The following is a 144179-nucleotide window of genomic DNA, read 5'->3' as shown; positions in this document are numbered from 1 at the left end:
TTTATTTGGGTTTGGTTTTCTAGCTATTAAGAACAAGGGAGAGGCAGCAAAACAAAGCACACTGTACAGAGTGCAGAAGTGTCAGTTCCCAAGCGGTGTTGCCAGGAGTGAGAGTCCGTTCCATCCCTAGTTCAAGATGTGAGTTTTGGCCTCTGGAGGGAAACACCATTGCTTCCACAGATGCAATAGAAATATATTGAGAATCACAAGTAAATATTCATACATATATGGATGCAAAGGCTCTAGCAATCAAACACAGCTTGTTCCTAGTTCAGAATCTCATTCCAGTAAGTAAAGTGCTGAAGACTTAAAATCCCACAATGAAAACCACTCATTGGTTTTCATTGTGCTCGAAATAATGCCCTTTACAACAAGAGAAATTTTAAGATTCCAGGCTGCATGGGTCTGTGGGTTAGATCTGTGTTGGAGAGAGGCTTCTGTCTTTTGTTGAGGGTTGAGTTCTGCTTTATGCTTTGGGCTTCCTGAATTCTGGGCTGCTCCAGAGGACATTCCCCCAACATAAGTTACCTGCTGCTAATTTATGTTGTGTTATCTGGGCCGATACTGTTCATGCACTAGAGAAGTTCCCCTGAAGGCTGTTATGGCCCCTTTATATGGTCATGTTAACGAGCAGTGAGCCCTTGAATCTGGCCCTATATATATATTATATATACACACACACACCCTTTTGACCTGAGCGGCTAATCAAAATTCAAGGTCTTGGGGATGTTCCAGTTGGGAGTAGAAATTGATGAGGGGGTCTGGTATTTTCTTTCATGCAACCTTGTTAGCTTACAAGGAAAGTACAAAGTCTCGCTTCTCTGAATGCAGGAGGAACCAAAACCAGGGGATAACTTCTTTGCCTACAGCCCAAGCTTCTTTCCCTCAGAACTTCCGACTCAGGATCTTCCTCTAGGCTTCTCCCAGGGTCACGCTGTGCTTACAGGCTGCTGCTTTCTTACTGCTTTTGAGTCTCTGTTTCTTGTCTGCCCCCTTCCCTATCCCCACTAGACTTTTTATACACACACACACACACACACACACACACACACACACACACACACACACACACACACACACACACACACACACACACAGAGAGAGTCAGAACAATACCCAGTGGAACACACCATCCACATGGTAGTTTCTCATCAGACTCCCTTATGTCTTGCTTTAGGAAGGGCCCTCTCTCTTGCTGAAATCTTAAGTGAAGGGTACAATCAAACATCAGTTGCAATGAGGTTTTAACTCAACTTGTAACAAGGTTTAACCCAGTGGGTGTTGGACTGGGATCATTCTGCCACCAGCAGCAAACAGTAGCCAGCAGATGGGGATGCACATTGCTTCTTGTTCAGGGGAGCAGCACATTGTCCTGGGCTGGGCTGTGAAATCCTGACCTGGTGCCTAATCCAGCAAACTGGATTAGTTAACATGTGCAAAACTGTTTACAGGATCGGACCCCAGGTCAGCTGGATTCCTGTAACCAAGAGTGCACCAGGGAATGACTGCTCCCCCACCATGACTTGTTGGCCACATCAGGATTTCATTCACAAAGAATAACATTTAACATTTCAACACTTACTATTGTCAGGCAAACACCTCCAATTCCTCGTCAAGTTCACAGCGGTAATGCTCCCTTTGCAGCTTGGCTCTGGGTCATGAGTGTGACTCTCACTAACAATGGACAGGCAGAGACCAGGTTTCCTGTCACTGGACCTTCATAAAACGTCATCTCGGTTTATGGATGTCTGGGAGGAAGACAGTGCAATGGACAATAAAGGCAATTGTTACTGCGTATACGCTGCAGAAGTATCAGTACAATAAGTCCTACAAATTTCCGCCATCCACCATATTTTCACTGTGATAACTTAAAACAAGTTGCTGGGGATATGCTGAGATGTCAAAACAAGTTAACACAAAAAACAACAACTTTACTGAAGCCATCATAAAAACTCATAAGGCACTCTCACTCTAATTTTAAAAGTGTGCAAATCTTTTACACTAATGATTAAAATCAAAACAAGAATTCAGTGTTTGCCATTCAAATATGGATATTTACCATTTGAAACTAATTACCACTGCATTTTATCTTAGATGTATGTTGAAATGGCTAGGTACTATTTTACACATCAACAGCACCTTTCATATTAGGTTTTCAAAAATCTTAATTATACATCAGCCTTGTGAGATAAGTAAGTATTACCCCCATTTCACAGATGGAGAAAGTGAGGCAGAGAGGTTAAATGACTTCCCAGGGTCACACAGTAAGTCAGTGACAGAGCTACAACTAGAATTCCAGGAGTCCATAAGAGTCAGTCCAGTAACAACTAGGCCACATTACTTCACAGATGAAGTAACTTTCCATAACACATTTTATGTATAACATGGCACTTTTATGCCCTTTAATATGGTGCATATAGACTGCAACTAATGGCACAGGAAACAGGGTAACTTGACTAATATGCCAAAAATCCTGAAGTGAGAAATGTCTGCTCTGTGGAAACCCACATTAATTTAATACAGTGGAAACCCACCCAACATCTAAACTAACCCCTCTTAGACCATCCGAAAGGTTGCATTGAAAATAACAGCAAACCATTATGACTAACTCAGTAACTATCACAGCTGGCCCTCAGTATCATTCCTGAATAGACTGACATAACTATTCATAGTCTCTTCCAGTTAGTGAGATTAAATATTAGATTCTCCATCAACATCAGCACCTCATCACAGATAGCTTCTTAATCACACTGAAGTCTGAAGCATCTAGTGTTGTTAGTGGTAACCCATAGTTATTAACAGGATGTAGAAAGTGGTAGTGGGTATGTAATTTAACACTAGGTGCCATAATAAGAAATTTGAATTACTGCTTTGTACATTTCTTGCAGCTGTAGCATGGAGCCATTTATGTATAAATAAACCCGGCATCACACTAGCCATGTGTCTCTTTGTCTGGGCCTTGTGGATTTAGGCGTCAGACCAAATCCACAGCCCCCTGTTCAGCAACAAACAGTTGGGTTAGGACACAAAGGTCCCCATTCAGTCAAGTAGCTTGTTAGACTTCTCTAGGCTGGAGAGGGTAGATTTTCAGACTCCTGTAAATGCTCAATTGGCAAGTGTCTTAACAGGCAAAGAGCCTTGCAGATTCCATACATTTTCAAGGGTACGTATTCTGTTTCCAGAAAGCAGTTGGCAAGAATGATTGATTAATTACAGAGAGTGTCAATAGAAACAGGAGATTTCAAAAACAACAAATGAGCAAGAACAATTTGGCCTCCTGCAACATAAGAACTGGAGATGTTCAAAAAAAGGGAAGGGGGGGAGGGGAGAATCATAAAAATTGAAGTTTCTCTTTTTGGTTGAAAATCCATTTACATCAACTCTTCCAAACCACTCTAAAAAGCCACAATGGGCCATGATATACGCTCTTTTAATAATTAATAATAATAATATAGTCTTTTGCATTTATGCAACATTTTTCATCCTAAAAGATTCCAAAGCTCTTTGTGGACTACAGGCTCAATTCTCAGACATAGGCATCTACGCTGGAGCTCTCATTTCCACAGCCGAATGCTCACATCAGCGGTTAGGCAGCAAAGGTGCTGAGCTCCCGCAGCTCCTGTGGACGTCAGCTGGAGCTGATGGATGGAAAGTCACATCCAGAGCATGATTTTAGCACCCAAAATGCAAAGCTGGTGCCCCAGAGCCAGGCAGCCAGCTTTGAAAACTGGGCTCTTCGCAGTGATCGCTTCACCAGTCTCTGAAATACAGTCACTGCACAGTAGAACATAGTGAACAGTTAGAGCCAGCAACAACTACCCCACTGCTTGGGAACAGGAAGTGAGGACTAACTCCTCCATTTGGAACCACAGGAGGAATTCAGGTGGGCGAAAGGTAATCAGACAAGAGTCGCACACACACAATAGGTCTCCCCGGTAGCACCTGCAGGACTTGGTTTTAAAGAGACAAGTTACAATCCAATAGTTTTTGGAGATGTGCTACAGAATGGATACTTTGCATACTGCTTTTCTTCTCGATTAGAGTGTTCCTTCTCATTGCCTTAGTTGCACAGCAACCTGCTAGCACAGCTTATAGATATTCTATAATAAAGGGCCAGCAATATTAAAAAGACATACTAATTTCCACCCATTCAGAGCTCCCTTGCTGAGCATACACATTATATGTGACACTGGTGCCCTAGGGTCAGCAGGCCCCATCAGGCATCCCTTCGGCAGCAAAAGCTGTCATGGATGACAAGGGGAATTTTGGATACACAAAGAATGCAAGTTTGATCCATCCCACAGATTGTAAATCAGTTTCCATCCCATTTTAAATCCAGACCTTTACTATTTACAGAAAAAACCCCAATGGGCACAAAAAGGGTGCAATTTCACTTCCCTGCCTGGGGGACCTGTGTCACCCCTGGGAAAGGGTAGCTAAATCTGTTCATTTTCTAGGTGACCTGAACTGGCTCCCTGTTAGCCTGACTCCCTCTCTTTTGAGGCTGGACCCCTGGCTGCAGATTCCCTAGTGTCACGGACACTGTGAGCAGCTCGGAATTTATTGCTGGAGCCCCAAACCTTGAGCCGCAACAGCAGAGTGAATCAGGCGCATTTTGTTTAAACATTAAACATCAACCGGCTTTGGAGAGCAACGTTTTGACTTGTCTAACCATTAAGCTTTTCCTTCTGATTCCTTCTCTAAGCAAGATTAGACCGTTCAGATCAGTTTAATAGTGGGCAGGAGTTTAACAATGTTATCAAGATAGTGGGTTATTTAAGAAAAGACACACCCTTACCCCCCCAAAATCTATTTAATGTCCCATAACTCTTAACCGTTTTATAGCACGTATAGATCGACAAGAGGCCTCTTTTCAGCCCACAGCCAAACTACATGTTTCTATCACAGAGCCAAGTTTCAAACATGTATTCATTCACTTGCAGGCCATAGGACCTTTTGGGTAGACTTTGCGTCTGACGAAGTGGGTATTCACCCACAAAAAGTTTATGCTCCAATATGTCTGTTAGTCTATAAGGTGCCACAGGACTCCTTGTTGCTTTTTTCGGGTAGACTTTGTGTCTCTGCTGGATTTCCATCTACACCTCTTTGTGTGTGTACACTGCACACATTTATAAACTGCATCCCTAAAAGCTAAAATAGAAACTTCTCAAGACTAAACAAAAGCTACAGGGGTGCTTTCTTAGACACTCCCCCCCAAATGAGCTAATAGGTAAGAGTAATAGCATTTTATATGCAAGATACATAGTTTTCCTGGTGCCTTTTCTGTACTCCTTTATTAGTCAAATTCTGGTTATAACTAGGCTACTTTCCTGTTGCTGAGCCGTATCTGTCAACCAGTATTGGTAGGTGCAGAATAAGAAGGCCTTACTGTCATATGATGGATCTATAGTACATATAAGGAAAAAATCCCACATGCTCTTGTTCCTTTCCAGCCTTTCTTTTCAATACTCAGGAAAAAGTTTGAGATTTGATGACACCAAGTTAATAGATGCCCCAATCCAGCAAAGCACCTTCACAAGTGCTTAACTTGTGAGTAGTCCCGTTATTTCAACCGAACCACTCACACGCTTTGCTTCAGTAAGTAGTCCATGCTTAAATGTTTTACGTGCTTCATTTTAGCACATGGTTAAATGCTTTGCTGGATTAGGGACAAAAGGAGTCCCTTCTAATATGCTCAAGGTTTGCTCTGTATCCATCAGGAATGAGAGCTGGGTTAGTGGAATGTCAGCTCTTCTCCCTTTCCTGCTCTTTGTCATGAGCCTTTATTATTTTTGCAGTCGCCAATGGGCTAATAAATCTCTATCAGAGTAATTCTGAAGAGGGGAATGTCACCACCTCTGGGTTTTGCATAGTTAGCGTCATAATATTCACATTCCATCCCCAGAGGTGCTGCTGCTTATATTAGTTCTGCAGTGGGTTCCAAATGGCCAGTTTGCAATGCTTTAGCTAAAAAGAATCCAGAAGTGGCATCCAGGGAGAAGGAATTAGATTATTGCTATTTGTCTCCTAGGTATGCTGTCAGTTATTGTGATGCCAAAAGATTAGAGTAAGAGACTGATGAATGGCAGTTCTGCCCAGTAATCTTTTCAGTGCTTGCGTGAGGTGTAGCTGGCAAGCTTGTTTTGTTTCTCTTTCAGGTTTCACACACACTTGCAAATATTTGTAATCTGAATATCTGATCTAGATGTTGAATTCATTCACTGATGTTTTGTCCCTGGTCTGTTCCCGTGTTCTTTCGACTGTGAGGTGTTTGTTTTTTAAATTCACTGTCAGAAACAGGTGCAGCGCAGACATTAATTGACAATAAAAATATATAACACACAGCTGGCCCAGTCAACCTTTTGGTAGTGAAATTCATAAAATTAATTTTTGATGAACATATTTGCAAATTATTCACCCAGCAGTACAGCTCAGAATATAAATGTGTACGTGTGTGTTTTGGGAAGAATAAGTAACAATTTATTCTAGAAATTAGCTGAATACATTATTCAACAACTATTATTCAGCCGTCTCTTTTGGAAAGGGAGGTGGGTCCACAATGAAACAGCTTGAAAACTATGGATATGACTCTCTTGTGTTTCAGTGGCCGAGTGTTCTCTCAATCAGTAGGCTCCTGGGGGAGTGGAATTGTGTTAGAGGAACGCTGGATGGAGTCAGAACTTTCCTGCCCCAGCTACCTCGTGTAGTTGAGTTTATATCCTAATTAAAGTAATTATTTTTCTAACTCACCTCTAGACTTTTAAATATTGTTACTTCAAACATACCAAGCTACATATACACTAAAAGTTTTCAGTTCTGCAAAAACACACACAACTAGTAGACACTTCTACTGCAATCAACAAACACAGATAATTTTGTTTGAGTGGAAGTAGTGGCCTGGGATGATGCCTGAGAAATCTGGCTTGCAATTCAGTCCTCGTTCCAAAGAGGTAATTTTAGGATAAAGCTTAAATATCCCTTCAGCTGTAGGGACACCATTGTGGAGCAGAATAAATATTTGATTGTGTCAATACTGCCCCAAAATAGCATGTTCCAGCCAGCAGATTTGAAGCAACTTGTAATGGAGGCTAATTTTCTTTAACACAAATGGTTTTTCTAGTATGTTAAGTTTATTTTCCCAGAATGAGCCTTAGGAGATGAGAAAAGCCGCTGCTTGATCATCCCTCCAACCACATGGCTACTGTGCAAAATATACAGTATCATCAGCTCATGGGAACAATGAACTGTCATGTGCCAAGAAAGATACAACTAAAAAATGTCCCACAGTTTATTAAATCGAAGTACGGCTGCATCTAATAGCAGTATAAAATTCAGGTACGCCACCAATCTGACCTGATTGGGCAGTTTCAGGCGTTAAAGCAAAATGGTATCTCAGCTGAAGTTAACATTAGGGGGAAAGTGCAAAAATCTTAGAAATGTGTACGGCTTGATGAGAATAGATCAGGATTGGGATTTTTAATACCCCAAAAGAGAACCTTAAATACCCAGACATAGTGCCTGCAATGTAACTCGATGCATAGGGGTTACATGGCAAAGGCGTGGCGTAGCTTAGCATTCTGACTTTTCACCCATGTTCAAAGCTCATTTCAGTCACCAGAGAAGCTGCGTTTTCATGTGTCCACATCACAGACCTACCACCTGATGCAAGCATAAGGTTTGTGCTCACTGACTAGGGTTCTGCAATCAGAAGGTGTCACATGTCAGGGATGACTTGCATTAGGACCCTAATTCAGCAACAAATATCTCTAGGCTTGCATGCTGCATAAGGCCATGCAAGGACATGGAAGCCACAGACATTTCATCCTAAGTGGCTTTTGCAGCCTTCCACAGTGCAGACCATGGACATGCTTATTTTTATATTGAATCGGGCTCCTTTAGATGATCAAACATTGAGCCTCAATTTTCACTCTGAAGTTCAGTCATGTAGAAAGAACTGCCTTTTTCCCCTTAAAACCTTTTAGAAGGGGCACCATCTTCAAAAGAGGAAGGAGGATACGCTGTGACAGGTAAAACTCTTGCTCAGATTCACACATTAAAAGACATTTATGAAATTTTAGTTAAAGGACTATCAGTTGGAAAAAGAAATCACAGATTCTTAAGATATTGACTGTCACATCACCCTCATCTCTACACTGAGACCTTGAAGGTTAAAGCTGGGCGTTCATACATGCACACATACGCACAAATTCATAGATATTTAGGCCCAAGGGACCATTATGATCATCAAGTTAAGTCTAACCTCAAGCATAACTCATTCCAGAGATTTTTACACAGGGATTCCTGCATCAAGACCATAATTTCTGTTTGAATTAGAACATAGCTTTTTTAAAAAAAATCTTCCAGTCTTGATGTAAAGATTTCAAGGTATGGATAAGCCACCAGATCCTTGATAAGTTGTACCAGTGGTTAACTGAAACCCAGTAGAGGGGGTGGGTCTCAGAACCTGGCTGCAGCCCAAGAGGGAATATGCACGCTGCTATTTTTAGCCCCACACCTGAGCCAGTTCACCCAAGCTCTGAGACTTGGTGCTGAGGGTTTTTCTTTGCAGCACAGACATACCCTGAATCCCCGTTGCCAATTCCCTGAATCATCCAGTCCCTACCCTAGACATTTTCTAGTGTATTGATGCATACATATTATTCCTGGGAAACCTTTTGTGACTTGTGCCTCACTCAAACTAGGAAACAACTCAGTTTCCTGCTATCAGCACTTGTGCTGTTCTCAAATGACACTTTTTCTTTTTGAATGCCTGAGGATATTTTTCACATTCCTGTCCCGAAACATAATATCATGCAGGAAACGGGAAGAACTGGCAATCCTGCCAGGTACACTCCCAGGAGAAAAAGATGGGACTGCGAGCTCTTCCTTGTTTCCTGTCTGCCATTCTGTACTGAGTACGTCAGGAGACAGGAATAGGATGACCAGATGGTAAGGGGGAAATATCGGGACTACCGCAGGGCGGGGCGTTTTTTGTTTTTGTTTTTACACTCACCCGCCCGGGTCTTCGGCGGCAATTCGGCGGAGAGTCCTTCAGTCGCTGACAGTCTTTGGCGGTATTTCGGCAGCGGGTAATAAACTTTGCCACCAAAGATAGAAGTCCCCGCCACCGAAATGCCACCGAAGACCGTCAGCAACTGAAGGACTCTCCGCCGAATTGCCGCCGAAGACCCGGACAGGTGAGTGTAAAAAAAAAACAAGAAGGCCTGAAACAAAATATCGGGACAAATGGCGTCCCGACTGTACTTCGGTCGGGACGCGGGACAGACTCCTCAAAATCGGGACGTCTGGTCACCCTAGACAGGAATGTGAAGAGGTTCCATGGGCAGAACACTAGCTTTCTTCTTGGAGGAATACGCTGCCCCCATCTGCATCAGAATTCTCATTAATACCAAAGGGGTCACTGTGATCCTCTAGTCCCGACACCCAGAACTGTGATCCACTGAGTTACCCCTCTGCCTTAGCAAGAGTGAGAGCTTTGCTGATTAGGGTGACCAGACAGCAAGTATGAAAAATCGGGATAGAGGGTCGGAGGTAATAGGAGCCTATATAAGAAAAAGCCCCAAATATCGGGACTGTCCCTATAAAATCGGGACATCTGGTCATCCTATTGCTGATACTAAACTTTGTGTCTGCTTCCTGACACACCAGCCTGTCTGCCTTGCCAGAAAATTCTTCAAGACTCTGCCAGTCAAAACCTTGCCTTGTAGGTAACGGTCAGTGAACCCCCACTCCTGAGATGTCAGATATCTCTCTGCAGTCCCTCTCACTGGACACTCACAGAAGTTACTAAGTTCACTGTCTCCAAAAAGATGAAGCGCACACCAGCCTGTCAGGTTAGCTGAAAACTCACACTTCACTTTACTACACGGCATGCAGATAAATTTATTCTTGTTTTATTACAAAACTATTAACAAAGAACAGAGATTTAAGTGATACTAAGCAAGAGAAAGAGAGAGGGGTTTGGTTACAAACAAAACAAAACAAAACACGCTTTCTAGTCACTAAAACTTAATCTTAGCAAGTTACAATCTTTGCCTAAGCAGTTTTCTTTCTTACATCAGGTTACCAGCATCCTTAGCCCTCCAGAATAGGGGATCCAACTTTCACAGGCTCAGAGGCTGGTGTACCTCTGTCCCATCTGTGAGGGATGCCAAAATGGCTTTTTTGCTTCTACTTATATTTCCCCAAAGTCATTGTTTTGTCACCAGAGTCAGGCTATTAATCACCAGCATGACACTGGCTTTCATAAAAGACCTTGCTTGGTACACTTTTATAATACAGTAATATTGCATACAATCAGTTGATTCAATTGCTTATTCTTTGGGGTTCAGGCCCCGTGTCTTCCCCCTGGGGTGTCTGGACCCTGATCGTCACAGTCACAACAAGAGGCAGTATGTGAATCTTCGCAACGATTCAGTTCCAGTCTTTCCTTAGCCAGGATGCACACTGCAATGATTCTGTGGGCACCCAGGCTAATCCATACAATGCTCTGGCAAGAGGTGCTAATGTGTTGCCCATTTGGGGCCATTGATTCATAAGCACCCAGGATGACACTCTTCATAGAAAGGATTAAAGACACCAGGCAGACACCTGCCCTCAGCAAGTTGTTAACGGTATTGTGTGAATTAAGGCACTCTCCTACATCTGGGCTGTTGGACCTTTCTAAGCTTTTTTTGTGTCTGCAAAACAGTAGCACAAAAGGGGGGGGGGCGTTTAATAACAGAGCCACTGTATCCAAACCATCTGGTCCAAGTGGAACTTTGGACTAGGCGGCTCCCAAGTGTAGAGTTCAGGAAATGAGGGAGGAAAGGGGGCACGGAGTATTTTTTGTGAATCCCGGAGACAAACAGATGCTCAAGGCAACTCCTTCTTGGGACAGGGCAGTAGTAATGCGGCCTTTCCTGAGGTTACTTGCATGGAGTTTGTTGCCACCCTTCTTTGAGGCAAGAGGACTTGTTGTGCACATTTTGTAAATAAACAACTTACACTAAGAAAATACCTGACGCTGTGTCATCAATTTCTGCTCCCAATGGGAATCTGACTCGCAAGGCCTTGAAATCTACTACTCCAGCTTGGCAAAGGAGCAGCAATGCATTACCTGAACAAGACTTCACAGTACACAACAACAGGAATAGAACTCAAGACCTGCTGTCCCCAAAAGACATAGCCCTGACAATCAAACAAAAAGAGTCTCTCTCTCTCTCTCTCTCTCTCTCTCTCACACACACACACACACACACAGACGCGTAGGCCAGACATTTCATCCAGCAGAGGGCAGTGGCACACATGCACACTTTGTGCAGAGATTGCCACTGACCCTGGGCAGGTGAGCAAGAGTGGAGGGCAGAGGACACAAGAACTATTTTACAATGTGTACTAAAAATGCCTACAAGCTTTTGCAAGTTCTTCAGGACAGAGACAGTCAATGTGTTGCAACACACATTTCCACAGGATTCTGCAGACTCTCTTATCTGACTAAAAAATCTTTACAAATTGATCTGAGGAGCCTCTACCTTTGTAGACAATGGGCATGAAGATTGCTGCTGAAAAAAAACACCATGATCAGTTTATAACCCCTTGAACACTGGGAATAGCCTGGTCGTGGAAACTGCAGTGCCGCTTTAATTACAGTGCTGTGAAGGTGGGATTAGTAAAATTTTGCCAAATTGGAGATGGCCTATATGTTCTGTGCTATTGTGTGAGAAAACTAAGTTTGAGTCTCAGGTTCTACTGCTACAGGTTGCTAGATTTTAGCTCTTCTTTAGGTTTATCTAGATTAGCAAAAGAGGTTGATATTAGTTTGAGGTGAGAAAATACAACTGTTTTCCTAATGTATGTAGATGCAGGTCACCTTGATTTAGTTTAACACCTAATCTCAGTCTACTCTGCTAGCCTAAACAAACCCTTAGAACTTGATGGGATATTTGTGTTATTTTGGTTGAGAAACATTAAACAACAAAGAACAAAAAAAAGTTTTACCATACAGCTTTTTGCCATTCCATAGCACTTGTTTTACTAGTGAAAAGCATTTAGTTCAGGCAGCAGCACAAGACTTTCTAGCTGGACCAGAGCTAGATTCACCCACTTGAAAGTATCCTTGGCACTAGGACATGCTGTTTGTAGGCCCTAAAATGTTAATGAGATCATGAAAACATTCATTGCTATTAACCGTGATGCATGGGGAGATTGAAAATACCATCTGTTCATTAGGACCTAGATGTGTTGGCTCTGGGAAATATTTAACCCACTCATTGCAGTTTAGTCTTTTGAAAACTGCTTTTCAGGGGGGATTCTTCTAGTTAATGATGTAACGATTAACAAACTAATACCTTGCTTTCCTGGGGAATATCTTGGAAGCAACCCAGTAGAAAGCAATAAGAGAAAGTATGTGTGAGAGAGGGGAAGGAGGTAATGCTTTGTTAAAACACCAGTGCGTGTAAACTGTCTGAAATACCAACCAGACCAGGTGTGCTTCATGACAGGAACAGGGTAGAAACCACAAAAATGCCTTAAACACCAATAAATCAGACCATGGAGAGTGACTAACAGTGACACACAGGCAGACTATTAAGAGGGAAGAATTCCCTACTGCAGGCCAATAATGCAGATGTTTCATTATAATTGCATGCTTAGTAAATTGTATCCTAGCACCAGCTAGTGGCAAGAATTAATGGAGACATTATTATTTACAAGAAAAATAGGGAATATGTTTGTCACAGGAAAACTTCCTATCTTCCATCCTTTTAAACATATAGAATATTTTTAATAAAACCAAGGCTATGAAGTGGCCTCAAAGGTCTTGTCTATACTAGTTGTTTTGGAATCATAATTCTGCATATGTGCAGCCCAATATGTGGTAACACTGGAAGAAGTTCATGTGTTTTTTTCCATTCATTGTGCTATTTAATCTGCTCAGATCCAGGCCTGTCGTTGCCCAACCTTTTTTAGCTCATAGCAAGAGTTTAAGGCCTAGAGAGGTTGCTTTAATATTTTTATAATGTTCTCCCTTCCTTTGAGAGGGGAAGCTGGGAATGGGTAAGACAATGAATTGTAGGGCATTGATTCAGACTCAGTCATCTCACTAGTGATAAGCTCACAGTCCTCTAGTGCCTGATCCAACTCCCACAGAGCTTGGTCGGTTTTAAGAGAAGGCAGTCGCAAAGCCCTGGGAGATTGCTCTTATAGGGGTCACCACCTGATACCACTCAGTGGAAAGACTTGGCACTTGCTGTCACACCTTTTGGCTGCTGATGGTTTAGCTCTGCCTTTCACCCTGACTGGTCAACAGAGTGAGTCATCTAAGAGTGCAGGAGGGCAGGGGACTGGACTCGATGACCTCTCGAGGTCCCTTCCAGTCCTAGAGTCTATGAATCTATGAATCCAGTGCAGATCCCAATGCCAAGTTATTTGTATTATGGTAGCACTTGGAGGCCACAACTGAGTTTAGGGCCCCATTGTTTTAACTACTGTACATATAGTAAGAGTCCCTGCCCAAAAGAATTTACAATCTAAATATACTCCTCAGCTGCTACTATCCCTGCCTGGCATGATAAGTTTCTCTGTGTACTTCATATAATATATTACAAATGTGTGTGTGCCTGATGCCTGTTTCTCTTGTCTTTTCTCCACAACTCAAAGCTGCTAGAGATAACAGCTATGGTACAGCCAGTCATCTGAAGTTTTGAAAGCTTGACGGTTCAAGCTGGGAGTGAATTTTGCAAGCCAACCTGCAAAATAATTGGAGGGACTTGAAATCTTAGCAAAACAAATAGGTGAAAATTTCTGCCAAAAAACAATTTACAACGATTTCACCTAGCCTTAATTTTTATCCCCATATCACAGATGGTATAAATGATGCACAGAGAGGTGAAGTGACTTGATTAAAGTCTCTAAATGAGTCAGTGGAAGAGGCAGGAATAGAACCCTGTGTCCAAACTCTCCAACCTCTACTTAACCTACTAGACAAACTCAACCCACCCATAGTAGGCTGTAGCCCTACATCACATTTCCTCCCCCTCATTCATACAATGCAATGATGTGTCTCTATGCAGAGGGTTATTAAAATGGACAAAGAAAAAGACAGGAAATAAATAAAATAAAAAAAGGAAGGGCAATGCTTAAAATAATCACATAGTTATTTGCTTATTCCTATGCATACATTTATATTTATGTAAATTAAATCCTTATTATGATAGTCTAATTTTCCTCCTGTAAAGAAAAGGTATGAACTGCCAGGTAACAAAACACCTAAATCCCATTCTACCTGGATCTTTCTGGCTGAATAGAAAGACTCATTTACTTGATAACAAAATTTGGTTCAGTCAATATCCACTTTGCTGTTAAACTCAGAACCCCACTTCTGCCTTCCGGATATTATACTTAGTAGGGTCTTTGTTGAAACCTTTAGTCAAAGCTTGGCTGGTTACGGTATTTTTCCCCATTGGGGTAAGACCTTGTGGTGATTGTAAGTTTATACAATGTCCTTTGGGTTGATCAGACTTCCTGATTGCTGCTCAGAATTGAGAGTGTTTCCTTTGATGGACCCAATCAAGTTTAATATTTAGGCCCTTTTGAGACAGGCGTCACTCCCAGCCTGGCTGGTGCGTAGGACCTTTGAAGCTGGCTGAATTAAAAAGCAGAACCTTCCCAGGAAGCAGGTAAAGGCAAGATGGGTGCTTCTTCAGCTCTCTCATGATTGATGTAGCTCAGTTTTAATCAGCAGTTTTAACAGAGTCAACTGGGTACACTCTAGAGCATTTGAACTGGACGCTAGCAATCTTAACAGTTCAGAGAATTCTTTCATCTCACCAGCATTCAGAAAAGTTCTATTTGAAAAGCAGACCATATATATAATTCAGGCCTAGTTTGAAAAATAAATCTCCCAATGCTTTTTGCCAAACAAGCAGTTAATTTGTGTCTTTATTGCTATTACCCTGAGAAATTGCTAGCATTAGCCATAATAACAACACCCAGCACATTGTCTCCTGTGTTTACCAAAACAAGCAGGAGTGGCACAGAGAAGTTTGATAATACGCACCTTGTTCCAATTAGCAAAAGAAAAGCTTACACATATCAGCATATCTCAGGTCAAGCTATTTTCAAGGCTACTTCAGACTGTATAGCTCATAGATTCCTTCCTAGTGATCCATATTTCAGGTGCCTCCAGTTTTATTAGTTACTGTTCATATTAAGGTTCTGTAATACTGGGGTGGGGGGGAGAAGGATCCTTAAAGTGTGATCATGGTTAGAAAAGTGATTATGTAAACAAGTCACCTTTTTAGTCATCACATCTTCTCCCTGTATTTATTCAGAGTCAGATCTGCTGATTCTTCTGAGAATTTTTTTTTTTTAATTCCTACTTGCACTGAATATAATATATTATACATGTGCATGCATGGATAAAACAGAGAGGGACAGACATTTTCTTCCTTTAAGAGAGAGTGAGTTGGATTCTGTTCTTGTTTGTGCAACATATACACGATAGTTAACTAAGTTCTGAATGCAGAATTTTTCGTATGGTGCTGACGTATGGAAAGGATCCAGTTTGACTTTCAAATCCCAGGATGAGTGTGCTGGGTGGTCATTTACCAAAACCACCTCTTTATTTGTAAGCCAGCAAACAATGAACCCTGCAATGCTATCTAAGTCACTTCTTTGAATATAACCACGTTAAACAAATTTCGATTGCTACAAGAGGCTCATTCTGACAGGAGGCATTGCTAGTTTTCATTGAGCTGATAAAAAGAGGTGCAGAAATCAGAAACTCAGGGCTAAATATAGGGTTATTTTAACGACAGTCAACAAGAATGTGTGTGCTCTGTGTGGTTCATTCAAGTTACTCTTTGGGAGAGGAGACTAAGGTCTGTTCTATATCTATACCACAAGGGTTTTTGACATAACTCAACTTTTGTTGACAGTTTTGCATGCATCTACAGCTAAATTTGTCTCCCACAGATATAGTCCCCCTCATTACATCATCTCCTCAAAAGACTTGAGTCCAAAGCTGACATACTTCCACCGACAAAACGCCAGGGTGGACACTGCTTTACCTGTGTCACCTCTGACAGTCCTCCAGCAACAACGCCCCTGCCCTCGTGGCAGTGACTGCTCTGATCACAATTTTGAACTCCACTACCCAGAGGTCACAGATACTGGAAGTCTGTCCCCTCCTTTAAAATCCTCAGAGTGTTTTGGAATTGCCTTTTTCTGGTTGCCCGCCTTGACGTGCATACCTATTGGCCCACCTTTGCGAGCAGCCAGCCATGCCGGCTCTGTGTAGAAATAACAGAGCCATATTATGTTTATTTTTCCTTTCTCAAGCTAAATGCACAATGGTTTTCAAGTGGGAAAAAAAAACACTAAGAGTATAATTTAAACAAATGAGCCTATGTGGCTCTTTGGATTAAATGACAGAGTTACTAACTTTCACAATTTTATCACAAGGCTTACAGTATTTGATGTTTTTCTTAAAGCCCAAGGTCTGAGAGACAGGTGATTACATAAGATGCTCAGCTTTAATTTAAAGTAAAAAATAAGTTTCTAGCCTCATGGTTGCGGACTGAGAACAGGAACTCTAAGGGCAAGACCAGAAGGAAAATAAAATGAAACCGACATTTATTATTTTATAAAATGCCATGACTTTTAAGCCAATCCCATAATTTTTGGGGCCTGACTCATGATTTTGGGGTTAGAGTGACCAGATATCCTCATTTTATAGGGACAGTCCTGATATTTGGGGCTTTTTCTTATATAAGCTCCTATTACCCCCCACCCTCTGTCCCGATTTTTCACACTTGCTGTCTGGTCACCCTATTTGGGGTTGACAATCCTGAAATCATGAAACACATAAATATGGCTTGCATGTTTGACATCACTCTAGTCTGTGCCCGTAATCAGATAAAGGTCTGGGGACTTTACTGAGTGAAATAAAAATGGAAATTGAATTGTATGTCTGCAGGATTGCCACCAGATGGTGCAAATTTTCATACACAGTAAAGGCAGGAAAAAAGAAGAAAGCATTTCTTATATGTGAGTAGCCAGATTCATGTAAATGACTCCAAGTAGAAGCAATCATGTGGCTATCCCAAGAAAACCAACCAATGAAGCCAAACAGGTTTGCAGGCAGCAGAGTCTAATGGCATCCAGTCTGACATATTCTATGCCAAAGTTAAGCAGCTGAGTTTGGCTCAAAATGGCTGAATGATCAACCACTGAGAAACAACACTGAGAGCTGAATCACTGATGGACCATGAAATACAAAAGACTGAGTTTTGTATTAAAATACCATAGAGGGACGAGATCCTGAGTTAAGTGTTGCATGAGACAGTGAGGTTGCTACTGGAAACTCTTTTGTTTTGAGCTGTAATATATTGAGATATACCTATCTCATAGAGCTGGAAGGGAACCTCAAAAGGTCATTGAGTCCAGCCCCCTGCCTTCACTAGCAGGACCACATACTGATTTTGCCCCAGGTCCCCCTAAGGGGGCCCCCTTAAGGATTGAACTCACAACCCTGGGTTTAACAGGCCAATGCTTGAACCACTGAGCTATCTAATAAGGTGTCATGTTCACTATCTGGTTTTTGGTTTGTTGTTGTTTTTTCCTTAATGCTGCAGACCTGCTAACTTTCACACATTCCTTATGAGACTCACTCAGTCCGGGTTGAGTCTGAAGTCTTTTTTTTTTTTTTTTTTTTTTAAGTTCCTCACTCTTGTGAGGAAGGATTTTATGATTTGTTTTGACAAGACATTTATTATCTCAGATTGCTCATTTAAATGATCGCAGCTTGAGGGTCCTGATAATGCATGAAGGAATTGTGCTTCACTTATACATATTTTAGCAGCTCACAATAAATGTAGGTTTCAAGTAAGTAGAAGCACCTGGCTGGTGATATTAAATTGTTGTGCATAAAGATGAAAGTATGGTCTCTACTATTTTTTGTCTTCCGTAAGTAAACCTGTAATGTCACTTCTGAATTGCAAATGCCTTGGTTCACAGCAGGAACTCCAATTTACCCAGTGTCAATACCTTCGTTATTGCAGTTATGAAATGAACCTCGGTTATTTCCAGAGACAAATGTGGCTTTTGAATTCTGATGAAGGTTCTCTCTTGTGTTGGAGACTATGACTTTGAAAATGTACTGTCCACACTGCATAGTTCGCAGAAGTCCCCTTTCATATGCTAATAAGACTTTGACAGCAAGAGGAATTGAGTCTCATCAAAGTTTTTTCTCTGGTGATATTTCTTCCCCTTCAAGGTAAACACAGACTCAAGAGCTAGTATTCTACCTTAGAAAAGCACCAGTTATTGCAACCGCATCAGACCTTTGATTTTCAGGAGGACACATGGCAGCCTACCATGTATTTTATGTGGTCATCATAATTGTTTAAATAAAAAATTGTTTTAAATGCGAGCCAGTAACATGCAAATATATCTTTCACTTTCTACATCTACTGTATTTACGCTGTACTGAATTAAAGCAGCAAATGGCAAGAAATACTAGAAAGATTTAGGCAATCTGGAGGGGAGTCAGAAAACAGCAACAAAAAACATGAAGGGGCTGATCTAACTTACAAGGAAAGATTAAATTTACATTAGGAACGTTTTTGAAAATTTGCACCAGTGAGGTATTTATACCTGTGCAAATTTCTCTAATGTCCCAGACCTAAATATTTATAGCCTGATTAAATAAAAACTAATGAGACAATACAAGAACTTTTTATTAGTATTTGAAGGATATGAACACCAAGGAGGAGTAGAATTGTTTTGGGTCTAGTGAGCTGTAAGTAGGAGTAATGGGATAAAACAAGGAAAAGGTAAATACAGGCTGAAAAGTTTTGTAACAGTGAGGTCACTAAAGATTTCCTTTTCCCAGGGAAGGTGGTGGAATCCCTATGATCTGACACATATAATACTGACAAAGTACCGTTTATCTGTCTCGGGTATCTTATGTGCTGAGACTATGCATTAAGGAATAGAACTGTCTGAATAATTCCAAAATTAATAGATGAATATTTACACAGATAAAAGGGGTGGGTTCAGTTCATTGGGGTTGTATTATTGTTTTTGAGTATTTGGATGGCTAATGGATATTTGTGAAAATTCACAAATCCTAAACAGTGTCAAAAATTTTAGCATGAATGATCACTCATTTAAACATTCATACTAGGTGTGTTACTCATTATTCTTTGTTTCCCATCATTTACCATTTGTTTTTCTGTTTAAAAAGTTTCAGTCATCGAAACAGGGAGCAGAAATACTCCTAAATGACCAGTCACAGACCATGAATAACAATAATCAAAGTAAAAGCAACCCCTAAGCAAAATGTGTGTGCATAAGTCATTCAATGAAAAATTATCCATAATAAATGTTAAGTGTTTTGGCTTTTATATGTATATATCACACACTACTATATGTTTATACTGGAAAAATCAAAGTCTAAGAAATGCACCTTGCACTTGGAGAGGAAGGTAGTGAGATTTGTGATGATCCTTAGTTCTTGTGGGAGTTCATTCAGGCTTGGGTTGGTCCTCTACATTGTATTTCTCTTGTGGACTGTGACTTATATTGTAGCTTCACATGTAGTTCCCAAAATCTAAACAAGTTCCTACCCCCTTTTAAAATATGGCCTGCCTAGAAGTGTGGGGGTAAATTCCATTCAGTAGGAGAGTCCCAAATATTTATTAAATTTCAATCATGCAGAGTATTCAACAAGGACACAAGATCTGTGGGGAGGAGGTTATTTTTTATCTCATTTGTTTTTGGTACTGGGATAGACTGTCCCCTTTTCTTACTTGGCTGAGCACAGAGTAGGGGGTCCCACCCTATTCAGTTCACACAGATCTTGGACCTGAAGACCTTTTTCAGAGCACAATTCCTGCTCTCCCAATATTCCCTGATGTGAGCAAATAGACTATGAGAGGACAGAACCTTGGTTCTACCCCTGCCTCACCTTACTCATTGGCTACAGTAGCTGGCCAGGTAGAAGAACTTTCTTCCCCGCTGACCATGGAGCAAGAGGGGAGTTAAGCAAGGAATTGTGACATAATTCAGTCTGGAGGCCAAGCAGTTATACATGCCCCCTGCCTAAAGGCTCAAACTGGCCCACCCATATGACCCAATCAGCAATATGAAGATTCCAGCAATAAAAGATATCTTCCAAGAACTGTAATGAAAACCCTTGGTCACAGATGAACATTCAATTTGTGAGTGAAAGAAATGAATACCTTTTTTTCTAATGCTCACCATTGCTTCTGTTAAGGGCTAATTCTTCGTAAAATGCATTAAATATCTCAATTTAATTTTTTATTTTCAATTTAAATAACACTAAGCCAGGGCAAAACCAAAAGCCTTGATCCAAATCCACTGATCTTTGGATTTGATCAAAATCTGAATTTGGATCAAAGTTTTGCAAATGACTTCTATATATAGAATGGATCAGTCAACAAAAACCTAGATCTGAACATACCAGAACCTTGGACTCTTTAAAATCTGGATCCAAATTCTGCAGCTTAAGCCCACCTCTGGTTTTTAAAAGTAAGTCATGTGGCTACAAACAGAGCTGATCATTTTTAAATTATGTTGTTTTTCTTGCTGTAGTTTAGAAACTGCACTGATTATATTTTACTACATTTCATTGTGATCCCCAAACTCACTTTAAATGAAGATTTTAGTTTAGAAATGATTTGGCTAATGCTCTCTCTCTCTCTCTCTCTCTCACTCACACTTTTTGAAAAGACTATGAAGGCCTTTCAAATGAACAACTGAAAACATTAGGCTTAGATGAGAATATATGCCCACTTGTGAAAGAGAACAGATGGACTGCAGACAACCTACCAGTACATTGGTGCATCTACCATCAAAAAGCAGACCACACAATGATACCAACCTCTTAGTAATGTTTAATTGGAAGAGTAAGACTATATCAGTCATCCCATTGTTAACATGTTGGAGGTGTTAATTATCTAAAGAGCTGATAGAGTGACAGCTTCTGATGAAGAGAGTTTTATACTGAAAGATCCTTTTTTCTCTCTTCCCCTTGAAAATGTGCATGTAACCCCAATTAATGATTATTGAAGATCTGCATATGTATTGAAAGGCTAATGATACCTAGTGCTTTATATCTTCAAAGTACTTTACAAACATGAACTAATAAATCTTCAAAACAAACTTGGGAGGTAGCTTACGTAATATCCTCTTATTTTAGCGAGGGAAACTAGCAGAGAGGTCAAATGATTTTCCCAAGCCAAAGAAAGAATTATAGTTTGGCAGTTCCTGGGTCCCAATCCCATGCTGAAAACACTAACTCATACCTTTGTCTATTTCCCTGACAGCTAATAAAATCCTGTCTATTATCAACTAACCATCTTAAGTTTCAGAGTAGTAGCCGTGTTAGTCTGTATCCACAAAAAGAATAGGAGTACTTGTGGCACCTTAGAGACTAACACATTTATTGTAGCATAAGCTTTCGTGGGCTACAGCTCACTTCATCGGATGCATGAACCATCTTAAGTACTTTGGAGGGAACTATTACTGTATTTGAGTTTTTTCTGTTCATGTGATCTCTGTTGCCTGCTTTAGTGTTCTATTTTTGTTTCTTAAAATAGCATATGAAATATTTCTTTTTGTAAAGACAAACACTTTAATAAAGTTGACTTTGTATTAAAACAAAGCTGTATTTTCTTCTTCAGAAGCAATGCTAAAAGTGATTTGGAATTAAGATATATGTTCGTTCACATGAATGTATCTAAACAGGGTTTCATAGCACTTCTAATACTAAATACCTAAATGGGTAAAAAGAAAAATGACAGAAGGTCATTGCCTTAGATCAAGTATAAAGCCAATTCCAATTTTAAGAAAATAAAAAGCACAAAATACCCCAAACAGTTCCATAATGTAACAAACTACCAAGCAAAACCTGACCTACTTCTCCAATACATAAACTAAGCCTACATTTTATTTTAAAAAGCTAAAGCTTGGGATAGTGGTATAAGGAAACAGGTGAGTGGGAATTCTGGGAAATTGTCTCCCTATAAAAGGGCGCTCTTGCCCTTTTATAGGGAGACAATTTCCCAGAATTCCCACTCACCTGTTTCCTTATACCACTATCCCAAGCTTTAGCTTCCAGTTTAGGACTACATTTCCCATGATGACCTTTAGTCAAGCATCCTCCAATCAGCTATAAGCTGGGTCTTTAAATGAGGCTTCTATAGGGGGGAGGTTCCTCCTTTGAAAAGGAAGGAAGGTAGGTTGAATCAATTCCAATATATGAAAAAAAAGTTCTTTCTCCTTCTCTTCCCACAAATAGGTGAGTAAACACAGATCCATAGGTAATAAACATTGTAAAAAAACCTAATAGGGTTTAAAGTCTTATGGAAAAATATTATTATTTTGCATTTAGTGCTATAGTTGTGCATGGTGCTTTACAAGTGAATAAATAATCAAGGTCCCCTATCCCATGGAATTCATAATCTAAATTAGACCAGATCATAAAATGTCAGCATCTGGGATATAAGGAGTAAGAGAGGAGTAAAAATGGAGTGGGGAATTCTGCTGTTAGGACAGCATATATTTTTAAACATGAATGAAAATCTACTTTCATATGGGTAAGTATAATATGTAAAGGTTATATGTTGTATTTTACCTGAGGATAACTGGTAATTACTTAAAGAAACCTTAATTCTAAATTAACTTTTTTGTGGGTGGGAGGATTTGTGTGCGCTAGCCATGTTCCCTCCCTTCCCCATTTGCCTTCATCCCTTCTAACATAACAAGTCTCCAGTTTCTCAGCAGATCTGAGGCATGATTTCTATTAGAAAACTTGCATCGGTAGAATTAAATTGATTAGTAAAACCAGTGCAACCCCTAATATAGATGCACTTTAAGATTTTTCGTTTATGCTTAAGCCAATTTAATGTACTATAATAAGTCAGAACAGTTTAAGCATGTCTATGTTAGTTGTTTGCTGCTGGTGTAACTAGACTAGTTTTAAATTGGTTTTGTTACACTGGTGCACATTTTCTAATGTAGACAAATCATGAATATTCCAGGTCAGAAAAGTGGCTGATCAACCTTCTAAAAAAAGAGGAGAAAAACAAGTATAGTAATACATTTACATTTATACAGAGCCCCTTTCTCTCCAAAGTGCTGAACACACTATGAACATATAAATCCACTGAAATGCATCCACCTCCGGGTATAAGCGAGGTAGGGATCAGCATAATAATGGAGGAAAAATTTTGGCCAGGACACTGGAGCATGCTCCTACTCTTACAAAAATGAGTCCTAGAGGCTGAGGTTTTCAAAGCAGTACAAAGGAGTTAGCCATATATCTTCCACAATAGAAAAAAATCCTTTGCACTGACTTTAAAATCTCAACAAGGGAGCTTTAATGTCCATGAGGCAGAAAGGGCCTTAGTTATCTGATCGTCCCATGCAGACTACAAGGAAACTCAGTTTATCTGTCTTGAGAGAAGGTCTGAGAAGACCCTGCTGGGAACTGAATTTCTGGTTCTGAAGAATCTTGCCATTACAACCCCAAATTTAGCTTATCTTGTCCCAAGAGCTTTGTGGGGTCTAACTTATAAAAGGATAGCTCATAATCAAGAATGTTTATTTTGAAAATACTTGTCTTTGTATATTCTGTACGGTCTTTGAATTTACCAGACACCCAATAGCCTGAAGTAACTACAAAATGTAAAGGGGGGAAGGGCATCAGTGAGGAGCAAGGAGGTGCTGCCTTGGTGCCACCCAACTTCTGGGAAAGGTCCTGGGATTTCTGACAGGGTGCTGTCCCTGAACATTGCTCAGGACTTCATTTCTGAATCAGTCTCCGGCTAGCAGGAGTTAAATTTGAAACTCTACTCACCTTTCTGTGCTGGAAGGGAGAAGGAGTTTTCTAACTTCTCTCCTACATCCAGGGTTTCCTTGCCTGCTACAAGGATGGAGGATTTGGTTTTGCTACTTTCCGTCCCTCAGAGATTCCTAGTTATTTGGAGGGAGAAATGGTGTGTTCTTGTTATACTCCTCTCCTCCAATTTTGTGTTCTTGGGACTTCCTCCATGAATAACTCCAGGACCTGCTTCAGCTACCTGTAGTTTCGACAAGCAGCTGCAGTGAGAAATGAACATTATTCTTGACTGTTTTCACTGCTGACCACAGGGTTCTGATTTCTGAAGAGCAACTGTGAATCTGGCTTTTGTCCTGGTAATTTCACTCTGCTGTTGCATGGCAAAGCTATGGACAACAACAGAGGCACGGGAGTTGTCTGGCTTCAGACTCTGCACTCTTTAAAGTTGAAAGGTTATCTTTGCAACTATAAGTGTTAGAAATTGAATGGGTTATTTTAAATTCAGCAAAAATTATCAAGTTAGGCAATTTTTCCTTGCTTGCTAGGGAAAGTTTCCAACTCACCATGTGGAACAGTATTCTTCAAACCAGATATTGTATAGTTTGTATTGATACTTTGCCCATATTTATCAGTAATTTTACTCTACCTTTTTATGTACATGCACAATTAATATGAAACCAAATCAACTCAAACTACAAAAATACCCTTCTACATTTTAGATTTCTAAACCATAAACAGTCTGGTAATATCAACCCTCTCTATCCCCAACTGTGTTTAACAGAAGAATCCTTTTCCATTTATGTTAGGAATGGCACATTCTCAGCTTGTCTATGGAAAAGGGAAGAAACTCAGGCCACCTAATTCTCCTTAGAAGGGTTCCTCTCATCCAGGATACTATGTATATAGAATTTCAAGTTCAAATCCTTAGTCAGACTATGCAGAGACCCTATTATACTTGATGTATCAAGAGATGAGTCTACTCTGGTTTTTCATTAAATACTTGCTCAGAAATTACAGTGAGAAGTTGTTGGTTGCTACAGGACAATATGTTTGTTGCTACATATCACAATATGTTTGCTGTTTCAAAAGGACACTAAAATTTCACATTAGGTCCTAACAAGTCAGGAATTTCACCATCACACTCCCTTTCTACACCTGTGAAATCTTACTTTTTGAGAGTAGGGAGGTCTCCCAAACCTGTGCTCCCGATGAAGTGTTTCTCTGACATTTAACATCTCCATTCATTCCAATTAGTTTCTGACAGCCCCTGACTTCAGTCAGCTTGAGGGGTGAGAAGAACTCCCTTGTGGAGCTGAATTACTGAGGGGAGAGAAGCAAGAAAGGGCTAAGAAGGGAGAAGAATCTGCCCTTTGGGAGTAGGGGGTAATTATGGAGGTGAGCACTGGCAACGGATTTGTCTGGAGGGATATTGAGGGAGGGGGCAGAGTCAGAGTTTGGGAGTCTTGGGAAACGGGGCCTTTTGAACTGGTCATAAAATGGGAATTATATTTTTTAAATTGTGAAGAAATTGTCCTTTTTCATCACAAAATTTCAATGTTTCTCCAGCTCTACCTTGAGGGTACTGGGCCATGGAAGAAGGGGGTCAAGGTTGAAGTTTTGCAGGTCTTGAGAGTTTGGGAGTGGGCAGAGGAGGGGTTTGGAGAGGTGATTAGGGAGGGGGCAGAGGCAGGGTGTCGGGAAGGAGTTTGGGACTGAGTAAGAAGGGGGCAGAAGTGGGTTGGGGGAGTAGGGAAGGGTTATGGGGAGTGGCCAGAGGTGGGTTTGGGGGGGAATAGGGAGGGAGCACAGGCAGGTTTGGGGGAGTGGGGAGGAGGCAGAGGTAGTTTAGGGAGTAGGGAGAGGACAGAGGCAGGGTTGGGGGGAGTCAGGAAGGGTTTGGGGCAATAGGGAGGGGGCACAGGCAGGTTTGGGGGAGTGGGGAGGAGACAGGTAGCTGGGGGAGGTAGGGAAAAGACAGAGGCAGGAAGGGTTTGGGGGGGCAGAGGTGGGTTTGGGGCCATAGGGAGGGGGCACAGGCCGGTTTGGGGGAGTGGGGAGGAGACAGGTAGCTGGGGGAGTAGGGAAAAGACAGAGGCAGGAAGGGTTTGGGGGGGCAGAGGTGGGTTTGGGGCCATAGGGAGGGGGCACAGGCAGGTTTGGGGGGATGGGAGGAGTAGGCCAGAGGCAGGTTTGGGGGGGAGTGGGAAGGGGACTGGTAAAGTGGGGAGGGGGCAGAGAGTTTTGGGGAGGGGGCAGAGACCGGTTTGGGGAGGGGACTTAGGAGCAGAGGCGGGTCGGGGTGACCCGCAGGAGAGCTGGGCGATGCCTGGGGGCGGACAGAGGGGGGCACTGGCTCGGGGTTCCCTGCTGGGGAGGGGGGCCCGTTCTTCAGCGCCCCCCTCCTCTCGACGTCACTTCCGAGGCCGGAGACAAAATGGCGTCCGGCTGGTGCCGGAGCCTGGGGCTGCTCCGGGCCACTTAGAACCGGGCCGGCCGCAGGGGGAGGTGGTGTCGGCGGCGGCGCAGGTAAGCGGGACCCGGCAGCGCTGCCCGCAGACGCCGCCGCTGCAGGGGGCTTTGGGTCCCGGGCTGGGAGCCTCGGCACGGGGCCGCTGGGGGCGCCCTACCCGGAGCTAGGGAGGGGCCCTGGGGGGAGCCCGGGGACGGCCCTGCGGTGGGAGGGGCGGTCAGGTGGGTCCCTTGCGGGAGCGCCGTGGAGCCGGCTCCATGGGATGATGCCCCTCGGCCGGGGCTGGTAGATGAGGGCTGCCGGAGGGCTCCGGGGTGTGTCTCAGGCCCTGGGGTGGGGGCTGTGGGGAGTAAAGGCCCCCCTCAGCCGTGAACCCCAACGTTGTGCCTTGGAGGAGGCGAGCAGGGCTCCTGGGGACACCCCCTGCCGGGGTGCTGGAGCCTGGAGGAGAGGGTCGGGGGCAGAGCCCTGACAGGCAGGGGGACAGCGGACGGAGTATTGTGCACAGGGGGGCAACGAGGGGTGGGAATCCATTGGGGAAGTGGCGCTGCGTCCATCGAGGTATGTTTAAAAATTTCTTCGCGAAATAACGTTTTTGCAGTGGTCTGGGGCGTTCGGACAGATGTTGGAAATGCCCCAAACGAAGGATAAACGTCCCAAATGCAATGACATTCCCCCCTGGCCAGTTTGAACTTGCAAAATAATAAACCTCATGCCAATACCCAATAATCTTTAGCCTACCCTCTCATCAGAAGCCATGACAATTGATGAGCCTTGCAGCGCACCTAAAGACCAAGAATCCAAGCTCTGTTTGACCAGGGACAAATGAATTCCAGAATTAAAGGCCTAGTTTGCTCATAAAAATTAGATTGACCTAGCTATGTTGGTCTGGGGTGTGTAAATCTCCATGCACTGTGCGATGGAGTTGGGTTGACCAGACCATCACTGTAGATGCTGCTAAATTGGTTGATGAAGTAATCCATCAATTTAGCTACCACCTTTTGGAGAGTTGTACACAGACTCCTCACTGAAAATACCCTGTAACAGGCTCTCTTGCACAAACCAGAGAGCTCTTGCTTGGAGGTGTAGCAGTATCATTGGGGAGAGAGATGGTTCCTCAGGTAGCCTCAAACATGGAGTGCTGTGTAATGAGTGGATAGACACATTCTGCTCTAAAGTTTCCAAATGATCTTAAAAACTGTAGAGTGTACTGCAGGACTTTGATTTTGAGGGACAAAGAAAATGTCAAACCCTTTCATCAGTTGCAGATGGAAAAAAGCTGCTTTTGTCAGTCACTACCTGAGCATCCAAATGCAGCAAAGGATCTAATAACCTCCATATTCTGAATTTGAGTAATAAACAGAAGACATGCTTCCCTCCTCTAGTGGAGCTGCTAACATCTCTCCAATTTGTTCTCCCAACTTACCAATAGTCTCTGTTGTCTTGATTCAGCTACCAACTCTCATATAACTCCTGTTCTTGGCTAGTCATCCCTCTCACTAGCTGAATCAGAGAAGATGGAGATGGTAGAGTAAGGTGCTGTCAATGTCCAAAAGCCTCAATAACTCATACCAATGTCGTCACACACCCTGCAAAGTCTAATGTTTACACAGTCTTCTCATTAAGATTTTCAAACTGTCACTACCACTGGTGTAGCTCTGCTAGTGCGAGCATTAGTATAGACTGACCTCCAGCAATTTAACTCCTGTGCTCTCTAGACTTGCTCTGTGCAGGTGAGATGACAGTGGTTAAAACACTGGCAGTGGGTCAACATTAGCACTCCCACTGTTGCTACTACAAATGGAATTGCTGACAGCAGTGGTGGGTGATTTTAAGAAACAAAAGACCCCTCAGACATGCTGAATAGTAGGTGTGACAAGATAGAACTCTGTGATGCCCTGCATGAAAGGCTTCAGGCTGATGGGTCAGCACTGTCCCCTGGGATCTCTTAGAATGAAAGGAATAGAGCAACCCTTTTGCTATCCTTGGCAGTTATTGTAGACATGTGGCCAAAACTTCAGGCTCAGCAACGTTGTAGGCAACTTTCATATGTAAAACAGTACACTTATTTTATCTTCCTCACGATTTTCTACGATGGATGTGTTAGTGGGGAGATGAAATTTAAGTCACTGGGAACGGGACTGTAGATGTACAGTTGCGCAGATGTAGGGATTCTGAGAACAAAAAGCCTTTTTCCGGGGAGGCAGGCGTGAAGGGGGTGCTGTTTATATGTGTTTAGCTGAGGGTGACAGGTTTTCAGGAGTTGGACTGGACACCCTCATTCCTTCCCTTTTCAGGAGTAGGAACTGTCCAGATAGAAACACTGGCTTTTGTTTTAAAAACTTGTATATGTGAGTTTTTATTGTTTAAAAAATAGGTAACACGTGACTCTGCATGTGTGCAATGTATGTATGCATCGCTGGAGTAAAAGAAACACACATGGACAAGTCTCCTTTATTTTAGCTTTCTCTATCATCCCTTGCCTAAAAATGGAAGTGAAAGATACAGCAGTAAATGAAAGTGAATCTAAATGTCTCTCAATAACTTCCTGGGCTGTTAAGATTTGAAATGGTTGATGAAGGACTGATGCTCCTAGTCCCCACCCCTCTCCTTTGAAGTCAAGTGTGTAATTCACGGACAGTGAAGATCTCATAGAACTCTGTGTAAGAGCAGTATTGTGTCCTGGGTTCTTTTGCCAACCTTCCTTTCCCCAGCACTGTTGCACAGATTTTGATTGGCCCATTAGTGTCAAATCTCCACTGCAGAAATGGCTGCGTTTCAGTGCTATATGCAGGTACTTTCTGAAGCACTTAGGGATGAGAAGGAATGATATAGATGTAAAATATTAAATATTGTGCCTTTCTAGGTGTCTTTCTACTGCAGACAGAAATGTGCAGGCTGCACACTGTAGCTGACAGGTGTAGTAAGATTGCGCTATACTCTTTCCAGGGGTATATAAACTCAGCTGGGAAAAAATGCATGGTGCTGAAACTTCTACATCAGCTCTTTTCTTCAATTTTAACTTAAATCTTTCTCTGTTTAGTTAGCATTGCTATCGTATTTAATGCTTTCAGATGTGTAATTTTAACACTGTTGTCTATTGTGCCCTTTTGGATCATGTTTTCACACGCTTTATTAAATGGTCTAGGTACCAGTAACATTTTTATTCTTGTGCATCAGTATATTTGAGATACGTTTAAGATATACATTAACATTTTACGTGTCACAGGTCCTATTCAAAACACTGACTTTCTACGCATCATGGAAATATTTGTATATGAACAAACAATTCTACGGTATTATCAATAGGTTTCCTTCTGAAACATTATTTGTATTGTGCCTATTGTTTCAATGCGGTACTCATAATTTTGGGTGCCCTACCTACAGCAGATTTTTTTGAGGCTGCTTTGAAGTGTGCCTTTGATGCACCTTAGGATGCACCTTACAGCGCTGCTGCTTATTTCATGCTGTCTTTGTTTGATTGTTTAAAGGGCAGCCATCAACTCAAAATCTAATAATTAAAAAAAAAAAAAGTTCCCATACCAATTTGTGGCTTTGAAATCATATTTTAGCTTAATTTTTTCTCTGTTGCTGTATGAAAGACTCATAGAAGCTAAAGGGGGAGGAGAACTGATTAACTATATAAAGGAAAGAGTGACACTGATCATGTATAATGTGTTGTAAAATCAATAATGTAAATATCTGAAAAATAGAAAAAATATTTGTTCTTTAATATGTCAGTTACACTTAAATGCTGCTTGCAACAATGGTAGTCACGTTTTTTCAGGCTGAAGTGTAATTTTTAAGTTAACTGTGTTCCTGTAGATTTCTTTTGAATTGTATCTTAAACAAAAATGGGCTTCATGAAGCAAAGAAAGTTTATCTATCTATTTATTTATTTTGGGGGGTTATATTCTTTAGGGTTTTTTGTTTTGTGGTATTTAGAAAACATGGTTTAGAGGTTAGAGTAAGGGATTGGGAGCTGGGACTGCTGAAATCAGTTCTCATTCTGTTGTTGACTTTTCTGTGTGACACAGGGACAAATCACTGAACTTCTCTGTGCCTGAGTTTACCTGTCTAAAGTGGTCATAATACTTATCTCAGGGGTATTGAGTATTAATTAATTGCTGATTATAAAGGTTTTTTTTGAGATCCTCTGATGAAAGACTAGATGAGCACAAAGCGTTAACATTGTATTTGTAACATGTAAGCGTTAGCTTTTTGCTTCAGTTCTTTTCAGTTTTATTTTTCTCTATTGTGGCCGAGTATTGAATGTGTCCTAGTTTGTAGATTGCCACATAGGTAGGTAGTCAGGAAGAATGGGGAGCTTTAACCCACGATTACCTAGTTTGGGTAGTAATCAAACCCTAGTTTTAACACAGCTTTAAATGTGTGCAACTAGTCTGTTGTTTTCAATTTTCAGATCCTTGCTTATGTAACTCCTCTGACCTCTCCCTGACTATCCTATTACTTAGTCTACAATGGGAAGAAATTAGTTGTTCTGGAGAGCTTGATGTGTGGATGTGGTGAACTCAGGTTTTATTTTTGCATTGAAGATTTCTTAGCATGGTTATCTGTTAAAAGTATTTATTTAGGTTAAAGCAGTTCACTTGATTATTTAATATACTGGTGTTGGGGTCCCCCAGGGTTAATGTTGCAACAGTGCTTACTTATGGTTTCTGTAGGATCACTGATTGACTTTTGCATCCCATCTTCACTTTGTTTTTTTGGCAGGCCGGAATGACTGAAAATGTCTTTGTAATTAAGCTCCCACAGACAATGCTCATTGTTTCGATTTTTTTGAAGGTCTAAATTTAAAAAAGCCTTTTAGGGTTAACATCAATTAAGATATTTCTACAAGCCTTATTTCACTGAATTTGTTCAAAATTGTTATATATGTTAAAAATATCTCAATATTAAATAGCAGTAATAAAAATGGAAATGTGACCGTCCTTTTTCTTATTTAAAATTTTTGTGGTATAATTTAAAAAAAACAAAAACAACTTTTCTGGTCACAAGTGATGGAAAATCACACTGTATGACTTGTTCTCTTTCATCTTCTGTCACTGATTTTCAGTATGAGCTGGGGCAAGTCATATAAACAGTCTGCACCTGGTTTTCAGTGTCTAAAATGGGAGTAATCTTTGTCTGTTTTTCCTATCTATAAATTGGGGGTAGACGTCCTTCTTTTTGGATTAAAGAGTTTCCACATGTACAAAGGTGATTAATATTGCTTATATAATCAGAATTTACCCTATTTAGTTTAAACTTAGAACTTTTGCTAAAAATACTATAAAGTCTAGATAAAAATATGGTCTGCAAATACAGTTTTTGTGCTGGATGACTTTTGTTTATTTCTTAATTTTATTCCATCTGTGGTGTGTTTTTCTTTTTTAGTATAAAATACCTTTTAATCATAAACTTTGCAAGTACAATTCAGAACAAGACCAAGGTATTTTGTCTGTAAATTAAGCCTGTGGTCTATTTCAGAGCTACTACAGTGCTTTCTCTACTAAGAATGTCATGCATAGCTTCCTCAAAAATAAACATAACTTGTTGACTAAGACTGAATGTTTCTAAACAGGTTTTTCTGAAACTCCAATCAAGGTTATGAGATGCAGCAATTCTTGTTTTACTTACAACTGTTTATTTTCCAGTCAATTTTGTAACTAGTGAAGGGACCTAGTAATTTTGTAGAATTGAATCTTGTGGCAGGTTTTGGTTTGAAGCAACTATTACTCAGCAATACTTGCTTTAAATTTAAAAAAAAAAAATTCAAAGATTGCTGTATTAGTGAGAGTGCTACCTGGAAAATGCTTGGCAAACCCTTTCATTCAGGACTTCTTTGTATTTCAGGTGGACCTCAGCGGGTATCTTTTTTTTTTATAGACTTACTTAAAACTGTTTATAAAAAGCCTGAAGACTAGTTTTAGGCTTGTGCATCAAGTTCAGAACCTACTGGTTTTTGTTTTGTTTTGTTCTGTTTTGTTTTTGGTAAAGAGCAATGTAGCAGGGATTCTTGTAGCCAATTTCCTCCCACCCACATGGTGAGTGAGAATTGGGAGCCAGGGCCTTTTACCAAATTCCTCTCTACCAGTATGTGAGGTAAGAGTCCCACTCGTTTAGTTCCTGGGGAGTGCCTATAAAAGGGCATCTCTCCCTAGGAGGGCCGAATAGTAGGGGCCATAATTTCTTTACTGCAGGTATCCAACTGACATTACCATCTGTTGGCTTTTGGTGTGTTTTGTTTAAAGGGGACTTGGCAATTTGTAGAGGAGCTGAAGTGACTGAAGCTGAAGGAGGGAATGGACAGAAAAAAAATGGAATAATTGGGGACTGACTTATTGCTATCATATAGGCTTTTTAATTACAATTACACTAGAAATATAAGATCTAAAGACAGGTTTCAGAGTAGCAGCCGTGTTAGTCTGTATCCGCAAAAAGAAGAGGGGTACTTGTGGCACCATAGAGACTAACATATAAGATCTAAAGCAGAACATAAACAGGGACTTCTGGAAATAAAGCAAAACAATTAGTAATACTTATAAAATCATTGAAAATGTTTTGCTCTAGAAGAAGCTTATGATCGGAATGGGGCAGAAGGATGATAGTGAACATATGAAAAGAACAAAAACAAAAAGAAACTAACAAACTTTTGGGCAGAGGCTAAAAAACCCCAAATGGAAAAAGCCATGAACTAAGTACCTGGACAAAATGGGCAATGGCAAATAATTAATATTTATTTTAAAAGTAAAATATAATATCATAACATGCGCTTAGACCTGTGCTAAGCATCCTGACTGCTTTGCCTGCATGTTGCATCGATTTTCTCCTCATCTTCTGTCTTGTCTTTTGAGATTGTAAACTCTTTGGGGCAAATATCATAGTGTCATGTTTGAAAAGTGCCTAGCACTTTGCAGGTGGTACCACAAAACAGATAAACAGTAATAATTTTGGCTCTGATGCATTCTCCACCAGAGAGAGAGAAAATAGCCCTCAAGTATAGTGTTTCTGTAGGAGGGATAAAAATGTGATTCCCTGAGGGAATGAGTCTGAACAATATTATAAAACAACATTTCAGCAGAGGATACAGAATTTACAGTGCAACTGCCTTTTTAGTTTAATTTATCCAGCTCTTCATTCAATACTTATATTTATACCTTCCTTGAAATGGTTAGTGGGAACAGTTCATCTTTATCCAGATAATTTTAAGGATTTCTGGGGTTAATGAGATGGAGATCAGTGCTTTTCTCATACCTCTTGTCAGTTTGCATTGTGTAAAATAAAGCAATTCCCTTCCTCCCCCCTCACATCCCCCCCCCCAAAAAAACCCCCCAAAACCACCCAGAAACTCTATTTGGAACTCTAATTTTTAGACATGTATTTAGTTTTGAGAACTTTGCACTGCAGTGCTTTGCTACAGAAGCACACAATATGAAACATACTGTATAAAAGATTATGCACCCCCTCAGAAGAAAAAGGGCCTGTTTGCTCAAACTGCTTAATTGGAGACTTTCCCTCTGATGTTTAACCACATACAGGGCCCTCAGTCTGCCTTCTCTGTGCAGGGGATGCGGTGCTCCTACTGAGGAAAAAGTGATGATATTCTACAATATTCTCCACTTTTTTTTCCCTTTTTTAAATTTAGCAACAGCGAGTGAGATGTTGGCACAACCGCCCATGCCACTGCACTTCCCATTAGAGCATTGTGGGGGTGGGAAGAAGAGAATATTATACCTAATGTGAAACTATCTGAGAATACTACACATTTTTGGGCAGTCTGTTCATTCTTCATCACTTATAAGGTTTTATTGAAAATACAAACCTAGCCAATATTACTGATTTTTAAGAATAAACAAACAAGAAAAACTACGAAGTTGAAAAATACATTTCTTCATAAAGCAGCTATCTTATGGAGTATTGGAAAAACTCTAAGCCTAGGTAACAATTAAGTAAAAAAATTTTAAAAAACAATTTGGTTGGGTTTTCTCAACTGAGAACGTAAGCTTCTACCTGGAGTTCCTTAACTATTCCTTGGTTCAGAAATCCCCTGAATTGTAAAACAGATACTGCTTGTTGAGGATACTCCTCAACTAAGTCATATTATCATTATTTTATGTTTGCACGTGGATAGCTTTCTCAGTCTGTAAGGCATCCTTCACACAAGAGAACAGTCTCTGCCTTGAAGAGCTTGCAGTTCAGGTTGGTTACTTCAGTGGTATGTGAAATTGTCACTTTGGAGAAGGAGGGCAAAAAGCCTTATACTTGGCATTCGTGATTGGTCCTGGGTCTGGGAAGCAAAACACCTTTGTGCCCTGTATTAAATCATGTTCATTATAGGATTTTACCCTTCTTTGGGGTGAGAGTTGTGAATAGTAGTTTTAGCAGATTTTACATTTTTTTACTTAGTGTTGTAAATGATGTGATATTAAAAGAAAATAAATGTTCACATCCTCTTAAAAACACAAACAACTGGCAAAGAGGTAGCTGTTTCAAGCTTTTGTGAGTGGCCTGGGTGAAAGTTAAAGGGAGCAGTTAGAGATGATACAGAGAAGAAAGTAGGAGGGGAATGTAGGAAGGAATGAAAGAAGAGATGGGAACAGGCACAGAATTAAAGAGGCTTGAAGGTAAGGACAAATGGTTATGTCCAGTGTAGAAGGAGAGGAGATGCTGGTTTTCCTTGCATTTCTAAATGGCAGGTCAAATTCTGATCTCAGTTACACCAGTGCAAAGCTAGAATAACTCAATGGATTAATTTATACTGGTGTAACTGAGAGAAAAATTTGGCCTAACCATACTTCACAATCTTCTTTTGCATTGATGAGCCCAATGTTTTAAAAAGAAAATGATTGCTTGGGCATTGGTGTTTCACCTTCTTCCTCACACATTTTTACAGTTGAGCCTGTGTTTAGTTTTCTAAAAGTTCCTTGTGGTAAGAAAGTCTTCATTTAAAGCTGGAAAAAAACCATCAACCAACAAAACATCCTAGTCTATCTTTCTTATTTCCCCATATTCTATATAGTTGGGAGTGTAAAGTTTAAATGATCCTTCTGAGAATGTTTAAAAAGGTGAACTTCAAAGGGAAACTCAGTACTGAATTTGTGCTGAATTGTTTAATGGGGAGTTTGGGGGCGTTCGACACTTAAATCTAGCCTTAACTCAATTCTAAGTTTCTCTTTGCAGTTCACCTTTCATGTGGCTTTTAAAAATTAAGGGGTGTCACACATTCTTCCCAGATCTAGTGGAGAGAACATGTCACAGTCCTATGGCCATAATGGAAAATAATGGTGGACCATAGTAGTTTTTACTGACAATACAGTGGAAAAAGAAGTAGAGTCAAGCCTTTTTTGCACAGTAATGATGGTTTGACAATACATATGTTTCTGATGCACTGTAATTTTATGGTAATTTAACACTGCTCTGATTATTTAGCAGAATGAATTGGGAAGCAGTCGTGTAATGAATCAGTTCACTTTGATCTCTCAGTATCATTTTATGGCAGTAGTATGCTCCTCTTGGTAGTGCAGTAGATTTAAAATCTCAGGCTGCATTAGATAGGGTTGAATTGCTGTAACCTAGTGTGAGAATAGTTACTGCTGTAGTCTTCAGCAGTTAATTTATTTTATCAATGTTGCTGGGAAAAGTGAAGAGATAATACCTCTTAGTCAGAGGGCAGTTGTAATTGCTGCTACTAAAGAATGTGAAAATTGTTAATGTAAAGATAGGTGGCTGGAGAAGGGGCATATGACCATTATAAATGTGTTCACTGATTGTCTGCTACACTGTTGTTAATATCTTGCCATGTAATGGAGATAGAAGAAATGTTAAATAATCCTTTTGTGTGTGTGTTACTAGTAGAGAGAATTTTTTTGCTATCTGGTGAACAAAGGCAAATATATAATATACCAAAGGTCTGTATATTTCACAGTTAATGTCTAGGCAGGCTGTTCTGCAGTATTGAATTATTTCTTTTACTTGTGTTTTTAGTTGGAGGAGGGCATTCTTATTTAATTCTTAAGCCATGCTGCCTTGTGTTTCTTCCATGTTAATTTTTATGTATTGGCAGCACCCTTTCTTCTGCTAGTCATTGCAGTGATTGCTTAATGCTAGTCAGAGTACGTGGACTGTTACATTTAAGGAATTACATGTTAAACAAAGGACAAGTTATAGAATGTCACTTCTGGTTTGAGGAATTTATGATGTTGGTATCAGGTTACAGCTTCCTTAAATATTTTCCAGTTTTTAATGCTTGCATTGTATCAGTTTGCCAGCAACGTTTGATCAGTTGTTTTTGGTGAAAGACTGAAATCTACTGAGCAGGTGCTGTAGGTTTATCCTATAATAAATATAACGAATTAAGATTTTTTCAAGCATACAGCTTATCCAGTAATGAAAACAATATTAATTTAACAAAGTTTAATCTTGGAATCGTTCTTATATCTGGCCTGTATAAGCCTCACCTTTCATAATTACAATGTATTTGAAGTTTTCTTGATTTGATCGGCCTGTTGCTGTTATCCTATCTGTTGATCAGCAGCATCAAATGGGTAATATGGAGTTTTTAAAACTTGAAAGTGACTCTTAAACCCCTTTTGGAAGTTACAATTTCATTTTTATTAATAAAGATATTTTATAAGGATCTGGGTTTTTTCAGTTTCTTTGCAAGTCATTTAACAACCACCTGGAGAATTAACTAGATGGTCATTAAATGTCCAGAAAACTGTCCGGGTAGTGAACGGTATTGCTTTAATTATAGCTGTTTATTGTAAAGGAATCTGGATTTCCTTCCAAATTCCGATTTGATCATGTTACTACTTGTTAATGATTATGTATTCTAGCATCTAGAAATAGTATTATCAGAAACGAATGTTATGAACATGAATTAGCAGAAATAGAATGTTTGAGATGCAGCCATAATTTAGAGGACCGTAATTGATATGGACACTTTTGAGGCTTTGTTCATTTCCAGTAGTATAGCCAATGTCTGAATATTATATTCTGGTCTGGGTTATTGACTGAGCTTGCCTGGTAGATACAACTGTATGTTACTGTTGAACGCAACAAATGAAAACACTGTGAGCTAAAATATGTATTTTACCTCTTCCTAATCTGTTACAGCAGTTGATGTGAGCTTTTTCCATAGTAATAACACAGTTGTAGTCTATTAACATTTTTAAATATTTCCTTTTAGTGTGTTTGTGCTAATCTCTCTGAATATGGTATATCAGGAGTCTCATGATCATAAATAAGGGTGATGTGATTTCCTTTACCTTTTTAATTTTTATTTATGTAATGATTTGTGAATTTAGTCCAAAAATATCATATATGTGGTGTAAAAATCAATGATTTAAAATAAATAAATAAATCAGATTTTTTTATTTAAATTGGATTTTTTGATAAGTTTTTTTCCTCAAAAAGCATTTTATCTAAAGATAGTTTTAATAAAGATACATTATAGCTCAAAGATATCTCATCATGGAATAGGGATTATAAATTCTAATTCTATAGTATGAGACAATATATTCATGTAATGTAAGTTTTGTAAATGAGTTCCAATAGTTCATGGATTAGGGACCCAATCTTACGAGGTTCCAGGGGCTTCTGTATAGATTGTTTAGGTTAAACTATCTATCCAATGGGACTCAGTGCTCAGTCTAGAAGATACCATCAGAGATGCTTAGTTTTGCAGTTCTCAAACTGTGGATTTGTGTCTCCAGAGATAACATGCTTGTTAACAGCAAAAATGTTTTAAAATACATAAATAAATATATAGAGGTGAGAAATAACAGACCTCAACCCTGTTGTCTATCTGCAAATTTGTGTACATGGAGTCAATCCCTTTCCTCTCTCTAAAAGTTGAAGGTTTCAAAAAGTTAAATGAATAGAAAATTTTGGGTGGCGGAATAGATCTGGACAAGAAGAAGAAGTCTGGAGATAAATGTGAGAAGGGAGGGACAGGCAGTAGAAACAAAAGTGAAACTCTTTGAGCAGCATATTCCAGAAGTTTTGAGGTCTTTCGGAGTGTAGGCTTCATTGATTTGACATCTGCCATACCATTCTCTCACTAGAAGGGAAAACCTATAATGGCAGCAGGCCGTAAAAGAGACCCAGTTTGGGAATAAGAACCATTCAAGAAATATGTTTGCTGCTGATGTTTTAAAGAGTCACACCAGTGAACTGGTGGAAGTCACTTAAGCACTTGGATTCAGAGACTGTTGAAGTGATAATCTCACTTTTAACAGCAGTACCTTCTTCTGCCGGTGTAGAAAGAATATTTTCTTCCTTTGAACTAATTCATTCCAAATTGAGAAATCCTTTGGGACCTGAAAAAGCAGGAAAGCTTGTTTTTCTTTTCCAGATTATGAACAAACAGGAAAATGAAGGTGAAGCCGACTGAGTTAGCTGCAGAAGCCAATATTTTAAGTTTCTCATGTTGGCCTGGCTGACACAGTTGATTTAATTTTTTTTTTAATATTTCATTTAACTATTTTAGTTAAAAATAATTCTAACAAAAACAAACCTGATTTTAAAAAACTTGAATGTTTAACTAAATTCAAAAATTCATACGCTTTGTTAAAATACTATGTTTGCTGTTGAAGAAAAAAAACCAGAATACGTAACGTTGTTGTTTTAGTTAAATAAAACAATTTAAATGTCTGTCTGGTGATGTTCTCCTCCTAATACAGCATGGCAAGAAAATCCTCCAAATATTAGAGTTCACCTCCCAATTACTTCATAAATATCTGCTTCAATTACCTTTGGTAAATGAAATAACCAAACAATCATTCATTTTCTGATCAAGCTGTAAAACTAATCTGAAAAGTTTTCAAAATAAATCACTTTAAAAATGTATAGTGTATACCTTCTAAAAATGAAACCTACACCTATCTTTGAGTTATGAAGAATATGTATTAAGGTTATAACAACCAACAAGAATGCACTTTTATGTAGAAATCCATGATTAAATAGAGTCTTCCTGACTAGTGATTTAAATCAATTTGATTCAAATCAAATCCACCCTGAGTCATTTTATCTGATTATGTAGTTAGGTCCTGATCCTGCGAACATTTGCATGTGTTGAGTAAGGCTTTGTCTCCACTAGCACTTTTGCTGGCAAAACTGTGTTGGTCGGGGTGTGAAAAAAACACTGACAAGTTTCACCAACAAAAGTGTCGGTGTGGATAGTGCTATGGTAGTGGGAGATGCTCTCCCACCAACGTAGATACTGCCACTCGTTGGGGGTGGCTTAATTATGCCCGCAGGAGAGCGCTCTCCTGCCAGCATAGAGTGGCTACATGGAAGACCTTACAGCAGCGCAACTTGCATTGGTACAGCTGTGCTGCTATAAAGTCTGTAGTGGAGCCATAGCCTAACTTTACATATGAGTAATCCCTTTGTATTCAGTGAGACTTCGTACATGTATGAAGTTACTGCCATGCACAGGTGTTTGAAGAATCAGGGCCTTACTCTTTCATTTTATTTGGTTGTCTAATTTTTAAATCTCTTCTTGGCTGCCTAGTGGAAATTGAAGATTACGTTGTTGCTGTTAAAAAATAACTTGTGTTTGTGTCCTGATACTATTCTTTCTGTAGGTGTAAAGGAGCCAAGTGACTGTCTAGGAGATTATATTTAATAGTCTTATTCCTTTTTCATAATGAATATTGATACGTTTTTGTAATATAAGTTAATTACATTCTCTCCTAGCAGTTTAACAGTGAAATTCACTAATCACAATGTATTGTCAAATGCACCAAGTTACAAAACTGAAAAAGATTGAAGAAAAATTCTCAAATCTTTTTCCGTTATAGATGGGACTTGTAACAAAAGTACTTTAAAAAAAATGTAACCCAATTTTCAGTAGGTATCTCTATAAAATCAAATTCTAGCTATACTTACGCTCTGAGCTTAATTTTATTTTCTCTTCTAGTTTTATGCTTTGAAGGTACCTAGTTCTTGTCTTTGGTAGCTTGTAGTAGTTTCAAAAGTAGCCAGTAGTTACTGTGTATGTTTAGGAAACTGTCCACAAAAATAATATATACATGCTTTTTTTAAAAAAAAGCAGTAGATTGACGTTCACTGTCTTCCCCTCATATTGTTAGAGACATTTTCAAGAAGTGTAGACAGCTAGCGTTTTAAAAAGTTTAATAAAACATTTCTACTAATACCTAGTTTTATTAAGTTTTTCTTAAAAAGACCATGACCATTTTTTGTGTGCTGGATTTAAATACTCCTTTATAGTGTTCTCAGTATAAACATCACAGCATTAAGCTAGTATATCAGAACCAGGGAGAAACAGTCTAGCTTCATTGTCCAGGTAGAACAAAGTTAAAAAATTAAATAGCGTGACTGGGGTAAAGTGAATTAGATGTTTACAGTTCTTTCAGTGTTAATAGTGTGTCTATGATTACCTTATTAACATAGGTAAGAAAGCTTTTTTTAAGAAATTATTTTAATCTGACAGTTTTCATTTAGCACCTACCCCTCAATGCGTACACTTTGACACAGCCTGACAAAAAGTGTAAACAAATAACCAACGTTCAGTGGGTGAGAAAGTGGTGCTGATGTAAGTATGCCTTTTTCAGGGAATGTTTTTATTCCTCATTGTTTGCATGAATGTGTCTACAGTTTCATAGGTAAATAAATTCAGAAGCTGTTCCCTATGCATTCAGTTTTGAATTTGAGGAATATTTACTGGTATTGTATCCAGATTGTTCCAGCTCAACAAGATCAAACACAAATGCTAACATATCTGTTTAACAAAAAAAAAAACCCATGCTGGTTTTGTTTTCTTTATATCAGGAATTTCTTTTGGTCTGAAAGCAAAATATTGTGAAAACAAGACCTGTAATTTACTAAAAATATAAAAAATTGAGTCTTTCACACCACGAAATGTTTTGAGTCCTATATTAGTCCACAATATTTCATCTATAAATTGACCTAGATATGGATACATAGCCCAATGAAACAGTTAATAAACGCTTAAGCAGCAATGCTACTAAAGTACTCTCAAACTTTTTCATGATATAGGCTGCATCTTAACAGAGAAGTTTGTCATACTGTCTACTTTCGCTTTACATATGATCACCCCTCTCCATGTGACAAGCCATCTTTCCATGGGCCACTAGTAGGTCTCCGTGGAACCCTAGCAGTCCATAGATCATATTTCAGGAACCTCTTGCGTAAAGCATTTAAGTAAAAATATCTAAAGTAAAAACTACATTATTCACGAGGGAGAGGCAAATAAAGGTATCAAAGCTGAGGGCAGTATGGGAGGCCCCTGAAGAAAGAGGGTGATAAAACGTAAGCATATGAACCTCAGCCAAAGGACTAGGGTACAAAGGGACATCTTGATGTCACTGCAGGATTTAACAAAATCAAAATGTTGATGCCATTTGGAAGCTGCTGAAAACAGAAATGAAAAGCATTGAGTCTTATCTATTTTTCTTGGATCTCATTGGTGCTGCCAATTTGGAAAGTCAAATTTGTGGGTCAAGGAAAGATGTGAACATATTAGGACTGAAAATGAAATATTTTTGAATGATTTGTGCCTGCTTGAAGGGGGTGCTGAAATCTTTTGGAACATCATAGTTAAGTTCCAAAAAGAGGTCCCTTCTTCAAACGTCCCACAGTTACTTAAAATTCAGGGGCTGATCCTGCAACTGGTTTTGTTCAGACAGAGACCTATACCCGTGGAGCAAGTTGCCAGATTTAGGCCGGAACGATTCCCAGACTTTTGTCTCAACATAAGTATAGTTAAGTGGACTGTAGGCCAAAATGAGTTATTCATAGAGGACTAGAATACAGTAAGAGATTCTCTTTTCAAGGAAAGTTTGTAATTCATTATAAATCATATGATCCTCTATTCTTAAGAAATCGTTATGGGTATATACATGACAATACCTGCTATGTTGTTATGAGGCATTTCAACTTTTGTATAATTCAGAGAAGTGAGGAATTACCAGTAATTTATTTTGAGTGTTTTGCTAAAACACATTTTAAATTAATTGTAATTTTAACATTATTTAGCCCAAGCGCTTGAAAACATGTATTGTTAATATATTAGTGATTGTTATCTTGCTTAAGAAAACTGAAGCTAGGAGAATAACAGTAAAAACTATACTTTCATAAAATACATTAACAGTGTAGACACCAGTTAATCTCCAAGAGAAATAATGTGGTACATACAGTAAATTTATTTTACTGCGTGGTACTAAACAATGTTCGTGTAAAAATGACAATGTAACTTCCAATAATGCTTCCTTGTACATAAATAACATCAAAGAACTACAATCTAAGGTGTAGTGTTCTCCTGGTAAATATGGACACAAGTCATTGGGGCTCCAAATTTAACTTAAAGCTGTGTGTTACTTATGGAAACATGCTTTTTCAAACCTGGGGCCTTTATTTAAAAAAAAATGCTAGTATGCAATAAAACAATATCTGTAAGCACCTTAGTGAAAAGTAGGCTGAATTTCAATAAAAAAATCTGTTTTAGATGTGGTTAGTGGAGACTTAGTTGCCTGACTCTTGTTGATAATGGGAACTGTGCAGCTAAATCCTTTCAAACTGCTTTAAACCTATGGGGTAAGCATCATGACTGTGTAGCTTAACTAAAATAAATCACTAAATTAGACTAATTCTTCAGCAATGCTTTGTATTGCAAAATGCTAACAGCTAATTTGTTTATAAAAACTGATAAATCAATGTCAGTCATCTGAATACAGCTTGTCTCACTTTTAAAAGATGCCGTAGAAAGGTCAGTGATAGAAACCTTTCTTTGGGTTTTAAGATTAAATTTGAATCGGTTATAATGACAATATAGTAGTCTGAAGCAGAATTGATATAAAGTAATAGGCTTCTTTTTGATAAGCCCCTTTTAAATAGAACTCTACAGATCTTTATGTAGTTTCAAATCACTGTAGGTAGGCGTGTATTACAATTGTCTGTTTTTCTTTTTAGGGCTCATGTAATCAAAGGAGTTTCTTTGTTGTGTGTGTCTTTTCAGAACACAACAGGAATTCAAAATGAATCAGGTGAGTTTAAATGTAAGACTTTCAAAGTACCTTACTTAGATGTTAAACCAGTTAATTATTACCAGGAATAGTAATAGTGATCCACTAGAACAGTGGTTTTCAAACTGTGGGTCGCGACCCAGTACTGGGTCGTGGAATGGAAGGCACTGGGCCGCGGCGGCTCTGGTCAGCACTGCTGACCGGGCCGTTAAAAGTCCCGTCGGCGGTGCTGCCCAGCTAAGGCAGGCTAGCCCCTACCTGTTCCAACACCATGCTGTGCCCTGGAAGTGGCTAGCAGCAGGTCCAGCTCCTAGGTGGGTGGGGGAGAGGGGGTCATGGGGCTCCGCGCGCTGCCCCCGCCCGAGCACCGACTCAGCTGGGTGGGGCAGTGCCTGTGGGCGAGAGCGGCGTGGAGCTCCTTGCGCACCTCCGCCTGGATCTGGACCTGCTGCTGGCCGCTTCCGGGGTGCAGCACGGTCTGCGGTGCTAGGACAGACAGGAAGCCTGCCTTAGCACCCCCGCTGCACCACTGACTGGGAGCCGCCTGAGGTAAGCCCATGCCCAAACCCTGCGCCTCAATCCCCTGCTCTAGCCCTGAGCCCCTCCCAAACCCGGAGCCCCTTCCTGCACCCCAAACCCCTCATCCCTAGCCCCACCCAAGAGCCTGCACCCCCAGCCCAGAGCCCTGACCTCCTCCCACTCCCCAACTCCTGCCCCAACCCAGAGCCCCCCTCACACCCTGAACCCCTCATTCCCGGTCCCACCCTGCAGCCCTCACCCCTGCACCCCAACGCTCTGCCCCAGCCCAGAGCCCTGACCCCCTCCCGCATCCCAACCCCCTGCCTCCACCCTGAGCCCCCCCAAACCCAGAACCCCTTCCTACACCCCAAACCTCTCATCCATGGCTCCACCCCAGAGCCTGCACACCCAGCCCAGAGCCCTGACCCCCTCCCACACCCGAACCCCCTGCTCCAACCCAGATCCCCCTCCCACACCCGAACCCCCTTACCCCAATTCTCTGCCCCAGCCCTGAGCCCCTCCCACACCCCAAACCCCTCATCCCCAGCTCCGTTGGGTCACGAGCATCAACAATTTTCTTTAACTGGGTCGCCAGAAAAAAAGTTTGAAAACCACTGCACTAGAAAGCCAAAATGTTAGTCCTGTTCTTTAAAACCTCTGATTTAATTAAATCTCATAGTCCTTTTCCATCCACAGTGTGGGTGTATGTGAAGTTGATCTAATTTTATTGATTTTAATTGGCTTTCCTGTGTGAACTCCTGTTAATCAGATGTAAGATATTGAGGCTGGCACCATCTACAAGAAAACCTCTCCAGGAGACCCATGTCAGTTTGTACTTTACTTTTATCAGTTTACCTGCTTATAAGAACATTTTGAAAATTGCAGCCTTCTGTCTATTTTCCAGTTTCAAACCCACAGTCATCAGAACCTATTATGAAGACTGAAACTGGTTCAAGAAGAAACCTTCACATTGGTCTAGATCCTTAAAATCTCTTTATTCTGAAAAGTTAAGAACACACATTGAAATATAAAAAGAACAGGAGTACTTGTGGCACCTTAGAGACTAACAAATTTAGAGACTAACAAGTACTCCTGTTCTTTTTGTGGATACAGACTAACACGGCTGCTACTCTGAAACATTGAAATATAAGCATTTTTCCTTATAGCATGCCTGGATATAGGAATATATTAATATGAGGTTTTTGTGTGTCCTGTAGTGTGGTGTTCTAAGCAGTGCTACATATATATGATTTTATTTATTCTGAATTTACATGTAATCAATACAAATATTATATTTATGCTTGCCAGTTGTACACACTTGGGTTATGTAAGAACACTTATGAAATAGGTAAACAGACCCTTTTAATTCTTACAAAGGCTTCTCTTTGGATGGAGCTAAAAAAATCCCTTCTGACTGAATGGAAGAATAGGCTATTATACTGAAAGGATGTAATCAGTTTTTGAGTTTACTGAAAAAAATGACCATGAACAGATGTTTCTTGTTTCTCTGGCCAGAAACAACCTTGGTTGCACAATGACATAAAAAACGTAGTTGTGCACCTTCTTTTTCCTTGATGTCACTGTTTCTAATGGCTGGCTTTATCACCCTCATGCCCCAAACATGTCATTGAGGAATAATGTAATTAATTTATCTCCATCAACATAGAACAAAGATGCTACTTCACTAAAGAACACCAGACCACTACCATTACCATGGACTAATTATAACTAATTACAGTTTGGAATTGGCTGTTGGGATTTCCCCTCTCCTGCTCCCCTTCTTGTGTGGAAACCAAAAAAAATAGATTTGTAATATTTATAATATAAAAAGTAATATAAAAAGCTCTCTACCAATGGAGCTATCAAGCTTGTAAAGTAATATGGTAGTTATAGTTGATGCATTAACCCTTGTGCTAATGTCCTTTTGCAGTCACGTATGGGATGGTTGGGGGAAATATCTCATCACCGTTGCATGTATAATTGCAACCAGACATCTTCACTTGTGAGGGTTTTTTTTGCATGTACTCAGCAATATGAGAGAGGAGAACAGCTTGTTGCTGTGGGGCTGCTTGAATAGTAACTGGTTTAGTTCTTATTCTGATACACTTCGGGAATTGCTAAGATTCTGTAAGCTCCAAATTCTAGGTTTTGGTAATTGCTGTTGGTGGTTCTGCTTCTTTCCCATATTTTTCAGCAATGATTTATTTTTAGAATTAAATATGGTTTCCACACACTATGAAAAAAAAATCATCCTTATGTCGAACTGCTAATATTATTTATTCAGTGCCATATGCGTGTTTGGTGTTCTGCAGTCAAATAGAGGTCCCTCCCCCAAGGAGTTTTTCCTATAGTTTGAAATCTTTTTTGGCATCTCCCACGTTCGGATTTGGCCTTCCGAGTGTACAGAGTACATATGGCTGCTTATGATTTAGTTGCCATTCAGATTAATTATATATTTAGCATCAACCCTGTGTTATTTTTTTCTTGTAGTGCCTTTGTGATTTCATTCACTATTGACAAGTTGTAGTGCCAGGTCTATATAAGAGCTGTCTTTGATGCCTGATGCCAAACATCTCTCAAGTGTCCTGTTCTCATATTACTTTCATTCTTCCTATTTCTGCTTTTGGTCTAACTTAAATGACCCTCAAGTTAATTGGGGTTTTTCTCACTCACATTATGCAGAGGTACATTGTGACACTTCCTGTGGGTACCCAGGGTTCTGGGGCACCTTTGCTACCAACTGCCCTTAGCATGAGAAAGCTTTGTCTGGGCCTGCTGTGAGTCAGCTCCCTGACTCCACCAGCCACAGGCAACATAGGCACTTCCCTCAAGGGCTTGCAGGTCCTGCTGTCACTATAGGTTAGCACGGGTCGGCAACCTTCAGCATGCGGCCCATCAGGGTAATCCGCTGGCGAGCTGAGAGACATTTTGTTTACATTGACCGTCCACAGGCACGGCCCCCGACAGCTCCCAGTGGCTGCGGTTTGCCGTTCCTGGCCAATGAGAGCTGCGGGTCACATGCCGAAGGTTGCTGACCCCCTAGGTTAGCGATTGGCATACTCCCAACCCTTGAGCGTTCAGTCCCTGTCCACTGGACACTCACAGTATTCACAGATTCGCTGCTTCCAAAGAAACAGTATACCCAAGCTCAGTTCAACCTCCGCTTAACACTTGCATTTACATATGCTTACAGTGAAATCAGGTATAAGTTTATTTAACAAAACATAGAGATTCAATAGTAGCAAGTAAAAGTATTGAAAACATTGGTAAAACAATCTTCATACACGTTATAGGTCCTAGAATTAATTAACAAGATACTCTCATGTCTTTTAGAGTATTGCTCATCCAGAATCCTTGCAGCACTTTATAGCCACCCTGGCTGACCCTCCTTTCATGAGACAAACACTCTGTCAGTTTGCGTCCCAGATGAATGATTCCATGTGTCCTTTTTGCACTCCAGATATACCAGACCAGTCCTTTGTCTTTGTTCATAAACAGGACACCACCTCCTCCCACCCACCTGCTGTCTGTTTCTTCCTGTAGATTTCCACTCTTGTAGATTTTCCAGTCTCTTTATTTGCATATTGGGCCAGATGCAAATTAATAGGCATCAGTGTGAGGCATACAATACACAAATGGCCAGACAAGGAGATAGGTGTCAGTTACCTCTTGTCTGCAAGGAAACTCTCCGAATTTTGTCACCTCCTGGTAATCTGCCTTAACTCCAAGACCTTAAGAACATACTTTTCAATATAGACACATAACTCCTTACACATTATTCATACATACGTTTTTGTAATGATTATTGGTAGAGACCTCACATGCCATCCTTTGTTGAACTGTTATGCAGATATCTGATCCGGGGCTCCCTGTACAACCCTATGCACCCGTTGTGCGCTCTGCCAGTTGGTGCCAAGGGTCCCTCGTCACAGACATTTGTTTCCTGGATCCCTCCATAACGTTCTTGAGTTAGACATGGAAGATGTTCTAATGAAGTATTTTAGGTGACTAACTTATTTAAACAACATACCTGGATCTAGCAGAGGATACTAACCAAGCAGACTGCGAAAAGCTACAAAAGAATCTCACAAAACTGGGTGACGGGGCAACAAAATGGCAGATGAAATTCAATGTTGATAAGTGCAAAGTAATGCACAGTGAAAAATATAATCCCAACTATACATATAAAATGATGGGGTCTAAATTAGCTGTTACCACTCAAAGAAAGAGATCTTGGAGTCATTGTGGATAATTCTCTGAAAATATCCACTCAATGTGCAGCGGCAGTTCAAAAAGCAAAGAGAATGTTGGGAATCATTAAGAAAGGGATAGAAAATGGGACAGAAAATATCATATTGCCTTTATATAAATCCATGGTATGACCACATTTTGAATACTGCATGCAGATGTGGTTGCTCCATCTCAAAAAAGATGTATTGGAATTGGAAAAGGTTCAGAAAAGGGCAACAAAAATTATTAGGGGTATGGAACAGCTTCCATATGAAGAGAGATTAATAAAACTGGGACTTTTCAGCTTGGAAAAGAGACGATGGGGGATATGATAGAGGTCTATAAAATTATGACTGGTGTGGCGAAAGTAAATAAGGAAGTGTTATTTACTCCTCCTCATAACACGTGAACTAGGGGTCACCAAATGAAATTACTAGACAGCAGGTTTAAAACAAACAAAAGGAAGTATTTTTTCACACAACGCACAGTCAATCTGTGGAATTCCTTGTCAGAGGCCAAGACTATAACAGGGTTTAAAAAAGAACTACATAAGTTCATGGAGGATAGGTCCATCAATGGCTGTTAGCCAAGATGGGAAGGGATGGTGTCCCTAGCCTCTGTTTGTCAGAAGCTGGGAATGGGTGACAGGGAATGGATCATTTGATGATTACCTGTTCTGTTCATTCCCTCTGGGGCACCTGGCATGGGCCACTGTCAGAAGACAGGATCCTGGGCTAGATGAACCTTTGGTCTGACCCAGTATGGCCATTCTTACGCACGCATCTCAGACTGCATTAAGATTGTGTGGAGAAGAGGTTGCATGCTATCTGGGATATTTGTATAGGTGACCATTTAAAAAAAAGGGTGGGAGTATAAATTGCTTAAGTGAGCAAATGACATACATTCTTAATCCCCCCCCCATCCAATCAGAGTTCTGCTGTATGCATTCACTTGTTACTAATATCCCTTCTTAGAGACCCTTTCAGAAACAGAAACTCAAGCCTGGTCTACATTATGGGGGAGGGGGAGGAAGGGGGAATTAATCTAAGTTACGCAACTTCAGCTACGTGAATAACGTAGCTGAAGTCGATGTACTTAGATTGACTTACCGTGGTGTCTTCATCGCGGTGAGTTGACAGCTGCCGCTGCCCCGTCGACTCCGCCTATGGCCCTCACGGAGCTGGAGTACAGGAGTTGATGGGAGAGCACTCGGGGTGGATTTATCGCATCTAGACTAGCTACGATAAATCGAGCCCTGCTGGATAGATCGCTGCCCGCCGATCCGGTGGGTAGTGTAGACATACCCTAACATCACTGCCAATAGGAGCAGCTGCTGCAGCAGCCAAAACATGTACCTTTGTACATTCTGAGAACTTCCTACAGTTTTGACTAGATTGTCTCTGCCCTGTTATAACTGATTGTTTGCTCCAAACCCTCGCTTCCAAACCCCCCCATCCCTTGTAGTATCTTCACCTCAGGCTCACTGCACCCCAGCCCTTCTCAACCCTTTCTTTTCCATGTCACCTCTTCCTTGACTTTGCATTTGGTTTGTCCCCTCCTAACAGCACATACCTTAAAAAAAGTGGAACTAACGTTTGCTGGCATCATATTGTGTGTTATACTCTTTCCCTCACCTTATGTCTGTCTTGTCTATTTAGATTATAAGCCCTTCAAGGCAGAGACTGTCTACTTCTCTCTGTGTGTAGAGTACCTAGCAGAGTGGGGCCCATTCTTGATTGGGCCTTAGGACTAACATAATAAACATTATTAATAATAATATTGCTTCAGAAATGTCTTCAGAGATGCTATCAAGTTGTGCTCAACATTTTATTTTAACTTTAGTCTCCAGTCTGCTGTCTCTTCTCTTCCACCCCTTCAAATGATTTTTTGCGATGTTTTTCTACCATTTTACCCCCTGTAAATTTGAATGCCAACAGCTCAGTATTTATGAGCGACTTCACATTAACAAGTCTAAAAAGTAGTAATGAAGCTGATTAGTCACTATTTTATTCAGTGAGTGGTAGCTTTCTTGAAGTATTCAAGTGGTGAACTCTGTGGAAAATGTTAAAACAATACCCACTGTTTTAGGATTTCTTTCTCACTCTTTCAGGCTGGTTTTATCCAGATGTCTGTTAACATTGGTTGTAGCACATGCACTTATATAGTAGCCCCATAAAATATCCCCCGAGGTAAACGAATTCATTTTATAGCAAAAGTTATTTGAATGCGTTTCTTCAAAGTCTGTGAGAAGTGACTGAAGCCGTAGTATTTCTGGATTATGTTTATGCAACTGCATTCAAGTTGCAAATAAATGGGTTGCAGTGATTTAACTGAGAACAGAATTTGGTCCATTGTTTATTGTATTGAATAGCATATTTGGTTACTTATTAAGAGTTTTGTTTTGGAGGTGTAAATCTACTGTGTCATGAAACAGGCCATTGTCAATGCTCTTGAACAAATGATTTGTGAATTCCGTTAGTACAGTGGAGGTGGAATTCAAACTGCTGTGTTGAATGACTTTTAGATGCTAATCTCTTCGATTTATGTAAGTAGAAGTAAATGTAGGTACTGATTTGTATTTTAATACCTGCAGATACATGCAAATTACATACTCTGTTACGTGCTAGGACTGTTCTGAAGTTTTTGAGGCTGAAAGATAGTGCTGCTGTTTAGGCAGTGGCGTAGCCAGCTTCTAAGAGGAGGGGGAGCAAACATAAAAAAGGCGGCCCCCCTTGGCTCCTCCTCTGGTCGCGCCCCCCCTTGGCTCCTCCTCTGGTCGCGCCCCCCCTTGGCTCCTCCTCCGGCCGTCCCTCCCCTCCCCCCCATGGCTCCTCCGGCCTTGCTGTGCCATCCCCGTGGCGCCCCCCCCCTCGCTCCTCCGGCCGTGCTGCGGGCCGCCAGCCTGCGCCCCCTCTTGCTCCTTCGGCCGCGCCTGCCGTCTTCCCATGGCTCCCAGCCGTGCTGCGGGCCGCCAGCCTGCGCACCCCCGTCGCTCCTCCGGCTGCGGCTGCCAGCCATGCTACAGGCCACATGCTGCGCGCCCCCCTCCCCCCCCCCCGCTCCTCCGGCTGCTTTTGGAAAGGCGGGGGAAGCGGCTGCTTCCCCTGCACCCTGCTAGCTACGCTACTGTATTTAGAGAAGAATTTCTGACAGGCCTAAGTGGATAATCTAGTTAAGTGCCATACAATTTTGTCCAAACTAGTTGATTCTGTACTATTTATTTTTTAAAAAAGTCATGAGAGATTACGTACTTAAATGGGGATTAACATTTTTAAAATGAGCAGTACTGGGAACATGTCCTGTTCTGCTAACATCTTCTGGCCCTGACATACTGGGAAGAATCAAACCTTAAAATTACGTAATTTTGCTTACTATTTTGCAGTTTTTCATATATTCTAGAAGACACCTTCTAGCCAGAGACCAAGATGAAAAATAAAATGAGCGGTAACTAATGAAATCCATGTCCAATGCCCTGGTGCGGAGCCCAATCCCATTTGTCCCAGATACTGGAAGGGGAAAGGTGCTGGAATTCCAGTCACCATGCTCTGTCAGCTCAGGTGCCTTCTGCTTCAATATTTGTTTAAGGCTAGCAAGAGTCTGAAAGTCACAAAACCTCCCCATTACTCCTGCCTTTCTCTCCCTGCTGAAAGAGGAAAGTAACCTTTTTCTCTTCCTACACGGACTTGTAGCTGCTGGAAGCTAGGAAGTATGGTAAGTCTTTACCCATCCCCTGACCTCTTGGCTGCTGTGGGTAGCAGGGGATCCCTGACATTCTACATCTTCCGTAGTTTCCAATTTTTAGGTCATCCTCCTTTGTGTACATGTCTTTGCAGCTGTTCCAGGCTTCCTGAAGCACAAGGCAATAACATTGATATGACCACAGTATTGTCATTTTCACTCTGCGGCTGTTTGGGAATGCTGTAGTAGTGGTAGAGACACCAAAACGGTCTTTCTGAACTCAAGAAATAGCACTGTATCATTTCATATTTGGCAAATCACAAACATGAGGGCTAGAAAGTAAAATATTTTTAAATAAAAGTCTAAAATAAGCAAAAAGTATTGGTTAGAGCTTGCCCACTTACTGTGCAAAGCTTCCCAACTCACTTCTGCTGAGAAGGTGAGTGGATTTACAAAACCCTGTTCATAGTTGTGCTATGCTTGTACATAAATGGGGGTGGGGAGGGAGAAAGAGGAGGAAATTCTTAATATGTCTTCAAACATTGTAGTCTGCTACATCCAGCAGGGCTTCAAAAAGTATGTACAATTCAGTAACCACTAACAGGAAGAAATACACATTTTCCGCACTTTGCTAATTAATAAATGTATTGAAGTCTGACGTGGCTAACTACTGTAATCCTGACCTGAAAGTTTTTCAAATGATGTTTAGCTGACTGCTAAATTCTGCCGACCTATGTTTATCAGTTTTAAAGAAATGGTTCTCCAGCATCACGTTACGATGATGAGTATTTGTTTTACCTGGCATTCTTCTAATTAATATTTTTAATTATAATAATAGGCTGGACATATTACACTAATTCTGTGTAATTTTTTTCCAGCCTCATTGAGTAACCTAGTCTGTTTGGGAGAGACATTCCCCTGGCTTTGTAATCACTGAGTATGAGGCTCTGTCAAGGATACATACCTTCGAAGGAAAGGAAATTGCTATATATACCTGTAACAGGAGTTCTCTGAAGGTCATTTCCTCTATACATCTACATTTCCCCTCCTAGCTCCCCATGAGAGTTAGGATTTTTGTTATCCCTTTGATACTTAGAAAAGGAACTGGCAGTTAACGGCTGAGATGTGCTATGTATATTTATATGTCCATCCGCCTGAGCACGAGGCATGTGCATGGACTGCCTCACTGTCAGAGGATGTTAAACTACACTGTGCTAGCCTGTCAGCTCTCAAGGACATGAGATGGGGTGCAAATTTATAGTGGAACCTTCCTTTAGAGAATTGCATTTACAGGTAAGTAATTTTCCCTTTAAAAGTGCTAATGAGCCAAAGTGTGCATTTTTATATAGACTACTGCATTTAAATAAAAATATTATTTGGTCTTGAGCCCCCAACCCTCTTCTTGATTGAAGCATTAAAATAGGGTCAGAACAGCCATTCAAAACCAGTTACTATATCGTTTCACAGGCCAGTGCAAAGAATAGAGAAAATAGAAAATGACCCTCTTTACATGTATTGAAATATTTATTCTTACATTGCTGCCTTTTAAATGAAACTACAAATCTAAGATTGGTGTTTTTATTTTAACTGTTCAGAACTCAAATCATATTAATAATGTGTTAGTAAACATGTCTGATTTCAGCAGATCTTGCTTATGCTGCGTGTGTGGATAAGTATACATACAGACACACACAGGTTCACGATCAACAAATATGAGAATTTTTAACTTATTTTAGTATTTAAGTGCGCTAATGTGCAGGACAAGCCTCTCTTTTTACCTATTTTTTGTATGAAATAAAAAAAATGGCAAAAAGCCAATATGTTAAACTAATAGAAAAAAGTACACCTCTACCCCGATATAACGCTGTCCTCTGGAGCCAAAAAATCTTACTGCGTTATAGGTGAAACCACGTTATATCGAACTTGCTTTGATCCGCCAGAGTGCGTAGCCCCGCCCCCCCACCCCCGGAGCGCTGCTTTACCGCGTTGTATCTGAATTCATGTTATATTGGGTCACGTTATATTGGGGTAGAGATGTATCTAGTGACTTCTGCTGATGAGTCAAAACAAGTTTAAAACAACCTGAGGTGCAGGCCTCTCTTTGATACATTAATGCTTAGTGTTGATTTACAGCAGTGGAAGTTATATTTTAGTACCTTGTAGACAGTAGACATTTTGGGGTGTACTCTTTAAACTGCTGGATTGATGTTGATACTTTACTGGTTTCATTTAGCACTTGGTCACATGAGTCTCAAATGTTTAAATACACAGCTATCACAGTAAATATATAGAAAATGGTATACCTTAGCCTTATTACTATATGTTTTGGTGTTTGAATCTTAATACTGCATATTTTTTCCAAATGCCTGTTACTTTATATTGAAAATATCTTACTACAAGGATACATTTCTCATTGCTTAAGTAAGATATGAAACATTTGTAAAGAAACATCCCAGGGATGGGGAAAACTCTAAGAAAACAAATTTGTGATATGGAGAAAACAAATGTTCTGAGGACAGTACCAATAGTTAATACTGGCTAGATTACCCCATTCTGAGAGTACACTAAAGGGAGTGGTTACATAGGTGGTAGTTATCAAACTGTGTTGAATACTTAGCTTCAACTGAATTGTTAACACCATGCCTTCATTTGCAGGAACCGAATCATAGGTTGTCTGCTTATCTTTACATTCTACATCTGCCATATTTTTTTGCTTGCAGTCCTCGCTGTCTTGTCATTACTTTGTCAGTACTTCTGGCCCAAGGAACTGTTGCCTTCTCAAGGGTATAGTATAGTCAGTGTTGCTGATTAAATCACAGGACCTAGAGTTTTCAAATCAGTGCAGCTATCCTTCTCTTGAAAACCCTGCTCAGAAAATAGTGATCTTCCCTCGAGAAAAGGGGTACTAAAGATTATTTCCCAAACAAGGCATACCATTTATTTTACTAATGCTTGACATGTTCAGTTAGTCTGTTAATGATTAAATTTGTAAAAAGGAGGACCTAGGAGAACTGCATATACCATATACTCTACAGTCCTATGTGAAAATACAGTTAAATGTCAAAACATGGTCTTACACATTTCAATTTTTAGCTCACTTCTTTATATAGTTGATTCTAAAGATTTGCAGCAATGTACCCCAAAGCTTCTCCTAAATTATTTATTTCTTTTGGGTCACCTTATTTATTGACTGTAATTGATATGTACAATGTACACCATATCCCAAAATTATTGACTGTTTAGTTTGAAAAACTATCACAGATAACTAAGTTTTTATACAGTCATGTAACAGTGATCAGTGTGACATAGTTAGTATCAGAGCTACACAGTTATAATGTCAAAAATGGTTGAAATTGCTGCTTATACTGATTGGTTATACTGTGTACCTAGTACTGGGAAGTGTTTTACTATTTTTAATCTCAAACCATATCTTAAGTATTGGAAAGAGCCCTAGTTCACAAGGTGTTGACACTGGAGGTTAGGGGCAGGAGGGTATCTTTACCAGTTTTGGCTTGAAGACACACAACTGAATTTGGTGCATACACAAATGTGCCCGTAATTTCCCCCCTCAAACATTTACCTTTGCTATGAAAAAAGCTGTGCACTGGAGGAACCTTTTGAGTATTGGTATGCATATGAGCATTGTCAGCATCCCTCTGCTGTGTCTCCTGTGTAGACGCAAGAAGGATTTCAAAGTAGAGCAGGGTTACCCAGGCCAGTTGTGCAGTCCCCCTGTTTTTGGTTGATATTTTGATACCTTTCCTAGATATTTAGATTTGTTATTTCCATCTTTGCTACTGTCTTTTTCTGTGGCCTAGGACAAATAACTATGGCCAGAATTATCAAACTTGGATGCCAAAATATTGGTACAGACGCTCCCTGGGTTATGCAAACGCAACTTACGGAAAGCCGCACTTACGGAAGAAGTTCCGTAAGCTTTTTTTTTTTTTTTTTTTTGGCATAATTGTCGGAGATAGGTTCCAGACTTATGCAAAATTCAACTTATGCAAGGCATTCCGGAACGGAACGCTTGCGTAAGTCGGGGAGCTTCTGTATTTACAGATTTTCAGTTACCTAAACATCTTCAGCTCCCACCTGATGCAGTTCTATTAAAGAGCAATGACTTCAGTGGGAGTTGTGCATGCTCAGTAACTCTGAAATGAAGGGTATATTCATAAATAGCTTATAAAAAGTTAACATATTAATCTATGTTGTAAGCATGTTACAGACGTGTAGTACAAATGATGAGCACAACAGAAGATGTTATAATTGATTAGAAGAAACCTGTTGGGCTTCTTAACAGTTTAAAATAATTGATTAGCCATTTATTAAAATATTTAATAATTATTAACCTTTTAGAACCTAACTTTTCCCCTTAATACAGGCTGACCAAATGATTATTTTTACTTGTTAACCATATGTGGCTATTGGAGAATTCCGACTTTAGAATATTCATGATTCAAATTCAGAATATTAGAAACATCATTTTTATTTTGTGACATTTAAACAATTAACAGCAATTTATAATGTTTTTGTAGCAAAGTAGGTAACTGAGAAGCAAACCTAGCACTAAAATACATTTGTTTTCATGCTAATTTTTGGAGCTACAAGGTTTGTTGTAGATAGGAATTGTTCCAGTAATCTGCCCAGCACTCCTGCAGGGGGTGCTATGTGTTTTGGCTTTTGTAAATTTCCTGGATGAAAGCCTGCCTTTCATTTGTTGCCTTGCTGGTCCAAATCAGTGTATTTTGCAGAATGCAAAGTGAACCTTCCCAATGTCTTTTTATCCAGTTGAATTGTGCAGCGTACATCGTGCTTGGAGCAAAATGGTATGGACTGGCAGGGAAAGGCATATGGAGAAAGAAGCAATCTGCAGTGCCTTCTGTGAAGTGTCCTTAAAGAGACACCATCAACTTAAAGAATCACCTTATTCTGAATTTTTTTAGTTACTACAGTAGAACCTCAGAGTTAAACACCAGAGTTATGAACTGACCAATCAACCACACACCTCATTTGGAACAGGAAGTATGCAATCAGGCAGCAGTAGAGACAGGAGGGGGGGGGAAAACAGCAAATACAGTACAGTACTGTGTTAAACGTAAGCTACTAAAAAAATAAAGGGAAAGCAGCATTTTTCTTCTGCATAGTAAAGTTTCAAAGCTGTATTAAGCCAATGTTCAGTAGTAAACTTTTGAAAGAACAACCATAACATTTTGTTCCGAGTTACAAACATTTCCAAGTTACGAACAACCTCCATTCCCTAGGTGTTCATAACTCTCAGGTTCTACTGTATTGATACGAGTAACACCAATGATTACAATAAATGAAAGAGAAACATTTTCCACTACTTTTCAATTTACTCTGTGCACTTCACAGCACTTTCTTCGTAGTCAGTTTCACTGTTTGTCCTGTATAAATGACTTCCTCCTGTTTGCCTTTGTTTTCCACACAACAGAAAAGAAAAACTTGTAAAATTAAGAAATATGATTGCAAAAATTGACAGGGAGACTCAGGGTATGGTGTGGTACCTGAAACTACTTAGAATTGTTTTGTTTTTGTTTGAATAGATTTCAGTGTAATGTCCCTTAAAAAAATCTGCATCTACCATAGCGGGGATTTTATCTATTTGGGGTTTCTGGGTGCTACTGTAATACAAATACTAAATAAGTAGGCTAATCATCACCCTAATCACGCTACTTGCATGTTGCATCTCTTTTTCTATCTCTCTTCTTATGTCCTGTCTTTCATTTTTAAGCTCTTTTGGACCAGAGCAACAGTGTGGTTGGAAAGCACTTACCACATTGTGTGGCTGTTACCACAATATAAATAGTAAATATTTATCTAGTAGATAACATAGCCCGGCCAACTTGTGACACATTCTTCAACACAATAGCATTACCATCTCTTGGTATCTTTTGACTCATTATATCCTAAACATAAGTCTTCAGTATGAAAAGCTATTTGTACTGGTATGAAAGCTATTTTATAAATCTGTAAACAAAAGTAAAATAGGATATGTTTTCTTTAGCCATGTTTTTCACGTACACTGTCAATTTACGATGAAGATAGATAAATTACAAGCCAGACATTTGAGGCAGATCCAGCAATCCTGTGTAAAACTACTTTCCTGTTGAGGAAAATTACTTTTACTATCTTCAGCTGAAGCCAGCTTATTGTTACAGCCTTACCGAAGTCACGGTCCGTTTTGTTCAATTTCACAGTCATAGAATTTTAAGAATCATAAATTTCATGATTCAGCTATTTAAATCTGAAATTTCAGTCTTGTAATTTTAGGAGTCCTGACCCAAAAAGGAGTTCGGAGTGGGGAGGGGGGGTCACAAGGTTATTGTAGGGAGGGTTGTGGTACTGCTACCCTTACTTCTGCGCTGCTGCTGGTGGTAGCGCTGCCTTCAGAGTTGGGCAGCTGGTGGCTGCTGGCCAGGAGCCCAGCTCTGAAGGCAGAGCTGGCGCCAGAAGCAGCGCAGAAGTAAGGATGGCATGGTATGGTATTGCCACCTTACTTCTGTGCTCCTCCCTGCAGAGCTGGGCCCTCAGTCAGCAGCTGCCACTCTCTGGCCACCCAGCTCTGAAGGCAGCAGCATAGAAGTATAATTGTGGCATGGTATGGTATTGCCTTTCTTCTGCGCTGCTGCTGGCGGGACGCTGCCTTCAGAGCTGGGCAGCCGGCCAACAGCTGCCGCTCTCCGGCTGCCCAGCTTTGAAGTGCAGAAGTAAGGGTGGCAATACCGTGACACCACCCCCCCAAATAACCTTGCAACCCCCCTGCAACTCCCTTTTGGGTCAGGACCTGCAATTTGAGAAATGCTGGTCTTCCCCATGATATCTGTATAGCACAGGGTAAAAGCACACAAAAGACCAGATTTCACAGGGGGAGACCAGATTTCAAAGTCCATGATGCATTTTTCATGGCCGTGAATTTGGTAGGGTCCTACTTATTGTGGATCATAATTGAGTAGATGTGTTCCTAATTCCCCCCAAATGTATTTCATCTGGATTCATTTTTCTCTAAAATCACCACAGTGCTAGGCCGTAAGAGTCAAATCAACAGACGTAAGTTAAGGGAGAAGTATATCAGCTGCTCTTCACTTCTTAATAGAATAGATTTCAATTTTTTTTTAAGGCAAACATGATAGCTTGAGAAGTGGGGTTTCAGTAGTGCTTTGAGAATAGTTAATGTAAATAAATGGTTAATTTAGTGGTGACTGAATCTATTTTAATATGGAGTCCAAGTGGGCATAATACCTCCAGTCCAGTGGCTTTCTCGGGTTTATATTGTCTTTTGGGTACCTAACAGGTAAAATATCTTCTCCATCAGTGTTGCTTTATAATATACAACTGTTTGGGCTGTATTGCTGATACTAATTTGAATTAATGTACTTAGCACAGCAGCTGACCAGCTTTCATAGTTATCTTTGCTGACTACAAGGTTGTGCTGTATCATTTGTACAGATGAAAACAGCGCCTTCCCTGGAGAGCTCACAGTCTAACACGACTCCTTTGTCAACTTTCTTCAAATATTCAAAGCTCAAAATAAAAATATTGAACTACCAAGTTAAGTTTTATATTCAAAACAGTCATATTAAACTTAAAACATGCTGCAGCTGAAGAGTAAATCTCAACATGCACTTGCTTGCCTTACTCAATTAGCTTTTTTGGTCAAGGGGCAAATGTTTTAAAAATGCACTTCACTACTAAAACCCAATTTCTTCTTTTAAAAACCTGTTTAGTGTCTGTTGTCATATACTCCGTCAAGGAGGATAGGCCACTGGGTCAACATTTACTGACCTTTCTATTCTCTGGCTTGGGGCATGAATCTTTCTGTTTATGTACGTCTTGGCTAGTAGCTGTGACACAAGCTGTAGGATAAGCCAAACACCTTTGGGGAAAAAAACCCTAAAATTTAAAAAGCTTCCTTTCCTTACTGCTAATTTTTAGAGTAGTTAAGTTCTGAATGCATATTTGTTGCACTTCCTATAAATAAAGTTATGTATGCATTTTCCCACTAAACTGTCTATTTCAGCGACTTAAAACTTTCTCAGAATATTATCCATGGGATATTTGCTTGGGATTTTTTTTTTTAAACTAGAGCAAAAGTTGTGCAGCCATTATCCAGTTTGCAGAGTGTGGGAAAAAATTACACTTTTTTTTTTTAATCAAAAAATTGTTTAGCAGATTTAGAACAACTCTTGCACCTCAACAGGTAGCTGTAGAAATTTGAAATTTCATAATGATAATAGTCTACAGGCACTAAACCTCTTCATATACCAATGTTTATATCAACTCTTTTTACAAATTTATTCATGCTCTGATCCTGCAGTTGATGGAGTGCAGGTGGACTCCTGTGCTTGTACAAAGAACAGGAGTACTTGTGGCACCTTAGAGACTAACAAATTTATTAGAGCATAAGCTTTCGTGGGCTACAGCCCACTTCTTCGGATGCATAACATGCATATGCATCCGAAGAAGTGGGCTGTAGCCCACGAAAGCTTATGCTCTAATAAATTTGTTAGTCTCTAAGGTGCCACAAGTACTCCTGTTCTTTTTGCGGATACAGACTAACATGGCTGCTACTCTGAAACCTGTGCTTGTACAGAGTCCCATTAAAGTCAGTTGCAGGATTGGGGCTTTTATATACCCCTTTTAAGTGTCCACAGCTTTGAAAAGTGGGGGGAATTACGAACTGAGTCTAGCCATAGCAAAAGTGACTTTGCCTGCTTATGCCTAGGCATTGCAACATGCAGGATATGCAAAGTTACCTACCGTTCTGAGATCTCTTCATAACAATTTGATTGAGCCACTATGAATTGAGAAGGGAACGTTATACTGAACTGAATGTTCTTAAGAACACTGAAAACTAAACTTTTTAGAAAACCTTTTGTTAAGGAGGAAGGATGGTCTTGTGGCTAAAACAGTGGACTATGACTTAGGAGATATGGGTTCAGGTCCCAGTTCTGCTCTAGACTTCAGTTGTTACCTTCTTACATTTCTTTCCTTCAGAGAGAAAGAGGTACTCAGAGGGGCTGTATAAGTAGCTGGACTCCAGAATCTTGACTAAATATTCAAACTTGGGTGCACCTGTGCCTAACTATGGATTTTGGATCCTACTTAGAGCATTTTGTTTCTAATGTGTGGAATGCTTGTGTAATGGTCTTGTTTAAGATTGATTTATAATTCTGCTCTCTAGACCAGTTTTACCTGATTAATATATAAATTTGCACAGTTTTCAAAACATTAGCTGAACAAGAATGAAAAACACACTTGAAAAATGAGTTGATTTAGGTAAATTGAATAATGGAAGAAATATAAATTTTTTTTTTCAAAGGCATAGAAAGAGCGCAAACCTTTGTCTTTGTTCCACTTTTTGCCTTTAATATTGCTATTATAGCTATTATTAATAGCCATCAGGTAACCCATAACAACATTATTACGTATACAAAGTTCAGGCACAATATTTCTGAGATGGAAATTCTTGAATTTTAAATAGAACACAAGACTGAAGTAAGTGGCAAATGGCCTGTGGGGTATAAACAAACCTAAGTTACATTTGTTTGCCAAATAGTGACAATAGACAAAATACCTGCATCGACTTGTCAATATCAAACATGAGCATAGAATAGCTGGAACAAAACAGAAAGATTTCCAAAGGAACAATTCAGTACATTTCTCACTAGGAGATTTTTTTAACATGATTTTAGAACTCTCTACAAAAGTATAAACAAGTGTGATGGGCATACCAAAGAACCTCCAATGCCTTCATGTGGAAGACACTTGCAATATTGAATCCCTAGTTGAAATGCCAAATTAAAATTTCACTTTCATTTTGTCACCAGTTTTTCTAGCTTGTATGGGTTGATCATCTGTTGTGCTAAAATGTTTTTCTTTCATCGTGGTCATGGCCTTTCTGTTTTTTGACTTGTAGAACACAACTGAATCTGCAGGAGCAGCTGAGACCTTGGCTGATGTACCTGAACATGTGCTTAAAGGACTTCCTGAGGAAGTGAGGCTTTTCCCATCTGCTGTTGACAAGACACGGCTTGGTAAGTGCTGTAACTGTGAAAAGATAATGGAGAAATTAGAAGACAAAAATATCACATTCTGGCAGCTATGGAAAGTGAAGCATTAAAGTAACAAAGAAATGGCGCAGTCAGCGTGAGTTTCCCCATTCCTCAAAGAAAAAACAAACGGGAAGGAAACTAAAATGGGGTGGGAAGTTAAAATAAAACAGAGTGTGAATTATGAAAATGCTTGTTAAAGGACAAAGATTGCAATTGAGTAGCAATGAGATTTTGTGTTTGTAGTGGAAAAAGCCTTTTTTATGTTTTCTTGTTCTCCTGCATCATGCATTTTATCAGATCAGAAGTGACGTTTAATAGGTATCGAGTGTTCCACCAATTAAACTTGCACTGGTAAATTCTTCACAATCTAGAGTTATGATTTTCCTCTCTGTGTTGCTTGTGAGTCCTTCTCCACAGTCGCCCTATTGGACACCTTCTACTTGTACCACTGGTTTGTACATAGTAACTCAGATAAGTTTTTCACTTTTATTGTGACAACTTGATTCCCAGATGGAAAGTAAAGGCAAACTTCTGTTGAGCTTATGATGAATGATCCACAGTGGATTGGCTAGCAAGGTCTCTGTGAGAATGACCCGTCACTGCACTTCTTCCACAGACCATGCTTGTCTGCACTGAATGAACATGCATTTTATTTGCCTTTCTTCCATTATTGTACGTAAAACAGGTGAAAATGCGTTTTTCCTAGAACTATCTTCAAATAACTTTATAAGTTGTTCTTTAACAAGTTAAACAACCCTGGCATATGGATCTTTACTAACTACATTAAAAAAAAGACACCAAGATAATATAGTAAGGCAGCAGTTCTCAACCAGGGATCCAGGGCCCCTAGGGAGGGGGCCTTGAGCAGGTTTCAGGGGGGCCTCCAAGCAGGGCCAGTATTAGACTCGCTGGGGCCCCGGGCAGAAAGCTGAAGACCCAGTCCCTGAGCCCCGCTATCCAGGGCTGAAGCTGAAGCCTGAGCAATGTAGCTTTGTGGGGGCCCCTGTGGCACAGGGCTCCAGGTAATTGCCCTGCTTGCTACCCCCTAATGCCGGAACTGGCTTTTATATGCAGAAAACCAATTATTGTGGCACAGGTGGACCATGGAGGTTTTATAGCATGTTTGGGTTTGGGGGGCGGAAGGGGGCTTAGAAAGAAAAAGGTTGAGAACTTCTGTAGTAAGGTATTGTGAATATGAACAGATAAACAGGAGGGATTGGAGTGGTCACCTTTACCTTACTGTATAAAGACTGGGATAATGGATACAAGATAAGATGGGGAAATGCCTGAGTTCAGTGTATGGTACTAAGTAGAGAGTTCTCTTCCTTTCCCTGTTGTCAGTTGTACATTTAAAATCCTGGAATAAATTACTGTAGTGTAATTCCAAAGTTCACTCCACTGAGGTCAGTGTAGTTGCTTTAGATTTTCATTGGTATCGTATGCAGAATTTTACTTTATATCTACAACACAAATAGCATTTGGTTTTTATTCTGAACTGGTCTGAGACAATGGAGGTTGTTGCTTGTGTGTGCGGGCTGTCTGTATACCATTAGCTGAATAGTGTGCTTAACTGAAACAGTGCAGAAAATGGTTTGACAAGCGGTTTGTGTAGCTTTATAGAAACTTACCATAAAATCTTGCATACAGCAGTATGGGGATTCAATGCTTTTACCTGGTGACGTGATACGAAGGTTTCAGAACAAATTTTTTTAGATAAATATCATTTTTCATCCTTCTGAAATAGATTCTGCAATTCTGCTTACGTTACAAATTCTATTGCTTTAATTAGATAGAGATAATAGCATGCTGGGTGTGTGTGTCAGAATATCGCCTCTTTTGCTTCATTTCCTTCATAAGACCACCTCTTTTCCTCTTCACCATCCCAACGGTTGATCAGTTAGGACATTCGAGCTAGTAGTCTCCAGGTTTGAACTCTGATCAGTAGAGACACTGTTCTCATTTGTGAGTAAGGAAACTGGTCTGGAATTCACTTGCCATTCCTTTGGTTCAGCAAATCTGGAGTTTATTCATCTGTTAGGTCTATAAATTTACTCAAGTCTTTCATGGGTAAGTTTCTTTTCTGGGCTCGGAGTTGGCTTCATAAGTTGACTTTGAGTAAATTTTTATTTCTTGTCTGTTCTCTTGATATTGTAAATGCTCCCTGAAGTTAGTTGGCATGTATTTGATAAACTTATGAAATTTGAAATGTTTAAGAAAGCTATTTGTCAGAAATAAAGTAGACTAATTACAGTTACTGATTTAACTCTCCAGGTGTCTGGGCAACAAAGTCAATTTTAAAAGGCAAAAAATTCGGACCATTTGTTGGTGACAAGAAAAAAAGATCCCAAGTTAAGAACAATGTATACATGTGGGAGGTAAGAAACAGCTGGTAAAGGAAGTAGCCAGGTATAGTTAAATGATTATTTTCTATTTGACGTTTAATTTTTGTCAGACATTATAGATATTGATCATTGTGTATGATTATTTAAATCAGAACTATTTCCTTTTCAGAAAATATGCTTTGTTGAAACTACAGATTAGACTCCAATTGTTTTGAATTACACAGCTAAAACCCTGCCATTGTCATTGATAAAATATTAAGTAGATGTTTTGTAAAGCAACATGAAGTATGTTAAGCACTGCTACTGGGCCCCAACTTCTTGCAAAATGGTCTGTTGCTGATCAGGCTTGGCTTCAGATGGCTGGCTCCTGCAAGGTACTGCACTTCTTGATGAGAGTTGAGTACCCTCAACTCCCACTGAAGTCAGTGGAAGTGAAAGGAGCTTGGCATCTCTCAGGAGAGGTTTGGCATCTCTCAGGAGAGGTTTGGCATCTCTCAGGAGAGGTTTGGCACCTCACATGATTTCTCTCTTACAGCATACAACATGTATGGTAAGGCTACATCTTTACTTGCAATTTTCAGGAAACCTCAACTACTGAAGTAGTACCACCTGTGCAGCTCCACTGGCTTGGCAGCAGTGGGAAGCGCTTGTCTAGTGTTCATCATCACCTTGTCTCGCTCTGCTCGGAACAGATCTAGATCAACTAAACCAGTGCTCCCGCCATTGCTATGGTTGTTGGAGCCACAGTGGTGAGAGATTTCCCAGAAATTGCCAATGTAGACAAGATCTTGTGACGGCAAATAAAACCATTTTGACATTTGTCAAAGCAGTATGATCAGACTTGTCTTGAAATCATATACATGCGTAAAAAGGAGGAAGCATTTGTCACTGTAAATAAAATAGCATAACTACAAGATCCTATTATAATTTTGGACAAATTAGTATTATTTTAAAATGTACATTTGACATTTAACACTTTTCTCCAATTAGATGCAGTATACGCAGCTAAAATGATACTGCAGTGTTGTTATTTTTTTTGCTGCTCCATTTATTCTAATATTTGTAAATGTGAAATCTGTTTTAGAATGGCAGAACGGCTTTTTTTTGTCAAAAATAAACAGTGAAATCAAGCAGTCTCACAGTCTGTAGGAAGAATATCACAAAATACTCCAGTCTTGTAAAAATCAGAATACCTTGATTCAATATGTTTAAACTGTATATCTGTTTCTTTGATAATAAATTATACTGGTGCACAAATGCTGTGTTATGGAAGAATACCTACGGATAAAAACTCCGTAGAATGCTTTACAGACCGTTAGTCTGAGTAGCAATTTACACTATAAGAATGGACATACCGGGTCAGATCAATGGTCCATCTTGCCCGGTATCCTGTCTTCTAACAGTGGCTAATGCCAGATATTTCAGAGGGAATGAACAGAACAGGGCAATTATTGAGTGATCCATCCCCTATTGTACAGTGCTACCTTGGCAGTCAGAGGTTAAGGGACATCAAGAGTATGGGGTTGTGTCCCTAACCATCTTGGCTTACAGCATATCCTCCATGAACTTATCTAAGGATTTCATTTTCGAATCCTGTTAGTTTGGGCCTTCACAACATCCCCCGGTAATGAGAAATAATGTTTATAATTGTACAAAAAGGAATTAATTTGAACACTATCATTTATGTAACTTAAAACACAGACCTCAGATGTGTGTGGCTGTCTTCATGTAATGTATCACATAGTACTTTCAGAAGAACTCAGGTATTTGTACAACAGGATATAGAGGAATTTAGAGAATTCCAAATAATTTTAAATCATCTTTCATTTGAAGATACTGTCGCAGTGTATAGAATATTTAGAGAGCACATTTCTGTGCCTGTTTGTTTCACCATTTTGGGTAAATCTGACTACAAGCTATTTTCACTTCAAATCCCTCTGTCTTCATGAAGGCGATAATTTAGGGACTTGTAATAGATCTATTAAGAGATAGTAGGAAATAATATCATTGACAGGTGTGGATGGGTCCATGGGAGGCATTAAAAGTATACAATGTTGGAGAAAAGCTACCTTGAAATTTTAGACTAGTGGGCAAACTTGAAAGTAGGAACAGCAATTTTTAAGTACAATATGCAGCTGTAATCTCTCAATAGTAATGCTGAGAATTTATTAAACAATGAACAATAGAAATCCGTGCTAAAAGTAAACCTAGGCTCTGAAAAGGGATTTTTCAGTTCAGTTGTGTTTTTAAATTAGAAGGCTAATTTGGTGACCGTACAAAGCATTAAAATACAATATGGAAATCTGTAATCTTCCCCAGAGTCTCAAGGTAAGAGGTAAATCTATAACATGAATACCTTCTGTAGGAAACTTAGTGGTGGGAAATTACCAGATAGGCACTGTAGCTCCATTAAAAGCCATTCTGTTTGCTGTAACATTCTTACATGTTAAAATTATTTTAGGAGACACTTTGGTTTGTTCATTTTTCAAGTAGTTCATAACTATTCAAGTCTGAGTTTCATTTTGGCAAGAAGACAGAGTTAAGACTGCTGTAGAGGGAACGAGTAAGGGACTGTTCATTATACTGCCCTAAAGAGTTTATAAACTGTTTAGAATGTGCAACGAGTGGGTGTTACAAACAAACTGAAAGAGTCGGGGGAAGGATGGATAATAGTGATAGTAGCACATTATTTAATAGACTTGCTATGTGCACATTTTACAGATTTCAAGAAACAGATTTTAATTATATCAATAATCCCTGTTGGCCACCTGCCTAATAAAATAAAACAAACTATGAAGCACTGTGTGTACACATGCACGCACACACATCAAGCTAGTTGTTGAACCGTGGCACAGAAATGGACCTAGAATGGTAATTTCCCATATAAGCAAACTAACAGCCAGTAGAATCAAAATAATTCAAGTAGAATGCCTGATAAGCCATCAAGTGCCTCTAGACATTACAAGAGGATACTACAATCCAATGTATCTCAGACTTAGATCTAGTACAAGTACAGTTAATAAGATGAAATCAGTCAGGTAAATTATTTACCTCAGCTGCACGTTTTTTCTCTCTATCGCATAAAATGAAAGTTCATACAGCAAAAACCTCTTACACCAAGTAAATTACCAATTCTATTTGACAATTACAACTTGTATTAATTTGACATTTCTGAACCACTTGTTATAAAGTGATCTACTTTGCAATGCAGGTAATAAAAGGGTCCAGGGTCAGACTTTAAAACAGTTACAGCTTGCTTTTTAGTACCGGTTGAAAAATGTAGATTGAAAAGAGATTTGTAGTCTGCAGCAGTTGGCCCCCATACTCATATTTACCAACTCTCTCACATCTATAAACCATTCTAGCATCTTAACTGGAACAAGGTAAATTGTGAAAAAGGGTGCTGCTCAGCAGTGGATCTTTAAGAAAGGTCCAAAAGGCTGCAAAAACAAAACAAAATAGCAAAGCTAACAAAAAGAACACTCAGGCTTTTCAAACTGAAGTCCTCTGGAGAAAGGGGGAGACCCTTGAAGTCACTATCTCCATCTAGTTAATAATTAGCAGAACTTCTGGCAAAGTGGGCATTTCTGAATCAGCTCTGTATGGTATAGCTCTGTGTCTGTATGCTCAGAGCCTGGCTGAAGAAAGATTATAGATGTTTTCCTTTCTTGGAGGAGAAGGCAGCTAAAAATGGCATTACTAGAAATCCCATGGAAGAATGGCTATCTGCTGATGAGCCCAGAATTTGAGGCACGTTGTGCCGAGCCATCTAGATCCTGCCCAGCAGGAATTCTGTTTAGTCACAGCATCCTAGAGAGGTGCAAATGCTGTTTCCTTGCCCACTGTGGACAAGACTTAAAAGAACGTCAGTACAGTGAAGACTGGTTGAAATAATAAGTAATCTAGTTATGTTTGGCCCTGCATTCCGTATCTGCTAGGTCTTCCATACTGGGATTGCACTCCCTAACAATGTTACATTGCGCTGCTCTTCCATTTTAACTACACAGACTGTTTTTATAATCCTGATCTGTGGAAGAGTTTACTTTCACAGATGTAAGGATTTGGTGCACTTACAAGCACACTCCTAGAAATCAGCTGATGAAATCTGAACACTTAACAAGGACAATGTTCACTCTTTTTTTCTATCTGTGGTATAACGAGAAGACTAACAAATGTGCAGACATTTTTGGCAGATTCTGCTGGCATTTTACCCTCAGTCATCAAAACCTTATAGTTTGTTACAAACCAGCATGGTGTGGGCACCACAGAACTAATACCCTTTAGTAAATGGTCCCTGTTTTAAGGAACTTTGGAGGGAGGTATACTTTCAAATGAAGATATGTAAAATATTGGGGAGGAACAAAAATGTATACTTCGTGTTTCTAAACTAAACATCAGAAATGATTCAAATGATGAAACACCATGCAGCAAAATGGAAAACTCGGGGTGAAAGCTGGCTTTGGGTTTGTCATTCAGGCTTTGCAAAGATACTAATTGAAGCTTCAGAATAAGCCACATGTCTTTTCATTCTGTAGTATCACCCTAGCCAAAGTATTTTTGAAGCTGAAGAAAAGATGCCATATTGAAAATTTTAGAAATTTAGAAAGAGGATTGGCTCATTACTTACAATTTTTCACCCAATCTATGCTAAAATATCCAGTTATTGTTTTTACCCCATCCATATCTTCCCCCACCACCTCCCATTGTCTGTCTGTTTTGCTGACCTTTTATGTCTTTTACAATTACACACTGTATATTCTTTGGAGCCAAGTCCATCGCTTATTTATATACTTGAGCAGTGCTTAGCCTAATGGTGCCCTGACGTGGCTGAGACCTTTCGGTGCTGCTGCAGTATACATAACTACTAGATAACCCATCATCATTCTTGCTAAATATATGGACAAACAAGTAGTTCTTACAATTTAGTTTACACTAAAACAACACCATTTTAAAAAAGCGGGTTTCAGTTAGCAGGTCTATGCTGTAGCTAGGGCCCAGGTCATTTGTTTTATTTAAATGAAGACTAGACATTCCCTGGCTTTAACAAAAGGAAAACATTTTAACAAAGTTATGCCCCATTTCCAGGGGTGGCACACCTCTAGTCTCTGAAAAGGGGTTATTTTAAAATGCTCTTTGAATAGCACAGTGCCACAGGCCTTGTATAGCACAGGTGCAGGCATTTTTGCCATTGACATCTGACCCTATGCCTGGTAGACAATAGCACTTGCACTGTTGCTAGTACACCTCTACCCCGATATAACGTGACCCGATATAATACGAATTTGGATATAACGTGGTAAAGCAGTGCTCCGGGGGGGCTGTGCACTCCGGTGGATCAAAGCAAGTTCACTATAACACGGTTTCACCTATAACGCGGTAAGATTTTTTGGCTCCCGAGGACAGCGTTATATCGAGGTAGAGGTGTATTGGGAGAACTGTGCTGTGCTAAACAGTGCAAAAAGCCAGGGCCTAAGAGAGCTTGGGGGTGGAGAAAAGACGCGTTACAATTCCTAGATAGAATTAAGAGAAGTAGAAGCAAATACTAAGTTTAAACAAACTTCCAGAATCTATCTGTACGTTTCCTTTCTTCTTTTTCTATTTGTAGCATGTGTGTGTAAATCTTTCCCCCAACATTTCTATGAGAGTAGCCTAGTACTTGTACTACAATCCACTATGTGTATCGAGGTAGGAAAAACAATTTTAAATAAAGAAAAAAGATGTCTCCAGCTTCAAAAAATGGTTATTGCTGTAGTTTGGAAAGAATGTACGACAACCCATGATACCCTTATAGACCTCTATCTTTGATTCGAGTAGTAAATGTGGTTGGCATATAGCATATCTTAAAAGCAAAGAGGATTTATATGTTGGCTGAAGACAGATCACTTGTCAGTGAACTGATTTTATTACAAACTGTCTTTGATACGTTAAAGATAATTAAATGGAGTTACAACCCACTTGAAAACAATTTATACAGGATCTTGGAATATCAAACACTTCAAACCTGTAGCTGGATAGATTTTATAAAAACTCAGAAGATCGCCTTCACATGGTAAAATGGTACTTTATCCACTAAAACAAGATAAAAAGTAAATTATTTTAACTTCCAACTTTTCTGATGTTTACTTTTTTCAATCCATCAAATGCGGAGAATAAAAGTTAATGCATAATGATCTAACATTTAATAGGCTTTTTTAATAAATCATTTAAAGAATTATTCCTTGAAGACTTGCCAAATTGATAGTTAAATCATTTTGTTCATTAACTTTAAATTTCTTGAAACAATGTACCTTTAATTACTAATGTAGGTTTAATTTAAAACATTATGAACAGTACAATTTTTATTAAATTTATGTTAATTGCGAGTATTAGGATTTGTCTACACATGAAAGTAAATCAGAATAAGGTGGAGAGTGAATTTAAAGTAAATTAACGTTTTCTGATGAATGCCATATTCGTTTTAAGAACACTTTCACAGCAGATTTGACAAAACGCAAAGAAGGCACCAATGTGAGATTTCTAAAAATTGCTACAGCACTCAACCCAAGGTTTAAGAATCTGAAGTGCTGTGCAAAAACTGAGAGGGACGAGGTGTGAAGCATGCTTTCAGAAATCTTAAGAGCAACACTCTGATACGGAAACTACTGAACCACCAAAAAAGAAAATCAACCTTCTGCCTGTGGCATCTGACTCAGATGATGAAAATGAACATGCATCAGTCCGCTCTGCTTTGGATTGTTATCGAGCAGCACCTGTCATCAGCATGAACACATGTCCCCTGGAATGGTGGTTGAAGCATAAAGAGACATGAATCTTTAGCACATCTGGCACGTAAATATCTTGTGACGCTGACTACAACAGTGCCACGTGAACACCTGTTCTCACTTTCAGATGACATTGTAAACAAGAAGCAGGCAACATTAGCTCCTGCAAATTGTAACCAAACTTGTGTATCTGAGCGATTGGCTGAACAAGAAGTAGGACTGAGTGGACTTTAGGCTCTAAAGATTTACGTTTTTATTTTTGAATTCGGTTTTTTTATATAGTTCTACATTTGTAAGTTCAACTTTCATGATCAAGAGATTGCATGACAGTCCCTGTAATGGGGGAATTGAAAAATACTATTTATTTTGTATTTTACAGTGCAAATACTTGTAATAAAAATAAATATAAAGTGAGCATTGTCTACTTTGTATTGTGTTGTAATTGAACTCAATATATTTGCAAATGCAGAAAACATCCAAAATATTTTTTAAAATGGCACTCTATTGTTTAACAGCGTGATTAATCGTGTGATTAATCGTGATTAATTTTTTTAATCGTTTATTAATATTAATACAACATAGATACATTCAGCACTGAAGTATTTCACCCGGGGAATCTGAGAACTGTTATAGGAAGAAAAGAGGAGCACAGTAGGTCAAATTGTAATGTACGATTCATTGCCAAAATAATAATGCACACAATGATTATATAACCCTTTTGCGACTCGGTCAAATTAATTTTGATCTCTTAATTTCACAGTGAAAAATAGTTCTCTCTTCCTAGGGCAAGAGGTTCTTTATAGACACACACACACACACACACACACTCCCTCTCCCTCTCCCTCTCCCTCCAGAAGTGGAGTAGGTAAGAGAACTACGAGTAGGTAAATACTAAAACATTGGTAATATAAAAGAACAAGTTACTTATATTAGCATGTAAGGATATACATAGACCTTAATCAGAAATCCCAGTGCCGAGCATGAGGGATGCACCTACGAAGTACTGAAACAATCTTTTCTGGATTAATATTCGGCTGGGAGGACACAATCAGTAATTTGAATTTTTAAGTCTCATTTGGTTCTGTTCTGACTGCCAGCATTGACCCACGTGGGGCTGTTTCAGAGTTCGCAGTTACGTAATATACACATGCACAGTTAAAAGGTCATATTTCCCAGTTTGAATTCCCATACTTTTGCATCCACAGAAGTGCAGGTACCTTATATAGCACATATTCTAGCAACTCACTGTAGGAACAGTCAGAGAGAGAGTTAAGTGCTATAAAATACGTCTCCAGTTATTTGCAAGTGCAAAATCAGAGGCCGCTTTTGAAAATCAAGCCCAAAATATGCCAACTCAATCAAGTTACTTGTTCTTTGTCTGCAGTGCACCAAGCACTGTTACCTGAGGTAAACAATATGCTCTGCATTTGAGAGGACTTACAAGTTTATAATGCTTTCTGACCTTTTCCTAAGCCAATTGCTTCAAATAACCTGAAAGTGAATTCCTGGCCCCACTGAAGTCAATGAGTTTTGCCATTAATTTTAGTGGGGCCAGAATTTCATCCCTTGTGTTTTAGGATTAAATATGCCATTAATATTCAAGAGTGATTTAGTATAACCATCCCCCCACCCCTCAAAAATCAGTCAAATTCTATACAGACTGAGGGAAAATGCCTGTAGATTTCTATTTTCCAAGCTCCCAAGGGTGAGGGGTGTTATCTGGTTTGGCAAATTTCAGTAAAATATTTACTTTGTACCATTCTCATAAATCTTATCAAGAAATGCCTTTCTGTCATAAATTATTGAACATGTATTCCTGTGTATTTAAGCATCTATATTTAAGGCTAATTCAATTGTCCCCCATGAGTAACTCATTCTTTTCTATTTCGAAGGTATATTACCCAAACTTGGGATGGATGTGTGTTGATGCAACTGATCCAAGGAAAGGAAACTGGCTGCGATATGTGAACTGGGCACTTTCGGGAAAGGAGCAAAATCTATTCCCTTTGGAGATCAACAGGACCATTTACTACAAAACCTTAAAGGTAGCACTGTCCATTTGTGAAGTGTCAGTGATGACTTTTTGGTATCCATTTCTTCCTTTTCCTTCAAGAACCTGTTTCATTTTCGTACTTCCTGTGACGGATTTGGGCCCTTTGTGGGGTCATCTGATGTGCTGGGGTGCCACTGAGTCAGCCTATTCTGCCAGCCTGGGTCTCCTTTACCTGGCTTTGCTGGGGTAGGCTCACAAGCCTCTTTCAGCCAAGCACACAGGCAGGGCCACACCCAGCTGCACAGAGAGACAGAGATTGGCTCTGGAAAGATTCAGCCTTAGGGCTTGCTCTAACACTCTGGTGCCCATTCCTTTTAAGGAGTACAAACCCGAAGGTTTTATGAAATTCGCCCCCTTCCTCAATGTGGAGGGAGATATGCACAACTTCTTGCCCCCCTCAGTTAGAAATTACATAAACTGGGTTATAGTATCAAAAAGAAATTAGCTTATTAACTACAAAAGGGTGAATTTTAAGTGAATACAAGAGATAGAACAAAGCAGATTATTGAGCAAATAAAACAGCACGCAAGCTAAGCTCAATATACTTAGGAAACAGGTTACAAAATTAAGTTCTCACCCTAAATGTTATTTTAGGCAGGCTGCAAAGTTTCTGTGGTTCAGAGTTCCAATTACATTCCTTTTCAGACTGGACCCTGTCTTAGTCTGGACTCTCCCCTGGCCTTCCCTTGAGGTGGCTTTAGCAGTCTTTCTTCTTGGGCAGACAGGCCATGAAGAGGAGTCGTCCCATTTTCCTTCTTCCCCACCCTTAAATAGGATTTACATAAGGCAGGAATCCTTTGTTTCCCAAACTTGACCCCCCCCCCTTCCCTTCCAGTGGAAAGTTACAAGAAGTCCCAGGTAATGTTTAGTATCAGGTGACCAGACCACCTGACTCTGTAGTATCACAGCGTCCATGAGTCATTGGCAGTATGGAGCAGTCCACAGGAAGGCCAAGCCTTTTCACAGTCTAATGTCCTCGCTGATGAGCCATCAACCCTGTCTGGCTTTTCCATTGTTGTACCTGAAGTGTTATCAGTGGATGTCACCCAAAGTAGTATAGTTGAAATACAGATACATAGTCAATATTCCTTACTTCAGATACAGAAATGATACAGGCATACAAACTGGATAATTTCATTCAGTTAATTATAACCTTTCCAATGATATCTCACATGAGCCATCTTGCATAAAGTATATCTTTTGTCATATACATATAATATTTTCACAAAAAATATGGAATGAAACATAACACATCCCATCTTAGAAACCAAATTCTTGAACAGTGAGAAAATGTACTTGAAATGTTAGTTCTAGCAGTCCAAGGTGTCTTTTTTTCTCTGTAAATAAAATTGCAAGCCACTATTACAAACTGAGATATGTATGAACACTCTCTATTTTGTATTTGGGCTTGTGAATGGTTTGATACAGCACAACTGTCAATACTGAGGCAAGTGACTACTGGCGATAAGCATTTCTCAATTCCTAGGCATGCTCAAGGCACACAAATCATTACTCAGCACAACCTGCCTGCTTGAGATGGATCCTTTCAGACAATAACAAGAAATCCATAGTTCCTATTGGTCTTTTCATCATTTAATAAAAGATGTAGGCAGGGTCTGTATTTTACTCCTCCCCATTTTTTCATTTCATAATACATAACCTTTGACAACTCTCATATTTCCAACTTTAAAAAAAAAAAAAAAAAAGCAGAGCCGTGATGGCTTATATATATTTTAAATCTGTGTGAGATACACGGTCTGTGTGCTATGATCAGTTTGGAAGCCTGATTGAAAGATCCACAAGAAAAATTGTAGTTGCTCTTGCATTTTCCTAGCTCCAAACTTCTTAATCAACCTTGCCAAATATAGAAGGATTTTTCAAAAGAAATCAGCATTTTAACGTGGGACGATGAGAATAATTAACCATTGGAACAATTTACCAAGGGTCCTGGTGGATTCTCCATCACTAATCATTTTAAAATCAAGACTGGACTTTTTTTCTAAAAGTTATCATCCAGGAATAATTTTTGGGAAGTTCTGTGGCCTGTTGTTACACGGAGGTCAGATTAGATGATCACAAAGGTCTTTTCTGGTCTTGGAATCTATGAATCTATCCAGATTTTGCAAGAATGCAACAGAAAAACAATTTTTCAACTTTACTGCACAAGATCTGTTCATGGAGGGGAGAAAATATTTTGCAAAAAGATCACTGACAACATGGCCATTCTCCATCCACTGAACAGGATTTCATCAAAGATGTACTTAATGCAAATTTTAAATATAGATGTATGGTTTGCTTTTAGGACTTCCCAATAAATGGGAACAACACAGATTATGATATCAAATTCAGTTTACATTGCTGCCTCCCTTACCGGCAAATAAATAAGTAAACCTACCTTGCCAGCTATGCAGATGTTCCCAGTCACATCTGAAAGTATTTGTTTCAACAGCTTTTGCTCTTCCTGGTAATATATCCTTTTAAGAAGTAGGACAAGGGGCAGACACCAATCTTCTTAATCTCAGTTTATACTAGAAGCTAAACAGTTTTTAGTACTGTTACAACTATCAACATTGGGTCAGTTTCCTACTGTAGATTAGGCTTTGGAGAGTCACTTAGTACAGATTTCTATGTACACAAGTTAGTAATTTTCCTTGTAACTTTTTAAAGAGTATTTGAATTAATCTGAAGTTTTGTTTGGTAATGAAGCTTGTTTAATCTACAACGTTACAAGATCTAGTATTTTGTAGAATTTTATAGTTACTCAAAATGATTAGATCAGTGGTAATTAGCCTGCACAATTATAAGAGCCAGATTCCCAAAGTAAACTTACTGCAAAGAAAAGCAAGCCAATGTAGCTGCAGAAAGACTTTGAGAACATAGTATCATATAGAAAAACATTTCAGACTTTTTGGAACCTCAGAGCCATATCACTACTTTTTGAATATATGTTTTAAATAATTTAGTGCAATGTTACTTGTCTATCTCCTTGAATGCAAAGCTTATTTTTCACATCATTTAGTGTGCCTGAAACTGCTTCCTTCTTAATGTGCCCTGATCTCTCTCAGGTACAGTTCACCCCTACTCTGGTGCATGACTTTTTTTTTTTTTTAAAGTAACGTAATAAATACATAAAACAAGACATTATACATAGCTCCACCCATCTTCCTTGATAAAATGCTCTTTAAAATTTATTCCCATTTCTTTTTGTTTAATGTTTCCTCCCATGCCGTACCCACTGTATTCAGTTGTCGTTCTTTGTAATGTCTGACTTAAATTGCAAGCTCTTGGAGGCAGGGACTTTGTCCTCATATCTAAAGTGGCAGGTACCACTGGTTCTATGAATTTATTCAGAGAGCTGAAGTACTCTCAGTGTTAGATGGAGTAGTCTTGCAGTTAACATGGGTTCATGAACATTTGGAGTGGTGCTGCTCTCCTCTCCTAGAAACTTTGCACAATATGTGTGTGTGTGTGTGTGTGTGTATACATTAACCTTTCACAACTGTCATGTAGATATTACTAGCCTAGGGACACAATTTACTCACCTGCCCCTTGTCACAATGATTGATGAAAATGAATAAAACTAAGGAGATTTCTCTTGGAAGTAAAAAAAAAAAAAAAAATCTACCCTAGAAAAGAAGAATTTTGCAGTGATGGCGTGCACATAATGTTCTCTATTTTATTGTTTGACATTCAGACTAGTACTGCATAACTAATTAAAATACTGCTCCAACTTAATTTTTCCAAGTTTGCAAGTTTTTTCATGGTTTTGTGGATTTTTAGTCTGTGACTCAAAAAGCCTAATTTCAAAATATTGGAGCATTGTAATTTTGAAAACCTCTAGGCCAAGATAAGCAAAGTCTTGTCTGTCTGAGCATGTTTGGTAGAGTAGGGCCTCAGAGCTATGTAGATCTTTCATTGTTTTCCCATTTCCCATGTTGTTAGCTATTAGCAAAATTGCTCATGGGACTTTCTGTTCTAATGAAGGTCTAGGATTGAATATTAAAGTGAGAAAAAATGAATAACGTTGCCACCCTTTACAAGGCGGTGCTTTCAAGTTAGGAGGACTTTTGTAGGCTGCTTGGTGTACATCTTCCCAGTGCACATGTGTAACTGGGGGCAGTTCACCCCAACTATTTAAACTTTTAATTGGTTTCTAAATTAGTCATTAAAAACTCATTTTTTAATGAAAGGAGTTGGTTTAAAGTTCACATTAAAGTTCTTGGAAAAATATGTTCACACAATATGGTACTTAGCACTTTGTCTTCAAATACTAATAATAATTTGCAGTGAAAATTCAATTTAAAGAAATTTTCTAAATCTACTTGATTAAAAAGAGGTGACCAACTTCAGGTGAAATTAATTTGTTTATGGAAGATCCCATTCTATCAAGTTACAGTACTGTATAGATAAAATCAGTGTAAGTACAAGACACACATAATAGCTCAAGGACTTGATTTGTAGTGCCACAAATGTAAACCAAATAATGGAATTTGATATTTTCAGGTGTAAACACTGCACACAAGTACAAACACCTCCATCCAAAAAAAGTGCTTCATTATTATGAAAGTAGCACTATGCAAGGCACTGTATAAACACATAATAAGAGACTATTCCTGTCCTGAAGAATTTACAACCTAATTAGATACGATAGACAAATGCTGTAAAATTACTTCTGTTATCTCTCATCTTCACAGTTCCAGAGTGCAAATCCAGAACTGTTAAAGAAACACAAAACAAATAAGTACACTTAGGTCACAATGTACAGTAAATGTACAATAGATGGATTATTCTACAATTGAATACCTATGGATGGATATTAATACTTTGGGGGTGAAAGCAGATATGTTTTCATCTAGTGCAGTGGTTTTCAACCTGTGGTCCATGGATCTCTGGGGGTCCGCAGACTATTTCTAAGATATCCAAAGGGGTCCACACCTCAATTTGAAATGTTTTAGGGGTTCACAAATGAAACCAGGTTGAAAACCACTAATCTAGTGCCTTCAGTTAAGAAGAGAGAACATCACAGGGTAAGGGGAATATACCACAGACAATGCACCACAACCTTTAACTCGGTCCTACTAGGGATGCTGTACTTTACATCATACTTTTAACCAACTGTTTCCTCCCAACACTACTGCACTGAACATCCAATCTAATAGCTTTGGGAGAAGGTAGTTGGTAAAGAGATGTGTTGTGAGGGTCGTGTTGAGGGGGTCAGAATTCAGGTTTCAATGTGTGGTCCTTAGTGTTATGGTAGTAGTAGTAATGATTAAGGTGTGCGCCTCTGTGTGGAGGAATAGAAGTATGTATTGTTCAGTGGCTTAACTTTTTTCATTTCTTTGCTTTTGTGCATTGGTCATTTTATATTGTGTGTTGCAACCCTTTACTGCTCTTATGAAGAACTTACAAACAACAAAGTTCTTTGTGTATTTATGTTCAACACACAACCTTCAAACGTTGCAAGATCATGTACATGATAATAAGAACCAGCACCACTACTATAATGTACATATGTGCTTATTATTGAATTATGCATTACCTGTAAGATACAATATTAATTTTTGCAACTTTTTAAAACGTTTGCTATAGACAGAATTTAAGGGAGTGGTTCAGGTAGGTAAGATTTTTGACCTTTTTTTTTTTTTTTTTTTTTTTTTTTTTTTTTACTGGAAACTTACACAGGAAGGTTCTCTAATGCTAGCCTTCTGTTTCTAGATACAGTTGTATGCTTAGTCTACATCAAAATCAAGTGATCATGGATTTCCTCAAAGGAGAGCTGTTGCTTTAATTAGTATTGCTAACATAGGAGCTGTTCTATTGCATGAGCTTGGACTGATGAAGGCAGGCCGCATCTCATTTTGGAAGGACAGGGTCAGAAGACTTTTAGACATTGATTTAGCAACTCAAACATCTCACTCAGCAAATTAAAAGGGAAAAAACAAGCAACCATGGAACTGACAAGTTGCATGCTTAACACAGCACTGAATTGCATTGCTCTTTGTTGTCAACCCATTGGAGGTTTAGATTGGAGCAGGAACCTTGCCTTCATTCCTAATTGTATAGCACTACCACACTGACACTGTGCAAATAAATAATTTACCCAACACGTGTTCCATCAGGTCTCCAAAACTGCAAATGGAAACCAAAATCTTAGGCTGTGCTCATATTAAAAGTTACACGTGTTTAACCATATTTTAAATCAGTTTAAACTTGTGTAAATGTCTATGTAGAGACTTAAATTGATTTAAACCTAACACATATTGCTTTAGGTTAACCTGGTTAGCATTGGCCTTATATTTTATGTATGTGAACATGTCAAGTATAATGGTCAGTGCAGTTTTACACTTGGATTCTCTGAAACAAACCTTTTCACTTTCCTGATTGTGAGGATTAATTGAAAAAATTTATATGCCTTGGAATTTAGCAAATCAGGAGACAATGGCTCTAATAGCCAAATAATAAACACTTTTAACAACAAAGTATATAGTTTTAAAAAGTACTGTACATATTTTCTTTTCCTAAAAATTATGTAATACTTAGTTAATATGGTATCCATTAGCTAACACTTAATGTAAATATTATTGAACTGTATTAATCCCCTTTAAGTTTTTAATACCAAAAACTTGAAACCTTTTATAAATTGTAACAGTACTCCCATTTGTTGTTAAAAGAATCTTACGTCAGTAGACTTTTACCAGTAATGAATGCTAAGCTGTGCATGTCACATCTTGTAATGAAGAGATTCTGTTTATAAGTACTCAAAACAAACTTACTTATTACCATTTTTTTCCAAACTAACTTTCAAAAACAGTAAGATGTAAAGAATTTTGGCTTGATCCAACTCCTATTGAAGTCAGTTTGGTGTAGGCCTTTTGTTCGCAAACAACTTCCACAGAACCATCATAACACATTAATCAGTTCAGCAGGATGGGGGACCATAAGTAACTCATGGTTGTCAGTAGAGGAGAATAGTGAGCTCTTCATAAACAATGGTCTTTAGGAAAAATTGACATTTTTTAATGCTATGAGCTGACTTACATTTCCTTTGCAAAGAAAACTTCTAGATACCCTTAAAAAAAAAAAATAAAAAATAAAGGTAAAATTGATTGTTTCTAGATGTCCCTCCGTCCCCCCACCCCAAAGCACGAGGGATTGCACAAGCCCCAAAAGCTAGATCTGATCATGGTAAAGATCGTTATAATGTGGATGCCTGGAATCTTGAATCTCTTGAGTTCTTCCAGCATGTGAGGGTAAAATAGGTTCCCCCCCCCCCCTTTGGCTCAGGTGAAACTTAAAATAATAGCTTGAGATCCCCTTTGCTCTAACCTAATTACTTTAAACTTATAAACTATTTCTGGCACCATACTATTTTTCAGCCACTGAAAAGGGTAGTTGCAGTCACAAGGAAGAAAGGCATTTGTATCCAGGGCCAATGGATTTTATTCCCACACTTGAGTAGAATTGTTCTGAATGGAGAAATGTTTAGGAGATTATTTGAAAAATATAGGTACAGAGGTATTTCCCTCTTTTACTCTGCTCAAGTGGGGAAAATCTTTAAGGGAATTCACTAAAAAATTTATGATCCTCATGATGCTATTTAAGACCACATAAAATTACCAGGGAAACTATCAATTCTAGTATTGAGCAGCATGGTAATGGCACTGAGATATCAGAGTAGTAATCGCAATGACCTGTGCTTAGTTCAATTTCTTGTTCCTTTCCTTTCCTTTTCCTTTTTTTGAGTTTCTGTGTTGCATAAGGACTTAGAAATAAGTGTGGAATGGCACACAATTCTCTTATTATTGGGCTTAATTCAGGGGGGCTCAGAAACGTAGTAATTACCTTCCATTTTCTTCTCTTCCTCTTTCTCGGCCATGAACTTTTCCTGTTAATGTATTCCTTAAATTAAGTTCCAAACTCTCAACTTTAATAGATGGCTGATTCTATATGATTTTCTACTATATATAGTCATTTCTTAGTCTTTTTTGTTGTATTACAGACAAGACTAGCTTGTTTGTGTAATGTAAATAGTTGCAGTTAAATCTACTAAAATGAAGAAAACATTTAAAATTACAGTATATAGTTAATTAAAAAGGTTAGAGATTGTATATCCTGAGTTCAGAAATTGCATTTTTTAAAAGAAATCTATGTAATATATACATGCAGATCAAATTTACGAATGTAAGCAGAATTATGCCTCAGTAAAATTTTGCTCAGCTTAACCTGAACTTTCAAATACATTTTTAAATTTTGTTTTATTAAAAAAAAAAACCAATAGATTGGGGAGAAATAATCTAGAAAGTATCTCATTAAACAGTGTCATCATTTCCCCCTGCTAGGAAGAAAATATGAGTTACAGGCTTTCTCCATACTCTATCTGAATTTAACATCTTTTATGACCTACTTTCTCTCACCTTCCTCTTGAATAACAGAGCTAGCTTTTTAAACCTTCAAATCAAAACTGCCGTATTTCCCGCATAAACTGAGCTCACCCCATTGTGGGCGATGAGAGATCAAGATTTGCTCTGTCAGGCTTAAACGAAGAGGGTTGTCTGCCCAGCAAGCGGGTTTGTGTCCCGAGCCAGTGCAATCGGGTTTGACACATGCGGTCCTCCCTCCAGCAGAGGGGGGTGGTGCAAGCCTTTGGGGGCCGCCGCGTCTGCTTGCAGCAGCCCAGCCGGGCAGGGTTAACGCGCGCTTCCGGTTTGGTTCGCCAGTCAGTGAGGCAATCTGGTCTCAGTGCAGAGTACAGCTGTTTGCAATCCCCACAGCACGCTCCACGCCCTCTGGCCCGGAGCCTGCTTCTCTGCCCTGGGCTAACAACCCTCCCTCTGATTGGCGTCGCGTTTGTCTCTCTGCCTCCTTCCAGCCAATCGCGCCGGGCGAGGAGCTGCTAGTCTGGTACAATGGGGAAGACAACCCAGAGATAGCAGCTGCTCTTGAGGAAGAGCGAGCCACCCACCGCAGCAAGAGGCACTCTCCGAAAGCCAAGAAAGGTAAGCGCTGCCGCTCCTCCCCCCGGCCGCCCTGCCGCCCTCGCCAGGGAGGGGATCGCCCCCGATCGGAACAGAAACGGGCGGCAGGGAAACTTGCAAACTTTTCCCGATCCCGCCCGCTCGAGCAGGAACCACGGCAGGACTTTCCAGCAAGGAGCGTCGTTGTAGGAGCAAGTATGTCTGGGTGACCTTTTCCAGACTCCGCTGGGCGTAGCAGTGCGGAGTTAAAGGGACAGCCACCCCCCCCCGCTCCCCTTGGCGAAGGCAGGCGGGCATGCCAGCACTGTCTCCTTTGGAAAGTCGGGTGGGAATTCTTGGCTACTTGCTGTTGCATTTGGGGCTTTCTAACTTTGATCATAGACCATAGGAAACACGGAGGAAGGGGCGGAATCATGGATTGGTGATTAAACTATTCAAGTTTTAACTTTGTCCTAATTTAAAAAAAAAAAAAAACTTGAGGGGAAAAAAAATGTGATTTTTAAAAATACATAAAAGCTGTGGGGTTTTTTTTATACACCTAGGTATTTTTATGCTTTGCAATCCTACTATAAGGTGGTACTATATTAAATAACAATATTTACCATTTGCAGATTTTAATCTCTAGCTGACATTTTAGAAGGGATTAAGGTAACAATATTGCAGGCCTCACTAGGTGAATTCAGACAGAGGATGAGAGGAGCAATGTACACTTGTAAGAAGAGCTGTAGTTAACTTAAAGCCCACAGTTTTAAGTTTAGTTCTTTATCTGCTCCTGAGCTCAACTGAAGTTCGGGTGATGATACATTCAATGTTACCAAATACAGTCCTAAGATTTGCATTTCCTTGGCGTGTTAACATCATTATCAGAACATAAGATGTGTTCGCACCACAACACTTAAGACTGGGTCAGTATTTTTTTTCTAAATGTAAGCTCCTTCTGCATGAGTGGGGTTGCTGTTAACTTTCTTCATGCAAATAATTTTATCATGCAGAGTGTCCACAGAGCAATAATTTTCTTTTACAAATTATAAAAAGCTGATCAGCAGTAGAAGTGAAAAATGCAGATGTTGATTCATAAATTTTAATTTTTAGGACAATAGCAATTTTGTGGCTTATAACAACATACAACCTGAAAATATGAATTACTGCTTTTGGCTAATTTTTTGGAGAGTTTAGGATAGGAGGAGAATAATTTTGGGGGGCATAGGGATTATTTAATTTATATATAGGATACACTGAACATGTCTTAATTTTTCCATATATAATTTAATAAAGATGCTAAAAATGTTGGCTTCAATGTGCCTGTAGGACAGCCAGGTTGGTAAGTATGGTTGTATTTAGCTGTTGTTTTGATTCAGTTATTTTAGGTCAAAATCACATTTTTTTAAGGGTGATACTTCAGTTTAGACAATGTTAAGGACTAAAGAAAAGGTAAATATATACAGTAGTGTGCATGTGTTGCTACCATTTTTGTCTCCGGAATATATATTTTGTAAGATTCCTGAATGTGTTTTAAATGAACCAATAAAAAAGTTAGTGAGATTTTGAAATGGAATCGTACCTGTAATATTCTCTTTAAATACAAATTTATGGCCCAGTCATGCTTGTGCTGAAGTTCACTGTAAAGCTCATATTGGGAGCAGGACTTTTAGAAAATAACATTTTGTCCTCTATTCAAGTTTATTTTAGCATTGGGTGAAGCATTAAATGACTGTTTAGGTTGCAGTAGGGAACAAATCTAAAATTCAAATACTGATTTTTATTTTTATGACAGTGGTAAAACACCTCTTTAGCACATACTTAGCAAGAATTGTTTAAGTCCATTAAAGGCAGATTTATGCCTTTTTAAATTAATGTGCATTAGCCTAGTAAATTACAGTTTTGGTGTGCATATTATTTATCCAATAGGCAATAACGGCAACCTCAGAGATTATCATTTTTTTTTTAAAATCACAAAAGTGAGGAGTCGAACATTTCCAAGATACTGAAATTGTATTTGTGTTAATGAAATTGTGGACAAATCTTCACTAAACTAACCTCGCCCTTCCTGAAATTGTTGTTACTTGATAATAATCCCAAACTGTTAGTATTAACTGTTCATGTCTGGACAAAGTTTTAATTCGAAATAATCACATAGAGGATATTATCTCTATTTTGTATATTTAAAAACCTCTTATCCCAGGCTCTAGGCACTTAAAAAATTAAATAAACCGCAATCTATCGAAAAACCAAAATAAAATAAAAATGTAACTGTTTGTAAAAGGTAATTTATGTGTGGAATTATACTCTTTGGTCACCAGGCAAAAGTAGAACAAATTCATCACAAAGATTTGCCAGCCATTAAGGCTTCATAATCCATGATTTAAATGATATTGCACATGCACATCTAGATGCATGGTTGAAAGTTCCCTGAAAACATCTGCTCAATATGCAGTAACAGTCAAAAATCTAACAATGTTAGGAACCATTAGGAAAGAGAAAGATTATAAAACAGAAAATATCATAATGCCACTGTATAAATCCATGATATGTTCACACCTTGAATACTGTGTGCAGTTCCGGCTGCCTCATCTTAAAAATATAAAAATAAAGAAGGCATTAGAATTGGAAAAGGTGTAGAGAAGGGCAATGAAAATGAGTAGGGATATGGAACAGCTTCCATATGGGAAGATATTAAAAAGACAGGGATTCTTCATTTTAGAAAAGAGATTACTAAGGGGGGATATGATAGAGGTCCATAAAATTGTGAGTGGTATGGAGAAAAAGAAAAGGGGGGGGGTATGTTGTTTACCCTCAAGAACCAGTGGTCACTCAATGAAATTAATAAGCAGCTTTAAAACAAACTAAAGGAAGTACTTTTCACAGTCACAGTGCACAGTCAACCTGTGGAGCTCATTGCCATGGGATGATGTGAAGGCCAAAAGTATAATTAGGTTAAAAAAAAGAATTAGATAAGCTCATGGAGGATAGGTCCATCACTGGCTATTAGCCAAACTGATCAAGGATGCAACCCTAACCTCCGGGTGTTCCTAACCCTCTGACTGTCAGAAGCTGGGAGTGGACGATAGAGGATGGATCGCTCGAAATTGCCCTGCTCTGTTCATTCCCTCTGAAGCAACTGGCACTGGCCACTGTCAGAAGACAGGATACTAGGCTAGATAGACCATTGTCTGTCCCACTATGGTCATTTTTATGGTAGGTGTTCCATACTTTCCATCCTTCGTGTGCTCAGCCATGAGTTCTATTTGTTTTGTTAACAAATTTTATTGGAATAATTTTAGAGGAAAAAGGTGTACGCAGTCTGTATACTTTGGTGCTATTCTTTGGTATTCAAGCTAATTGACATGTAAGTAAGATGATAATTTATGCTTTCATTGGGAGCAACAGCCATAGTTAAGGTTGCAAAATGGTTTCCAGTATTACCCCTTGTCTTTTCTCTCTCCCTCTCTCACAAGCACCCTCTCCCTTTCTGGAAATTGTATCTCATGTCTGAAATTATCCAAGCTGATCTCAGCCCAGAGGTTGAACTTTTATGGAAATTTTAGGAAGTTGCAATCAGTCATTTGTGAATTCAGCAATGATGAAAAAGAAGAGTAACTTTCTCTTTTTGAAAAAATTCTACCCCCAGTTGTTTAAAAGATAGTATATTACTTGACGGTAGCTGGTAGAACAGGGAGCTGAAATGTCAAATAATTTTATAGATTAATTCCTACTTTACCAAAGCTGCTGTTTGGTTCCTCAGGAGAGTTGTGAAATTTTGAATTATCATTAGAAACCTGACCAGGATCGTTAACTGCACATGACATTCTGTATTCTGAGGTGCAGATTTTATCCCCTTTATAGGTCTTAATATAGCAATAGCTCTTTAGGAAATATAAAAGCATACAGTTTAAACAGCTATGAATGTGTGTTTACTTTAGTAAATATGCCTTTTTTTTACAAGAGAGATTTTGATTTAAAATGTAAAAAAAAATACTATAAACAGTCTATTTTTTAACGATATCTTTTTATTCAGCTTGCTAAATAAAATTATATAACAGGTATTTGCATGTTTGTATTCAATTAAACAACTATCCCCTGGCGTTTTAACCAGTGTAATGCATTTAGTAGGCAAGAATTATCTTTAACTAGTCATTGGATTTTGAACAATTTGCAGTAAACAATTGTCTTTGGATTTTATTTAGCCAACTGATTATTTCAGAAGTGTGATTGTAATATTTAGCTAACAAATTATCATAGAAACTCCATTGTGAATTTCCAAATAAACCCTCAGTCTCCTCTCAAACAAAGTCTGTTTCAACAGTGGTTTCTGCTAGTGTGAGGTTGGAATTATTTGCTTTGCAAAGTTCAGATAGCAATAAGCATGGTAGGGAGAGGTTGAGATAGGTGCAAAGGATAATATTGAAATTATATATTCTCCACTGATTCTCTCTGGCCTCTCAGTCTGACCTCTGTTTCCAAGCAGTCATTGGTGGTGGTAGTATTATAAACCCTCTTAAAGCAAACACTGGAGGACCTCTGGTATTCCCCACTTTATCCTGGTGTTTCCTGTTGCCTTTGCAATCATTGGATTTTGTTTATGCCTAAATTATGCCTCACAGAATTCCAACTTTATATACTCACACTGTCTCTTCACCAATCACTTCTGATCATACAGCCCAGCTTTAGTGTCTGCATCCTTGTTAGAACTCCACTTCCAGAATGAGATACAAGAAGATGTAAACATGTAAACAGCTAGTGTCTGATTAACTTCTAGCTCTTCAGATTGAAATACATGATTTACCATTTTTCTTAACATTTCATGTCAGCCTAGGAGTTACTAGGAAGAGTTCCCCGAAAAAGACTTCAAAATCAATTATTTCTTTATATGTACTTGAAACTTTGCATGTAAAAAGACAGTACTGATGTGGAGTGTATTCTAGGTTTGGGGGGAAATTCAGAGTAAATAAGCAACTGAAAAAACTCTTTTTGAGCTTTCTTAGGTGGCATGTAAAAAATTTTTCCGAGCCTAATGAAGCTGCATCTCCTTTGTGAGATACATCACATAGGAAAATGTGAGAACTCTAGATTTGAAAGTGACAGAAGGTGGGACTGGGACAATTTACATGAGAAGATTGTTTCAGTGAGGCCATAGCGTGCAGGAAAATCCTCCAAAAAGCATATTTTTAGCTGAATTCTGTAAATTCCAAACTTTCATTAGAAAAAAGCTTAACTTTTTTTAAATTTTTCTGTTGTGATAAAACAACCATCACAATTTTAAAGTGAGGTGTTTTTGACTTTCCTAACCCGGGATTGCAGAAAGCTGTCTCAAGCCAAACAATTGCATTAACGTAGACTTCTTTGCATTTAATTTTTTTAAGAAAGGTAAAGGTTTGCAATGACATCAGGTAAGTAGGATAGTCATTAATTATTCTTTATCTTCTCTTAGCCTATTTTCCCCCTCTACACAGCACACTTTAGGTCTTATAAAATTAATGAATAATACAAAAGTTGGAGCCCTTAACTAAGGTCCAAGGACAGCATCTGCCCATTTCTAGATGCTGGGGGTGAGGGTTGGTTTCACATAAGGGCATTATCTCATTAAACAGAGGCAGCTCCGCATATTTTATACCAGTTTTTGGCCCGTATGTGTAGGTTTAATCATCTGGACATTTGGTGTCTGATACATTATTCAGTTCCTGTATATAGGAGCATGGAGGGAGGTGGAGGTCAAGGTGTGTGGGATAAGTTTAAAAAAAAAAAGGCATAGTTATAGAAGGGAGAAGAAAGAGATAAATATAAAGGAGGCGGCCGAGAAGTCAATGCAAAAGTGATACACTGAAAATAGTACAGGAAGAAATGCATCATGGTTTTTTAAAGAAAAGAACTGCAGTGTAGCCAAGCAGGGTAAGGTACCATACCAAAAGCAAGAGAGATGCAATCAGTTGCATTATAAAGTAGTGGTAAATAAAAAGTTGATTGACAATATACAGTTAAATACAGTACATAACTGTTTTATTTCTTTGAATTGCAGTAGGGAGGTTGGAGAGGGCATGTATATTTCACTCTCGTAGCAAGCAATTTTTTTAGAATTCTGGGTAAATTTATCAAGCCCTAGATAAGACTAGAAGATGGATTTCATGCTTACGCTTTTCTAATATTTATTTCAATCGTGTGTGTTTTAGTTTGGTGGGTAAACCTCCTCTTATGGAACCAAGGGCTTTTAAGCTTTCATTATTTTTCACATTACTTTCATAGTTCACCTTGTCTTTAGAAGTGGTTTTTTTTTTTTCAGAACTAAATCTCTCTTAAAACTGGATCTTTAGGATACACCACATTATCTAATGTAGTCTACTGCTTCGAGGTATTAAATGAAGGAAAACTATCTGGAATATCTACAACCAATGCCCCTCTGAACCAAGAGGAGGAAAGATTGGTCCAGTTTAACCAAATAAAACTATGGTTTCTCATTTACTGCTTTCATAGTCTCCCACACTCCCCTCCAGTGTAACTTTTTAACCGTTTGTTTTTCTTCTGTGTCTGTTTGTCCTGGTGGTGGTTCTCCCCAGGCTGTGCTTCTGAGGTGTATTTGTGTGTCTGCCGTGTTTCACTTAGTACTTCATCCAGACCCCAAATCCCAGTGGTATAAACTCAGTTACAGTCTGGCATGAAAACTGTATGTGCCTCTCCTTCACTTCCCCCCTCTCTGCAGAGTCAGGCTAGTAGATTAGAACAGAGTATGGGACTGCATTTTGGCAAGCTCTATATTTTCTTGCAGGAAGAAGTGAGTAGGATTCTCTGATGATACTCTAGGTCCTGTCTGCATTACAAAATCAACCATGTCAGGTGATCCAGTGAAAACACATATTGTAGTATAGACAGGATCTGGTCATACCATCGGATCATACCAACATCACCGTGGGGATGTTTGGTGCAGAGTACTAGTCTTATAACACAGTCCCAATGCTACTGATAACAAATCCATGTTAAAACTCTACCATAAGTGGCTCTACCACGGTATAAATAATAAATTTTGATATCTAGCATAGTTCTGATCAGATTTCAGACAGTGCCTGAAAGGTACATTGGTTCTCCTTAAAAGATACTGTTCATTTTGGAGCCACTGTGGATCTGGAGAGGGTAAATTAACAATTAGATTAACTCTGATCAATTGTACTTCGTTATTATGACATCTTTATTAAAGGCTGCATATAAAGTTTAGTTTTAGTCTCCTGTTTCAGAGACATTAAAGGAACACTCAGTCTCCTCTTCTCTTGGGTCTTTCACACAGAAATGGGGAGAAGTGGGAAAATGCAATTGCAAAGCCACAACAATTGGCAGAGGGATTAATTTTATTTTGTTTTTGTCTAAAAGTGGTCTGTATTTTGATGTGGCATTGCTTCTTTAAGGGACGGTTTTCTCACATGGAACTTTATATAAGGAACTGTAGTACTCTGAATAGCAGCTCTTGAGAATAATATGGTGTGTGTTTCTTTATTAGAAATACTGCATTTTTTTCTATAACTTCCCCTTCAGGATTAATAATAATTAACTTGTTAAGTAGGAAGGAATATCAACATCTCTTTGATCAGATTTCTTTTCCATTAAGAAACTGTTCCAGAAGTAGCTGTGTTTTGACCTATTGCAGAAGAAAAATTGAAGAAGGATGAAATGACTTGCTTAAATGGAACAGGAGTACTTGCGGCACCTTAGAGACTAACAAATTTATTAGAGCATAAGCTTTCGTGGGCTACAGCCCACTTCTTCGGATGCATATCATCCGAAGAAGTGGGCTGTAGCCCACGAAAGCTTATGCTCTAATAAATTTGTTAGTCCCTAAGGTGCCACAAGTACTCCTGTTCTTTTTGCGGATACAGACTAACACGGCTGCTTCTCTGAAACCTTGCTTAAATGGGTGTGTTTATTGGGACACCTTGCAATTTCCTGCTGATTTCACAAGACCTTTCGCTTTTGTTTTGTTCCAGATTATTTTTTCGTAGACCTTAGTTAATCCTGTGCTTTGCTGCACATTGTGCTACCCTCATTTGGACATTTTTTTTCCATAGAGAACCACTTAAATATACAGTTTGAACTTGATGACACAATGCAGGCCTCGGGTTTGAAGTTAAAAGAATAATTTCATTTGAATAAAGGAGAATGTGACCTTGAAAACTGTACCATGTTTGGTACATTTTTATATTTAAAAAAAATTAACTCCAAAAATACTTGAAAGGAGGACACTTTCCAAATATAAAATGAAATACATATTCAATGGAGAAGGACATATTAAATATAATTGTACATTTGTTAGTGTTCAGCTGCTTGAATATTGCTTTATGGTGATGAGATCCCTACATGTAATAACATTCTAAGCCAGGGGTCAGCAACCTTTCAGAAGTGGTGTGCTGGGTCTTCATTTATTCACTCTAATTTAAGGTTTCGTGTGCCAGTCATACATTTTTAACGTTTTTAGAAGGTCTCTTTCTATAAGTCTATAATATATAACTAAAATATTGTTGTATGTAAAGTAAATAAGGTTTTTTAAATGTTGAAGAAGCTTCATTTAAAATTAAAATTAAAATGCAGAGCCCCCCGGACCGGTGGCCAGGACCCGGGCAGTATGAGTGCCACTGAAAATCAGCTCGTGTGCCGCCTTTGGCATGCGTGCCATAGGTTGCCTACCCCTGTTCTAAGCTATGCAGTGTTGCCAATCAGCTGAAACTGGTTTGGGCCAATGATTGAAAAACTTACTAGATACCTAGTAATTAAAAAGTTTAAACCTACTAGCCAGAATCCCATACAAAAGTTATGGAGGGAGGTCAGCAGCAAGGTCCAGAGGCAATGCCCTAATGAGAAGCTTCACTCCCACTCCTCTTCCCCAACTGATCTGAAGAGCGAAGGTGCTGGTATTCCTATTAGAGGGCTGCCTCTGGCCCTATTTGGAGAGTGTATCTTTCACGTTAGCTTCTATGTTGTAAATATCCAATAAATTTGAGGTCACGAGGGCAATGAAACTTTTCTCTTTTGCCTCTTGATTGCCAGAGTTTTGCAAGGGGGGAGGAGGCAGGAGGGTTGCTACTTCCTATTTCTCCCTCCCTCTGCCCCCATCCTCCCCACTAAATGTCTCCAGTTCCTGCCTCTGCTGCTGCTCTGAACTGTCCCAAGAGAGAAATTGACATGATTCATTCTAACTTCCCTGCTGCCCCCGGGGGTTCAGCATAGCAGAAGATTGTGGCTCAGTTTTTAGGAGTAAAATAACATCTGTTTTTAAAAAATTGTTTGCCTTGAATTATGTAAGTTTGATCTTAGATTATGTAAACTGATTCCGTCAAAGAGCCATGTTTCCAGGGATAAGCTCCCAGCAAGTGTGGGAACTCAGCATGTTCAGGTAACTTTGCTATATATTTCATTTAAAAAAAATAAAAAAGAAGAAAGTAAGTTTTTGCTTCAGAGAGATGATTACAGTTTCACGTGAACACTGGAAACCATGTTTACTTTTTGACTAATTCAGCATCATGCTAAACTCAAAAGCCTTGTCTACTGCATGTATATAAAATTTCTCTGAAAATTTCCCAAACTCCTACTGCAATTTAATTTCACACTTATTAACAATGGGAGCACTTCTGTTGCCACTGATTGTCTTACCTTACTCAGATCAGGACTATGTGGTGCTTAAAATAGAAGTGGCTGCCTGCAACTTTGTGTATCTATGGGGTGTCAGTGCTAACATCCCCACTCTTAACACCGCTGGTGGAGCTGAGCTGGTGGTAGCAACAGAAAAGCCATGTGTAGACTCCTCATGCTGCTCATGTGGGCTGCATTATTTCATTTAAGAAACCAAAGCAGATTATGGGGTCTCGCAACAAGCATCCACTATTTATTCACAGAACAGGTAGTGCAGGCATCCCCCATAGCCCCTCATGTTATCCTGTCAATGTGTGCTAGTCCTGACCTGGAAGGAATAACCTGGCTACCATGCCTATTCAGACTTGATAGTGTTTTGAGTTATTTTTTATTTAATATAAACAGAATTGTTGACAGCACAAATTATTTTAATAAATACAAAGCATGACAAATACAAAAAAGTAGGGCATATAGCAGAGTTGAGGCACTATAGGTTGAGTTACATCAGGTATGCATATTTGTATAATGTATATTCTTTTTTTTTTTTTACTTTATCCCATTTAGTCCATCTTGCATCAAGTTGTTAAGATGTGAATCTAATCTAGGCAGTAAATTGTTCTATTTCTCTTAATTCGTTTATTCTGGTCAACTAGATTTCGGTAGACTGTATTTGTTTTTTCCGACTATACCAATAAAGTTCTAGACTGAAGTGACGTTTCTGAACACGTTGTCTAGTGATATACACAACTATGGGTCCCATATTGAAAATAACTTACGCATAAGTCACAAACAGCTCTCTAAGATTAATGAATTTCACTTGCATCTAACCTGGGCTGGATTTGATTCAGGGACATGGAAGTTGGGAGAAAAAAAAATTCAGTATAGCAATACCAATTTTTTAGTTGATCCAGTTTTCTTTTTAAATTGTGTCCTTTACTTGTAAGAGGAAGATTTTTCATTACTTTGATGGTGAGCCATAGGGATGTGAACTACATGTTCATAAGCAGCCAATAAAAACCAGTTTCGTGCAGCAAAGGCCACGTGTTTGAAGGCCTTCCCATACTTGGTTAGAGCATTTCTTTCCAACTCATGGAAAAACTATTTAGACGTTTGCTAATGTAAGGCATTTAAAAATAGGGTGCAACTGATTTAGGAAACCACTTTCAGTGGACTTTGAAATTGTGTTCAGACATGTGGAATGGCAGAGCAGCCTGCTAATTTTTATTTCTGCAGAGTCATTTCATAGAAATTGCTTTGCTGGGTCTGACCAGTGGTTCACCTAATCCAGTATCCTGTCGCTGACACTGGCCTATACCAGGTGCTTCAGAGTAAGTTGTACGGTTATGTACGGGCAGGGAGAAGTGTCTTCTTAACCTCGAGAAGTTAGTGGTAGCTTTACGTGTCCCAAAGCATGAAGATTGCAGTCACCTCTAAAATTTTATTTTATCTACTGTAACTAAATGGTTTTTGTTTATATAAATTTCTAATCCTTATTTTAATCCCATTAAGATAATTGCCTCTATTGCAGCATTGATTTCCAAGAAGTAGTTTGTTTTGTTTAAAGTAATTCCTTCCATCTGTTTGGTTATTTTTTATTTGTTGCCTGTTAATTTAATTGGATGTTTCCAGGCTCCTTTACTAAGAGAGGTAAACAGGAGGGAGCGCATGATTGACTTTATATGTAGTCTTATTTTATTTACCTTCATCATGTCACATCTTATTCTCCTCCTCTCTAAATCAACTAGTTGTAATCTTTTTAAATTCTCCTCATCTGGAAGTCTTGCCATGTGTCTAATCATTTTAAGTGCCCATCTTTAGCCCGCTTCTATTTCTGCTGATCTTTTTGAAATTATTTGAGTGATAATATACAAGATGAGGGCATATTATCAATTTATATAATGATGCTATATTTTCAATAGTCTTCTTTGTTCCTTAATGCAATCCAACACCTTGCTTGCAATCTTTTGTTCATTGAGAATGTTTTCATTTAATATTTTCATAGGGAGTCCTTGGTGTTTTTTTTTTTTTTTTTTTTTTAACATTTCACTAAGGACTTTTCTATATGCACAGTTGCAACATAATATGTGGAATTTTAAACCAGTTGATTAAATCAGTACAAAAAGTTGTGTGGACACACTTATAGGCTTGTTTAGATACAGCTTAAGTCTGTAAGGCACAGGTTTAAATCAAACTAAAATAAGCCTCTCAAACTGAGTGTACATACAGGGTTTTGTAAGGTTTACGTTTGTGTATAGAATTCATCAATATGTATGAGTAGTTTGGATTGCTCCTTTCAATTGTCTCTTTGCTTTTACTTACATTTTGAATTTAATTGATCATTGTGTGTTTTGCCCAGTTAATAAGTTTTAATGAACCCTTTAAGTTTCTTGTAATACCTCTAATCTTGATTAACCTACATAATGTTGTCATTAACAAATTTTTCCACTTCATTGTCTACCTACTCTTCCAGGTCATTAATAAATACATTAGATAACACTGATCCTAGTTTCAGAGTAGCAGCCGTGTTAGTCTGTATCCGCAAAAATAACAGGAGTACTTGTGGCACCTTAGAGACTAACAAATTTATTAGAGCATAAGCTTTCGTGGGCTACAACCCACTTCTTCGGATGCATATAGAGCATCCGAAGAAGTGGGTTGTAGCCCACGAAAGCTTATGCTCTAATAAATTTGTTAGTCTCTAAGGTGCCACAAGTACTCCTGTTATTTTTACTGATCCTAGTATGCGTCTGTGGGGCATCCCACTGTTAACCACCTTTCATATTAAAATGGACCATTTACGGCTAATTTTTCAAATGGCTAAATTTCTTAACTCTCTTGTTTATGCTTTCAGAGAATTCTAGTAGGATTGACAGGTATGACTTTCCTTTACAGAAATTATGCTGGTTTATGCCTACTATATTATAGTCATTTAGATGTTTTATAACTCAGTTGGTTTTGAACCAGTTTACCTGGTACTGAGAAAAGACTCAATGATTTTTAAAACTTTTGGCTGAGTGAATTAAGAATCTCCTATTGAGTGTCAGATATTCATTCCTTAATGTTCAAGTTTCAGCATCTAAATCTCTCCTCCCATACCGTTATTCCCCCTTTGCTTGAGGAAGGGCAACCTCAGTTTGACCACCACTGCATTTTAGCTATTCTTGGTGGGCTAGTCAAAACCACCCAAGTGATTTAAGTCAATGGAACTTTTTCTCCTAATTCACTTGGATGCTTTTGAAATCCCACTCTGTGACTGCTTGCCACTAGGTAGGTAGTTTTAGTTAGGAGTTGATTTAGTTATTAATCTTCTCCGCATAATGCTCCTCAGCAACATTGATAGACTGTTAAGATGTACGCTTTTTAAAATTGAAGAGAATGCTATCATTTATTGTAGTGGCTGTATTGCAGCTATGGTGTAAATATTCACATTTGCCCCTTTACTATTCCTAAAGGTTGACTGCAGAAAAGGATATTAAAATTAATAAAAATATTGGTATACATGGACACATTTACCAAAATGTTGCCAGGCTTCAGAGAGAGATTTTGAAAATTATAAACTTAAATTTTTTGCCGCTTTAACCACTTTAGGATTTAATAAGATAAATAAATCTCTTTGACTTTCAGTGGGAGACACACACCCTAACTTCCTTGAGGCCCTTTGAATATCCAGTCTTAGTCACATGTAACTTCCATTTGAATGGGATTTTTGCTTAAGAAAACATCCAGGAGTTCTGAAAGTGGTTTAAACCTAATAACGTTATGAGGAGTTTCACGCTCTGTTTCTATTCCACACTATTCCAAGCACTGCAGAGTGAATATTTTCCCAAACCACTTCCATTGGAATAAGACATCTAAAATACGAGATTAATTTTTGCTGTCAGGTAAATAAAATTGAGCTTTTCTTACCCATTTCACATAAGAATTACAAAGCAGTAATAGTACAAATGTTTTCTGAACCATAAGTTTAAACCCATGGTTTGTAAAGAAATGCTTAAATGGTGCAACCAAGTTGCACATTATATTCACTCAGTGTAGTTTAAAAAAAAAAGAGTAGTTTGTAAGAGAGGTATAAATCAGATATAATATTGAATTCAGCCTTATAATAAAGCTTCACACTCCAATTCAGTCAATTTTAGGGTAAACAATTGACTGTCTAAATAACTTTATAGCGATTTATTTCAAGTTAGTAAAGTAAAAGGTACGGTGTTTCAACTCGTATGGACCCTTGTCAGGAGTTGCAAAAGCACGGTGGACTTTGTTCTAAAACTTTATTAGTGGCGACCACATTCTTAGCTGTTGAATGTCAGTTTCTATGTTCTCTGCTGTCCCAGATATCAGGAGATTTTTCCTGTTCATTCTTTCATAAATAAAAATTTCCCTAAGTGCATTTTAGTGGAAATCATATTTTGTGTGTTCTTTTTAAAGCTATATTTCAAACCATCCAAAGAAGTGTGTATGCAAAAAGAGCCTTTATAATGATCAGAAGTTTAATTTGCTCAGAATAGGTTGCTGACTAAAGTGATTTTAGCCCAATAGACTATCATTATACTTGTGCGCCGACTTGTATACATTTTAACCTTTTTTGGTGGAAAAATAGAAGAAGTTGCTGTTCTTGATAGCAGTTTTATGTTTAGTGACCTTTTCTTGGCTCAGCCTGATATACTATTTACTGTTTATTTTGTTCTCTTGTGATTTGATGCAAACTGTAACTTAACTTCTGTTGTGTGTTCTGTCAACCAATACACCAACTGTACTGCTCCTTCTGTTAGGCAAGAAAGGCACTGACTGAGCAATTGGAGCATTGCAGCTATAGTTGTCCTTTGGATCTGCAACTCAATAAGACTTTTGGTCTTATAAAGGCCTGAAATGTGGTACTCTTGGAAAATGTTCATTGATGCTGCTCTTGAAATGAATGAGATTCTTGCCTTCCTATAGAAAGTTGAGGGAATATTCTGGAACCCAGCAGTATGCCTTCATAAATGTGCAGGAGAACGTAAATGATTCCTTCAGAGACCCTATTGCACTTTTAAAATAATGGGGCTACATAGTGTTTAACTTGTTACCCTCCCCTTGTGTCTCTGTTGATCCAAAAAGATGAATTGTCACTTCAGAGTTGGAAGGAGATGACTGCAAGTTTAACAGATGTAGGAAGGAAGCAAAGTTTTTTGTGCATGCAAATGCATACATAGCCTTAATAGTGACTGCCTAGCTGCAGTTAAAGGTATATTTGAGCATTGTTAGATTGGAAAATTGTAGTGTATGTGATATTAACTGAGCCTTTTCACTATGGCCTAAGTTTCAGAAAATATTGAAAGAGCCTGAGCAATGTTTTTTTGTCCAGCAGTACTTGTTGAAAGAAATCTTGTACAGTATTTAACATTGTACACTGATATTTGTCTTCCATTATTCTGAGGCTTTATATGTCTCGCTGAGGGCTGGAATAAACCATTGCTTAATCTCCAGTTTTGCATCCTCTCTATTCAGAGGTTTTTTAGAAAATGTAATGATTTTCTTCATGGCAAATTATAAAAACATACCCTTCCATACAGCTATTACGCTTATTTCTTCAGTGAGAATGTATGCACTATTGTCATTTCTGTTATGTGGTGTCAAATTCTTAAATGCAGAGCAAAAGACCAAGGAGGAGAGTAATCAGTGTAAGTGGGAGGTGACTAAATAGCCCTTTCTGGCTTTAGCAACAGATGACAACAGCATGTATGGTTACAAAGTAGACGTGCATAATGAATCAAAACTGACCCCACAGTATTCTGCAGTTTGTAGAATTTGCAGATACCAGTGAGGCAGTGGGACTCAATGTGATGCAGAAATTATTGCTGATCATTCCATCCAGATTAATTTCTTGAACTTCTGAGGGGCAAGTTAAAGATGTTGCACATCTGGCTGGAAATTGTTGGTAGCATTACAGAAATTATCATTGATAAGCATGCATACTGAATGATTCTCTATTATCACAATCTTCCATGAAACATGAATTCTAATCTCCCCCAGTTTTTGTGAGCACTTTTAGTTACAGGTCTTGTGATTTCATTCTGCTTACAAACAAGAAAGAGGAGGAGAGGGTTTAATGGTAGGAAAATAGCAATGTATAATGATAAGGTAGGTGAAAATGCAGAGAGAAATGTTCCATTTTGGTGTTGGGGAGAGAGTTTTTGACAAATGACATTTCCTGGATCCTGCAGGAATCCTGGGTAAAATAAAATAATTTAATATTGTAATAAAATAGCTAACAAAAAGGAAAACTTGGGTAAATGTGAATTTAACACGTGCAGTTTATTTAGCAATTCTGAGTATTTTTAATTTCACACTCGGGGGGGGGGGGGGGGCAATACCTGGGGGTTACAACACTTGTAGGTAATTTTCTGTTTTCAACACCTCTGAAAGACTTTTTGGTCTTTCTCTCCCCATGGTAAACAGCCAGTCCAACGACAACAGTCCCAATGCTCTAGCTAGATACAATGGCAGCCCTGTTCCTGGGTTTTGCAGTCATTGCACAGCTGTGTTCTCCAAGTGAAGCCACAGCCCATGTTTGGACAGAACCATGTAGATAGACTTCTTTGCATTTTCAGACTTCCATGCAGTCATGTCTTGCTGCACCAATCCTTTAAAATCTCTGATTGCGGTGAGGGTTCAGGAAGAAGCCTTTCGTAGTGGCAGCAGCACCAGTAACATTTACAGGAGGTACAGTAAGGACATCAGCTTTTGGGTCAGCATTAACAGTACTACAGCCTTAACATGTGGTGTCTTAATGCTACCAGGACTGGAATTCAATATTTTTTTTAATAGAAATAACTTTTATTGGTATTTTCTATCAGAATAACAGATTGGATAATGAATATCCTAGAATATCATAAAGCCAGTGGTTTTTAGTACAGTTCTTGAGTAAGCTTTAAAATATAAAATACTACTCTGTATAAGGCAAACATTTCTTATTGGAATTACTATCCAAATCATAGGTAGCTGAGAAGCACTACTACTTTTGAACAAATGGCATTTTAAGCACATTACATATGAGCTTTGTGGGGTGAGTTTCTGTGATGCAAATAGTGGTACCTAAAGTGCATACTCTTTCTTACTATCTCAAAGCAGTGACTGGTTGCGATTGAAAAAAATACCTGCTTTAGAGAGTGGGGAAGAATGGAAAAATTATTTGAATCAAAGTAATCATTCATATTTGTTACATTTCAGATTTAGGTTCTAGAACAACTCTTCTCCATTTTTATCATGTTATAGTAATGTGTTCCTAACTGTATTGCACATGAAGAGTGACACTGTATAGAGTGCAGTTATTTCTAGAAATCTCATTGAACTATTTATGTTCCCCAAATCACTTGTTTGCTTTTATTTTGTTGTTTAATAGTCAGCTAAACAAAATCTAAAGGAATGTAACCAAAGAGAAAAGTGCATTTCATATATGGTTGCAGAGTGTATGTGTTATTAGCTATCAAGAGACTTGACTGAAGCTTGCAATGAAGTGTCGGAAGCCATGTTATTAAAAAGAGTGGGAGGTACTTTGCTTGTAATACCTGAAAATTTTTACTGCAGTTCTGACATTCTATAATACTGATTGTTTGCTTATTTTAAGTTATACATGCTGCTCTTTTAACTTCCTAAGTGTCAACATAGATGTAGGAAGCAATTTTTTAATCTCATAAAGACTGTAAAAGTCATAAGTTTAGTTATTTACATTCATTTGTTTTAATTCCTATATATAGTTGGCATGGCTAAAAGTATCAACGTATACCATACTGTGGTATTTGATTTAAAAAAAGAGACAGCTGTCATGGTCCAGTTTGCAATTTTTGTATAACTTCCCTTGCTGTGTAAAGAAAACAGTGTTTTGTATACAGGAAAAAGAAATGTTGGTATCTTTAAAAGGTAAACGGCAGAAGAAACTAACTTCTTGATTCCTATCAATATCTTAAGTTACCTTTAGTTCCCAAGGAAAATGTTTGGACAGATGCCAAAGTTTTCAAAAGTGGGACTTTTCCAATGCCCTTAAGTGACATAGGCCCACAAGTCACATTGACCTCAATGGCAGACTTTTGAAAATCCCCCACCTAATTTTAAACTCCTGTTTGAAAATTTTGGCCATACTCCATAGATTTCTTTTCCTATTCTTTTAACTGGGAAAGCTATTTTGTTGCAAAAAAGAATGCATATCTTCAGATCAGGATGTAAACACGGCACCACGCTTAAATTTTATTATTTTGTGTACTTACTGTGTGTGAATGTACATAGAAAATAGGCATACAAAGTTGTGATGGTGCTTGTTTGTTATTGTTTGCCAGAGAGATCACTCCCTGTTAGGCAAATCCTGTTAATGGTTCATCTAACCTCCTACTGAGTTGAGAACTGATACCATGTCAGGTTACTATGAAGCAATTGTCAGATTTCAACTGTTTCCCCTAAGAATCTAAAGGCAGTGTTAGGACCAGGTTCTCTTTTCTTCTTGATGCCTGTGTATTCCTCCTACTACCACAATTTATTTTTCCTGTTCAATTCCCTAGTTGTGTAATAACTTTTTCAGTGCAATTTTCATGTGAATATTTTTTGTTTTAATGACTTTGCTGTAACAAGAGCTGCTGCTTCTGTTTTTTCACTGTATCCAGATTTAATTATGATCGTGTTTCCTGGGACATTCCTCTCATGTGTTGTGGTAGGACAGGTCCACCCACACTGATGTCCAGTTCTATCTGTCTGAACTTTTCTACTCAAAGTCTTGCAAACATGTGATAAAGCAGGGAATTAAACCACATAAGTGTTTATCTACCCATTTTGAATAATTGATAGATAACATTCTGCAGCATTTAAATCATTGTGGATAACTAAGTTCCATGTATTCAATAGCTACAGTAATTTGTGTATGTTATATTTGTATAGATTAGTCCGTAAAGCCAAAGTATACGTTTAATTAATTGAATTAAACTACTGGCATTGTAGAGAGTACATTATCTCAAACAGAATATTTGTTTTTACTCCTCTTCCTGTCATGAATGGCGATGGCGTACAAATAAATAATACAGCAAATGCATGAGAAAGGGCGCAGGATGTTCCCATGTCATTTCTTCCTGATTTTAAAGTACTGTGCAGGTAGACATCTTTCCATCTTTTATAGCTCTTCAGCATAAAACAGTTCTGATCAGAGGACCCTGTGGACATTTTAAGCTCAACTTTGTGCTGTTGCAAGTCACTGTTTCATTTTCTGTCACCTCATGACACGTGTCACGATTTCATTTGTCCCATAGGAATTAATATACAGTTGCAGGAATTTGCGGCAAGATGAAATAGCGAAGTGTTACTTCCTAATGGTGCCATTAAAGTGTCCACCATAGAGGTTTTGGGTATCTGTAAAAACTAATTTAAACTTCCGTAAGTCACATAATTTTGTCACACTTTCCATTGTATTGCAACTTTTGTTATGCAGCCATTTTATCAATCATACGTGATTGTACTACAATCTAATTGCTGTATTTGCAAGACCTATATTTGACTAGTACATAACGCCTTTTGAAATATTGTAGATTAAATAGTATATTTTGTTATGTCTTACTAATTTTAAAATGTGCACAACAGACATAAGTGCGTTTGTAACCCTTCTGCTTCTTTTCTCCTATCCTTCCCATTTTTTGTTTGCCCTAATTTGAATGTCTTGTGTTATAGTTCGAATGTAAGCTCTTTGCAGGGAACATGTTTGTTTTTTTGTTTGTTTGTGAGACTCCCAGCATACTTTTGGACGCTTCAGTAGTAAGTAGTTACAGTTGACTAATTTCATCTTTTATATAGATTAGAAACAGAATATCTGAGGCTATAGCCTTTCCCTACCCATATTCCAATACTGATTTCTTAGAAATAGTACATTACAGGCAAAATTATATTTGCTCATTTTGTTGTAAATGATTCAGCTATTGCTTTGCAGTAGCAAAAGACCTTTGGGGAATATCTCAGGCAGTGCCATCACATGGAAAATATGACAAAATAATGTGACTTGTGGAATGCTCTGGGCCAGCTCCAGTGTGTGTAATAAAGCCTGTGTTTAGATGTTTTGGGTGTATCCTCCCAAGAATAGACAGAATTCTCGTTGTTATAAACGTTAAGTATCATAGTTGTAATTTTGATGGGCATTAATTGTATGATATTAAAAAACGCTGGGGTATCTGTGTGTGAGACTAGTGGTTGGTGTGTATGTAATTAAGCTTGCTTCATGTGGGCTAAGGAAGAAATGTTAAATTCCTGGATTGGCAGCAAAAAAATTACTACGAAGTTTCTATTTCTTACTTTGACATCTGTCATACCTGTCCTCTTCTTCCTCCTCTTCGCTCTGCTGAGAACCTTAAGTATAATGTATTTAAGTATGTAGCTAGGAAAGAGATGAGTTGGGTACAAGGGAAAAAACCCTTTGATCAGTGAAAGTGTATTCTTTTTTATTGGTAAACTGTCATTGTAGCAGAAGACATTTCTCTCTTAATTGTGCTTTTGTGTTTGTTGTTTAGATTGTCGAGTTAAGATGTTAAAGTGCCTTCGGTAGCAAATTCCATGCCTCTAAAACTTTGGCACGTGCAGCATCTTAAGTTTTGGGGCCCAACAATTCCTATGGTCAGGTCTTGCACTTCAGTGACTTTTCTTTTTAATAGAGGACAGCTGAATGGAGCTCCCTTTGGAGCACTTCAGTAACACTTGACAAATTTGTTAGAGGCAGTCACTGAGCAAAGACAAGTATAGTTCCTACAGCTCTCGAGGCTCTTGCCAGCGTATAGAGAAAAGACTCTGCACCAGACCTGTATTTAGGATCTCCACGTGTCAGGGTATTGTTGTCATTCTTCTCTTTACCTGTGTATATAAAATAGGCTCTGTACCAAGAAGCTTGAGCAGCTCCCATGAGTAGTGCTAAGATCTTCAGTCTCAGCATGGACTTTTATATATTGTAAAATATATAAAAGATATCAGTATATTATTTTTATACTGACATCTGCCTGTAACTTAACAGTGCTTTATTAGATCTTCACCAAGTTAATGCCGTAATATTAAAATGGTGTTTATATATTTTTGTGATGAGGCAGAATTTCTGAGGTTTTTCTTTTGTTTTTGTTTTTTTGCTTGCTTAGTCTAGAAGCATTATTATTATTTTTTATCTACCCATTATTCTTGTCATTATTTTCCCTTAGTTTCTTCTTTTGCCCAGCGTTTACCCCGCAAAAGGTAGCATCTCATTTTAAGCCAGGTCGATTGGCACCTGATCTCTAATTATTGCACGGCAAAATGGTGGAGTGGGATCACCTGGCCTACATCAGACCACTGGGAACTCTGGACAACTTTTCAATGCCTAAGCTTTCGTGGGTAAGAACCTCACTTCTTCAGATGCAAGTGCATCTGAAGAAGTGAGGTTCTTACCCACGAAAGCTTATGCTCCCAATACTTGTTAGTCTTAAAGGTGCCACAGGACCCTCTGCTGCTTTTTACAGATTCAGACTAACATGGCTACCCCTCTGATACTTTTCAATGCCTGTTTGTTTTACAGAACTGGGAAGTGGATGCGACATTCTATATTTGATCTTGGATGCTACATTTACGTGAATTGTTGTGTAAATTATCAAAAAATATTTTCCAGTGCAGCAGTGTTGGTGGATGTATAGATGGGCAATGCTTCACATATAGCCTTTATATATAAAAAAAAAAAAAGTACACCTGCATTTTATGTTTAAATGTTCACTTATTGCTAAGCTTTACATGTATTAATCTGCAGAATCTTGTGGCCTGGAGTGGGAGCAGGGAGAGGGTTCAGCAGATTTCAGTAGTCCCCGTGGTTATACAAAAATCCACTCACAGCATGTGGAATGCAGCATATACAAAATTTCCATAAAGTGTGAAAAATTTCCGGCAGTTTTCCAGTGTTACTGACTTTAAGCAGCCCTTTTAACTTACAGGCTTTGTACTGACTTATCAGTCAGAAGATGTTTATGATTTGGCTTTACTATCTCAGCAGGAGTTGTTATAGATCGGAATCAAAGGCTTTGAAAACAGGATTTCTTTATGGGGTGCGATATGGGTAATAATAGACATTTCAAAAAGCAAATGCCAAGACTCTAAAAGTGTTAACAGAAAGAAAATGTATGTTGATGGAAACGGTATTAAAGTGTTCACATCTTTACTAACTGGCATTTTGTCATCTGTTGATTTGTTTTCTCTGGCTTTCTTTCTTGCCACTAAATCTGTTCCCATCCCGCAGCATAGCTGCTATTTAGGCCCTTCCACATTCAGAGCAGAACTGTGCTAGGAGCCACATTGCTGCTAGTACGTTTCTGCATGTCGTCTTTTTAATTTTTGACCCATTCTGTCAACCTGAATTATTAAACACATAGAGCTGTATTCTAGACAGAGTTATGCTTTGCAACTGTCTCTTACAGTTTACACAAACATTTAAAAATGCGCAAGTTAGCACTGTAGCATGTTCTCACCTGTATTTTGTGCTTCTCTCGTATGCAAGGGGAAGGATGACAAATTCAGAAGGAAGTAAATCAGAGTGAAAAAAGAGCTGGCTGTCCCTGTCTTACCTAGTTACACCAAGTTTGAAACATAACATTTACAAATAGAGTATTTTAAATCATTGAGAACTTTAAATTGCTCTTATATTTCACTAACATGGACTTAACATTTTTGGAACAATGTCTCTTCTATTTTGGACATGGTCTTTCCATATGTGTAAACTGCATTTATATCTAGAATATTCAACAGGTGAGATGGCTGCAGGCACCTGGAGATTGATGTAATTCCGTGTTACCTCCAAAACCAGGCGGGCAAACATGACTGCAAAATTATTGTTAATGTGCATCTGTATTCTGGATATAAGCAATCCTCTTCTGCCCATTCTGTTGTTACTCAGAGTAAAAATAACTTTCATTGAGAACTGAGTGTAGTGGTCATGGTGTAGTCCAGAGGATATGTGGACTGAAATGCGAACTCTTGCCCTTTGGCCATAGTCGTCATTGCTCTTCAAGGTTCCTTTTAAGATGAAGTAGCCCCTCCCTTGTTTTTCAGGGGAGACGGAATTTTTCAGCAGCCATTCTCTATTGTGTGCTTCAGCAGCAGCACATATGTGTAGAGTGTTTTTCTAGTGGTGTGTATCTACGCACAGCCAGTTGCAATTTGATACGTTGATTTCAGACTTTGAGGGAATTTTTGATCTTCAATGACCATGACTTTTGTTAAATATTAACCCTGGTTCTTGGTGTAGAGAAGTGTGTTCTGAACTTATAGATGATCAGAGCACTGTTTGAGAGAGAAGAATTAACTATGAGATTCACAAGTTGAGTTATGGCAGGCTCTGCATCCCATTGAAGCCTTACTATTTTAGTTGGGGTATCCCTTTTGAGACAGCAGCACCTTGGTAAAGCTGGTAATGTTTATTGATCTTCTGCAGCTCCAGTTTTAGGAAAAGATGGAGATTGATTCTCCCTCCCCCCCTGGGCATGTGTGTGCCGCCTTCTATCTCTCCAAAAATCACCATCAGCAGAAGATGCAATTTACAGCAGCTTTTTGCATATTAGCAAAGTCCACATCAGCATAAATACTATAGATTGTTTTGAGGCTGTTCTCGTCTGAGCTATAAAATATTGCCAGTCCTTTACATTTGGGATAAATAGGGTGCTACTTTTTCCTAAATACTGTTTAAGTTCATCTGACACAGATTGATTTACAGACTTCTAGGGACAGCTCCTCAGTTGATGTAAATCAGTGGAACTACATTGATTTACATCAGCTGAGGATGTGGCCCAAAGTCAGTAATGTAGGATTTCTTGCGTCTGTGTGGTTAGATAATGGTGGGCAAGCAGTCGGTGCACCCACCCTATTGCCGTCGGAATCCTGGATGAGTGGCAGGAGAGAGAACGGAAACACAAGTGATATTAACCGAATGTGGCACTGAAAATCAAAATACGCAAATTGTGGCCATTTCCCCTTTTGATCTTTGTCGTTGTAGGCAGTGTAGCTGTTCTCCATCTGTTTCTTTCATTCAGTTTTCTCTTGCATCCTTCTTTTGCTATTCTTTTTATGCATATACATATATATTTAGTTCTACCTTTCATTTATTCTTTAGTCATTTGTTTCCATTTCACTTTCCCTGTGTTTCATTCCTGTATCTTTCTTGTTTAGACCAGGTGGAGGATCCAGCTGGCAGTAGCAGCCATGTAGGACCCTTCAGGAACCTGATGGTAAGTGCACGTGTGTACTTATACTCAGGCTTCCACCAGGTTCAATACTGTGTTTTTCCCCTCTGTGGTCTTCTGCTGGTCTTGAAGTCTTAAACTACAAGAAAATTAAGGGGCAAAAATTCATTAGCTAATCGTTGGTATCAGTTCTTATCAGTGCCATGGATATTGCTTTTGCTTGGAAATGTGTTGGATGAAACATGCAGGTCTTTGAGAGTTGTGTTACTTGAACACTTTTATAAGCAGACCAGAACCTGAAAAAGGCAAGATGTGGCTAACTGCTGTAGGTGTGTTTAAAAAAAAAACAAAACAAAACAAAAAAAAAAACCAAACCTGTTGAAAAGCAATAGATATTTCCGTTACTCCTTGGAAATTGATCTGACTAATCTAAAATTATATATACATGCAAGTCAGCTTGTTGGCTATTCTGAGTAAAGGCAAGTAGGTGCCAGATGAATCTTCTCTTCAAATGTATTTGTTTAAAGGCCATGAACTTGAAAATGTTCCAAGTATATCAACTAGGGGTTTTTTTAAAAGCAGGAGGCTTTTCTAGAGGGGGCTTGGAAATTACCTTCTTTTCATCCTGGTATTGAGAGAGGAATTTTTAGTAGCCCATAAGCAACTAGATGACGCATTAATTTTAGCCCTAAGTAAATAACTTCAGTTATGAAGACTGCTCTTCTTTTGTTTTCTCAGGTCATAGTGGTAGTTTGGGGATTATATTTTTGGTAGTGTATTGTATAAATGGATGAAACTTGGGAAAGTTTGCACTTTCTTTATCACTTAAACACAAAAGCAAAGCCCTTGTGATTGTTTTCTACATCATTTACTTAGCCCCTTAATTATCACAATGCATGTCTAAGCTTATCAGAAGTGATAAATTAGTTGTGTTCCCATTTCAAAGGTTTTATAGCAGTCACATTAGAGGTGGCAGTATAGGTTTAAAAGTGCCCAGTGATCTGTTCCACTCTGTTCTAGAAATAGTTTCAGTCTACTATAGCTCCAGGTGCCACAGCAGGCAAAATATAGTCCTCAGCCACCACCGTATTTGATGTGAAGGTGAGGCTCCTAGAGATTTCAGGTCCTGAAAATGTTCCTTTGTTAGAGCGGAATGCCTCCCTGTGTGTGTGAAAGAGCAGACTGTGGGTCAGAAGACCTCAGAACACTACATGTCTTGGCGTATGGACCAGGAGACCTAATTTTCCTCTTCACCCCAACTCCAGCTTCACCAGAAGGTGAGAGAAGGAACTGTGGAATTTTGCCTGTGCTCTCAAAATTCTATTATTGGGTTTCAACCCATACCTTGTTTCAAAGCCCATTACAGGCAGTGTCCAAAGGATACATAATGGCACTTGGTGTGTACAATGGTCTGTAGACTCTATTGCAGTGAACGTTTGAGCCTTAAAGAACATACTGAAACTTTATATTTTTTACTTTTGGTCCCAGAGGTACAGTTGCATCAATTATACTTGCTGTAAGCTCCAGCAGGGATGACAGGTGTGTTAGCACAGCTATTTGGATGTGTACAGCTCTGAAGCCCTTTGTGCGCAGATAGGGAATTGCATTAAAGATCCTGGCTGTGGCTCCTTTTCTTTCAAAGGTTATCAGAGGTTCTGACTAATGGCATATAATATTGAATTGCGGCGCTTGGCAGGTAAAGATGCACGGAGAAACTCATTATGGTCAGACAGAGCATCAGAAAGCATGCTTAAACTTCTGACTAGTCTCCAGCTAGATTTTCCCAGCACTTGATAATGATGCCCTATGACACAATTTCAGGTCGGTATGACAGGGAAGTGCTTAGAGACAAAACATTACAGTATTTAGGGATAAGATGGGGAATAAAGCTGCTCAGCTGAGAGAAAGCATTGCATATAGTAATGTATGATCCAGAGATGGCCAAAAAAAATTGTAACATATAATAATAATAGGTATATCTCCATATATTAATTATCTCATAGAACTGGAAGGGACCCTGAAAGGTCATCGAATCCAGCCCCGTGCCCCAGATCCCTAAGCGGCCCCCTCAAGGATTGAACTCACAACCCTGGGTTTAGCAGGCCAATGCTCAAACCACTGAGCTATCCCTCCCCTATAGTGATCTCTTCATCTGATAGAAATCTGTTAAGGTAAAAGAAAACAAGAAAATAACCAAAAATGGAATGAAACACACTGATAAAGCTATATAGAGAACTGGAGAAACGCTGGACAACTAATTAAACCTAAGTTTGTCAAAGAAGAGGGAGAAAATACAAAATTAGTTCATACATCAATGGTGTCCAAATAAAAACTAGTAATTCTTATTTTCTCTAGTGTGAAGCTGAGCTTTCTTTGATCTTTAAACTTTTCTGTAGGAAGGTTAGCATGCTTTGAAAGTTTCAGTAGGAATGGAGAGGAAAAACTTTTAGTAAAAGATGTGCAAAATACTTCTAAGAGTAAAGGAATAATCTCGGATTTAAGTTCACAACAGTTCATGTGAGGCAAGTCCAATGGCTTGTTAGGTAGGAGAGTGTGCTGCTAAGGGAGAGACATGGCTTCCAGAATACATTTCACATCTTAGGCCAGGAGGTCATGTATTAGAAAGGTAATGTTTTGTGCCTGAGAGGCCTGACAGAGGATGTATTTCTTCTCTTGTAGCGGTACCATTCTAGCAGCTGGGTAGGCAGAGGTGTACATTTTCAGAAGAGATTGCTGTTTTTAGGGCTTGTATACAGTTGAAAGTTAATCCAGATTAAGGTAGGGTGTGCATTTAAAGTACCGTAGCTAGTGCTGAATAACTCCATATGTTGACAATCTTATTTTGGAATAAGAATTCCTTGTTCCTGTTTCACTTAATCCACTTTTGAATAACTCCACATGTAGACAAGCCATTAGCTGCAAGGGAAATATGTAGCATACATCAATGTATCAGAAATGAGATTTTTTCAAGGATGGAAAGTTTACCCAGAATGAAGATGTAAATAAACACATTTCCACCCTACATACACCTGTGAGAGCCCATCCCTTACCCTTTGAATATCATAGAATTTTCTATGCATCTTTCAAATCATTGGCTAAGTCTTCTGATCATTCTATATTTGGGCCTTTTTCCCCCCAGAAGGCCTCCCTCTGCAGATAGTACACACACAAATGGAGAGCAGCATATTGGCTATAGTTACAAAGTTCTATTTGACCTACATTTCTTTTCTTGCTACAGCTTCTTGGACAGATAATTTCTCTGTATTCTTTTCTGTCTCAAATTAGCTATTTTTCAGGAAGAGAATTGTCTGTCTTCTCATCTGTAGTAAGCATGTCTGGTTCTTAAGCTTTCATGATAGGTCTTCCTTTCTGAACAATTCCTTTTTTTCCTATTCTCTTAACTTTGTCAAGTGTATCAGAATTTGCTGCCCAAATGTTACATGCAGCATTCCCAAGTGAGGCCTAATGAATGTCTGATAGAGCAGACTAGCTACCTGACTTGCTTTCTTGTAGTGTTCCTTTAGTATTTTCTGGTTTTGTGTCAGCATTGCATTATTTGTGTATATTATGTTCATCATCCCTATCTTTCTGTAATTCTGCTCACTAACAACTATTACCCAATTTTATAGTTGATTACTCTTTATGTAAACCACTTTATAGTTACCTTTATTGAATTTCATTGATTTCATCTTTCTCCAGTTTGTAAAAATCATACTGTATTTTAATATTTTCTTTTGGCATATTTATGATCCCTCTGCTTTTTGTATCCCCCTCTTCCAAGTCATGGTTGAAAAGAGATGTAGAATTATTTTGAAAACCTACATAGAAGTATATGGAACCCATGTGGAATACCAGTTGACAGCACTTCCCAAATGGACACTAAGCATTAATGAGTGCAGTGGCGTTGTAGCCATGTTGATCCCATGATGATAGAGAGACAAGGTGGGTGAGGTAATATCTTTTATTGGACCAACTTCTGTTGGTGAGAAAGACACCTGAAGAAGAGTTCTGTGTGAGCTCAAAAGCCTCTCTCTCTCACCAACAAAAGTTGGTCCAATAAAAGATATTACCTCACCCACCTGGTCTCATAAAATTGGCTCAGATACTATTAATGCGTAATATCATCCTTTATAGAAGTCTTGTTTGTCTAGTATACCTATGAAGATGTCAGCTACCTGTATCTGATGAGTTAGTTGAGCTACACTGCATTTCCTTTATCCTCTTTGTGCCATCAGTGAAAGAAAACTAGTTCAGCTTGTTTTTGTTTCTGACAAACTCATCTTACCTCGTACCGATCATTTCATTTTCCTCTAGGCATTTACACGCTTATTGCTTTATCAATTATAGTGACAGAACAGGTATTAAAATGAAATTTGCTGAACTGTTAATTTCTTGCAAGTCACCTTCTTTTCCTTTGTTCTATGCTTTGCCATTTAGCAATCTTTTTGCATACACTTAATGTACCCTTTGAATGTTGCTATCCTTTTTATTGAGGATATGCCATTCATGTTCCTCAGGAAAATGCAGTAATTATTCAAAACTTTGCAGTTTTTCTATGGCTGGGTTTTGAATTTTGTCACTCAAAATTTTTTTTAAAAATTGTTGAGCTGCAGTAGACGAACTTTTTTATTTATTTATTTATTTTTCAGGGAAGAAAAAGGAGTGTAAAAACAAGGGGAAAAAGGCAATAGATACAAAGCCGAGAAAGACTGATTTGGATTTTACTTCCACAGATATGAGGGAGTCTAAAGAAGGTAAGAACTTTTTCAGTTATCTTATATAAATTTCCTTAGGTATCGTATTGAATTAAAGGAGGACACACACACACCAGCAGCACTATAAAAATGTTCATACTACGTGCCCAGCTATCTTGTAGTGTTAAATAACTTGAAGTTACTAGTTTTACATTCAGAGAAGTATGTCATATGTTCACACCTTATACAGTGCAGAAGAGTTAGCGTAGTACAGAATTTAAACATAAAATCCCGAACCCTCAGATGGAACGTAATAAAGAAGTCCTTATTTTAAATTTAAGTCTTCTGAAACTTAGAAATAGGATCAAGATGTAGTACCGAATGACTTTGGGAATCATGGTATAATTTTATTATATAGCCACTGGCTGCCCTAGCCCTTTGCCCAGCCATTTGGATTGCTATACAACAGAATAAAACAAAGCGCAGTATAATGCAAACAGAATAGAATTTTTGGAGGTGGTATTTTAACATAAAACGATTGATGCAGTCTATCTTAAAGGTGACCTGCAGAGCATATTTTTCAAAATTGGCTTCTGCCCTTTTTCACTTTGTGATGTATATTTTAAAGGCATGAAGGATCTTTTTAAGATATTTTCCTGATTGTTTTTTTGGTTTAGAAATATCAGGAATGTAAAGTCTGTCTTCCCTGGCTTTGTTGTTGGACCAGTGGGAGGTATAATTGAAGGAGGTAAGGGCAGCATGTAACTACTGGCTTCATTCAAGATCTTTTCCTCCATCTACCCTCTGACCAACCCACTAAAAAATAGTAATCCTGGAAATCTGACATCCCCCCCCATACCCCAGCATTCCCAAGCTAGACATATAAAGGAGGCGGAGGAATTTTTGCCTTAACTGCACAGCTGCTCTACTGACACACTCTGCTTGTGCACATCATCAGCAGGATAGCTACATTTCCTTCATCAGTAAGTACTGGTGATGTCTGAAGGCAGGTAAATGAAACTGGCATACAAAGGTGCCTTCAGAGCCAGTTTACAGCAGCAAATGATGCTCAGAGTGTATCTGATTCAAAAGAGGATGGGCTGTGCCTGTGGGGATTCTATAGCGTCTCAGGAAACAGAATTTAGGAAATGCAAAATAACAAATTGTAAAACACATTATTGGATCCAATGTGTTTAAAAAAACAAAAAAACAAAACAAAACCTAGATTGGTGTATTATGAACAAAATTTAAAGTAATTTTAGTTTTCAGCCAAACCCTAAAACTTATTTGACTGACTATTTTAGATGTGTGTCCAGGCAGAGTTCAAATTTAAGATCTTGTTTCCCTGAGTTTAAAAATGGTGACAAAAGTCAGTTAATTTCATCTGAGGTTTTTTGTTTTAATATCCAAAAATACACAGTGAAATGCACCAAAATCCTGCTCTCTTTCTTGGAAGAGGCTTAGCTGGCCACAACGTTAGCAGTAATTCTGAGTTTCTCAGTGTATTGAATGCAGTCCCTTACATGTTGGCCAAAAAATTGCAAGCAGGAAAATATGAATACAGTTTTTTGTTCTAAACACTACATCTTAACAATAGGAAATAGTAGCATTCTAGTACTCATAAATATTGAGCATATTGGTGACGGGGGGGGTGGGTGGATTCAGGGGAAATGAAATTATAATATTGTGGAAAATTTGCTAAATTCACTAATACTTTTCTTTCTCTTCCTCCTTTTCTTTCTTTATTAGACCATAAAGAGGAAGATGAAAAGCCATCTGTTTCTGCTGTGCTGTCACTGGAACAAACAGCTGTGATTCAGGAGATGGTAAATCAAGATGTTCTTCCAAAACTAATGATCCCCAGTCCTACCAGTGAGCCACGAACAATGCCTGAAGACAAACCAGGAGCAATAATTTGTGGATCAGATGATTTGGAGGAGGAGGAGGAGGAAGAGGAGGAGGAGGAGGAAGAAGAGGAGGAGGAGGAGGAGGAAGAGGTGGAAGATGCTAATTTATCTGAAGAAAGTCCTGGAAAAGAGCCTACAGCTGTATGTGAAGAAAAGCTAGAATCTATGGAGGAACAAAAAAGCATATCGGAAGAATCTCTAGAGAACTCCCCGAAGAAAACACCGGTTGTAAAAATTCCTAAAGCAAAAAGTGTATCGAATGGTGACCTCCAGGAAACATTTATGTTTCCCTGTCAGCATTGTGAGAGGAAGTTTACAACAAAGCAAGGACTTGAACGCCACATGCATATTCATATATCTAGTGTCAATCATGCTTTCAAATGCCGATACTGTGGGAAAGCCTTTGGCACTCAAATTAATCGGCGAAGGCATGAGCGGCGTCATGAAGCAGGGCCAAAAAGGAAACCATTCTTAACACTAACTTCGGCCCCGCAGTCTGATGATGTTGCTGATGGACAGACATTTGCAGATGATGGTCTTAAAGACGAATTAAATGTTTCCAATATTGTGCAAGACTTTGCAGTCTTGGATTCTGAGAAGGTCTCCCAAGAAATGTCAAATTCTACCCTTGTTGAGGAGAACAAGGAACCCAAAGAATTGCATCCTTGCAAATATTGTAAAAAGGTTTTTGGAACGCATACTAACATGCGTAGGCACCAGCGTAGGGTTCATGAGCGTCATCTTATTCCCAAAGGTGTCAGGAGAAAAGGATTCATTCTTGAAGAACCGCAACTTCAAACTGAGCAGGCCCAACCAGCCCAGAGTGTGTATATAGCAAGTACGGAATTAGAAGAGGATGGTGAAGCCGATGACATATATATTATGGATATTTCTAGCAATATCTCAGAAAATTTAAATTACTATATTGATGGTAAAATTCAGTCCAACAGTAGCACTAGCAATTGTGATGTGATTGAGATGGAATCCAATTCTGCAGACCTGTATGGAATAAACTGTTTACTTAGTCCAGTCACAGTGGAAATTTGTCAAAATTTAAAGTCTACAGAAACACACATGACTGATCTTCCTAAGGAGCCTTCTAGTGGTGGAAGCAATGAATCCAAAAAGAGGAGAACAACCAGCCCTCCTCTTTTACCTAAAATAAAAACTGAAATAGATCCAGAACCTATAACTCCTTCATGTTCGTTAAATCTTCCTCTTAGCATTTCAACAGCTGAGAGCTTACCTTTTCATAAAGAAAAAAGTATTTATTTGTCGTCCAAGTTAAAACAACTTCTTCAGACACAGGATAGTAATAAGATAACTCCAGCAGCAACTGAAATCCCTAAATTGGGTCCTTCTGCTACATCTTCACCCATTTTGCCTTCAGTATCTAGTAGGTTTAAAAGGAGAACCAGCTCTCCTCCCAGTTCTCCACAGCATAGTCCAGCGCTTCGAGACTTTGGTAAACAAGGTGATGGAAAAACCATGTGGAATGATACAGTTCTAGGTTCAAAGATGCCAAAATTAGAAAGTCACAGCAACTCACCTGTATGGAGTTTATGTGGGAGGGAGGAAAGACAGACTATGAGTCCTCTGAGTTTTGATGACTATAAAATACCTAAGGAATGGACAGCAACTCCAACTTTTGGTAGCGTGTGCAACCAGCAGCCATTGGATTTATCTAGTGGTGTAAAACAAAGGTCTGATGTCAAAAGCAAGACTCAGGTTCCTTGGGAATCAGTGTTAGATCTAAGTGTGCATAAGAAGCCATATAGTGACACTGAAGTTAAGGAATACAAAGAAAATAATTCAGTGCAGCCAACATGTAGTGGTATTAAAAAGAAGAAACCAACCACATGCATGTTACAAAAAGTTCTGCTGAATGAATATAATGGAACGGATATAGCTACAGAAAGCGCACCTGATTTGACTTTGAATAGAAGCCCAAGTCCATGTAAATCATCAGTACCCCAGCCAGAACCTGATGTTGATCCTGGTCTGTCAGCACCTACTGTTGAGTCCCCTTCTCAGAGTTCCCCTGCTTCCCCTTTACCTCAAACATTTGCTATATCCTCCTCGTGTCAGCTGCCCCCTCTTCTAACGCCAACGGATCCTTCCTCCCCACCACCTTGTCCTCCTTTGTTAACACTTGCTACGCAACCCCCTCCACTTCTTCCTACTATTCCTTTGCCACTTCCGGGTGCCTCTGCCAGTGTCACTCCCACTCCTTCATGCCCATCACCACTGTGTAACACTGCTACCCAGTCCCCACTTCCAATCCTTTCACCTACAGTATCTCTCTCTCCATCTCCTGTTCCTTCTGTTGAACTTTTTACTACTGCTTCACCTGGTCCACCAAACCTCTCCTCCTCCTCCTCCTCCTCCTCCTCATCTTCCTCTTCTTTCTCCTCCTCCTCGTCTTCCTCTTCCTCTTCCTCCTCCTCCTCTTCATCATCTCCTTCTCCTCCTCCTCTTTCAGTAGTTTCTTCTGTTGTTTCCCCTGCTGATCATCTGGAAAGTACTCTCCCCATAATAGCTTTTAAACAAGAGGAAATGGAAAGTGAGCACGTGAAGCCAAGAGAAGATCCAGAGACTTCAAGTGAAGCAGATGTAGTTCAGGAAACGTTCAATAAAAGCTTTGTGTGCAATGTCTGTGAATCACCTTTTCTTTCTATTAAAGACCTAACTAAGCATTTATCTGTTCATGCTGAAGAATGGCCCTTCAAATGTGAATTCTGTGTACAGCTGTTTAGAGAAAAAACTGACTTGTCAGAACATCGCTTTTTGCTTCATGGAGTAGGAAATATCTTTGTATGCTCAGTCTGTAAAAAGGAATTTGCCTTTTTGTGCAATTTGCAACAACATCAGCGAGATCTCCATCCAGACAAAGAATGCACACATCATGAGTTTGAAAGTGGGACTCTAAGACCCCAGAATTTTACAGATCCCAGTAAGGCAAATGTAGAACATATGCAAAGCCTACCAGAAGTTTCCTTGGAACCCTCAAAAGAAGAGGAGGATGAAGATCTAAATGACTCCTCTGAAGAGCTTTATACTACCATAAAAATAATGGCTTCTGGAGTAAAGTCAAAAGATCCAGATGTTCGTTTGGGCCTCAATCAACACTATCCAAGCTTTAAACCACCTCCATTTCAGTATCACCACCGAAATCCTATGGGTATTGGAGCCACTGCTACAAATTTCACAACCCATAATATTCCACAGACCTTTACTACTGCCATTCGTTGTACAAAATGTGGGAAAAGCGTTGATAACATGCCTGAATTACACAAACACATCTTGGCATGTGCCTCTGCCAGCGACAAAAAGAGATACACGCCCAAAAAAAATCCAGTACCACTGAAGCAGACTGTGCAGCCTAAAAATGGCCTGGTCATTATAGCTGGCCCTGGGAAAAATGCCTTCAGACGAATGGGACAACCTAAAAGACTTAATTTCAATGTTGAGATTAGCAAATTGTCTTCTAATAAGCTAAAACTAAGTGCATTGAAGAAGAAAAATCAGCTTGTCCAAAAAGCAATCTTGCAAAAAAAGAAATCTGCCCAGCAGAAGGCAGACTTGAAAAATAGTGTCTCTGAGTCAGACTCTCACATCTGCCCCTACTGTAATAGAGAATTCACTTACATTGGAAGTTTGAACAAACATGCATCTTATAGTTGTCCCAAAAAACCCATCTCCCCTTCCTCTAAAAAAAATTCATCCAAAAAAAGTGGGAGCTTCTCATCATCTGCAAGTGGTGACAAAGGCAGCAACCAGCGCAGACGAACGGCAGACGCGGAGATCAAAATGCAGAGTATGCAGGCTCACTTGGGTAAGACGAGAGCACGAACCTCAGGACCTGTGCAGATTCAGCTGCCTACCGCATCCTTCAAATCAAAGCAAAATGTAAAATTTATACCTCCAATTAGATCCAAAAAGCCAAGTCCCTCTTCAGTGTTAAGGAACTCCAGCCCTGTAAGAGTGGCCAAAATGACTCACATTGAGGGGAAAAAAACTAAAGTGGTAGCCAAGAATCATTCTGGAATCTCAAGCAAAACATCCCGGAAACTGCATGTCAGAATACAAAGGAATAAAGCCGTTTTGCCAAGTAAGTCTGCTGTGGCAAACAAGAAAAAGACAGATAGGTTCAGTGTAAAATCTAGAGAGAGGGTTGGAGGACCTATCACTCGGAGCTTACAGCAGGCAGCTAATGCAGACACAATAGAAAACAAGAGAGAAGAGAGCAGTACAAAACAAGAACTAAAAGATTTCAGGTAAGCTTTTAGCTTCAAGTTTGACTAAAATAGCCACATGTTGCGTACGGGCTTTCCAGTTCCCTGGTCTTTTTAGAATTTTTCTCACATTTAAGATAAAGAAGGTTGAGCTTTGCAAAACTTGCAGCTGGATCTGTTGCTCAGTCATGCTGCGCTACATTGCACATACTTTATCTCGGCATTTTGTCAAATCACATCGTGAAATATCATCCACAGAGAGATGGAGCAAACTGAATTGGAAAGCCTGGCAAACATATTTAACAAAATTTGTATGTCATTGGATAACATGACCTTGCTACAACATATAATGTGCAGTCAAACACAGTGATCATAGATTTAATACGTAGTGGTTCTGTATGTTAAGAATCATGACTGAATTCCTCAGCTATTTACCTAAATAGTTTGGATCAGCTATTGTTTAAGTATTGCCTTCATAACATAGAATAATACAAAAGTATAATGAAAAAATAAATACAGAGATAGTAACAATACAATGGTTGGTCAAAATCTGTTAACTACTTGCCTCAGTATATAATTAAGGGCAAAATGATCTACTCCACTTTTAGCTACCAGTTAGAATGGAAACTCATCAGGCCCAAAATTTGTCAGCAAGTTGAGCCTGAGCAGAAGTATTATCTCCCTTATTCTCCACAAAACATAGCAGAAACCTCTCAGAAGATTTTTGGGAGACTGGCTAACTCAGGCTTCCCCGCTCTACACGGCATTTTCTGCCAGCAAACCAGTGGGGAAATCCTGGGTGGAAATTCTTACGGCTTCCCGGTCCAAACCTCTCAATCCCTCCAAAGGAGTTGTGAGGTAGGTATTGACAGGGATTCATGGTCAGCATGGTATCTAATGGACTCCTAAACATATGGGGATACATAGGTCCTAGGCATATTGCACAAGGGTCTAGCCCTCTGCCTAGGTGCTTCTGAGATCATTGGGAATTCCTGTGTGTCTAGGGATATCCATCGTTTGGAAGATCTCCTATCCTTTAAAGCTGTTCAGCCCCTTCCATCCTGAAGTGGATAATGTGGTGGCATATTTACAGCCTCAAGGCCACTGAGTTTTCCTGCTCAATACTTCTTCAGTTCTTTTAGCAGTGCCTCCCTCTTTGGGTGATTATAGTAAACATCAGATGAGATGGACAGAAACTGCCTGATCTTACATTTTTTTCTTCCCAAATTAACTGTTCCAAAACTCATATAGGGGAGAGAGCTGTCTTTTTTGTTTTTTGGGGTTTTTTTTTCCTGGTTGCAGTACAGTGCTTGTGATTAAACAATAATGTAGGCCTTTAATTTTTAATGACCCTTTGGAGGAAATACTTTGTCTGAAAGTACAGGTTTCAACACAGGCGCATAATTCCAGTGGGCAAAAGGGGAAATAGACTCCAGTTACTTTGAACTATAAACAAATAAAATCAATACACACACAAGAAGGAGAAGCAGAAAAAAGGTTTTGAATTTTTTGTCAGCCAATAATACAGAAAAATGTCTTCAAAGAGCAAGAGAAACCAGCTAGCCCTAATTATCTCACTACATCAATGTCTCTGTCTTGAAGAGCGGTCTGTAAAACTGTTCTTAGTAACCAAGGATTTTGCATGAGACATTATACTGGAAATCAGCAGGATTTGGAGCCAGAAGTGTATATCCTTGCATCCAAACTAGCTATTTAAAAGTGATCCTTTGCACGCACGTAAGTTGTTTCAAAGTGTTCATGGTGTGAATAAGGATTTACATAGAGACAGCTTTGACATTCTGTCATTTCCCATTGCGGCTTGCGTTGTTGGCTGGTCTTAAGGATAGTTCAACTAAAAAGGAAGTTTGCTGTTTTGTTTTAGGAATATGCCTTTTTAAATTCATAAACCTGGATTTTATTTGCCTGCTTATCCTTGATATTTATGTCAAGAATCAAGGGTTTCTTGCCCTAATACATTGATTAATTAATTACACACCAGGCATCAGTCGGCAAACTTTGATTCTGTTCTGCACACAAGCATTTTTTTCCCCCAGGAAATCTTAATTAAGTATTTTTCAAAACCATCTGCTTCACTAAGCAATTGTTTGTCTTCAAGTCTACTTCTCACACTTTGGTTTGTGTTTTCTTTGGAAGCATATTCAGTTCATAAACAGCTTATACTATTATTTTTGTCATTTATCTTCAGTTTTTGTTTCTTATTTTCTAGGAACCTCCTGTAAAAACAAAACAAAAATCCCTAAATGCTCAATTTAGGATAAGCACTACGCCAATGGATGTGAAATCCACCAAGCTTGCGAAACCAGCTGAAACTGACTCTCAATCATAAAATGCAGCTGATTGCCTGCAGGCTTCTTGCTCTAATGTTTAGTGTCAGGCATATGTTTTCTTCATTGGTGCCTGATACACATGCTGGGCTAGAGGATGTTTTATATACAAAGAGAAGGGTACTATTAATAATAAATAAAGGAAGGAAGCAATATGGGGTAAACTGAACAGAATCTGCTGCCACTGAACTGATAGCTCAGATTTCTGGTTTTGCCCATATCTTGATGAATGACATGCAAAAAGACATTTCAGCTTAAACTTTGCAAGGCAGGTTCCTGTTTTATCAATAGTTCGTTGTAGAGTCAGGGACGACAAATGTTGCTGCACTCAAAGTATTTTTGTCATGTATTGAGTCTCCTGAAGCTTTTCTTTTAAATTAACTAGTAGAGAGGAACCTAGTGTGACAGAGTTTCCTCCTTTTCTCTTTCCACCCCCACTTTTGTTTTTTGTTTTGTTTTTGTTTTTAAGTCTTTTAGATACCCAGCATAGATGTGGGAAAAACCAGGTTTGGACATTTTATGAATTTCCCGATCTCCTATTTATACATGCAAATAAAACTTTCTTCCTATAGAAATGAAATACTGGCACCAATTTCTGAATTCCATATAATTGGATACCATGTACTATTTTATTAATAAACAGGCCAGAAACGGGGCTGTGTAGGTGTATATTTTGAAAGATAAATGTATAATAAAATTACTGTAAAAGGTCTGACACCTCATTATCTAATAACTTAAAAGCAACAAATTAACCTACTGCTCATAAAGAGCTTTTCGTGGAAATATCATTTCTCATGCATTTATACACCTTGCCGGATTAATGACTCAGTTGATGGAAAGCAGCTAGTTTCATTATGCATCCTCCCCCTCTTCTCCCCCCGCCCCCTCCTTGACTTAACAAGTAATCTACCTCTTAAAATTTGTAGTTTAATACTTGTTTGGTGAATTTGTGCCACTTTCACTTTCACTATCATTCCCATTTTGTTACATTTCTGTTATGGGGACTTTATGTTGAAATATTGTATAAAGCATTTGTAGCAAGTTTAAAAAAATAAAATATTTAAAATTATTTAAATTGTTTTGGACACTTCAATTGTATTATATGTGATTTACATTTTACATTAATTTTTTTGTTTTTGTTTTGGGTTGTTAATCTGGTGAGTGTGCCTGTATTAAAGTTTGCTGTTAGTTATATTTTCTTTTGTTGGAGAGTGATATAAAGACTATTCTAATGAAAACATTAAAAATTACAATTTGACATACAAATGGGGTTGTCCTTGCTTTTAAACATTTTAGCCTTGTTGGATATATTTTAAGTGCAGGCAAGCAAATGAAGAGTGGTTTTGTTTTGTTTTTCCTCCAGCATGAAATAAACCTTGGAAATCTCTCAGATGTATAAGATCTCTCTGCTGTTGCAAGCACTTAATGACCAGCTAGATGGGACTACCGTGGTACATTTTATATAACTGTAACCAATAAAGTAAACTTTTTAAAAACTTGTGAAGAACTTGCTTTTTGTAGCTAAATGTGGACTATGAGAAAAACATCTAGAAGGAATTAAGTAAGCTTGCATCCTTTAGATAATAACACAGAGCTCAGCAAAGCAAATATACATAAATCCTTCAGGGGCGTTTGTTGTTGTTGGTTTGGGTAAAATTAATACCTTGAAATAATACCACTACAAATGCAAGGGCATTAGACTTATGTAATAATCAGTGCTCTGATTTTTTTTTTTTTTTTTGGTAAGAGGTAAATAAAATATTCCATGTACACAATACTTAAAATTTTATGCCCTGATTGTATTCCTAATTTCTGAAATAGTTTATCACAAAACTAAATGTTAAGGTTCATTGAACAATTTGGATTTTTAGAATGTTGCATTCCAAAGCAAGGAGGAATTATGACATGCCTGATATCCAAGCTAAAATCTTCCAGTAGCATAGCTGTTACAATTTACCAACTTAAGACCTGCCCACCTACCATGACACTTAGTTTAATTTATCGTGGTTCAGACTGTAACTGACTCCATGCATCTGAAGAAGTGAGGTTTTATACCCACGAAAGCTTATGCCCAAATAAATCTGTTAGTCTTTAAGGTGCCACCGGACTCCTTGTTGTTTTTGTGGATACAGACTAACACGGCTACCCCCTGATACTTGTATTAAGTTAATCTTTATTCATAGACCTCTTAGAATATCCATCATTAACGCTGCAGGAACAAGTTAATATGTTTTTACAGTGCATGAAAACATAGGACAAGATATCGTGTGATATTCTCCCATGATTCCTTTCACTGTATACACAGACTTGCCATTGAATGATGGGAAATATCCAAAACTGAAGTCTATTAGATGACTGCCTATCCAGATAAATACCTTTATTTATTTGGATGACATTCTCAGACAACTCCATGTTTACTTCCTGGTATGGAAGTAAATACCACACTACAAGTATTTATTTTTGTAGGCTTTATGCTACACATACCAGAGGTACCAGTCAGGAGCAACTGGCATAGTTCTGCAGAAAACCCTGTGAAACATTTCACATTTTTAACATATTTAAAATATTCAGGCTGCTCCCTCTAGTAGTATTCAAACTTTTTAACCACTTAAAAATTGTAAGGAAAGCAGGGCCTATCTGTGCTAAAGTAGAGACCCAATGAGGCTATGTTTTTATGGTCGTTTTGTTCTTGAACATTGTTTTATGCATAAAAACTAATTGCTGCAAATAAATTGTGGATGAGCAAATATTTTTAATGGCATTTTGTATGTGGCATAATGTTGTGCACTGTAGTTTGATGCCTAGTGTGGTCTAGACACTAGAATGCTGCAGTGACTCGCTGTTCGTGTTGGTTACATTAGCAATTGTATAACTGTATTCATTTGAATAGGATGTGACACTGTAAAATGTATAATAACTGGTTATGTTTTGCAATTTTTGGTGATTGAAAACATTTTATTTATTTATTACTTATGCATAGTTACATGGCACACTCCAGGAAAATTAAGAAGTGTGAAACCAGTTTAGAAAAGCATCCTACACATTACATTAGATATTAGATTGAGATTTTTAAAAGTTGCCTAGGGACTACAGATCCATTTACCTATTCATTTCCAGTCCTTCCAACATTGGCACTAAAACTTCTCATCAAATGCTTATTTAGTGCTCAACCCACTTTCCCATTGGCGGTTGTTCACCACAATTTGGCACCTTGTGATCATTTTCAGCAGTAAGATCACCAATGAATTAGTCACTGCTCTCCTGGTTTTGATGGTTTGGTAGAAGCTTCCATTGCCATTGTATCTTGCCTGTTCTGTGATTGTATCCTTCACTCTGTAAGGCTCTCAATCTAGCACCTTTCACAAACACAGAATTCACGCACAACCTTTTCCAAAGGGAAAAATGCCAAATAGTATAGATCTGCATTCCAAAATGAAATCTGATCTTTTTCAAGAGAGTACAGGTATTGCCATTGCTAAAAGAGGTGACCGTAAATAGAACGTGCTCTTCAAAGCAGCTCTTTTCTCCCAGATAAGCAATTTTACATTTACCATTGCATCTCATTTACATAATTGACTACCCTGTGGATTTATATAACCATCACTTTATGATCTGAACATGGATGCAACAGTGAAGGTGGCTGAAATATTTGGACTCAGGCAATGAAAACATTAAGCTCTTCCCTCTTACCTAGAGACTATACCTGACATGTTGGTAAGATGAAGTGAGAGGTATCCACTTGATATTTAATACTTACTCTGGCACTGTAGTCTACCCTTCTATGGAACTAGTGAGCTAGTAGGTCTTTTCCACCTCTTTTAACTATTATCTTCTAGACTAGCAGGAGTAGAAATTAGTCCTATAGACTAGGACTAGTAGTGTAGGGAACAATGCTGCCCTGGCAGGGCTGTGGATTAGCTCTCATGCTATCTCTAACATCCTTTTATCAACTGCCCCAGCCAGTTCAGGAAGCTGTTGCAAACATGTTGAATACCCCATGAGAGCTCGCCTCAGTGAAGTTGCCCCATTGGCTGACTGGCTTCACAGACAGACCAGGTGATATGGCCTGACCTCCTGGCTTTGCCCCACAATCCCATCCTGGCTGGGAAAGTCCAGTCTGTCTTCTAAGATGCATTTGATGTGTTTATTCTGAAATTAAGGCTTTGTATATTAACACTGCTATATTTTGTGTGTCCGCTTTTCCCATTGTGAGCCCTTCTTTTAAAGCTGGTAGTCAAATTTGAGTGTAAAATATTACTTGGCAGTAAAGACATCTTAAAGGTTCAGACAAACAGCTGTTAGTGGTTTTAAAATGTTTATGGGAAATTAATGTATAACTTTTCTTTTTAACCATAAAGTACAGAAAGGATTAGTAATTTCCTATCACTTTTGTTTTGTTCTTGGATGAATCTTCCTTAAATATTTGGTGGTCTCTCATTTCCATATTTTATTGCAATTTCCCATTTTATTTTTAATTCCAGATTACATTTTCAAAAGTGAATTTTCGTCAGATCTGAGATCTAGCCCTCCTCTTTTGATCTTCGGATCTATAGACATTCAGGTACTACAGAGAGAGGTGGGACAGTAAAACCCCTCAGTTACGAACACTTCAGGAATGGAGGTTGTTCCTAACTCTGAACAAAACATTATGGCTGTTTTCAAAAGTTTACAATTGAACATTAACTTAATACAGCTTTTAAACTTTACTATGCAGAAAAAAATGCTGCTTTCCCTTTATTTTTATAGTTTAACACAGTACTGTACTGTATTTGCTTTTTTTTGCGGGGGTGTGGGGGGGTCTCTACTGCTGCCTGATTGTGTACTTCCAGTTCCAAATGAGGTGTGTGGTTGACTGGTCAGTTCGTAACTCTGCGGTTCTACTGTATATGAAAACATACATAGAAAAGAATGTATGTATTTTTTGTGTCCTTTCACCCTTTAAGGACAATTCCTTTTTTGCCCCCACTAAACACAAGGAAATGTGTGTATCCTTCAAACTTGGAGTGGGGTAGATGTCTTGATTTTTTTATTTGTTTTTTTGTTGTTTCAGTTAATTTAATAGATGTTCCTTTGGGGCACATGAGCTCATTCCCCAAGGTTTTTTGCAGATTATAAATTACAGTCAAAAGTCTTTTTCTTAGTCCCATTTTTCTGTAGGTATCGAAAGCTTAATCCTAAAGTGCACCAGAGCTCTGTCAGAGCATCCTGATGATTCTCTGCATTATGTAATGGGGCTCCCACACCAGGAAGGGATAGCTCAAGAATCCTCAGTAGCCTGTTAATGGCAGCTTTAAAGGCCCCACCTGCTACCAACAGAGTGGCACCAGCAGCAGAAATGGGGCTATAAACTGATGGATCTGGCTGTTGGGGACTATCTCCAGTGTAAGGGATTCCACAGGTGACTCAGAGCTGGTGTCATGGCTGTACGTACCTCCCCAGTTTCCCCCACCTGTAGGGGGTGAAATTCACCCATTCAGAGTGGCCCTACACACCACTTAAACGTAATGTTGAGATCTTAAATGGGACGTTGTGCATTCCTGTTACTCTGGGGCAGATTGCACCCTGAATGAATAGCTGAAAATATTAGTGGACAAGAAAGTATCCAGCCCTTTTTTCAATCCAGCTACATCATTTGATTCCGTGACCACCTCTGGTATTGAATTTCACATGCTGTGTATTGTGTTGTACACTCTCTTCAGAAGACACCTATCCCAACTCTCACTACATTCATAGGATAAAATTCACCAAAATGTTAAGTAGGCTTCACAGAGCTTCCACACTGAATAAAGAAATCAGTTGGGGAAGGGGGTTTAAATCTTATCAAGGTGTTTATTCTACAAGAAACAAAGGAGCATAATCTTTAGTGTTTATAGTCCTATTCCCTTATTTATTTTAAACCAGTTTTGTTTGTATGTCTATTAATGGGCCTATCATCCTGATTAACCATAGGGTACTTTTACGCTGCATTTTGATATTACATGTCTTGTTAGCTGCAAGTAATCATATGCATTGTATGGCCTTACAGTGAGCACTTTTATTTTGCGTTATTGTGAGCAAGAAAAGATCCATGTTCCTGAATTCATCCCTCTATAATGTTGTGAATCTAAGTTGTGCACCGGATAGCTTGTGACAGCCTATTGCTTCTGTGTTTGTATTCTCTTTAGGTTCCCATACCACACCCATCACTACATACCTGAACACTTTGCAGAGTCAGCAAAGTAAGCAGAAAGGCTAGCGTCTGTCAGTTGGAGTTTCCTCTGCATTTCTGTTCGTCCCCATGGGAAAAATGCATGTATAGTACTTTTTTAAAGTTAATGTGCTAGGTGGTGGGGTTGGGGAAGTCCAAGTAAAAAATTTGATTATTTGTCTAATAGTATTAGAACCCCCACCAAGAACAGGGTCTTATTCTGCTAGTTGCTGTACATATGCAGAATAAGACAATCTCTGCCCCCAAAGAGCTTACAATGTAAATAGCCAAGAGAGCTAAAGGGAGGGAGGGGGAAAAGGCACGGAGCTGTGAAGTGACTTACCCAAGGTTACACCTGCAGGTCAATGGCAGAACCAGGATTAGAGTCCAAGTTCCCTGACTCCCCAGTGCCCCCTCAACTGCATTTAGGCCAGAATGTAGTGAAGTTTTAGTAACTTTTGGTTCCGGTGTGGGTGAATTCTATGGCCTGGGATCAACCCCAAGAAGGTCCCATCTCCGGCACCAGCCCTAATGGCGCGCTTTGTTACTGAGCTGGGTCACTGGCAAGATCCTGGAGACAGAGTTGGCCTTTTAAATATCCTTAGCCCGGATCATTTAGCACTTTGGACAGTAACAAAGCAGGGCTCTATGAGACGTCGGTGTATGCAGGGAAGCCCCAGTGTGCTGTGCTTTTAGCAGTCCATGTTGCTGAAATTGTGCTGTTGCATTCTGCACTAGTTGCAGTTTTCTTATGGCTGATTCAAGCCCAAGTAAACTACGCTGCCATAATCCATCTGGGAGGTGATGGCGGGCCTGAGTATTGTGCCACAGTGTTCTAACCAATTAGCAATGGTAAAAGGTGGGTGTTGCTAAATGAAAGCCCAGCTTCAGCTAAGCTTTTGGGGGAGGGGAAGGGATAGCTCAGTGGTTTGGGCATTGGCCTGCTAAACCCAGGGTTGAGAGTTCAATCCTTGAGGGGGCCACTTAGGGATCTGGGGCAAAATCAGTACTTGGTCCTGCTAGTGAAGGCAGGGGGCTGGACTCAAATGACCTTCAAGGTCCCTTCCAGTTCTAGGAGATAGGATATCTCCATTAAAAAAAAAAAAAAAAAAAAGAGTCCAGAACTGCTAAACTGCAGGCTACTTTGAGCTGTTTGGGTGGCATATAAACCAGGGAGAAAAAACTATTTTACTTTGATAAGTGTAGTAAAGCAGCATGATAGGGTTAACTGGGTTAGCCAGAATACTGTGGGGGTAGTCATGGTTCAGTTTTTGTGGGAGTTACACAAAGAGAGAGTGAGTTATGATGCAATTAAATAGAGCAGCAAGTTCCCAGCCTGTAGTCCTGTGAGCAGACTTGGTTTTGTTGCACTGAGTGTTCCGTTACAAACATATGTCCCTAAAATAAATTCAGGCCTAAATTCCCAAGGTGTGGGCCATCTGCAGCTCCCATTGAATCAACAGGAGCTGGAAGTGCTCGGCACCAATGAAAATCAGGCCATCAGCTTGTAAAATGACCTTGACTAGGAAATGCACCCTAGCTGATAAAGCCACAGATAAGAAGCTGGGATCTTGGGTTCTAATCTCAACTGTTTAGTTACTGACTCCCTGTGCAACCTTCGTAAGTCATTTGACTTTCTGTACCATGGTCTGCTCACTAGGGAAACTAGGTAAAACAGAGGATCTCACTGATGACCAGGAGCTGCAGCTGACCTGACCTTTGCATGGTAAGTAAATTATAAAATGCAGGGTGTATTAGAGAATTAGAATTAAAGTCTTGGAAGTAATATAAAATTTTACAGCACAGAGACCCTAGAGCTTATAATAAAGCAAAACAATGCATTAAGGTGTAACTATTTAGGATCACCAATGTCCCATATTTAATTCTAAGAGAAGACTAATGCTTATTATTCAATTTTTTTTATTAGGATATTACAGCCCATGTTTTTGAGCCTTAGGCTGGGATTTTCAAAAGCACCTGAGCATTAGGTGCTCAAATCCTATTGAAATTCAGTGGGAGTCGGGAGCCTGATTTTAGACTCCTTTGTGAATCCCAGTCTGAGTATTAACTGTGCCCACATTAGGGGGGTGCCTTGGTTTAACTGTATCAGTACAAAACCTGTGTGTAGACTAGTAAATAGATCCCTTTATAAATTCCAGCCTCAGTGCCTAAAATTAGGCTTCTAACTCCATATTTATGCCCCTATACAGAAAAGCTGTGTGCCTACACTTGCCATTGAAGTCCACGGGGCGTGCAGAAGCTGAGCACCTTTGAAACTCTGGCCACATCTATTAAGGTGCCCAAATATTTTCGTTGTTTCAGTTTTAATAAAAAAGATGTGAATACAAGGCTCTACGTCAGGGATGGGCAACCGGCAGCCCAGCAGCTGCATCAGGCCTGCCACAGCCCAGCTCAGGGCAGGGGAGCTAGTGGCACCAGGGCCGGGAGGGAGGTGGGGTGTTAGGGTGGAGGGGCTGCCTGGGTGCAAACAGGCATCACATGACGCTGCGGTGAGAGGCAACAGTCTGAAGCAGGGGACCAGGCCCAGTCCTGTGGGACAGGAGCTGCCACTGCAGGGTGAGTGTGGGGTGGGCTCGCTCTCCAACCCCCCTGTTCCGGAACCTTCCACCCCTCAGAGGCAGGACTCGACCCAACCCCATCCCAGCTTGTCACACCCCCTGGGAGGACCCACTCCTAACACGCACCCCAGCCTGCCAGAAGGTTTTAGTGGATTTTGTGGTCCTCTACTACCTTATAACTGCCCATCCCTGCTCTAGGTACCGTAATACATAATTAATACAGCAAAATCCCAACATTAAAGTACTCAGAAAAGGAACCCTTTCAGCTTACTACCGACTAAAAAAGAAAAAAGCTCCCCTCTACCCTTTCATCATTCTGTGAAGCATACTTGACCCTCTCCAAAACCCTCTTCAACAGATGTCTTTTGTAGCCTACCTGGAAAGTCACCAGATTTGGGCTATTTCAGATTTATATGATTGAGGAGCCTAAATTTAGGCACACAGATTTTGAAATATTTGTCAAGGTCAAGTAACTTCCTCCAGTTGCTTAAATTTGACGGGCATTTTACTGCCTTGTAATGTTGCCCATAGGCAGTGGGGGGCAGAGAAGAAAGCACATTCTTCTGGATTTCACAGATCATCTGGACTAGTTAAATATGGAGTGTGTGAATTCAGTGTGGCATTACATCAATGTCAAGTTATTTAATTATCCTTCCTAAATTCAGGGGAAAACCTTTCTCACTGAGGTCACTTCTCAATTGTTGCACTCATTGATCAGAAATCATCCCAGGGGCTGACTAAATGATTCACAGCCTGGTGAATATACGAGTTCAGTTGGAAGTAGATGAATTTGTCATTTCAGAATAAATTCCTGGAATAATTGCATGCAATCTATTCATAAAGCTGTCTAGGGAATAATACACATGGTTTGAAATGAAATATGAGGAAATAAATCTTTTTAAAGGTTCTAGCAATGGTATAAACCATGTTTCAGTGCATGTGCTAGTAATCATCTAAATAATTAATCATGATATGAAAAGCAAATAGGCTTTTACTTCTGGAGTTGTTGGTATTTTAACTTTGTTTGGGGAAAGTTCTATGGGCTGCGTTATACATAAGGTCAGACTAGATGATCACATAGTCCCTTCTATGAGTTAAAGTCTTCTGACCTTCTATTCCTAAAATGCTCGTTTTCTTGGCGTGTGTGTATGGTTTAAACAGTGCGCCATCACTCTGATACAAGGGATGGAAGAGCATGGTCTTCAGCTGTATACCATCTAATAGCTCCATTATCCCTATCTAATACGAATGAGTGATTCTCAGACTGTTTATCTTGTGGAGCATTTAATTAATATAGGTGGGGCCGTAGGCACTGACTTCCTCTCTACCTCAGAGGTGTTCGACCTCTGCCCCCACCCCTGCTCCAGTCACATCCCCACTCTACCCCTTCCCCCAAGGTCCCCCCGCCTCACCTCTTCTGGCCCCACACTGCCTCTATCTGCCCCGCCTCTTTCCACCTCTTCCCCGAGTGTACCCCGTCCCAGCTCCTCTCTCCGAGCACCTCCTGCATGCCACGGAACAGCTGATGCACGATGGGCGGAGGTGCTGGGAGGGAGGAGGAGTTGTTGATTGGCAGGGCTGCTGGGAGGCGCTGGGGGGAGCTGGCTGCTGGTGGGTGCTAAGCACCTGCTAATTTTTTTCTGTGGGGGCTCCAGCCCTGGAGCACCCATGAAGTCAGTGCCTGTGAGTGGGGCTGGGAGCTCTACCTATTATTCAGGTTTCCCGACACTTCCCATTAAAAGATGCTGTTTTCAGTTGCTTATAACTTTGCCAAACTTTAACCATTTGGGCAGGAATTTTCCATACTGGTTGTCTGTCTCAAGCTGAAATAGTGGTTCGTTTTTTGGGCGGTTGGGGGGGGGGGGGGGGGATTTCAGCCAAAATAGTTCAGCCATTTCCAAGTGCAAAGCCAGGGGAAAGTATGGCAAAGTAATGCTATTTTGCTCTTGTTAAAAAGTGCTTAAGACCTTATCTTTGAACAGGTGTAGCACTCCCCATGCTTTGGAGCAGGGACTTGAAATTTGGCAGAGGGTGGGGCCTGTTTGTCAGAGATGTGCCTTTTGCCATCCCCAAGGAAAACCACCTGGTTTTGACCAAGTTCTAATCCTTTGAAAAAATCAGTTTTGCAGATGCTCAATAGAGACATGCTAGAGCTTAGCAGATAAAATCTCCCAAGTGGGAGAGCTCTGTGTGGTGGCTTTAAAGGTTCCAACCCTGTTTGACCCATGTGGGTGTCAATAGGATGCCATTTCTGGTTTGTTTTTTTTCAGTTTTGCTTTTTTTAAAACCTGGGAAATGACACACACAAACTCTGTTAAAAGAAGGTTATTAAGGTTGCACAGTCAAGCATTCAAAAGTTAGAAAATGCCAGAATTAAAGTTGCCCATGCAGCCTTGACTTGGCCCCTTTGTACATGGACGTTATTATAGCCTTTAATTACATGACCACATACTGTTTTTCCACGGGACCCCTGCCACAATCAGTGCACAGGGTAGGGACCTGCTTTGGGGGTGAATCAGGGCATGTGGTGAAGGAAGCTGTAGGCCCCCTGATTCTGTGTTGCAGACACTGGGTGGCGTGTATGTAATGTAGTGATTGAGGCAGGGGATTGCAGGAAGAGAAAATGGATGGTCTCATGGCTAAGACGGGAGAATGCTTCGTCGGAGTACTGGGCTCTGTCCCTGCTTCTGCCTGTGTGATGCTGGAGAAATCACTTAAATCAGACTTCTTAGAGATGGTCACTAACTCTGTGTTTCTCATTTTCTGGAGGACCAAAACTGAGACCTGGGGTCTGATTTGCAGACTTGCTGAGCGCACGCAGTTGTAACTGAAGTCTATGGGAGCGGTGCTTGAAAATACAATGTTCTGTTGTAATGCTATGAAATCTGAAAAATCAGGTCTTAGGTGTCTCAAATTGGGCACCCAAAATTAATGGGATCTTTGGACCTTAATTTTTCTGTGCTTCCGTTCCTCATCAGTAAACTGGAGATAATACCCCCTCACCTCCCAGGGGGTTGTGAAGATTAATGGATTGATGTTTGTGAAGAACTCCGATACTATAGCGATCAGCCCCATAGAGCAGCCCAACAGGCAGTTCACAGGTCTGTCTCCAGAGCAGGGTTTGCATCGTGTACTGTAAATAAGGCCTAGGGCCACACATTGAACAATGGGGTTAAAAAGAAAACATTGACTAGCAGCTCATTAAATGAACCCAGTCCAATCTGTGTGCTGAATGTGGCAGGGATCCTGTGGAAAAAATAGTGTGTAACCATGCAATTAAAGACCGTTTCATAATGCAGATGTACCCAGGGGCCAAGTTAAGGTTGCATGGGCAACCTTAATTCTGGCATTAGCTAACTTTGGAGTGCTCGATTGTGAGACCTTCATACAGTAGTCTTTTAACAGTTTTTGTGTGTGGAATTAGTATCAAGGCAGTGCAGAGAGACTTGGACAGATCAAAGCCCCTTTGTGCTGGGAACTCTGCAAACATACAGTCCCTGCCTGGAAGAGCTGACAATCTATATAGATTATTAGACAGACAAAGTATGGGTGGGGAAACAGAGGTGCAAAGGGCTGATGTGACTTGTCCAAGGTGTGTCAGCAGGTCTCCTGATTCTCAGTCCAGTTCTCTATCGACTAGACCATCCTCTCTCTCCAAGATAGGAGATCCCTCTTGGGAGTAGGTTTCAGAGGGGTAGCCATGTACTCCTCGTTGTTTTTGCTCTCAGGAGTAGTTCCTCTTCCAAAACCCCTTTCCCACCTTCCCTGCAGCATCTTTACTGTTCCATTACGTGAAATAGCAATATTAGGATAATAAGAGATTAAAATGACAATACATTCACCATCATCTGACACACCCACATCTAGAAGATTGACAGATGCTTTTCCGTAGTGACAATAGCAGGTTGTTCTGCAGATGATAGTTTGAGAACCGGTGACAAGCCTTCCAAAATAGGCATAGCACCTCATGCTGCGTGATCCTTTTAAGTTTCACAATCCAAGCAGGGCTGGCTGAGTCATTCCTTGGATCCGAGAACTGTCAAGGAGCTGTGAGAAGTGGCGTTGGTTGATTCAGGAGGTGACACTCCATTTTTCTGAGTCATTTTTGGCCCGGTGCCCAGGCTGAGTGCTAGATGGCATCGTGCTTCTGGAGCAGTGCCACCTTTGAGATGAGATGCAAAACAGGCGCTGACCGCTTGTCACTATGCCACTTAAGAGTGAGAGGGTTAATCCTGGTACCAGGGGCCCAATTCAAGGTAGAGCACAGAGTCTACATCAATTCCTCCTGCAGTTTTAATTGGATACGTTTCCTTTCTTGTCCGAACCTGTTGTGTGCTGCTGCTCTGCATAGGCAGGGTACATACTATAGAAGTGAGAGTCACCGTACCCTGAAGGGGAAACTCGCAGCCAGGGGAGGGTAGGCGGTGTTTTCATTGTTGCTCTCCCCACGAGGGTTCTGCTGGGGAGAAAGAAGCTTTTACTCCTTTGCCAAGAGCTCCTCAGGAAGCCCTGCCAGTGGAGGGTGCTGTAGGGATGAGCTGAATCAATGCATCTCCCAGTTGCCCTGGCTATATCCTGTCCATTGGAGGGAAGATTGTAGGCCCCTTGTACAGCTCTGTTGCCCCCTCTTAGGGCATTCACTCCAGCAGGAGCTGGTGCAGCCACCTCTAGGCAAATCCAGCCTGCTGGGTTTAACTGAGGCCATATCTACACGATGGGCACTACAGTGGCACAGCAGCTGTAGCATAGACACCACCTACAGCAAGGGAAGGGGTTTTTTCCCATCGCTGGAGGTAATCCACCTCGCCGAGAGGCAGTAGCAAGGTCAACAGAAGACCTAGCTGCATCTACAGCAGGGGTTAGGGTGCCGTGCTCAGGGTGTGAATTTTTCACACACTCACATCCGAGTGCTGTAGCTGTGTCAACCGAACTTTTAAGTGCACCCCAGGCCTCCGTTTGAGAAGCGGTTCTGCTGCTATTTCAGTGTATTGCGGGGTTCAGATTTGATGGTGTTTTGCTTGGGCGCAAGTTTGGCTGTTCAGTTCTTTGGGGTGTGAGGAGTTAGAGAAATGCTAGACGATTAATTCTTGCCCCATTGTGCTGCCTCGTTTGGTGAAACCACGCCACATGGCCCGTTTCTTAGGGTTGCATTTTTAGATTCCCTGAGACTCACAGTCCATGCACAAATGCGTATTAGAAGTGTAACCTATTGTGCAGTTTGTGTTATGTAACCCTTCTGTGCCTGGGCCGCAGAGAACATGAGTCTAAGTCTGCCAACTAGGGCACTTAGCCCTTTAGTTCATGATCTTAGCTTTGCTGGCCCTAGCTTCAATCCCCATTAACAATCAAGGTGACTGTTATATTACACTAGCAACTAGACTGACTTGCATATGCTTCAGTCCCCTGCAGTACTGCCAACACATTATTACATCAAAGCGTCTTTTAAATCGGCTACACCCAAAGCATTTTTTGCTGTGCTGATCCTTCTGTGCGTGTTGTTTTGTCTCAAGCAAACTACGTAATGAGATATGCAGGGCTGAACCAAGCCATTTCAGTTCTGCTAGCCCTTAGTGCTAACCGACAGTGTTCTCTCTAGTGTTCTTTTTATAACTCAGCTGGGGTGAGCACATTCATATAGAGGGTAAATAAAAATTGTATGAAGTCTTCCCGATCTATGATATACTTTTCTGTTAATATTAAATGATGAGCTTTATTCGTTCCCCCAACCAAGAGGGCAATTCAGTGCACATGGAAGACTTTTATCAAACTATCCAATTAGATTTTATGGCAGCATAAAAGATGCATTTGAGTACATCTAGTTTTAATCCAGTGTTCTTCACCTTTTGGCACTCCGACCTCAATGTGTGCCTTAAAAAGGGCCGCAAGATACATTGCTGAAGCAATCCAGTCCATCTCACTGTAAAGGCTCAGGCCGAGATTTCCAAAAGTGGCTAGTGATTTTTGGGAGCCCAACTGGAAACACCTCGATAGGGCCTGAAAGCACAGAGCATCCACTCTCTGAACATCAGGACCCTTCAGGCCTCTGACGCTGGGCTCCCAGAAATCACTATTTGCTTTTGAAAATCTTGGGTGTAATTGTTAATGGTGAGTAAGATGTCACTTTGTTACATGGATTCACCTTCTAACACGTTCAGTAAGAACTGCATCAGGTTTTAAACAAAGGGTGAGGTTTTCAGGGGTCTCAGCGCTGGCCTAAATCCTATGTCTGGAGTCTATAGGAATCTTACCATTGATTTCAATGGGAGCGGAGTTGAGCCAGCCCTGAGCACTCTTGAAAATGCCACCCTTAGGAGGCCATCTGCACAGTGAAACTGACTTGGGGATGGCCTGATTGTTTTGTGTTGGCCTGAGGGAGCAGTGACCATTGTCATGATGTCCCCTAAACCACCATGGCTAGACAGTCCTCCTCTGCACCCCTAGAAAGCTGGGCACTCCAGCTTCTCACTGATAACACAGCTTTTTCTAGCTTCGGTGGTTTGAGAGAACTGGCCATAAAATCACATTATTTGGATTATGCCTTTGTGTCCCTTTGTTTGGTGCCTGTAAAATCAAATCCAGCCCCGTTACCCAGCCTTCCTCCCACTGGTCTGAATTGAGCACAGAACACTCTCAAAAGAACTGCAGTGGGACACATTGAAATCCTCTTTTTTGGTAAGCAGTATAAAGACTTTCCAGTTCCTAAGTATATGGCTGTAGAGTAAAATGTGCAAGAAAATCTGTCAACAAGTTTCTTTTGGTCCAGTAGGCCCTCCCTTGTTTCCCTTTGAAAAGTTCCCTGCTCCCCAGTACAATCCATGGAACTGATGTTAGCAGATCTTTCTCCATGTCCCCTGGTGGCTGTTCGGTGTATTCACTCTCCCAGTAAGCACTATTCTAGTGCAGCTGAGAGAGTGAGTTAGTTTAGCAGGGTAATGTACTCGCAGTGTTTCAGACCTGACCCAAAGCAGGAAGTACTAAAAACCCTGTTCCCAGGAGTTAACCAGCCAGTTTTGCAAACCCGGAAGGTTGGCAGTTTGGAGAAGTTTCAGTAAAATGTGTGAACATTCGTGCGCTTGTCCAAAGAGGATTTTTGAACCTATTGATGTCAATCTGCATCTGCTGAAGTTGATTTGCTTATGGATCTTAAATTATGATGATAGAGGGCAATGAACATGCTCTGTCGGGGTCGGCAACCTTTGAGAAGTGGTGTACCAAGTTTTCATTTATTTACTGTAATTTAAGGTTTCGCGTGCCAGTAATACATTTTACATTTACAGGGGCTGGCGGATGGAACCCCAGACTGGCAGCGGGCTGAGCGGGGCCGGGACCCGGGCTGAGCGGGGCCGGCAGTGGGCTGAGCCGCTCAGCCCGCTGCTGGTCTGGGGTTCCGTCCACCGGCCTCTGCTAGCCAGGGTCCTGGCCGCCAGCCCCGCTCAGCCTGCTGCTGGCCCGGGGTTCCGTTCATCCAGGTAGGCAGCAGGCTGAGTGGAGCTGGCGGCCGGGACCCCGGCTGGCAGCAGAGGGGCACTAAAAATCAGCTCATGTGCCGCCGGTTGCTGACCCCTGCTCTATGTTAGGAACTAAACCAAATTGTGGAGTGGGGACATGGGGCGGGGGGAGAGAGAGAGACTTCAGACCCTATATATATTTTGTTAAATTAGGGGATCAGAAACTTAAGCTCTCCAAGAAAAACATTTTTCAATTAAGGCAAATATTAAACCCTAAAATCCTCACTACATTTCCTTCAAATTTTGTCCTCTGCACCATATACTAACACTTGTTACTTTGTTACTATACTGCCCCATTCATTATATCTCAGCAGGATCTTTCATCCTTTTGGATCTCGATCTATCTAGCAATCATGACAAATAGCCTCCGGGCTTCATTCCCACTAGTTACAGAGCTGATGATTCTGGGATTTAATTGGGTAATGTGGAGGGCTGACAGACACCTTTCAAGAATGTAAATTGCTCACCTGTGATGGAAGACAAGGTAATTTGCATGAAAACGCCAAGTGCTCATTGTAAAGGAGGGGAGTGCATGTTTAATGTACCTTTTTCTAATGGGCTAGCTAGATTACACATCCTTCTGCTTCCAACCCAGTGTTCAAGGATTTGGGGAGGTCGGAGCAGTGGACATTAGAGGTTTTGGAAAATGTTACTTTCTCTGAAAGGCGATTGCTTTCAAATCCTTCATCTCTACATTTCAGAGCATTGCGGTAAATTCTACTGCTGTAACTCTCTCTAAAATCAACGGCACAGCCGTCCAGCATACTGGAGCTGTGTCCCTAACTTAGAAGGAGGAGCCTTAGGTCTTGACTACATGAGCAAGTTGCCCTGGTTTAACTGAAATCAGTTTTCAAACCAGTTCAGTTAATATGGTGCAAATCCCCCTGTGTGGACACTCCTATTTCAGTTTGAGTGTCTTATTATAAGTTAGTTTAAATCAATTAGGATTTTGTTTACCAAAACAGCCATACCAATATAACCCCCTTTATATCAGTGTAACCGTGTCTATTCTAGGAGGTTGTAGGTTTGCCAATTTTAGTTGGACGTATTCCTGGAGGTTTCATCACGACATAATCTTTAATTAAAGATTAATCTTTAATTCCTGGAGGGTGGCAACCCAAGCCACTGCACTCATTTAACTAAATCTTTTTTATTTTAATTTTTTTAATTTTTTTTATTTTACCAATTTAGTTAGATCAGTACAAAAACCTTGTGCAGACAAGCACTTCGTGATACTTCTCTTTGCTTTCTTTGCCTTCCCCCTGTACACTCCGTATCTTTTCTGAGGTCAGCCCGGTTTCTGCAGCGAGAAGAATCTCTTGAACTGTGGTGCAAGGGCGGACTTGATACGCCACTGAGGCTGCATCGTAACTGGGCATCACCACCACTGGGCATCTTCAGAAATTCTCTCCCCTTTGTTCTGCCCCCCCTGCTAGCAATGGTGGGGGCACTAGCATCAGTGAGGCACAGGGGTTTGGTTACAGTGTTAAAAACATTAGTGCCTCATTGTCATTGTTGTCCCCAGGCGGGGAAGTAGCAATGGTGGGAGAACATCTGCAGATGTCCCGTGTCCACGCAGGCTGGCAGAGTGATAACTGGTTCTAGAGCTCGTGCAGCTGCAGGATTTTCAAATGCTTTAATGTGCGTGCAGTGGCTTATTGACTTCTTGGGAGTATCTCTCACCTGCTCGCTGATCCACCTGGCCCAAAAGCAGAGCTGCGACTATAATAAGAAGCAAGCTCATGAGCCTCCCAAGAGGCTAATTTAAGGTCAATAGAGACCTGGCTTGTTTTTCTGCGGGATCCAATCATTGAAGTTGTTCATAACAATGCAGGGCTCCATCCTGACCCATTCAAAGCACTTTGTGGGCATAACAAGCTCCATAAATATTGCAAAAATGCAAGTAGAGCAGAAGAGCCTTGTGTTGCTGTTGCAGACAGGTCCAATGCATCCTACATCTGCCCCAGATGGGCTTCACGTGGTGTTTGGGGCATGATCCCCAGTATCTGTTTGTCGTTACTGAGTTCATACCTGATGCATTAAGTTGCTACATCCGTGTCCGTTCACTCTGCCATTTCTTGCCCGGCTCTAGTCAATGCTACGCCTTCTCTCTGGCTGGGAAGGCAATGGCACCACCCTGTGGGGGATTGTTATGTACTTCTCTGAACAGGGCTCTTGCTGCAAAGGATGGGAGCTGGCTGCTGCTCTGATGAGTAGAGGTCCGTGTGTGTCCCATCACACAGGCTGGCGTGCATTGCCATAAATGATGTTTAGATTGCACTGAGAAAGTTCCAAGTGTTGTGCCTTCTTGCAAAGGCCCCGGGCTGCTGTGTTGTTTAAAACAAATTTGTTTCCTTGGTTTTTAACACATCTTTGTTGCTACCGCTTTCAAGCTTTAAGGTCATGGTTCAGTGAATACTTTTCCACCCCTCTCACACAGGGTGGGGTGTCTTCCCTTTATTCTTAGCTGGCTGACTTTCTGAAAATCCCCACTTCAGTGATGGTGTTAGAACTTGCTGTTTCACAACACAGCAAAATAATACTACAACTCAGCGCTTCTCAGCGGAAGATTTCTGTGAGCTACACAATTATTAACTTGTGCACTCTCCCTTTGAACTGCATTGAGTCCTACTGAGTGAGGAAAGCTTTGCAGGGACAAAAATGGGGGTGGGAGGGCCAGTAGCAAATATCCCCTGAACAGGACTGTCCCTCCTAAGCAGGGATGGACAGCCGGTGCATGTCTGATCTCAACTGACAGCTCTGAAATGAAGATATCAGCCATGGATTGAAACCAGGTCCAACTGGGGTGAAGATAATCTCCCCACACACACACACATGCGCGCGCACACGCAATTCATGCCACTTGTGGATGGATGAGGTTACCAAAGAGTCCACCAGTTCCTCCACACCACAACTCGGGCTCTCTGTGGCATGTAGCTGGACCCCATTCCCCCACCATCCCAGGAGAGTAGGAGAGGAACAGGAGCTTCAGAACAGTCCATGGTGGAGGATGGAAGATAATTTGCACAAGCTTCTCCCCTCACAGTAGCAGGGGATATGTGGATTCTTTGCACGCGCACACACAAACACACCATCAGGATCTATTGACATGACGTAGTCTCTTAGACCTTGTGTTCGCTAGGAAGAAAGGTGTGTTCTTGAGTAAAATCCTAGTGAAGACAAGGCAGGTTGTAGTTTTCACATTAGCAGGTCAAGGGGGAGGGATAGCTCAGTGGTTTGAGCATTGGCCTGCTAAACCCAGGGTTGTGAGTTCAATCCTTGAGGGGGCCACTTAAGGATCTGGGGAAAAATCAGTACTTGATCCTGCTAGTGAAGGCAGGGGGCTAGATTCGACCTTTCGGGGTCCCTTCCAGCTCTATGAGATAGGTATATCTCCATATATTATTAAAGGTAAAGACTATGGGGAAGTCTACGGCTTACCTCAACCTGCTAACGCATGTTAGACCTGTTGTCAGATGCTACCGGTGTGGTGCTCTGGTTGCTCCTATGTTGATATCACTCGGCTGCGTGCGTGTGTTCCCTCTGTGTGCGGTCCCAGCTCTGCAGATAGCTGACACAGCAAACCCGACGAGAACCCCCAATAACCACAGAGTCTAGTAAGGTACGAAGGCACCTCGGCCAGGTTTATTGCGACCCTGACACAATTGCAGTTCCCCGCAGATTACTTAGTCTACGGGGCATGCTACGAGAAAGTGCCGCTCGGCAATGGACTCAGCTCAGTCAGTGGCGGGACTTTCCACTGCCCCCTCGGCCGGACAAAGATACCGCCCCAGGGATACATTCTTATACACAGGTACAAACAAGTTATACATCACTCCTGACGTATTGAGGTGCAACCCCTCTACGCAGCAAGGTGCAACCCTTCTACGTAGTAAGGTGCTGCCTCTCACCTTGTACATGTTGGTTCGATCAAAACAACTTTATCCATCATTTTACCCTTTTGCCCCTGTCATTGGGATGGGTCGGCCTGTTCCATGTTATCTGTGGAATGTTTCCGTATGGTATGTCTCGGTACCATGTTTATACTTTAACTTTACTAGGTGAATATATATCTATGCAACATCAGCCCTTTTCCTGCCGGCTTCTGTGAGCAGGGCCTGCCTTTGGCTCACAGCTTAATTTTGCTTTATGCTAGCAAAGTCTTGACCATTTCTTTAGTTCAGGCCTCAGGCCTCATACTGGGCCTTCATTTACTACAAGACCTACAAACTGCCTTGTCTCCATTAGGATTTGACCTCTTGAGTTATCACACGTTAGCTAACTTGAGGCAAGCACACCCCTTTACTGGTGAAGATGCACCATGCAGGAGCCTGATGGAGTTTGAGGACTGCCAACGTAATGGCACAGCGACTGATTTCCCACAGGCAGTCTTGCAACAGACAGCACTCGCTAGCCTTTGGCACAGGAAACAGTCCATAGTTAACCATGTGGCTTCAGTGATTTTTAAGTAGAGAACACGAGAGAAAGTGGCCAATAAAATTATCCAGGCGTTAATTTTCAACCTCAATCTGGGCTATTTAAAAAACATGGAACATATTTGTGCAAATGGCCGGTTCTGCAGTATTGGCAACCACAAGTGTTCAAAAATCATGAGATGTTTCTTTTAAGCCAGTGGTTTTTTTTTGTTTTGTTTTTTTTTAAAATAGATGTGTGATTCTTTTTATCCTTGCCTCTTGGTCTTTTAGCCTTTTACATACTCTTTTCGCCTTGTCATTAGCTTTTATCACCAATCCTGAAAACTAGAAATGGAAATTTTATTTTGAAATGAAAGATGAGATTCTCACGTAGTCATAGGATCCGGGGACTTGGGGCTGAAGGTAAAAAGCCAATATCAAAAGCCTTACAATAAAATCATAAGAGTTAGCTGCTCTGCTTTCGGTTATCTGTGTGTGCAATTATCTGATTTGCAAGTGCTTTCGTGGTGTGGGGCATGCAGCTTAGGCGTGTACTTGAGCACCTGGCCTTTTTGAACACCTTGCCCTCTTAGTGTATGCGGTTCTTTATGAAATGTGAAATGCCTTTTGCATCAACACAGATGCAAAACAATGATATGGCAACATGACAAAATAGACCCTGACTCTGCCAGCTATTCTGCACAGGGGGCCTGCTGCTGTCACAGCCCTATTGACTATTGATGTCCAGTTTGTCCTTCCTGGAAGGTTCTCCACATACTTATTTGAGCCTGGCATCGGGGAGGCTGCTGGGCGGGGGGGAGAACACACTCAAATGTCTCCTGAGTCCTTTCACTTCTCACCTAAATTGACTAGGGTCACTGCAGAGCAACGCAAGACACTGCCTCATCTGCATGAGCAACCTCTGCAGCAGCACCTCCAGCCTGGATATAGAGCCTTTATACAAAGTCTGTTGGAGCCAATGGAAGGTCTCCCACTGACTTCAGTGAGCTTTGGATCAAGCCCAGGAAAGGTACCCAGGCTTTCATATGATACTGGGCCACCAGCCTGGCAAGTAGGTTGGGATAAATGTTTGAACCGAGATTGTGCGTTGGATATTGTGGCCTGTCTCTGCTTTTATCCCAAATACGATGTGTGTGTGAGAGACAGTTTCTCCTGCCTCTTTCTGCAGTTACAGACTCCGTATGGCCTCTAGATGTCCCCCCTCCTCTTCTCAGAACACCTGCACCAGGCAATGCAAGAAATCCAACTGCACGACGGCCCACTTCTTCAAGGAATAGACTCTCCTGCTGCACATCAAACCAAAACAGGTACAGCAAGGTGGTCGCCCCGTGGCACTGATGAACATGCAGCGCTTTGCGGTGTTTGCATTTCTATAGCCAAAGCACTTTACAAATGTTAGTTCACCTCAGAGAACCCCTGTGAGGCAGTTAATTATGGTCCTCAGTTACTGGTGGGGAAACTGAGGCACAGTGACTAGCCCAAGGTCACAAAGAGAGCTGGGAATAGAACTCCATATGTGAGTCCTAGTCCCTTGCTTTAGCCAGGCCCATAAGACCATCCTTTCCTCTTGTTCTGAAACACCTAGACCCGCTGGACCCACAAGTTCAAATCCTGGCAGGGTTGACTTAGCTCTCCATTCTCCTGCAGCAGGAGAACAGAGTTCCACTCCATGCCCTGTGCGTGAGCCTTGTGGAAGAGGTCGTAAAGCTCACTGTGCCGCTCCTACAGGTGGATCTTTGAGCCCTTGGCAATTCTTGTAAGTGCTCCGATTCGCCATTCCTCCCATGCTGCTGGGCAAGGACCTGTGTGCCACTCGCTTGCCACCCCCCACCTCACACAGGGCTGCATTTCATTTCTGCTGTTGGTAGAAGTGCTTTGAGATCTTTGGGACAAGGACTAGACCTCATTTGCATATCAATTTACATATTTAATCTTGACTTCACTATTTGCTTCTTTGGTAGGAGACATTTTTAATACAAAAAATATAGTGCCATGATGCATTTTAAATACATTCGGTCAGACCCTCAGCTGGTGTAAATCAACAGAGCTTCATTGTAATCAAGGGAGTGACATAGATTTTCCTCAGCTGAGGATCTGGCCCAATCCCCCTAGTGATACTGAAATGACTCTCTTCTCCGTACATCAGAGGACGTTTTGACTAATCCAGTTAGTTGCAGAAGCCCAACTCGGTAGTAAAGTTTGTTGAAAGCTGCTAAGATGCTGATGGATAGAACCTAGTGCAGGGGTTGGCAACCTTTCAGAAGTGGTGTGCCGAGTCTTCATTTATTCACTCTAATTTAAGGTTTCGCGTGCCGGTCATACATTTTAACGCTTTTTAGAAGGTCTCTTTCTATAAGTCTATAATATATAACTAAACTATTGTTGTATGTAAAGTAAATAAGGCTTTTAAAATGTTTAAGAAGCTTCATTTAAAATTAAATTAAAATGCAGAACCCCCCGGACCGGTGGCCAGGACCCGGGCAGTGTGAGTGCCACTGAAAATCAGCTCACGTGCCGCCTTCGGCACACGTGCCATAGGTTGCCTACCCCTGACCTAGTGGATAGAACTCTAGACTGGGACTCAAGACCTGGATTTTAGTCCTGGCTCTGTCACTGGCCTTCTGGGTGATCTTGTGCAAGCCACCTCGTCTCTGTGCCTCAGTTTCACCACATGCAAAATGGGGATTATGATACTGACCTCCTTTGGGATCTACTGATGAAAAGCGCTTCATAAGAGCGAGGCATTATTATTACTAGTCATGTGAGTAAAGTTAAGTACATGTGCAAATGGCTGCAGGGTCGAGGCCCAGGATGGTTTATATTTGGTTAAACTAAACTGTAAATGAAATAGAGAAAATTATTATTATAGGGAAAAGTTAGTAGGATAAGAAAACCAAACTGCCTCCTGCACTACAAGGAATGGTGGTGAATAGTAAAAAGTTAACATTGATTGGACGGTGATATCTGAGTTTCCCCTGTTATTTCTTGTTGTAAGAATAGGGGAGACTGACTTTTCACATTCCACTTTGGGTAAATGGTGACTTTTCTATGGAGACCACCGTTATTCCAGGTGACTGTGTATTTGCAGGCACAGGACAGTGCTGAACTGAAAAGATAAGGCAAAGTAATCCTTCGATATCATAATCTGTTCTGTTCATTCCCAGTTCGAGTGGGACCAGGAGTTCCTCAGGAGAAAGAGGTGCCAATGGTATTCTGTGCCAGAAGCACCGGCACCTTGTTGTCATATTTTCCTTCTTTGCAGAGAGCGAGCCATGAACTACGGAGGCCAGTGAGAGGATGATTCTATAGCATCCCCTGCAATGTGAAGTCCACTCATCCAGAGCCAGTGGAACAGCATGGGAACACATTCAGAGAGAATTGTAGGTTGTTTGACCACGTTGGGAGGGCAGGCAGATTTGGGCAATTCTTCTCTTTTTGCTGGAACGTAGAGGGGTTGGACATACTATGCAATTACATTTTCAAAAGACTATTACATCATTTTATCTTCTAACTGTACTGTACACGCTATAGAACTGGGCAACCCATGGAAAATCCACCCAGTTGTGCAGAGTTTGCTGAGGTGTTCCTATCCCAAATCTGTCGGTACCCCAGTCTGTCGAGTGTGTATCATGACCTTTAAGATGTTGGAACATTGCCAAGGTGTGATGCCACCGCTTCTAGAAGATGGTAGGACCCACATCTCCTGGAAACGCACCTGTTAAGTGGTCTCTGAAATGCAGTGATGGCCTCAGTCCAGTTTTCTAATGGGACAAGGGTTCATTTTGCAAAAAGCTTCTGTTACCTTTAGCGCTAGCCTGGCACCCGGCCGTTGCTGCCATGACTGAGTTTTACAAACATTCCTAAAGTGCCCATTACAGTGCACAGTACCAAGCAACATCTTCCCCCCAAATAGGGAGGTTAGTAGTTGTGACCCTCCATTAGAGCCAATCTAGTTTGGTTAGGCTTAGAGAGGAAGGAGCCATAATTTGGTCTTTATAGGCTGTGGTCCACAGTTTCAGGGTGTTGCAGTTAGTGAGAAGGCTGAACAGAGATGTATTATCTCTTGCTCATAAAGGGCCATGTTCACGCAGGTCTGTCATAGGGCAGAGGTGCCCTCTTCTTGCTTCCACAAACTTCACCTTTGTAGTATACCGTTCAAGGGTTCCTTCTACGTTTCCTCAGTAATTAAGTACGTATCTGCGCCCCATCAATGTAGTTTGAGAGGTTGGGATTTTCAAAGTAGATTAAAGAGAATTTGGTGCCCAAGTTGCCTTGACAGTCACTGGCAGTCAGCTGCTGGACTCTACTTCTGGTGAGGGAATGATTTCTCCTCCCCCCCCCTAAAAAAAAGTCAATTAAAACATTTTTTCCCAAAATCGTGGGAGGGTTTTGTTGGACAGCCAAATATGTGGAAACAAACAACAACAAAAAATTCACAAGCCGCTTCTCCCCACCCTCCCAAAAAAGTCAAGAAAAATGAAAAATGTTTTTTCTCAACATTGCTGAATCTTTTTTTGCTT

General features: G+C 39.8%; 1 protein-coding gene across 1 annotated transcript; it reads left to right on the top strand.

The window, feature by feature from the left end:
• The first annotated feature begins 43296 nt into the window (after positions 1 to 43296).
• On the top strand, positions 43297 to 142972 carry PRDM2 (PR/SET domain 2). Its single transcript, XM_065421218.1, has 11 exons — positions 43297 to 43372; positions 61719 to 61836; positions 64126 to 64229; positions 72850 to 73002; positions 81880 to 82006; positions 105755 to 105813; positions 106916 to 107045; positions 110418 to 110522; positions 112212 to 116646; positions 140828 to 140966; positions 142922 to 142972. The coding sequence occupies exons 1-10, from the start codon at positions 43364 to 43366 to the stop codon at positions 140934 to 140936; spliced, it is 5349 nt and encodes a 1782-aa protein (XP_065277290.1). The 5' UTR covers positions 43297 to 43363; the 3' UTR covers positions 140937 to 140966; positions 142922 to 142972.
• Positions 142973 to 144179: the final 1207 nt, after the last annotated feature.

Source organism: Emys orbicularis, chromosome 22 (genome assembly GCF_028017835.1).
Source record: "Emys orbicularis isolate rEmyOrb1 chromosome 22, rEmyOrb1.hap1, whole genome shotgun sequence".
In the NCBI taxonomy this organism is placed as follows: Eukaryota; Metazoa; Chordata; order Testudines; family Emydidae; genus Emys; species Emys orbicularis.
This window is presented reverse-complemented; position numbering and strand designations above follow the sequence as displayed.

Excerpts from the sequence above, each read along its gene's own strand:
- PRDM2 (XM_065421218.1), top strand. Across the intron at positions 82,007-105,754 it reads CTCTCCGAAAGCCAAGAAAG|ACCAGGTGGAGGATCCAGCT; the intron begins GTAAGCGCTGCC and ends TTTCTTGTTTAG. Across the intron at positions 116,647-140,827 it reads CAAGAACTAAAAGATTTCAG|TTACAGACTCCGTATGGCCT; the intron begins GTAAGCTTTTAG and ends CTCTTTCTGCAG.